Here is a 114,595-nt window from a genome sequence, read left to right on the forward strand (position 1 = left end):
ACATCTTTAAGGATGCTCAACCACGCGATAAATCAGAACAGCCCACAGAGCTTGCCCGGCGCTGTCTTACCATGTCCCTGTTTTTCCCGTTTTTAACCATGTCTAATGTTGTGTATTCGGCTCCACCATCCGAATCTCAAGACGAATAGGAAAGACTGTACATGGCTCTGCTTACCTCAAGCACCCGCACTAACTGGAGGATCAGTCAGGTACTCCATCAGGATATGTGTTAGAGTAGCGGTGGGATGAAAGCACAAAAGACAAGATAAGGTGAAGGCACCTGGTTGCACGCGGGATAGTAGGTAGGGCGTGGGGAGGGTTCGGGTCTGCAGGTGGCGCCATAGGTTGCTGGTAGATGGTAAGGAATGGGTGGGATAGGGGTTAGAGCTGATGCTCGGCTCGGTAGGCCTGCATTAGCTTGGTGAAGGTATGCATGCGCTCTCTCGAGTCGTCCGGGCCCGAGTCCGCCACCGACTGGTTTATAAGTCCTCAGGCGTGAACACTGGTGGTCTCGTTGCCAGGATTTCCCGAGTGAGCAGGCACCCAGAGCAGCTCCACCCAGAGATAATGCTGCATAGACCTTGCCTTCCACAACTAATGAATAAGAGATATTAGTTACACTAGTGTCTACCGCACTGAGTATACAAGGTTTTCTCCCTCACTTTACTTCGACGGTAACATATTCATCTGTACCTGTAGGAAAGGGTCGATTGTCCGTGATTTTTTTTTTACAACCTTTGCAATTCCACAAGATCATACTATTGCGATTCCTGTTGCAGCTGTGGATCATAGTTAATAAAGTTGTTTAGAATGTCCCGCAGGCAATTTTCGAATTCATTTATTTCCCATGTTTTTTTTTTTTTTCTGAGCTACATACAGGCACTCTCAAAGGGTCATTGCTTCGTTCTCGCAGATGTTTGGTCGGGAAACAACATGCTCAAATAGTGCCCTCTCCGGCAATAATTTCATGGGATGTGACGAGCGATTCACTGCACTAGGTAGAGCCGGTCATCGCGTGGCCTTCAATTTGACCTACATTTGGCAATTAAGGAGCAGGAGGACAAGCTGCTGCTATGCTATTAAGGTATCCACGAAAAAAAAAACATGACAAATATTGTGTCTTTCCTTTTCTAAAACCAACGCACAATGTTGGCATGGGCTGGCCATTCACCATCAAGGAGTCTTAGGACAAAGTGTGGTTATAAATATACTGGCCCTTCCCTTTCACCAAACATCCGACCGCTTGAAGTGTAACCTTGTGGACCACTTGTCGCACCACAAGCTCATAACCTTGACCATTTAACCTTTGAGTGAACTTTGACTTTCAAACTTGAAGCTGAGGAGAGTGAGAGGGGTGGAGCATGTGATAAATAACATGAGTGATGTCACGTCGCGCTACCGCATGACATCGGTCGATGATATAAGAACAAGAAAACCGCGCCTTGACTCAGAGACAGTCATGTGCGCCAGTGGCGATGATACTGCGCTTAGTGCGTCATGCTGTTACCTACATCTAGCTACGAAAAAGTTTTACCAAGCGTAACCATGTTGTGAAGCTTTCGCAGAATGCACAAAACTCAACACCCCCTCCTCCCCTTCCCGCCAATACCCCCAATCTCCAACCCCTTGAGTGATGGGAAATCTTGTTATCCAGCCCCGCCCTATCGATTCAGCTCGCACTGACGGACAGGGGCCAGGAGCTGCTGGTAACACATGGGTCCCGTTACTAGGGAACCACCCCGTCTGGTGCCTATATGCACCACCGAATTATTTCGGGCCTAATAAATGTTGATTCTTCCTCCTCCTTTCGCTGAACTATGCTAAACACGCTCTAATTTGTTTCCTTCACAGGGACTTACTTCTCTTGGCGATGTGTTGCCGGCCATTGGAGAATCGCTCAAGAGCCAGGATATTCGCAAAGTGTCTTTATTCGTAGCGGCTCTTGCCGTTCTCGTCGTCGTTGTGATCATCATCGCCGGAATCGCGCTGAAAGGGCCCAATATACCAGGGCCTCCGAAACGGTTCTGCAAAACGAAAGACTGCGTCTTCCACGCCTGGCGGCTTTCCGCCAAGCTGAATCACAGTCTCGACCCGTGCAGAAACTTCAGCGCTTATGTTTGCTCCGCTTGGTCGCCACCCGAGCGCTACCTCGAGCATTCCAACTCGGCCATGGACGACGTGCGAAAATCCTGGTTTCCTGCTTTCCACCGCATGCTGGCTGACGGTGCGCGAATTATTAGCGCCGGACGCAAGCCTCTTGCCATGTACGCCTCCTGCATGGGCGATCAGTCTCAGTACGGCTCCAACGTTGCTATATTCTGGAGGTTCCTCGATGAATGCCAGCTGTCCTGGCCAGGTGAACGAGACCCAGGAGACACCAAAGCCCTCGACGTGCTATTGACGTTGGCGTTCAAGTGGCATGTTCCTCTTTTCTTTCAAGTAAGGCTGTTGCGCGTTGTATCTCCGATGAAGTGGCGCTTCGTTATAGATCCCGGTCCGCTCATACCTCTCATGTTCCAACACCACACGACGATAAAACAGGCCGGAGGATACGTCAAGTATTGGTCCACGTTTTACGCTATCCTCAAGGGAGTGCAGGATGAAGCTGAAAAAGACAAGAAGCTCATCGAGGCAACAATGGCAATTGAAGGGGATGTGTTCAAAAAACTACTGACCGCAATGCAGCCAGCAGTCGTCCAGCCTGTGCTGGTGTCAATTATGCAAATGGGGTATTACACTCAACCGCTGACCTCCGACCAGTGGCTTAAGGCTTTCAGGCTTCCTCAGCTCGAGCCCGCGGTACGGCCCATCGATGAAGTTCTGCTTGGTGACGTACCCTTCTTCAAGGTCCTGGCAAGCGTGCTTACTGCGTACACCGACAGCCAGCTTCTGGCCCTGATCGGCTGGTCATTCGTGCAGCTGTTTTCACCTGCGGTAGACTTTCGACTTCTGCAAAATCGGTACGGCCTGGGCGTCGCGTTGTACCGACCGTACTTCTGCGAACGACTCGTCGAGGCCGCGTACCCTCTTCTCGTAACAGCGCTTGGCTCTGTGTCGCGCTTCTCGCGAGAAGAACGCACCTTCGTCACGACAGGCTTTGAAAGCCTGGTTTCGGCCGCTGCAGACATGCTTGCAGAGGCAACTTGGCTGGACGAAGGCAGCCGGTCGCTCGCCGTTCGGAAAGTCTCTTCCACGCGCCTAGTTCTGTGGCCACCAGAGCGGTTCTTAAAGAGCAGCGAGCTCGAGCGCCTGTACAACGATTTTCCCGCCGAAGAAGCGTCGTTCGGCGAGTACTGGGTCAAAGCGAGTCGCAGCGCCGCGGCGGCGTACCGCCCGCGGGAAGACATCGACCCTTTGGGCTACCCAGTCAACTACGCGCTGCCGTACTTCCTCTACGATGCCGTGACTGGGTCCGTGAAGGTGGCCGTGGGCGCCGTGACCACGCCTCTCTACTACTCCAAAGGCACCAAGGCCATGTTCTACGGAGGACTGGGCTTCTACATGGCCCTGCGGCTGGTCGCGTCCATAGACAACCAGCGACTGAGGTGGCACCCCGATGGCTCGTTCGGAGACTTCTTTCTCTCCAAGTAAGCGCGTTCACGGTTGCCATTTCCGATGCAATATTGTTTTAGAGCGTTAGCTCCACTACTAGCATTTTTAAAGGTAAAATGATGCCGAGATTTGAGAACAAACGAAGGAGCGCAGTCGCTAGTCGCGTACGCCATCGCCGTGGCAGGGGTGCCTCCCCGGGCGCATCGCCATGTGTGCAAAATATCAGTGTCCAGCCTGATTTCGCTATTACGAACATGAAGATGACCCGCATATTTAGTCCGGGCCGCCCCCAAAATTTAACCTTGGCCAATTACGACCAAAACTGATATGCAGCCTAATCAAGTCCACCTAGAAAACTGTCTAGAGGGTGTTGGTTTAATTCGCCTGTGGAAAGGGCCACTCTCAAATTTGGCCCGGGCTACTCCTAAAATTTAACCTCCACCAATTTGGACCAAAACCGATGTGCAGCCTAATTTGACCTGGGCTATATCCCCAAATTTGGCCTTGACCAACCCAAAATGCAACATCGGCCAATTTGGAGCAAAATAGATGTGCAGCTAATTCAACTGCTGAAAACACGATGGTAGACCTCCATATATGCTCTGAGCCAACCCCGAAATTGGCTCGGGCCACCTCCAAAATTTGAGTTCGGTCGACTTGGAACAAAATCAATATATAGCGTAATTAGACTATAGTGACCACGAAGATGACCAAATTTTTCCGGCCTCTCCAAGTTTGACCTCGGCCTTTTCGGATTAAAATCCTGTTGTACATCATGGGTAAATACCGTCATTATTAAATAACCTGCGGAACCATGCATTTTCATTTCTGTGCATTATTAGTGCGTGCGCGCGCGCGCGCGCGTGTGTGTGTGTGTGTGTGTGTGTGTGTGTGTGTGTGTGTGTGTGTGTGTGTGTGTGTGTGTGTGTGTGTGTGTGTGTGTGTGTGTGTGTGTGTGTGTGTGTGTGTGTGTGTGTGTGTGTGTGTGTGTGTGTGTGTGCGTGCGTGCGTGCGTGCGTGCGTGCGTGCGTGCGTGCGCATTGCACTTCGCAGCCGCATTAATCTTGCACCTTTTACGTCGGTATTTGATATGATGGCTCTAGAGTTGCATCTGTTGGACAAAATGAAGTGTATCCTTGACCTATAGCACCTGTGTAGTATAACGCGTCTTCTTGCATCCATCCTGTTGTTTCACATACTGACTCCTTGAGAAGACATCCGTAATTACATAATGACATCTAGAAGCAATCACAAATTTATTAGCACTGCTAAACTTTCATGTCCGTACATGTGGCGAGTTCAAAACGTTGGCGTGAATTTGGCTTATTTTGTGCTGCTATACCGAGTAGACTCAAAAACGTTCTACTCAATACTTTTCTTTTAAATTCATGAAATTTGTCGGGTAGATGCGCTAAAAACGAAATTTTGCGCAGTTTCGTGGAATATTACCGAATCGAAATTTTCTGACTTTTTATTCTGAATTGACAGAGTTTTCAAGCTGCTGCAGAAAAATAAAGCACTTTACAAACAGAGGGCCTAACTGAACGAATGTTCGGTTTTCTGTTCTTGCAGCCAATAGTCGCGAAACAAAACGACTCCTAGCTGCACCAAAGCACCACAAAATGGACCGTGGCATAGGCTCGACGTGCACTTTGGAATGCGGAACTCATATTTAAGGCATGGTGATCCGTTACCTGTGGCTCAGCAGCAATGGCATGTGACTTCGGCGAACGATGTTCTGGAATCAAATCCCTGCTGCAGTGTCACGCCATTGAGAAGTACATAAGACTACACTTTAACAATAACTCAGAGCCTGAAGTTAAGCTGTGTCCATCCATTGCGGTATTCCATAGCCCACACCCGGCTTGAGGTATTAAACCTCTTTTCCAATACGCACACACCTCCATCACATGCACCCTGTCCGTCTCGCATTTTCACCTCCATTTCTGAGTCCATTGTGTCTGTGACCGCGCCGATCGCAGTGCCTCGCTAAAGGCATTCGAGACCAAAGACGCTTGCCTGGATGTCAAGGGACAGGGCGCTGGCAACGAGACCGGAACCGAGAGCAAGCAGCAGGGGAACAGCATATTTCCGGAGGTGCCCGCTCTGGAGGTGGCTCACAAGGCCTACCACCGCTCGGTGCGCGGCGACGATGCGCCGCAGGGTATCTCGAGCAGCCTCACCGGGGAGCAGGTATTTTTCATGACACTGTGCTACATGACGTGCACGCTGCCCGGAGTCGTAGGACCGCACACCGTGGACTGCAACAAGGCTGTTCGCAATTCGGCTGCCTTCGCAGAGGCCTTCCAATGTCCCGCGGGCTCACCCATGAACCCCAAGAAGAAGTGCTCCTTCTTTACCTGATCCTGCCAGCAAGGCGACATGTGTATATGTGCGGTCTGGTTTACTCTACGCCTACCTAAGCTTTTCTCTGCCTTATAAATGTGATGCAATATTTAGTCTTCCTATGCCACCCCCGAACATATGCAGGTTTTATATCAATGCTGATCTTACAGTTCTTACGTAAATTTTCATATGCTGATAGATGGTGCCTCACAAGCACTACTCAGTTATGTCTTAAGCAGCAGATGTGCGTAATGGAGCAGAAAACAAATTGAGGTCATTTCTCCGCTATTCTCTGACTTGATGTTACTGCATGTGCTTTGAATGTGCTTTGTGTTTTTCGAACTTTCTACGGCTCAACTGTTGTGTGTGCTGTGCTGCAGTTGTACTTTCCCGTGTATACCGACCAGCTCTCCGTATTTACTGCTACTACCGAAAATATAAAAGAGGGTGAAAATCATCTAAAGATTTGAATTTGTCGTTACAAAAATAAACAAAATAGTTTGAAATTGCTGCTTAAGGTATAAAAGTTTCACATTCCTCAGCTTCATGCACGTTGGCGTCGGAATTTTTGCCAAGTTCTACTGGTATATATTGTTACAGCTGCAGTGCTATTTTCATATTTGGCGGTCGGTTCCTGCAGTTAATTAAACCTCTTTTCCGCCAGCCGCCATAAGCGCGAAAAGCTGCTCGCTGTCTCAAGGGCACTGCGGAGAGGGGGGGGAACCACACTTTCCACTCTGCTTCCCTCATAAGAGTACTGAGAAGCTCAAGAGTGGAGGTGGCTGCTTCTGATCCTACAGGATTGGGACTAAGACTGGTAGATCACTGCCGCTAATTGTGGCGGGGGCTAGCCTGCCACCATATTTTTATCTGTTGTAGGCCGTCATTGCACCCGCTCCCATTTCGGTGGTGGACGACGGCTTTAGCGACGCGCCCTTTCTCCCCTCTACTTTTTCATTCTTCAGTCTGCACGAGGCAACGGAGGTGGCTCAGCTACAGAGCCAGTAGCAGGCCCGTGCATTTTCTTTTCCTTCTTCCTTCAGTCGCAACAGGCTCAAGTGTGATCGCTTACTATGTTTTCTGCAGAAGAGCTTGAAGGCGCAGATATTTCTTACACCTCCATCACATTTTTGGGCGGCAGTCATAACCGTATATTTCAAGCACCCGAATTAGTACCACGCCTATTCTGAAGCACGGCGACAGCAACTATTGCGTAAAAACACAAAGGTAAATCCGAGGACAATATATTAAAACACAAGCAGCAAAGAAAATATAGATTGCGCACAACACATCAAAAAGATGGAAGCATTCATCAGTCAGCGCCCCTGACGAAACGGCTGGTGCCGGGATGGACGCTGCTCGACGGTACGAGGAGTGAAATACGGCGATGAGGTTACGGAAGACTATCGGCTACTGATCTGGAGTACCTAGGTTTGATTCCGACCGCTGTGGTGGTGATAGAAACATTTTATTGCCATTGGAACAAATAGTGGGGGCGAAGCCCCCTGCATGGCACTTGAGTGCTCCCTTACTGCATGGGAGACACCCTTATAACGCAAAAGAAAGTCCTTGAAGAGCAATCCTCCTCATAGCACTGGAAATTATCTTCCGTTGGTCTTGAGGTGCTCTTCATGAGAGACTTCCAGTAGGACTCTGCGACGGTCGGTGATGGGGGATGAGGAAAGGTGTGGCATGTAAGCAGGATGTGTAGGAATCCTGGTTTCCCGCCGAGTCTGCATGATGAGGAAAACTGGTCTGAGCATCAGTCATGTAGAAGTGTAGGGTATGGAGCCGTCCGAGTCTGCAAGCTTCGCCAGTGTACGGCCTGCGCTATGGTGAGAGCGGGGGCTGGGGGTGTATATTCCCTTTGTTTGTCCCGGTAATACAAGAGGATATCACGGAAGGAGAGCAGGCGCTTCTCAGCCTGTAGAGGGGGCTCCATTTTTTTTAGCCCGGAAAATAAGACCTCGGGCTAGGGAATTAACCTCCTCGTTGCCAGGGAGGCCGGCATGTGCTGACGTCCAGATGAGGCTTATGGGGTGCCAGAAGTGTAATATGCGAGCAGCGGTGCGGGATATATAGCCGCCGGGCATAATTCATAATCGCAGATTTGGAGTCAGAGATAATGTTTGTGGCAGATGTAGAGATGAAAGCAAGCGCAGTGGCTGCCTCCTCTGACTCTGTGGTGGAATTGGTGATTATATTGAGCTGGAAGTAAGCAGTTTTGCTTGAATTGCCAATATCTAGAAGGCAAAAATTACATGTCCACCTGCATATTTGAATTTCGTCGAGGCATTTCCACACAGGATGTCTTCTTACATCTAAAACATCACATTATCGACAGTCAAACCTATGACACCAAAGCCATCCTAGGTGTGGATCTGACCAAAGTATTTCATAATGTTACACATTCAGCAATCCTTCAGAATCTTAAAACCCTGGGAGTCGGCACCAGGTTGTATAATTACGTCCGAGACTTCCTCACCCAGCGCACAGTAACACATACCTTTGGCGACCGCTGCCTTCCGGAGATCACGCTAGGTGCACGAGGTACGCCCCAGGGCGCCGTCCTCTCCCCTATGCTATTCAACATAGCACTTCTTCACCTACCCGAAAAATTAGCTAAAATTCCTGACATTCATTTCAGCCTCTCCGCCGACGACATCACTGTCTGGGCTAGCCGAGGCAGCGATGCCGAAATAGAGGAACGCGTACAGAATTGGCACTAAACACCATCGACACTATATGTAAGGGAACGTGGCCTAACTTGTTCCCATCAAAATCAGAACTCTTTCTCTATCGCCCCGAGCAATACGATACAGGCAGTCCGCCTATTTCCCTCAAGCTAGATACCCATTCGATCCCACTAATATCCAAAATCCGTGTGCTGGGTCTAGTTCTTCACTCCGATGGTGCACATAGAGAAGTCATAAAGACGCTCCATACACAATGTCAACAGACCACCCGACTGATTCGCCGCATAGCCAACCGCCGGGCAGGCTTACGCGAGCGAAACACAATCCGCCCCACCCAGGCTTACATTATAAGCCGCGCCACATATGCCCTCCCATACCTCCCCCAAAAACAAAAGGAGAGAGACCAGGTGAACGCGCTCCTACGAAGTTGCACGAAAACGGCTCTACGACTTCCCCCCAGCACATCTAATGCCCGACTCCTTAAACTCGGTGTGCACAACACTTTCTAGGAACTTAGAGAGGCAAAATTAACGGCACAATTATCCCGCCTATCCAACTCGGCGGCTGGCCGCACTTTATTATCCCATGTAAGCCTTAGTCCAGTTACACACTCCATTGACGGTGTCCCCCTTTCTCCTAACCTCCGCTCTAACCTTATAATACCATCGGGAGTTCAGGGCTCTCGATACATCTTCGGATGAGAGAGTCTAATTTTCTCTTTTCATCCTCTCTAACATTTACGAAGGGTGTAGCGTAGCACACTCGGCTAAAGATGTAAGCTTGTACTAGCTTAAATAGGCTTTTCTCTTTAAGGTCTCTGCCCCTAAGGGAGATTCTCCTAAAGATGCCTAGAACTTGCGATGCGTATAGTCATCTAGCTTTTTTTTGACGTCGTCATTGTATCCATTTTCCTGGATAAAGATCGAATCCCAGGAATTCTGATGTGTTCTACTTTAGGAACAGTTTTACCTTGGACTTTAATTTCGAGTTTTAACCCTATGTTTTTCCTAAGTGATCCAGGATTGTAGACGAATAGTTCCGATTTTTGCGGTGAACACGAGAGGCTCGTATCGGCGGCGTAGGTAACTACCGTGTCCGCTGCCTCCTGCAAACGCTCTTCTATGCTCGCGTCGTTCCCTTGTTTAACCCAGAAGTTTACGTCATTCACGTAAATGCTGAAATTTAGACCCTCAATTTTCTTGAGGTCCGTGGGGAGTCCTCTCATGGCCACGTAGAAGAGGAAAGGCGATACGACAGAGCTTTGCGGCGTGCCCTTGTTCCCTAGCTCCACTGCAGGGGACTCGATGTCTTGAAACTTTATGGAGACGTTTCTGTCTGACAGAAAGTCCTTTATGTAATTGTAAGTCTTCTTACGTACACCTATATCGATTAAGCCCTGGAGTACAGCCTCGTGCTTGACGGTATCGAACGCCTTTGTCAAGCTAGCCCAAAGGTCGCCTGGTGACGTCATCCAGTCCTGACGTTGACCGCATGTGACGTCATTAACACTTCCTATTAGACATGACCGGATGTGACGCCATGACGTCACATCCTGCCTTGATGTCACGGCTGGTGGCATCATGAGATGACGTCGTGGCCAGTCATTACTCATGACTAATTAGAACTAGTCAGTGACTAGCTAATCATTATTACTTAGTACTGGTTAGCGACTAGTTGGGCGAAGGCGAGTGCAACGATAATGTTAAGAACCGATGTAGCAGGCCCCCTACTCCCCGGCCCCGGCACGCAGGCCTATGGGACTGAGGCCGGGATCTCCGCGGCTAAAGACAGGCGAAGCGACAGTGTTTCTTCGCGGCTTCAGCCGCCAGGCGGATAGCTGCTGGTTGGCGGGGGGACTCGCTCCGCAGTTCCCAGGCTTCTCTACTGTTTATCGTACGTCGGCGGCCATGATTTTGTAGCGAAAGCTACTTGGCCCCGAACTTGCGCCCCGCCGGGGTGGTGCAGTGGTAAGACGCCCGACTACTGTGCCGGAGTTCCCGGGATCGAATCCCGGCCTCGGCGGCTGCGTTTCGATGGAGGCGAAACGAAGTGGCGTCCGTGTGCTGTGCGGTGTCAGCGCACGTTAAAGATCCCCAGGTGGTCGAAATTACTCCGTAGCCCTCCACTACGGCCCCCCTTTCTCTCTATCCACTTTCACCCCCACCTTCATCCCTTCCCTTACGGCGCGGTTCAGGTGCCCACAGAACAAGTGTGACAGATACTGCGTCTTTCCATTCCTATGAACCAACCAATCAACCAACCGAACTTGCGATTTCGCCGGGGCTGTATTCCGAGGAGACACAGAATGACCTTCGGCCGTTTCCTGGCGTAGCTGGCGGAGGCCAGAGCATAGAGAAAGAGATTGGTAAAGAGCGGTCACTCGGCGAAAACTGGCCCCAGGAAATGACGCGCGACTTTTTGCGCTGCCGCCGATTGATGGATGGCGGCACCAACGTGCGCATGCGCGGACGCGCGCGCGACGGCACTCGCTGCAGCGGTAGCCCGCCGGAGCGCTAGCAGACAAGAAGTTGTCGAAGGAATTGCGCTTGTGTGCTCGTGCCACGCCGCGCTTGTGCGGCACAGACCTCTTGTGGGCTGCTGCGCGGAACGACAGCGGTTTGGAACGACGGCAAGGTGAGCAACGTTTTTTGCTTAACTACGCTGCATTTCAAGCAGTTTACGCTGACCATGCCGGCCGGTGCCAATAAGTTTCGCAGCTCATGAACAGGCACGCCGGCTGTTCAGGCGCAGTTCGTTACGCCGTAACTCTGGCGTTTCCCAACCACGGCAAGGTGTAATATGTTCTGTTCCCGGGAAACAGCTTCATTTCGAACAGTTTAGCTCGTCACGCTTGACAAAGTGGCATGTGAAGGCACCAAGGCAGGCCGTTGCGCCAAAATGGCGTGTTCGCCGGCCGGTGCGGCCATGCTGACGCAGTTTGCCGAACGGCTAGTTTTGCTAAGTGTCGCGTTTAGCAGAGCAACGGTAAAGTGAGAAACGTTTCATTCTTGACTTTCTTGTCAATCTGTGCAGTATTTCAGGCAGTTTAGCTCAGTACGGCGGCGACTGCGCTTCACAAAGTCGCACGTGAAGGGCAAGCTAGCAGGCATGACTAGGCGTGCTGACCGCCGCGGTGACGTGACATGGCGATTTTGCGAACGGCTAGTTTTGCGTGGTGTCGCGTTTAACAGGGCAACCGCAAGGTGTGAAATGTTTCATTCTTGTCAAACTGCGAGGCATTTCGGGCAGTTTAGCTCAGCAGGGTGGTCTGCGCTTCACAAAGTCGCGTATGAAGGGCAAGCCAACATAGCGTACCCGCCGGCCGCGGTTTTGCGAACGGCTAGTTTGGCGTGGTGTCGCGTTGCATGTAACGGGACAACGTTAAAGTGAGAAATGTTTTATTATGCAGCAACCTTCATTGCTTCAGCTGTTCAGTGCTCTTGAGGAATGTTGGTAGTTTAGTGGCTGTTATTTCACTCACTGTAGAAATGCATTTTCATATATGATCGGTTAGCCTGCATTTCCTGACCTCTACGTTGCAACAGTAGCTTTTGTATCCATTTTACGAATCACAGCTTTTCTGTTCTGGACCATAACTGCTGCTCACCAAGTCTTCAGTACGCACCCACATGCACAGTTATGTGCGCGGTGCAGTGGCCTTACATTTCATTGCAACCTTCTGCATCATGTTCATTCCTTTTCCAACAGCACTGAATGGACCCACGGAGTGCAGCCGAAGCGCGGCAGATGCGACGAGTGAACGGAGTGGTCTTCCCCCAAGCGTCAGTACTTCTCTCTGCCCTGAACAATACAAGTTACCCTTGCTAAGGTAGCCGCGACTGAGACTGTGTATTTTATGTATTATGCCTGTTTTGCTACATATCATTTGCCATAATTTGGAAATCAACGTTAGGCTATTTTTTGTCTCTACCTAAGTGCTGTTTCTCGCCTTGTGTATTTTTATTTTTCTGTATTTTGCACATCGTCTAATGTGTGCCACGTTTTGTCAATGCATCCGTCTACATCTGTTGCGTCTCTTGTGTGTTTTTATATGCAGCAAAATAAATGTTCATTTCACAAAGCACTTGGCGTTTTTTCTGCAATACTGTTTTGCAAAGGCTGTGGCGCAGCTGCGTTGATGGCCAATTTAGAGAACTGGAAATCCATTTTTAATCTTGTTATGCATGCTGAACATAAGTAGAAACACTAGCAGACCGTGTAAAACCAAAATAATGCGCCAAAAAGGCAGGGAAGGGCGCAGCACATGCTAGCATTCAAATAACGCGCCTTTCAGCAAGACCGGAAGTAGTTGCCGCCGGCCGCTTGGTGCACTACAGTCAAATGGGCAGTAAAACCCCTTGATACTTTGAAAGTTACGCCAACGATTGAACTTTGCCGCCGCCGCGCTACCTCCTCGCCCCTTGCGCGCCCCTTCGCTGAAGGCCATTTCTCCGCCCGATTTCCTGAGCGACGATTGGTCTCCCTGCCGTTGTCCTTGGAAACCAACGCGCGTCCGGCGTTTTCCTTGTGTTTTCTTTTTCCTTCGCGCCATTTTTCTCCTAGTCTCGGCGAGCGAATATTTCGCGCTGTGCTTTTATTGCAGTGTGCAAGCTCTATGCCGTGCTGTTGCGCGTACAACTGCAGCAAGCGGCCTGAAGATGGTTATGCGGTATTCATGATATCTCAAGGCAAGCGTGACGGCTTGCGCACGAGTAAATGGAATCACAAGATTAGTCGAACGACGTTTATTCCTAGGAAGAACAGAGTTGTTTGCGACGTCAGGTGCCTTTCTCACTCCCCGTAATAACGCGTCACCTGACGCTGCGTTTTTTATTCCTGCTTGCTCCTCAATATTTTTGCGGCGGCAGCATGTTCATTGTATAAAAATAAGGTTGTCCTCTGCAGCATGCTGAATATTCTGCGAGGCTCCAAGGCTCTATCATTTAACACGCTTCGACTTCTGTACAGTGAGAAACAGGGCGCTATAATCTGCTTTTTGCTGTCAGAGATAACTGGAAAATTACATTCTCTCGATTGCATTTGTCGCGATTATGCTAGGATCCCTGGCCTCCTTCACTAAAAATCAAAATTCGGGCTTGTAGAGGAGCTAGCCTTTCCAGCTTGTACTTGTAGTGTGCGTCGTTTACTCGGGAGCAATTAACGCTGGCCCTGAAAAACTCTTTGGCAAGTAAACCCGAGGTATTGCGGGTAATCTGCACTAGTTAGGTCGCACGGCAATTTTTTTTTTCAATTCTTGAATGTGTTGCCATGCTTCGACGCACGCGTGGGTTAAAAGATATGCGTTCGTTTTATCAGGGATACGGCCAATGTGCAGGAGGTGTTCATATGATCACACACGCTTCACTTTGACCATGACTACTTGGCGTTGGCAGGTTAACTTCGCTTTGAAAGCTGGAGCTCTAAAACCGCGATTCCGCGTATTCATTTATTGCGAGAAAAGTTATCCCATCGATGTCAAATCAGCCGGAATCATTGCATCAATTTTCTGTATTTACGAAACTTAAACAATCAATAATGATTATAGTTATGATGTAAAAATAGGGGAACATTTTGCGAGCAACAATTCTTAACACTGTAACATATTACTCATTTCAATTGTATGCAAGAAGTTTTTTTTTTTCACCAAGCCTGAGTGATTAACTCATCGCTCTATGTTCTAGCTACATTTCACTGAAGACCAGTTTGAGCCGCCAATATTACACAAACTCGAAAAAAAAAACAGGCCAAACGCAGTTCCATCAATTTTCTCTCACCGACCTGTCCTGAAGTAAAGGAAGCCTCCTCGACAGAGACATGAACCTCGCTCTGATAGTAGTCAGTTATTTCAGAGGCTTGCTCTTTTCCCACCTCCATTTATGAGAAAACAAGAAAGTATAAGAATTAAAAGTCAATGTATAGTTGTCTCGTCAGATAATATGAGATAGAGATATGACTGACAACATAAGTCAATGAAAATTGAAGTATATCAATGGGTCATGGGGCGGCATCAGATTAAATATAGTGATGGTTATGGATAGTGATAGGTAATGATGGTGACTGCTGCGGATAATAATAGTAAATGATAGTAATAGGCCCGGATAGAGAGTTGATAGTGTTCGTTGCGGATAGTGACAGTTACGATAGGTCTCTGGCATTAGTAGATATAGTGATAGATAGGATAGCGATAGTTAATGAATTGGCAGTTATATGCTTTCTCATTTCCGCACGTTGAAGACCTATGTGCACCTTGTAATTTTTTTATTTGATTGTCGCGTTCAATGAAATCAAGCTCTTTTACGTAGCTCATGAGACTACAGCATGTTTGCCCCAGAACTTCAGTGTGTCGGCCATAGGGCCGACCAATCCTCCCAGTGTACCCTGCTGTCTTTTAACCACACGCGAAGTCAGTGAGGGGCCGCGTACTCATAAAATGATTTAATTCATCCATCAGCATCATATCAAGACTGCCGTGGCAAACCTGGTTCTTGCCTCGAAGCAGCAAGGAACAGCTCAAAATTTGGTTTTATACAAAATTAACTAATTAACACAGATTATCGCGGATCGTTAACTAGCACAGTGCCATTACACTTGGCCTAAGTTTTCCAACGGTATACGGTTCGATGTTGCAGCTAAAATTTAGATTTTAATTGCAATTTACTAAATATCAATTAATTTGGCTCAGTAATTGATCGAAATACATGTACAATTAACCAATAATCCAATCTCATGGTTGATCGCGTGACATATACTATGCTTAAAGAGATAGCTTGACAGTATAGCGAAATAGACTAAGTCCTGCTTTGACCTTCTCTGATCTTGAAGTTCAAAGCACCAGCCTGGATCGTTTTCCGAAGTTTTACCGCGGTGACAGATTTCACGCTCTAAAAAAAACAAACACAAAGTCAGAGGCAGTACTAGATTAAGTGCACAAAGTAAAACCTTATCATGAGACTTAAAAAGTGTCTGTAGCACAGAACTCGCCTGAAAGCTTTGTTTATCAGTATTCCCCATTCAAACAGTTCTAAGAAGAAACCAACCAATTCATGACCTTTACTTTCGGCATTCTCAATGCTTTTCTCGCAATTTTTCAAAAATTTTGTGCACTCCTGAAGCGCAGACCTGGCCCAAAAGCTCGCGCTTCACTCACTGCTGCGGCCGGCCGGCGGGCGTCAAGGAGAAAAAGCGTGTCGTGCGCAGCGCTCGCCGCCGCCGCGCGAGGAGAATCGAGGAGGAAAGCGCGGCGCGGAGGAGAGTGTCGCTACTTTCAAATTATCAAGGGACTTTAATGGACAGCTGGGCTATCAGTTCAGTTCAGTCGTTCAGTCGTGTCCGACTCTTCGTGACCCTATGGACCATTTCACGCCACGCTTTCCGGTCTCTCACTATCTTCCTAACATCACATAACTTCATCTGCAGTGCCTCGAGGATGCCATCTAACCATCGCGTTCGCTGCCTACCCCTTCTCCGGCGACCGTCAACCTTTCCCAACATAAAATCTTTCTCCAGCGACTTCTCTCTTCTCATCAGATGACCAAAGTAGCTGAGTTTTAACTTTAGAATTTGACCCTCCAATGAGCAGTCAGGGTTTATGGTCGACAATATCGACTGATTTGATCTTCTGGCAGTCCAAGGAACTCTCAAGAGTCTTCGCCAGCACCACAATTCAAACGCGTCAATTCTTCGGCGGTCAGCCTTTTTCACAGTCCAACTCTCGCATCCATACATCACAACTGGAAAGACCATAGCACGAGTTATACGGATCTTGGTTGGCAGACTAATGTCTCTGCTCTTTACTAGGCGGTCAAGGCTAACCATTGCTCTCTTTCCCAGAAGCAGGCGTCTCCTAATTTCATGGCTGCAGTCTCCTTCCGAGGTAATCTTGGAGCCCAAGAAGAGAAAATCTGTCACAGCTTCCACTTCTTGTCCATTGATGCTCCAGGACTTGATAGGGCAAGACGCCATGATCTTTGTCTTTTTGATGTTCAGTTTAAGCCCAAACTTCTCACTCTCTTCTTGTACACGCATCAGAAGTCTCCTGAGTTCCGCTTCACTTTCTGCCATTAAAGTGGTATCATCCGCATATCTAAGGTTGTTGATACGTTTTCCAGCAATCTTCACTCCATATGAAGACTCGTCCAGACCGGCCTTCCTCATGATGCACTCTGCATATAGGTTAAATAGGCAGGGCGACAGTATGCAGCCTTGCCTCACTCCTTTCTCAATCGGAAACCAATCGGTAAGACCATGCCCAGTTCTGACTGTGGCCTCTTGTCCTTCATACAGGTTCCTGAGGAGACAGATGAGGTGAATTGGAACTCCCATCTGTTGGAGAGCTTGCCACAATCTGCTGTGATCTACGCAGTCAAACGCTTTCGCATAATCAATAAAGCAGAAGTAGATGGGTTTCTGGAACTCTCTTGCTTTTTCCATGATCCAGCGGAGGTTGGCAATTTGGTCTCTAGTTCCTCTGCCCTTGCGAAACCCAGCTTGCACGTCCGGAAGCTCCCGATCCACATACTGCTGCAGCCTACCTTGGAGGATTTTCAACATCACCTTGCTAGCATGCGAAATAAGTGCGATCGTGCGGTAGTTGGAACAATCTTTGGCACTGCCTTTCTTTGGAATGGGGATGTAAACTGACCTCCTCCAATCCTGTGGCCACTGCAGAGTTGTCCAAATCTTCTGACATAATGTATGCAGAATGCTAACAGCGTCATGGTTGAGGTTTTGAAGCAACTCAGCTGGAATGCCATCACTTCCGCTGGCTTTCTTCTTAGCAAGACTGGCTAAGGCCCATTCAACTTCACTCTTCAGGATGCCCGGCTCGAGATCAGTAATCACAACCGTCTTATGTTGGGTTTGCACATTCGGGTCCTTCTTGTACAGTTCTTCTGTGTATTCCTGCCACCTCTTCTTTATCTCTGAGGCTTCAGTGAGGTCCTTGCCTCGTTTGTCCTTTATCACGCCCAGCTTAGCACAGAAGCTTCCTTTGATATCTTTGATTGTCTTGTACAGAGCTCTTGTGTTCCTTAATTGGCTGTTGTCCTCAACTGCTTGGCACTGTATGTTCAGGAAGGCATTCTTATCTCTCCTTGCTATTTTCTGAAAATCCGCATTGAGAACCTTGTATCTTTCTCTTTCCCCCATAACTTTTGCCATCCTCCTTTCCTCAGCTATTTGCAAAGCCTCTTCAGATAACCAGTTTGCTTTCTTGCATTTCTTTGCTATAGTGCCTAGAATATACTGGCTAGTGTGACGAGCGCCCGCGCTTCCCTATGGGCGAGGATGGCGCTATTTGCAATGAAAGCCAATCGTTAGCGGCAGAGGGCGCTGCTTGTCAAGAGGGTGCCACCTGAGCAGACGACACAGTTTTCTCTCTTCAGAATACGGCAATCTGTTGGTGTTGTGCGTGCGTGTTAAACCTGCTTCTGCGCCTCTTTTGCTTTCACGAAGGTGCAGTAGTTTATTTACGGAGTAGGTGTTTGCTCATGCGAGTCGTTCCGCACTTCTACCTGCTCGGCGACGATTGCATCGGTTTTTTTTTTCCTCGTTTTGTGCGCGCGTTCTGTGCTCGCCTGTATCCCTTCTTTTTTTACTGCGTCGCCAGTGGTGAAGCGCGGTTCCCGATTGTTGTTTCCCCAGTGCCTCTAACTAAACTGCAGAGAAAAATGCCACAGAGAAAGCGGTGGTGCACAGAGAAGACTTTCTTTTTTGGCAAACGGGGCTACCGCTAGAACAAGGAGCGTACGTATTACTGCGCTATCTGATGCTACGTAAGTACGCATTCTGTACAATGGGAACGAAGCATCGATAGAAATGACTGAAGGTAAACGGCAACTGCTTTTGTTGGCGAGAAACATTTTTAGAGCATGCACTTATATTCACAAGGATGCAAACCTGGCCGAGTCGGTAACGGTGCTCCATGGCAGTGTGTAGCGCAAAGAGTGTACACAGGCGCTACAGACAGCACCTGTGTTGTGTACCTTTTCTGTGTCCCTCGATTGTCATTTTGCGCTACACATATGTCATATGGATGCAGTTATATATTAGGCGCATGTTTCACCGTAAGCGCGGCATTACCAACGAGCTTCATCGCGATTAACCGGCCGCGTCTCGTGCATATTGCGTATCTGAGAAAAAAAAAAAAAAAAAAAACTTCGTCAGCTTCTTCATTCAAAAGATGGTGACTTCGGCAAAACCTTGTGCAATCGCAGGCCGCGATGTACCTTAATTAGCCGCTGTAAGTAAAGGTTCCTCGTTTGTGTTCTGCTGTTTTTTTTTTCTTTTTATTCAAATACCTCACGGGCTCCGATTGGAGTAATATGTGAGGGGGGTTACATAACTGGGGTGCGAAACAGAAGCATGTAGAAGATGGTTATTTTAACATCGTTATTTTCAAACCGTTAACATTATACCCTCCACACCTTGTGCCCAAGACGGCACCAAAAAGGAAGGAAAGAAACATATGCGAGCAGCAACCACCTCGTAAACGCCATAAGCGGGGCGCAGGGACTGGACCCGGCGATTCGGGCTCGGAAATCAACGAGGGCTCCTGTTTTCTCGAAGCTGGCTTTCAAGACTGCAACGACTCCTCCGGCTCCAGTGAAGCGGGCATTGTGGGTGAACAGAGTGGCAGCCAGGCTACACTGCAGACACCTAACCACCACGGAGGCCGTCATTCGTTTGAGGACATTCTCATTCCGGTTACATGGATGCGGATACCTTCCGTGGATAACAGCCTAGCTTATGCTTAAGACTCAATAACTTTGAAAAGATGAAGGTTGACCTTGCATTCCAACTTTTTGGAGATGAGGTTATTAAAGGACTTTTTTTTGCAATGGCGGCATGTGGAGACTATATACACTCGGGTGCAACCAACAGAAGACTTCGTCACGCTAATCAATCGCCTGATACGAGTAATGACCTCCAGGATAACCAAGCGTGCACTTAAGCCGGGTAGCCCAGACATGCGTTTCTTGGAAGACTTTTTAGGATATCTGGACAAGTGGGAAGAACATGTCAGCATTGCCTTCCACTCGCATTGTCACCTTTGATTAAACATGCTGCCTTCGTTCTATTAAACCGAATCTGTGTTTCGTGACTTGTATTCTTTGAGTTTGAATTCCTCCAAACGCGAAAGCTCTCATGTGCGTTTACCGGGTTAGCGTGTGGCTCCCGTACCGATTGAGCTTTCAAGTTCGAGCAATCTGCACAAAGCAATTCGATATTAACATTGGCATGTTAAAACGTTATATCAATCCTAAGCTCCTGAAAGAGCTCTAAAACAAAGTATTAAACGTGAGCCAAAGCAACGCGCAGCTCCCTTTCCAACTCTCAGCAGCGCGGCGCAATGTGCGCGAGAAACCGGCTCGCACCCTCTCGCACCACAGCGCCGCTATGCGGCCGCCGGCGGCTTTCATTGCTCTCCGAGCCATCCCAGCCGGCGCGCTCGACACACTAGCCAGTATATTCTAGGCACTATAGCTGGGCCCTATGGGAGTGTCCGCCATGGTAGAAGAACAAATGGTAGCGTTACTCCCATAGAAGCCTGCGTGTCGACTCTGAGCGAGGCCTTAGTTTCCCAGTGCCCCCTGCGAACTGTGAGGCACAACAAAGACGTGACGTTGCTTGTGACGTCACAGTAACGTACTTTTGGCGGGGAATTTGATTGTCTTTTTACTTATGAACGAAAAACAAGGCCAACAACGACGGAGGCAGAACGATGCTCGGATAAGGCAGAAAAATGGACACCGTAACTGTTCAGCCAACTTTACTTGACATGGATTTCTACTGTCAAGTTTTACGGTAACTGAAATGTTACGGCATCTTTAACCACCTTATCATAGCATCGTGCTGCCTCCGTCGTCGTTAGCCTAGTCTTTCGTCGCGCGTCATGTAAACGCATTCTGGGGCTTATTTCTTCGGGCACGTTTGTGAACAAGGGCCTTCAAGTGAATTCGGCAAGCACATGGATTGAACCACATGGCTTGAGGCCTTTCACTAAGGGCATAAATGAGTGAAGCTGTGCTGCATAGAAAGCCAGGCTTTATTAATTCACGATTACTTACATAGACGCTTCACGACAATGAAATCTAAGTGTAGGAGAGCGACCACCGCTCATTCGTCACGGTCTTCATGAAATCCTCGTGATAACAAAATTTCCTGAGCGTAGGTCTCCAAACGAGACGCGGTGAGATTATAAAAGGGTGAAAGATCTTGCTAACAAAGTACATATCAGCGTCAAAGAACAACAAAAACAAACGAACGGAATAACTAACGCTAGCGCTAGAACGCCAACCTGTAAGAGCTTAGGTAAGCAATTCAAATTGGGATTGATAGTATTTAGAAGTTAATGCGTCTGAGAAGTGAAAATATCTACGATATAGCTTCGCTTCAATAAATCTCGCCCTGTTCACGATTCCCATATTTTACTCGCGCTTTATTTGCCACTGAAAGGAGTCAATGTGAGGTTACAAATTTACAACTTAAGCATTTAACATGTTCATGAGAAAGATCCCATTGACAATAGGAACATCACTGTAATAACAGCTAAAGCACGTTCAGCAAACGTTGGTGCGGTAATACGACGCAGTAAGCAAAACACGCAGCAAAGGGAGCGGAACGGAAGGCTCTGAGCAATGCGACACGCGTCTTGGGGGCTATAAAATCTCACCTTCACCACTCAATTAAAACATGCAGCGATACGCCGCTCATGCAGACGAGTCGCCGCCGAGCTGTGACGCAGCATTGTCCCATCGTCCGGAAATGCGCACATGCAGCGGCAATCAGTTTCTCATCGAGCACAGGCAGTCTTCGCCTTGCTGTAAAGCTCTACCACAACCAGCAGAATGAAATACTGACTGTTTGTTACAGATAACCCACTCTGTACGCAGCACGCAACGATGAACGTTGAACTGAACCGGGGCCGACGACGCACCCATTCCGCGGATGAAAAAAGCTTTGGTCTGAGCCATATCTGAGCTTTGGGCAACTACGCAGCGGATAATAAGTGGCCGAGAGAGGCCGTTAGAAACAAGTTAAAATATTATTATAAATGTGACACGTTTTTCTTACGCAAGAAACAAAAACTGCATTCATTCCTGAGCGCGAATATTATGTTTACTTTCTAGTTCTTTGGATTTCTGGCAGATCTTATTTTCTGTGCGCTAGTAATATGCCTCTAAGTTCGCAGGAGCCCTCATTCCTCATCATCGAGTTGATGCCGCTGGCAGTAGGCAGCTACACGCGTTTTCTTCCAAGTTGAGCGACCAGTTGTACATTGACCTTGTGTCCGCTCTTTAGCAATCTCTTTCTCTATGGCCAGAGCTCGGCGCGGAGCCGCAGCCGCCTTTTGGTATGACGTCACACTAGCCTTATCGTTGCGCTTTCCTTGGCGCCAGGAAAATCATGACAATCGGCAGTGCCTCGATTCCTCTGGCGCCAAGGAAAGCGCAACGATAAGGCAAGCGGTGTGACGTCATACCAAAAGGCGGCGGCGGCTCCGCACCGAGCTGCGGCCTCTGCCAGCTACGCCAGTTGCTAGCCAACGGCTGAAGGTCATTCTGTGCCTCCTCGGAGCACCGCAACGGCGAAATCGCAAGTTCGTGGCCTAGTAGCTTTCGCTACAAAATCGTGGCCTCCGACGTACGCATCGCCTCGGCTTCAGGCGCTTCCGGTTCCTGTCAGAAGGTGACGCAGGAGAAAGTGTGACAGATACTGCGCCTTGCCTTTCCTGTAAACCAATTATATTATATACAGCACTGCAATGAACGCGCGCCAAGGAGAGAGAAAATTTCCACTGTGGAGGTGGTGGTGAAATACATTTATTGGCTCAAAGGAGCATTCACAGGGAGGTATGATTGGACCAACCCTTAAGAAGCCAGTCAGAAGCACTACGTGGGGTCCCCAGTGGCGTCGGCCGCAGTCCGCGCGCGCTCAACCAAGGCCTGTAGGTAGAGCATCTGAGCAGGGTCGCCTTCCAGTCCTCCCGAGTGGGGTTGGGATGAGGGGGGATAGCAGGGCTGTAGGGGCAGGCCCACACCATGTGGTATATGTCCGAAGACTTCGCACAGCGTGGACAGCTGCCCGAAAAAGGAATTTTCGAAGTGTTTGAAAGCTGCCGGGCACAGCAAAGTATTCCGCTACTCCGCCTTGGCCAGATTGATATAGTAAAACAATATCTTTGAAAGAATAAGCTGGAGTGATCATCGGGGTCGGAAGGGGATGCCCGGCGAAACAGCCCGCTTTCTTAGACTCTTCTGTTGTTTTCTCTCTCGCGGAGCTACCACCCCGAGTAAAGCCAAATACGCTGCCCGGTGAGAGCGCATGGGCGGCAGCGTCAGCTGCCTCATTTCCCTCAAGGCCCATGTGAGCGGCACGAGCCCCGACTTTGCTAGCATATTAAGCTGCAATGCTCCCCCCTGCCATAAGAAGAAAAAGAAAATGAAAAAGAACGCTCGGTCACCGGCAGCTAATGATTTCGCTCCATATTCGATTCAGCAGCGTTGAACCCTTTTCGTTTTTTCATTTTCTTTACTGAAAAAAAAAAAATGAAACCCGGGTTTTAAAGGGCCCCGCCGCGGTGGTGCAGTGGTTAAGATGACCGAATACAGTGCCGGAGTCCTCTGGTTCGATCCCGAACGCCAGCAGCTGCGTTTCGATGGAGGGGAAACGACATACAGTACACATTACAGATCCCCAGGTGGATGAAATTACTCCTTAGCTCTCCACCACTGCACTTTTATCTCTCTCCACCTTCACTCCCTTCCCTTATGACGCATTTCAGGTGTCCACAGAACAAGTGTGACAGATACTGCCCCTTTCCCTTCCTGGGAACAAATCGCTATCATTATTATTACTATTAATTGTTCAAAGGAGTCAAAATGCTCAAAATGAAAAGCCAATGCTGCCCTGCCGCAGTGGTTAAGATGCCGATTGCTGTACTGGAGTACCCGGGTTCGATCCCGACTGCCAGCGGCTGCGTTTCGATGGAGGCAAAACGAAGAGGCGTCCCCAGGTGGTCGAAATTGCCCCCTAGTTCTCCACTATGGCACCTCTTTATATCTCTCACTTTCAATCCCACCTTCAGGAATGGAAGTACTGCTCCATTCTGCTTTCCCTGCTCTAAAACACAAAATTGCTCCAAAACTGTTCCAAACCGGTTGCCTCGATGTTCTGATGTCAAATTTAGCAGAACACAAATTTTTGCTGCACAAGACGCTAATAATGATATTTCCTTCAAAAATATAATTCAATGCAATTTGATTGACAGTAAGAAGCACATGGGGCAGTGGCATGCTGCCAGTTACGTGTACATGCTCTAGGGGCCGCTTTAGTCAAAACAAAGGCAGCACAACAGTGGCAGTTATAATGCACCTAGCGCTGAGCATATTATGCATAATTGTTTAATAAACTAAAAAAGCAAAGAGCATAACAAATTTGCAAGTAAATTTAAATAAAAGTCACAAAAAGTGATTGGAGGGAAAAAATTAGGAAAAAATGTTTCGTGCACTTGACACAGCACCTTCTCCAAGCCTTTTGAATTGCCGGTGGTGAGAGAAGTGAGCAAAGCAGTCATATTCGGGTACCTCGAGCCATTACGAAAGTTGTCTGACAGCACAAAACAACTTGAGTTGTTCTAAGGGTTCAGCTATGAAAACAAGCAGGTACTTCATCATCGTGCCTCTTTGTTAATACCAATCCCGTCAAGCCCTACATCAGAAAAAACCATACCGGAAGCATAAGGGGGTGACACCACAAAAGTGCCATTCACTAAACATACTCTCAAGAGTGTTGGAAATCCACATAGGGCCTATTGCCAACATGTTTAAATTAGGGAAGTGCCAGTGTTGCTCAGGTGAAAACAGGAATCACTGGTGGAACGCTCTGAAGCAAAAAAATCTGGAGAAAAGGCTACCCTTAAGTACAGCCTATCCTAGAACTTGAAGGTACTGCTGACCAGTGCCCTGGAATTTTTCAGTATAGGCATAGGTTTTAGAAGGATGTGTCCAAGGAGAGCAGAAATGTGCTGATCACTGATGTAAACTTCAAACTAGGGGTGGTGCTTGAGCTTATCAAAGTGATAGACTCCATGTTTCAATCTATCATGTCAAAATAGTCAAACTTAGTTCAGTTATGATGACTAGAAGCAAGCATTTGCTTTGCTGCTGGTCTTTCCCAAATTGTTCCAGAGGTCAGTTGTGTTACTTTTAATATCTGTACATGTTTTGGATGTTTGTATTGTCAGAGATGCAGGTGCAGTCAGCAAAGCATTGAACGCTGAATAGAAAGGAACCAAATTGGAGGGGAAAGGATGTAGGTGTCTGTATGCTGCCCAATGTCAGTGCAAGTTAAAGATCCCCAGGTGGTCCAGGTGTCCACAGAACAAGTGCGCCAGATATTGTGCCTTTCCTTTCCTGTGAACTAGTTATTATTATTAAAAGCCAATGCTAAATGGTGCCAGTTAAGAAAATGTTTCCCGGACAGATCATGCTTTCCCGGACAATGTGATTTTCTCCCGCATATTTTAAATAAAGTACCAACAAAGTTTTACTGCATCAACCTGTAGACAAGAAGGGCGGGGGGGGGAGAGGGGGGGGGGCGCACTTGCTCACATTTTTATGGTACATTTATCCTTATTTTTAGCAAGCAGTGCACTGCCAGCAAGTCACTAGGTGGCATGTTGATGCAAAAAGCATAAGCGCAATGTATCCTTGCTTCTAGGCTACTGATAGGCTAATTACTGGCATATTTATAAATATGCAATGTCGAGTTATTGATTAAATCGTTCGTACTCCCCTTCAAGTTCAATATATTTTGATTCAGCTATAGTAACGTGCTCTGTTTTTTTTTTATGCTGAATTTTGTTACTAAATTGTAACAGCTTAGAAATTAATAATAAAGCTTGATGGTTAGTTCTCGTGCGACATGCACTCCATGACAGCCCCCATTGAAAATAAGGACGCAGTAGCATGGATGTACACCTGTGGTATATATAGTACTACTAACTATATACTCAGTCAAATGCAGTTTTCTGCACACACATGATGCACAAATCTGTGCTTTGTCAGGTCAGACCACAAGACAATGCTTTGAAAGCTGAGCAAGAAATGGTGTAAGTCATCATTCAAACCCATTTTCAAATACTAGAGAAATGTGATTTTCAACCAGTATAGAAGCATCTTAAAACTCTGTCCTTTAATGATATAAATTAGACAACACAGTGAGGAAAGCCAACTTGCGAGAAAGCTTCTTGACTGACACCGGACAGAAAGTGAATCCTAGAAATGGGAAAGCGAGCAAAATGTTCATTCAAGAATCAGCTCTCAGCAACAAGAAATGATGCGACTCTATTTACACAATGCAATGACAATGACATCCAATATAGGACACTACACATAGTGTACCCTCGTAGCAAGCCCACTCGAACACCTTGCATACATTGGCAATTCCAGGGGGGGTAAGGAGCTTGCCTCTCTTTACATTAAACAACATGCCCCAGCTACTTGTGTGATGCTTACAATTCATTCAGCTCTTTAACGACTGTTTTCACCATGTCTATACAGTGCAAAAGGCACGTTGGTCATTCCCCAAACCTTGCAATGTACACTGCATAACGTGACGTGATCTTTGCGTCAGCTTTAGTAGATAGTCCGGTTCAGCACTGCATTGTCACAAAGGTCAGCAAAAGACTTCTGGATAGCACTGCACAGAGCACTGTTGCTGGGAACACGACCTTCCGGTCCCTCACTCTCATCCATGCTGGCAGCAGACTTTTCCAGCTGATTGGCCGAAAAACCTGGGCGAGGAAAACATTTCATAATTACACTCAGGGCAACAAAAAAAAAAAAACTCCCCTTGCACAAGTTCAAGTGCTACACACAAAGACACAAAAGCATCCCACCAAATCTGCTTGTAGTGCGATATCACTGAGAAGCCATGAAAACCCATTGGTTCAATGCCCAGCCCAATGAATGCGCTACTCTACCGTCAGCAAGTACGGTTAGTGAGTAAAAAAGGATTAGCACAATGACATCATCACAGCAGAAATATCACAAGGCATGGCTGGCAGAGTTCCAATCTTTGCGAATACGCCTGAAGCTTTTGTTATTGCCGTATTCGTAACTGCAGCACCGAGTTTTTTTATCTTCCACTCCAGAAATGCATCACTAATGGTAATATTTCTCACGACTGTGCTACTTCGGTGAAATTTCTTCCCGCTGCATGCCAGCATTCCGGAGGACCTATCCTACCAAAATTACCCTGCAGTGAAATTCCTGCAAGAGGCATTTTACCTCATTTTAAGCCCCACCATGTATTGGAAGAGAGACAACTCCAATGCCCCTAACAAACTGGGGAAGCATCTACAATCCAATGAAGAAACAGATGGTGTTTGCTATACTTGGATGCTACTGGGCTCATAGAGTGTTAGAACGACAAAATCACACTGACCGGTACAGTGAAAATAGCAAATACAATGTAATCAAGCCCTTGCTGTCCAACACACATGACGCAGATGTGGTGTTGACATCAGGCCTTGCCAGAACTCAGTGCCAAGAAACTTATGACATCATGTCAGTTTAAAATTTGTCTTCAGTCTAACTGTATAAATTGACCCCGGCCAAACAGAACCATAAGTCTAAGCACCGCACCAGCTCGAGCCTGGCCCTGCCCACTGTCTTGGGCCAAACACAGGCCTACACAGGGCAAGCCCGGTGCCTGTATTTTATTTATTACTATAGACAATACAGAGCTATGAACCAACAAGACCAGCTTGAAGTTTTGCTACACTGTTTATTCTTTTTCACCATACCTCCGGCATCGGCGAGCACTACCTGCTTGTGTAAACATGGCATTGTTCATCTGCTAATGTGTGTGGTTCTCTTATCGTTTACTGACACCTGGGGCCTTCTAACAGAAACAACTGAGCTTGTAAGGGACAGTGGAAGTGGCACATAAGGGACACAGAGGGGTGGCTGGAGAGAGAGGAATGCTGGTGACACTGCCTGGAGGGGAGACAGCATTATGAGAACGGTATGTCGGGCACGTGCGCAGGTGATGGCGCACGAATGTGAGCTCGGTGCGCGTTGTGTTCATTGCATGAACTATGGAGGACTAAGTGGGACTCCGGCATGAGGCTGTGTATGTAAATAAATCATTCCCTTGACAAGCTATGCTGTGGTTTGAGAAAAGAATTGGTCAACACTTATTTATTCGTTATTTTGGTGGCTCCTATCTGTTGAATTCTTCCTCTACCATGAAAAAAAAATTCCAAAAATAATTTTTTTTTTGTTGGCCCATTGCTTGAAACATCTCGGAAAGGACAAAATCCTGGCACTAAAATCACGCCACGAAGTTCTTCACTGACACCGAACAAGAGAATTTTCAATTGTAGACAGCTTAATCATCACCACTGACATGGCAATGTGCAAGTAACCTAGGAAATGCCCACCCGGCCATGTTCAGGCAGTATCCATTTGCTCCTTTTGCAGGAACCCTGCCGTAACACACTTTGCTAGCATTAAAAGTCTGTCGGTCTAGTTTTGTGATGGTCTTTTACCAGCAGCAGATTTTGGAAGGCTCCGCTGCTCACTAATGAGTGGAACTTAGTTTAACTTTCAGTTTCAAATCACCTTTTTCATAGTGGGACACGCAGACGTCACATCGACATAATGTGCCAAATGCAAAATGTTTGCTATTTCATGACCTCGTGAAGCACAGAAATATATGAGCATACAGTAAAACCTCATTGATACGTTTCTTTTTTAAATGCCGGGAAAGAAACATTATCTGGGACAACATATGATCCGAACTACTTAATACAGTCGAACCCGGATATATCGAACTCGAAGGGGATCGTGAAATAGTTCGATATATTGATAATTCGATATACAGAAATCGGCTTCAGTCATCACCTGCGATTGTGAAAAATGATACTGTATTTGTCGCGTAATCAACCCACTTACATAATGAACACACCTCCCGCTTTTGCCCCCCCCCCCCCAAATTTGAAAAAAAAAAAAAAAAAAAGCGTTCGGTGGCGCGTTTTTCCATTTCGACCATCGCATCCACAGCTCATTTATTGGTAGCGCGCCATGATGCTACACGCAATATGTTCACACATGAGCGCGTATGCAGATATGTATGCCCTCGATTTCCTTGGAATGAAGCGAGAATAATAGCCAAGAAGTCCCAAAAAAGAATTCAGACCAACCACATCAGTCGGTGGCTAAGCATGAAGAATCGCATCAATTTTCGACTTGCGGGGCCTGAGCCCTTCAGCACTGACACATTTATCTTTTGACTATACTTTTGATAGATCCTGTGATGGCAGGAAGCGAACTCAGCAGAGCACCCATGATGGCTTGATTGCACAAACCTGGTTCGATTTATCACGCCGCGCTTGGGGCGGGCGTAGTACACTGCCATAAAATCATTGGAAAGCTTGATAGCTGCAAATGCCGTTTGAACCGAACAATGCTAAAAGTCGGTGTCATGACTGCAGCTGACCGCGTGCTTTCGTTGATTTACAGATGTAAAAAAAAAAAAAAAAAGTGCCGTTTCTTAACGTCGCATACGCTACGCCGCACGTTCAGCACGACGGCAAGTATAAACGACTCCCGAAAAAAAAAAAATACTAATAATAATAAAAAAATGAAAACTGACACTTCTTAGCGTCCTCAGCCACCGTAGCTTACACACGTTCAATACGACGACTACGGTGCCTCACTCTCCACGAGAAACGCATCACACATCAGGCGCCGCGCGCATAGCGTTCACAACACACACTAGAAAAAACGTCTGCCACGGGCTGAGCTGGCTTTGCCCGCTCATGGGTAGTGCGTGCTGCTGCAAACGAAGGCCAGAAAAGAGAGAGGAAGGGGAGATATAAAATTCGGCAGAAGAGTGGGCACATTGGGCACACCCTTGCGCTTCGCTCTATCATGTATTTCCCCTCTACCGAACACCACGTCTGCATCGGTTCTCTCTCATTCCTTCACGCACATGGCTAGCAAATGTCACGTGCTGGCGTGCGGCAGCGATCACTGCAGATGCGCGCGCCTTTGGGGAAAGGGTGCGGCGCTGCCCTGGTCCAGCCGTCGCCGAACTGTGCCCTCTTATCCTTCCGCGCGTGGCTTGAAAACGTCACGTGGCAAACGGCCGAGAGTGATGCGATCGTCTTTGGGGAAGGCGCACCGCACAGTCCAATGCGTGGTGCGGAGTTCGATATATCGAACGACAGGTGAAATTGAGTTCAATATACGACGCAGCTTTCCTATACTTTTACATGGGATTTTCAAGGGGATATTCCACAAGTTCGATATAACCAAAATTCGAATTATCCGGGTTAGACTGTATTAAAGAGATTAACTGCTGAATGAAGTTCAAAGGCATTTAAAATTGTGACTTTCTCTGCATAAAAGTGTAGATTAGCATTTGCAGACATGAATACAGTGCAGATTTACGTTGTCCTAAGAGAACAACTTTAGCAACAGATTTCGTTCATAGAAGGAATGATGAGCTGGAGTCGCTTCATTAATTGTTTCAGGATGCTTCGCCCCTTACAGTGACACGTGGAGAAGCCATCGCGATAGCTCACAGTCGCCATGTTTTTGCTCATGCCACTTCAGCCAGACCCGGCCCAATGGTATGCAAGCTAATGACCCCCTCACATAATGACCCCCCCCCCTCCCCCATTTTGCCACTGAGAATTTGAAAAAAAAAAAAAAAAGAAAAAGAAAAAAGGTTCGTTAGCATGTCCCTCTGTCTCCCACCTTCACTGTCGCATTGCACCACGCATTTCTTGGCAGTGCGCCAAGGTGCTGCGCAGCTATAACATCAAGGTGTGTTTACCTTTTCACACTGGCTCTATCGGGAAATGGGGCGGGCGCCGTCCACAACACAATCATTGCAACGCATGATAGTGCAAATGCCTTTTGAAATGAACGGTGCTAAAATCTGGTGTCAGGATTGCGATTGACCATGCACTGCGCTTTCGTTAAGGGTGGAAGGATGGATGCCTGTCGGAAAAAAAGAAGAAAAAAGATTTTCCCGCGTAACGATTTGGTTTTCTATTTGGAAATCTGTAGCACCCATCCGAAACCATAGCCTTTCATAGGCGTCATTGGCTGACAGAAATACTTATCTGCATTTCTGAATTAACGGGGGTCAAATTAACGAGTACTTAGTTGCAAGCTTCGGAGGTTGTGTGGAAGAGAAGAGCAAGCAGCCACCACTATGGCCACCAACCCCTACCCTCCAGGCGCTGCCGGCCGCTGCGCTGGTCATGGCGCCATTCAAAATTAACAAGCTTTCACTGTAGTTGTAGTTATCAAATGGTTTATCTCTAAACCTCTAATGCACCGCAAAAGAAGCCACTGTGTTTCTCCTCATGAAGTCATGTTTCCGCAGAAACGAGCGCCTCGTGTATTGGCTCGTTAGTTTTCTTTGCCCCCATTGCACCTAGGCACTGCAGGAAGGCGACTGTGACGGGTAATCGCCGCTGATCCCTTTTTCATGTCGCGAGCGCTCATTAACATATGCCTGGTTGATCGCAAAACATATTATACGACCACAGTTTGTCAAAATTTCGAACTAACACCGGGCAGTCGTGTTATCTGGGAACGTATTAACCAGGAGAAAAATGGTGTAACTCTATGAGAGATGTTTACTGCCCGCTATTTTCGACACATGATACGAGAAATTGTATGAACCGGGATGGGTTCTCTTCTAGATAACTTCTCTTAATAATAATTGGCTCTTAATAGTGCCGTGACTTCAAGCACATTGGATTTAACTTTACACTGAGCACCACAGACAGGTAGCCCAACTAACTCTAAACATAGAATTGCAGCTGCAATACTAGCAAACATGAAATGTAACCAGCCACAGCTACTTTGGCTTTGGCTTGATATTACTTTGATCGCCGTGCCTTTATTGGCAGCTTAACCAATGATGCCAATGGTGATAGTGCAGCTGTTGATGGCGATGGCGAGAGTTACAATGCAGCTGCAGATTCTGCTGTGCCAGCTTCACAAAAACCATTGTTGTGTGGGAATAGGCAAACTACCGAGAGGTATAGGGCAGTGGTTGTACAATCTGAGCGTTCAGTAAAAAATCAAGAGTCTCCCAGGAGAATTGGGAGGCATGTATTACGTAGGTATGTACTACTGGCTGCAAGGAGGTTTCACTAGTCAGACATCGTGGGCTATAAAAAATGACTGGTTAAGAACCTTGTAGTTTCTTTTACACATGTAGGGTTACAGGTGTAACCCTTCCACTTGGCTCTTGGAACTTGAGAGCTACTCACATATGACATCATCATCATCAGCCTGACTATACCCGCTGCAGGGTGAAGGCCTCTCCCACATTTCTCAAATTAACCCGGTTCTATGCTAGCTGCATCCACTTGACCCCTGCGAACTTATTAACCTCATTCATCCACCTAACTTTCTGCCGCCTCTGCTACGCTTTCCTTCCCTTGGAATCCAGTTTGTTACCCTAAGCGACCATTGGTTATCCTCTCTTCGCACTACATGTCCTGCCTATGTCCATTTCTTCTTCTTAATTTCCGCTAAAATGTCCGTAACTTGAGTTATTTCTATGACCCACCCTGCACGCTTCCTATCTCTTAATGTTACCCTACCATTTTTCGTTCCTTAGCCCTCTGGGTTGTCCTCAACTTAAGTAGAACCCTCTTGGTTAGCCTGCACGTTTCAGCCCCATAGGTGAGTACAGGTAAGATGCAAGTGTTGTATACTTTCCTCTTGAACGATACCGGTAAGCTGCTAGTCATAATCTGCGAGTGCTTGCCAAATGTGCTCCACCCCAATCTTATTCTTCTTGTTATTTCCTTTTCATGGTCCGGATCTGCGGTTACTACCTGTCCTAAGTAGACATATTCGCCTACTACTTCCAGTATTTCGCTACCTAATGTAAACTGCTGTTCCTTCCCGAGGCTGTTGAACATTACCTTAGTCTTCTGCATATTGATTTTCAAGCCTACCTTTCTACTTTTCCTGTCTAGGTCATCAATCATTATTTGCAGTTCATCCCCCCGAGTTGCTTAGCAAGGCAATGTCATCAGCAAATCGCAGATTACTGAGGTATTCTCCATCTACCCTTATCCCTAACTGCTCCCATTCCACGTCTCTGAATACTTCCTCTAAACAAGCTGTGAATAGTACTGGGGAGATTGTGTCTCCTTGCCTAACACCTTTCTTTATGGGAATTTTGTTACTTTCTTTATGCAGAACTATGGTTGCTGTACAGCCACTATATATATCTTCCAGCACTTTCACATACGGCTCGTCTACCCCCTGATTTCACCGCCGAGGTTTCAACTGAGTCAAATGCTTTTTCGTGATACCTGATCAAAAAAGCCAAGGTGGCACACCCATCAAATTTTACCTTATTACTGGCTTGCAGAACCTGCTTCTCCAAGGTTAAGATCTGAATGTCTTTATCTGCTATTTTTATCCCTGCAGCAGGCGTCTACTTGCACACAGTGAGCAATTTCTCTTGTGAAATTCATAAGCAAGGAATTCTTTCAATTTATATATATATATATTTTTTTCAGATCCTCCTTTCCTTGAGAACCTGCTGCGTGAACGCCTCACGAATAGCACCATTGTGAAGAGTACAATGTTATTTGGGTTGTGGTCACTGCAGTGGTTCACGTTAACCAATAGACAAGCAAAACTCTTGATTGATTTTCTTTTTTTCTGTTTGCATCGAGTCAGTGGGAAGACGTTCACCCCATGTAAAGCAATGTGAAGCTCTTACCCAGCTGCGGTGGTGCTGTAGTGCACTCCTGGGAGAGGCAGACGCGGCCCAGCTGCAGCAGCAGCACGGCCACGTCCTCCGCCAGTGGCGGGAACGCCTGGCACATGCGCACCAAGGCGGGCAGTGCAGGCAGAAACAGCAGGGGCCGCTGGTAGCTGGGTAGCACTGCACACACACACACACACACACCCTGTAGACTAAACAGACTGCCTACAGTTTGACATAATGCATGCAGAAAGATGACAGAAAAGGGCTTCTTGGCTGTTGTCTTCTCTTCTTCGTATCTTCCTATGTACTTTATGTCATACATAACCAGCCCAAACCCAAACATTACGCAGGTTCAGCCACAGGCTGACAACTGTAAATGCATGCAACAGCGCACACTGACTGTATCGAAATAAACAAGATGCAATTGATGTGTAGTTCTATCAACTCTCTCTGCAGCTTCTTCTCACATTCGGGAAAATAAAAGCCACTCAGAGATATTTGTCCGAGTTTTGCGGATATTCAAAATTTTGAACAATTTTTGAATCGCATGCAGTAAAAGCTCGTTAATTCGAACTTCACGGGACCGGGAAAAATGTTCGAATTATCCGATGTTCGAATTATCGAATGGCCTCGAAAAAACTGGCCAAAACCGTCTGTACTACGGTAAATGTACCGTATTTAGTCGCGTAACGAACTCGCTCGCATAATGAACCCACCCAGCCCCGATTTGTGCCTACGAATCTGAAAGAAAAAAAAAATAATAATAAAGGCGCCAGTCGTTAGCGCGTCCCTCTGTTTCGCGCCTTCACGGTCCACAACGCATTTCTTGGCAGTGCGCCAAGATGCTGCGCGGCGATAACGGCGTGTTTATCTTTTGACTTTAGCTCCCGCAGGGAGGGAAGCGAACTTGGCAAAGTGCCAGCGCTTATCCGGTTGTGCAAGCCTCCTTTTCAGTACGTTCGCTTTATCATGCTATGAGCGACTTGGGCGGGCGCCCCGTCTACTGCCACTCTAATCATCGGAGCGAACGGTGCTAAAAGCTGGCGTCATGATCGCGGCTGACTCGCGTGCTTCCGTTGACGACTGATTGGTGGAAGGATGGATGGCTATCGCAAAAAAAAAAAAAAAAAAAAAAAGTTTAACCCATAGTGCCCGTCCGAGATCATAGCCTTTTATGGGCATTGGCTGGGACCGCGCCGACAGTACTTATCCCTATTTCCAAATTAACAGGGTTGGAATTAACGAGTATTTAGTTGCGAGCTACGGAGGTTGCGCAGAAGCGAGAGCAGGCAGCTGCCGCCGCGCGGCCATGCACTGACCTTGCCGCGGCCGCGTCCCCTCCCTTCAACGCCGCCGGCCGCCACGCCGGTCATGGCGCCATTTAAGTTTTACCCACACTTCCATGGTTTTACTTGATTCCTTATTCTGTCCCCGTTTTGGACGTGCGCAGCCTCTAATTATGCCTGCGGATCACGGAGGTGTTTCTTTACCCCCCCCCCCCCTTTTTTTTTTTGCCGCGTGATGTGCGCCAAGCCGCCCAGACGCGGCGGCGCGTAGTTCGAATTATCCGTAGCGGAACCGACCCGCGTTCGAATTAACGGGCTTTTTTATACACAGATCTCTATGGAGCTTGGCCGGACCAAGTAGTGTAGTTCGAATTATCCGAAAATTCGAATTACCGAGGTTCGAATTAACGAGCTTTCACTGTATTTCAGTATTTGATTAGATTCACGTCACAGTGCACTTTCACTATCAGGACTACTTATGAATGTTCTAGTTGATCTAAATAGCGGCAAAACATCACGTTTCCAAACAGCAGCATCCTGTATTTGTCACACGACTTAGTTTGCTCTTTCCTTGAAGAGGCTGCCAGCACGAGGCAAAAGGCTGCACGCTGATGCACAGACGGCCATCAAGAGCAGCCGCCTTGTAGCCCCAGCGGGCTCAAATAAAGCGCAGAACCAGGTGACACATGAGTGTGCCTAGTATGTGAAGTCGATCACTTGTATCTCCTTTTAGACGACTAAACGCATGCACATGAAGGTAACTCGGCTGGTGGAGGTCAGTGCAAGGGGCCAAAGTCGCAGCCCGCATGCGCTGCTGTGGCTGTTTTGCAGTGACAAGTTCAATTGTTCTCAATTTTCGTCAGAACCTAAAAAGCTACACATATGTCACACACCTGTCTGGTGTGTAAGTTTCAAATATTCGAAAATTCCAAATATTCGAACCTTCAGTTAAACTTCAAAATATTTGCATTAGTCTTTAAAAATTATGTAGAAATCTCGTTGATATGATTCTCTAAGGCAATACTATCCTAAAATCTCATCATTCAGTACAGGTTCCAAAAGGCCCTGAATGAAGCATACCTGGCACAAAATTTGCTTTTATTACAGACTTTTGAAATAATCAGCCACTTGTGCAGGAATTTTCGTTCCTCAGTGTCCAGAAGCAAGTTTTTCGGGAACTCACAGAAACAAGTTAAAGTTTCATCCGGTAGTTACGGGCCCGCGACAGAGCTGCCTGACAGCATCTGAAACTTGGCGCTCAGCAATTTCGTCGAAAGCGTATCCATGCAAGAGTTCTCGTTAAAAGGTAACTACAGGGAGATGCTATCGGTGAGGCGCAGCACCTTGCCCGGTGCCAAAGCCGGACTCTGGCAGCGACAGCATGAAGCCTACTTGCTACAAAAAAAAAAAAAAAAAGGGGGGGGGGGGGGGGCAAGTTCTTAGTGAGAAAAAAAGGGGCAGGGTTCATTACATGAGAAAATACTGAGCACCGAACGTTGACCATGACTGTTACCGTACCGTTACAGCAGATACTATCCTCCCCCCCCCCCACTCACAAGAGCTCTTTAGCTGCACTGAGCGAAATTCAAAACCACGCAAGTTTTTCAAAACTGCTGTGATCATACTGTTATGGCGTGAACCCCTTCATTCAAGATAGGGTCGTGCCAGACGTGCGAAGTAACATCTTGATCGCATTCAGCAGTGCCACTTCCACTTCTTCCACCACTCTTCTTCCACCCTGTCCTTCTACTACATTGTCTTCGTTCCTAGCCCCGTCACAATATCATCAAAACCCACGTGGAAATATCATTTTATTAGCCACAAAAGCATGCATTACCTGTACAGAACACCAGCCAAGAACAAAAAAAAAAGAATATATCATACCGAAAAACGTAGCAAGCAGGAATATATAAAAAAGATTTCACTGTACATAAAAACATTCTAATTTCAATCATTTTTTTTGTTAAGTGAATTTACTCTGCACCCCAAAAATTTCGTACTTGCACATATCTAATACATTTTCCTTTTACTTGCCATGGTTCACAGAAGATTTCATCTGTAGTTTAATTTGACAGGACAGTAAACTCTCGTTAATTCAGTTTTCAAGGAACCAAAGAAAATGTTCAGATTAACCGAAAGTTTGAATTGCCGGAAACGGCCTAAAGTAAACGGTCAAAAAGCTTGTGCATAAGAGTTACTTTATCTGCAAAACATCTGGGCCCGCATTCCAAGTCTGTGCCTGGTGGAAACAGTAGAATTGGAAACAGTGGAAACTAAAATGACACCCAGTTCCGGTGCTTTCACCATTTAAATGACTTGAGCGGAGGGCAACAACGACATTTCGGAAAATGATGCAAGCTCGGAAAATGGGACCAGCAAGGTGGTTGTCTGCATGTGAGATGAAGTCCGAGTGAGGCTGACGAATTTCTTCAAACGATCTGCTTGGCGCACATTGTCGCGAACACTGAAGAGGTGATCCAAAATTGTTAAGGCCTCTGCTGCCATGTTTTGCAGTGTGACGCAGTAACAGTGGCGCCTCTTCATAAAACGGCCACATCGCATTTTGAGGTGCTTCACTGCACAATCAAGCAGTAAAGCATTGCGGTGAAGTGCACAGCACAGCGAAATCGCGTTGCCAGCATGCAGTTTTAGTGCACTGTAAAAGAGCAAGTGGATGCATGACAGGGATATATATCTATAGGCATTAAAACAGCATGACGTCATCAAAAAAGAAAAAGAGAATGGCTCTCTCATCAGCATGCGAAACGCACGACAGACCGATGTGTGCATCTGATTACAGCCACAGGATAGCGTGAAGTTACGGAAAACGAAACCAAACTATGCAAACCAAGAAAAATAAACGACTTCTGGTTGTCATGGCATCCAAGGGCACTGTTACATGGGGATGTCTATTTCGGCAATTGCTGGCTGTGCGGGTCGAATCTAGACATGATCACATGTCCGAATTAACTGAACTGAGCTTGTCCATTGTTCGAATTAACGAGCATCTGGCATCATAGACTTACATGGGCATCAGCTGAGAGCGCACTCCTAGTTCGAATTATCCAAACTACCAAATTAATGGAGTCAAATTAACAAGATCTCACTATATTAAAAAAATATTGATTTTATTTGCACCCAGTTTTTAATAATTGAATTTGCTTCACATCCAAAATTTTGCCATTTGCACAGCTCTAATACTTACACATGGCTGTGCTTCACAAAACACTGAAAAGTGTTGAACACAGTGCCCAATACAGTCAAATCACGATGTAATGAATCCGCGGGACCACGAAAAAATCATTCCTTATTTTGAAATATTGTAATGAAAAACTGCCGATTATAAGCCAGTGCTCTGATCAAACCTAGGTATGAAAATGACGTACCTTGACAGTAGGCACGAGTGTAGACAAGCAAAACCTCAAATGAAATAGTTGCACTAACTCCAAAGCTGACTTATTTGAAGAAATCAACGATTTTCTTCTGCTGCGTGCAGCTGCGTGCAGCAAACACAACCGCGCACTACATTACACCACTACAACACATACACATTCCTGCTTTGCGCAACACCTCATCGGGTGCGTGATTGCACCGAGCAAAGAAAGTACATGTGCAAAAACAAAAAAAACATCAGAGTTCGATATGACCTCATCTTTAGTGCTACCTGAAGTTTGAAAATCTTGTCTTAGTCTTTCAAAACAATTGTGGCGGTTGATGGGGCAATGCTAGCTGTCTGTAGAGGCCGATTCACTTTTTCTCTGCGTCGATTTCTTGCAGTGCAAGCAGCTGCGTTCCTACCTTCTTGGTACTTCGCTGGCTACAACCATCGAAAATCTCGCACAAACTTCACAATAATATAATTTGCGACAAAAGAAAAATAAAACCTGTCCCGCACGCACAAACGAAACACAACACAGGAAGAAAAAAGGCAGGTGCCAGGCGGCTAGACCTGCTGGCTACTGTGTAACACGGTGGAAGAAAGAGAGGTGTTCCGACGGCGCGGCCGCGCTGCAGCGAGCGCGCGGCCACTTAGTGTGACCGCAAGAGAGGGCAGCCGCCAGGGGCAGCACGTGTTCTGGGGGCCATCCTCTCCGCCGGTTCTGCTGGCGTGCCTATGGAGAACCGGCGCTCGCGCTGATAATTTCCCACTTAAGTCAGCATTAAAAGTCCCCAACCCTTAGACATTTCTTTATAGATATTTACACCCCGACTTCTGAGTAGGCAGAAACTTGCGTAACGCTGACTAAACAAATAACTCCATTTCCAAGCAAACAGAGACGCGTCATCTGCTCGAGCAGACGACACGCTGCGCTTGCCGCTCCGGAGCGGGCACCGGGCACGCTTCTAGCGGATTGTTGCCTCGTCTGGCCAATTAAAGAGCAGCTTCATGACCGGTCCAATGCCTCTTTGGTAGCTGTTCGATGCATGTGCAATGGAGCTTCGCTATTCTATCCGCCCCTTGTTCGCACGGCAACCAGACGCCGATAACACGGAGGTGAAGGAAGCAAGATCAAAGCGCTGTCGGAGAGGTTTGAGTGCCCACTTCACCCTCGCGGGTGCGACAGCCGTTGCCACATGCGGAACTGCGCTGCGCCAGATGGTATCAGGATGAACGTGGCGCTCCAGTGGCAAAGCGCAGTATCGAACACAAAGAAAAAAAAAAGGTATCTGTAGCCGGATGCGCGTGCCTATCTCAGATGACGGCATCCACACGGTCAGACTGTGTATTTTGCCGCGCGTTCGATCTGCAGTTCGTACTTTATGCTGGCACGCATAGCCTGGACTGCATAAAAGAAACAAAGAAACTGTGCGCAGGAATGAAGGTAATGTGCGTCGTCAGAATGATAAATATAAACAATCGCAACCAAGAAACATTGTTTTAATGAGGCAGTTCTTCATGACCTTCCCAATTTCTTCATTTCACTATTAATATTTGGAATATGTTGTTTGCTCATTGCACTTTATCGTATCTTTATGCAATCCGTGTTTTGGTGAAGGTAAAATTCGAAAAACATCTCTGTGCTGCCCGATGCCACAAGCGCATCAGGAACGCCACGCATACAAATTTCCGAATCATTCACTACGGTGTCTGCCAGCTAATTTGCAACGTGGATACATAAATGACTAAATGCAATATAATGCCATAGTTGGAAAATAGTGCGCGATTCACAAATGTCGTAGAATCTTGAAACCTGCGTCGTGCGCTGAGACTTGCGCAAGGGCGTTACGAAATTATGCAATATGCTTTCAATGAATTTGAAAGCTGAAGTAAAGGAGAATAGGTGGACAAAGTTTAAGATATAAAAAAAATTAGTTGTCTTCAGAAATTTTCATTGTTCGCTGTTTTCTTGAAATTAATGCGATCATACGTTCTTATTAAAATGATATATAAATATAAGCTTTCGCAGCTTGATAGATAAATATGCTGAGAACATAGTGTGGAAATATTGCCGCTCTACCAATCTTTTTTTGAGACAAAGCACTGCAAAATAAACAAAATTTCATTTCCTGGGTCGATTTCACCCTGCCGCAGTGGTGCAGTGATTAAAATGCCCGACTACTGTGCCCGAGTACCAGGGTTCGATCCCGACCGCCGGCGGCTGCGTTTCGATGGACGCGAGAAAAAGAGGCATCCGTGTGCTGTGCAATGTCAGTACACGTTAAAGATCCCCCGGTGGTTGAAATTACTCCTTAGCCCTCCACTACGGCACCCCTCCCTTTCTCTCTTCCACTTTCACTCCCACCTTCTTCCCTTCCCTTAAGGCGTGGGTCAGGTGTCCACAGAACATTTATGACAGATACTGCGCCTTTTCTTTCCTGTGAACCAATATTATACTTTAAGAAATAATATAAAAACAGGCCAGGTGTTTCTTATAAATTTGGTGGGAAGCAGTAGTCGTAACCCCTATGCAGCACCAACCTCTCCTTTATTGTTCATGCAAATGAAAAGAACCTACACTTCACAAAAAAAATATGAATATGAACAAAAACTTGCATATTTTTAGACCATCTTCAGCTACCTAACTTTATTATACTTTCTGTAATCAATAACGAAAGTTCTCAAAAACAGCAGAGAACAACCGTGTCACTCCACTTCATTATTATTAAATTCCTGTACCCCGAAAAAAAAAAATTGGCAGCAAAACAAATTGCAGATATCAAATTTTAAAATCAATTTATAAGGTCGGCCGACCATCCTTCGTTTGATCTTACATGGAATCGCACTATAGCATCGTACTTTCAAATCGCGCTGTAATGCACGACACGCAGATGGGCATGGTAATAAAAAGAAATGCGAGCAAAGGCGCGCCTACGGGTTCCGCTGCTTAAATTTCTTGCATCATGTTTGCATTCGGGTTACAGCAAAGGCCTACTACAATTGTCCGTAATGCAATAAATCAAGACATTAGCGTTTTTTGTTATCAACCAGAAAAAAGAACGGTGAGAAGAAATTCAAATATCGGAGTGCGCGAACAAAACTGTTTTCCTTCGTTTTTTTTTTTTTTTCCCCGGTGTGACAGTACCTGAAACTTTGCACATGTTGGCAGCTGTGAAGGCTCACATGGTCGTCTTGTACTCCTTTGGATGATTTGTACACGCCGCTCACAGGAGTGCTTTCAGGAAATATTTTATTACTCGTGTTTGTCGTAAACGACAAAGCTGCATGTATCAGTTAAGCAATCATTCATGCTGCCTCGAGTCGAATTGTAACCCAGCAAATTGGTAGAAATATAAAGGTACCGTCTATTGCAGAAGTTTGCGGCCTAACGCGCCGGGCAGAGGAGCAGTATCGCTCCTGAGAGGTGGCGCTGCGCCCGCCGGCGCTGCCTGGTGACGTAGATATAAAGAGTGAGGAGGCTTGTTCTCTTCTCCTCATCCCGCGGTTGATATCGCACATCTTTGCTCTCAGCCACGGGATGAGGGGAAGAGAACAAGCATCCTCACTCTTTATAGCTGCGTCACCAGGCAGCGCCGCCTCTCCGGAGCGATACTGCTCCTCTGCCCGGCGCGTTGGGCCGCAAACTTCTGCAACAGACGGTACATACCTTCAACCAAAAAAAAAAATTGTTTCAAACTGGCAAACACCCCTACGTGTCAAAATCAAGCGCCCGACCCAGGCGCGCCCATAGAAACGCAAGCGAAACGAGCGACGAGATAGGCCTCCAGTATCGGTGCTGCCCCTGGCGGCCGTGTCATGCGTAAAAGTCACACTAAGCGGCCGCTCCTCGTGACGCCGTCGGAGCACCTCTCTCTCTTCCACCGTGCTGTGTAATAAGCCATAGCTTCGTGGTGGCGCTAGGAGCTGGTACTAGATGTGCTGATGATGATGGCTACAGTCCACGAACCATACCCACAGAAATGGCGGTTTCTGTTTCACGCAAGAGTTGCAAGCTGCGGCGCTGTTAACTTTAGTCGAATTCATAATACTGATGCTCCTAGATTATAGAAGAAAAATAAAATATGTATGTTATTCTGAAATATACGCTATTTTGAAACTCGTAATTCTGAAAGAGTTTTACACTGAAAGCATTGAAAACCTGCTGGGGATTCTTAAAATATTCGTTAATGTGGTGTTCGTAGTACAGTCGAGCATGCTTATAACGAACCTGAGCGTCACACAGAATTTGTTCGTTGTATCCAGAAGTTCGTGATATGTGAGCCGCTCACAAAAAAAAAAAAATAAATAAATCAGACATCAATGAAAAAAAAAAAAAAATTATTCAGAAAAAAAGTCGGTGATCGTTGTCTGCCTCTTAAGCGCGCATCCGATAGCGGTGGCGGTTTCAAGCTTGTTCAAAGTCGAGATGTGTTCGTCCCCCAAGGCATTAAAATATACAAAATTTTAAAGTTCCTCAATATGGTTCACTGCTGTGCTCGTGCTTACGGGTGCTGGCTCCGATGGCTCGCTGTCGACGTTGCCCTACGCTTCGGCATCGCTTGATGCCCGCACTTCCCATATGGCCACCTCATCGCAAAAAGACTCTGCGACTTAAGCAGTATCATCCCCATCAACAAAATCTTGCCGATCGATATCACGACCGGCCAGGTCAGCGTCAACAATGCATCGCCACAAGTCGTCATCAAGCTGGCTTTGTTGAATGTCTTCAATGCCCACTTCAGTTGCGTCGGCGAAGCCGGCCTTTCGAAAACAATTCCGGATTGAATCGGGTGTCACTGCCATCCACGCTGCTTTGACCACTTCCACCGGCGAGTATAGCGAGATCTGGAGAGGCATATTGGCAGCAGGGCAATCAACTGCAGTCAGTATCCGCTTTAAGGTTGCTTTAAGCGACCGTATTATTCCCATGTCCAGCGGTTGCGCTTTTGATGTCACGTTTGGGGGCAGAAAAAGCACCTCAACTGCCGTTAATGGAGCCTCCACATGGTGAGCAGTACAACTTTCAAGAATGAGAAGAACTTTGCGCCCTTTCTTTACCATGCTGCTGTCAAAATCGATGAGCCATTCTGTGAACAACTCGCGTGTCATCCACTATTTTGATTTGTGTCTGTACCGCACAGGTACGTAAGTGCGGAAGCAACGTGGCCTCTGACTTGCCGATGACAAATGGCAAGCACCGATTGCTTCCGTCCATATTCGTGCACAGCAGTACAGTTATCTGCACTTTGCTGTGCTTACCCCGCTAGCACATTTGTCGCCCTTCATAGCGTGAGTTTTGCCAGACAGCATTTGGTACAATAGGGCCATCTCATCGGCGTTATATACGTCCCTTTCAGCATACCTTGATACATGGGCCAAGTTTGTTGACAGCCACCTACTGACGTCTTCGTCATTTACTGCTGCCGATTCGCCATTGATGCACTTGAAAATTATCCCGTGGCGGAGCATGAAGTGATGGAGCCAGCCGTTTCCAGGGGAAAAATCTTGGAAGTCCAGGAGGAATGCAGGGTCTTTTGCCTTATACAACATCAGTAGCCCGCTGATAGGCACAGTGCGTGCCAGAGCGTCAAGAAACCACTTAAGGAGTCCATGGCGGCACACTTCTAGATTTTATCTTTCTTTTTCAGTATTGTGGATATTGTAGACTTTGACAAACCGTACTTTTTAACCAGTTCGTGATTCTTCACAACTTGAGAAAGATCTTTCAATATTAAAGGTTTTGTGCCAAGTCCAAAGCCTTACGCTTCACTGTCGAAGTAGACGCTGGCGAGTACGCCATCTTGAATACAGTCGAACCCGGTTATATCGAACCCGGATATATCGAATTTTGGTTATATCGAACTCACAGAATATCCCCTTGAAAATCCCATGTAAAAGTATAGGAAAGCCGCGTCATATATCAAACTTAATTTCACCGGTCGTTCGATATATCGAACTCCGCACCACGCACTGGAAAGTGTGCTTTCCCCAAAGACGATTGCATCCCCCTCGGCCGTTTGCCGCGTGCCGTTTTCAAGCCACGTGCGGAGGGAATGAGAGGGGACAGTTCGGCGACGGCTGGTCTGGGCAGCGCCGCGCCCATTCCCCAAAGGCGCGCGCATCTGCAGTTATCGTTGTCCGCGCGCCAACACATGACGTTTGCCCATCCTTTTGCCAAGCTATCTCTCTCCTTCAGCACGCGCTACGCATACGCCAAGCCAGCTCAGCCCGTTTACAGACAGGCGTCAACGCTTTCTCCAGCATGTGTTGCGAACCCTCTGCGCGTGCGGCGGCTGAGGTGGCTATGGTGCCTGCGGACGTTAAAAAGCGGCAGCTCTCTCTCTCTTTATTTATTTTTATTTTTTTTGCGAGTCCTCCTTTCTTATTGTTGTGCTGTTTGGACGTTAAGAAGCGGCAGTTTTTTTTTGTTTCTTTCTGTGGGAGTCGTTTATCTTTGCATGTATGAATCAACGAAAGCACGCGGTCAGCGGTCAGCTGCTGCGATCATGACGCCCGCCCCAAGCGCGGCGTGATAAATCGAACCAGGCTTGTGCAATCAAGCCATCACGGGCACTCTGCCAAGTTCGCTCCCCGCCACCGCAGGAGCGATCAAAAGATAAACGCGTCCCGACGTTATCGCTGCGCAGCATCTTGGCACGCTGCTAAGAAATGAGCTGTGGATGAGACGACCGAAACGGAGTGACGCGCGCCATCGACATGCAAGCGAAAACGCTCGCGATATCTGCCGGCAACACAGAAACCTAGTTTAGAGCTGCCGCGGTGGCTCGAGCAGCGAGAGGGACGCAGTTCCAACAAGTTTGAAAATTTTCGTTCTGTGGCTGCCGCTCGTCCCTGAGATCGCTCAATCGCTTGCTGTGAGCGAGCTGGCCTTAACGCTTTTTTTTCTTTTTTTTCAAATTCTCCGTGCAAAAGTGCACGGTGGTTTCATTGTGCGAGTGGGTTGCTGACGCAACAAATACGGTATCGTTTTTTGGCATCGTAAGTGCCGTCACAAGCCGATTTTTGTATATCGAATTATCGATATATCGAACTATTTCGCGATCCCCTTTGAGTTCGATATATCCGGGTTCGACTGTATAGGCTTCACACAACTAGGAAACAAACAACGCACCAGCACAACTGCAAGCAAAGAGAAACAAGTAAACGACTGCACACTGCACCACTGTCAGTCATGTGAGACGTGGAGATAGAGGGAAGGGGTGAGGGGGAAGGGAAGGCGTGTTCGACAACACATGATTGCATGCTACGTTGTCGATTGGTAGCAAACTTGACCGTTGCTCTGAAGTGGTCCCGTGGCAAATGAGATGTTGCTTTCGGTCTTTTCCTTCGACCTGCGTGTTCACATGGCTCACGTGTGCTAGACTTGGCTAGGGAGGCTCCTTAGGCTTGGCTAGCTTTTTTTTTTTTCGGCGTTTTCTTTGCTGTGTCGCCGCTCCTTCGTGCCTCCGTCTTAGATGCCATGAACGATAACCCGGGAAGTCGCTTGCTGCGTTTAGGCCGCTCCTCGTTCCTCCGGCGAGATGCCGCGAGAGATAAACAGGGAAGCCGCTTGCTGCGTCCGCGCCGCCTCTCATGCCGCGGGCAAAATGCGGCGGGGGAATCGGGAATGCTGACTGTCGCGGCTTGCAGAGCACACGATCGACGAATCTCAGAATGTGGAAGGTGGTCCGTGACACCAAGGCGTTCGCTGTAGCCTATCAGCTAGTCTCACAGATGTTCGTTGTAGCCGAGACAGAGCGCCATAGCCCTAATGTATATTTTGACGGTCGCACCGGACTTGCTCGTGATAAGTGATCGTTCGTCTTAAGTGGGGCCATTATAAGTGGGCTCGACTGTAACAAGATTTCACTGTATGGTGCCCAACTTAAAATGAGAAGGAACTACATGCCAGTTACATGCTGATATTGTTAGGACCAAAGTTGGATGAAAGTTATCCAGTTACAATGAATTAAATTACTCTTACCTAACCAGAACCAAAAATAAAACATACTCATGAGTGATTGAAATTGGTTTAATCGCTGGCATCTGTTGTTCCCCTTCTTTGCCGTTTTTTGCCATTTGTTGATTACGCTGTGGCCTGATGCTCTCACTTTACGCGCTGCACCACATTTCATCCGCTGGTGCCGCCGCGGCGGCTCTTAATGCCATCAAAAATCCACTTTCTTGCCTAACCAGCATTACCGCACATACCAATTCCATAAACAACTGATGAGACAGTTGTCAAATTTCGGAACCAGTGAACGTCGGCTGGAATCCGTGATACAACAGGCCAGGAGTGCAGACAAAAAAAAATCCATATACAATAACAATAACACAACATACACAATAAGTGCACTGCAAATGGAACAGCAATCACTATCATAAACCATTCTGAATGTTCCGACACCCTTGGAAGCCGCAACACATGAGGGGCAAAAAAAACAAAAAACATCATGTTGCATTTGCCTAGGTTTTCTGGCAGAAGCTAGCATAATTTCGGTCAATCTAATGCTTCTGGCACAGCATAGTGTAAAACATTGTATATGCATCAAAATGGCGCAACTGGCGTAGCTATCGCATACCTGAATAATATTAAGGTTAGGCAAAACCACGGTAAAACATTCACAGACAACAAGACACTCTCTTTAATAAAGAGCAGTGAGGATGCCTGTTGTAAAAAGTGAATGCACTAAAGCAGAGACAGAATACAGCTTACCTCCAAGCAGGGTGTGGGTCACATTGATGCACAGACGGGCAATGCTGAGTGACTTGGCAATGGAATACTGCAGGCAGAGGTAAGATGCCAACTCAATGGCAAACACCTGACAAAGAGAGAGAGACAAAGTCAGTCACCAAGCGCTCCGTATGCAAAGCAGACAACACCACGCACCGCAATGCCTCATGAACATGGTATAGTCAAATCTCGTTTACTACGAACACCATATTAACGGATTTTGAAAAAATCCCCAACAGATTTCCTATGTTTCCAATGTCAAAATATTTCAGAATTATGAATTTCAATATAGCGTAAGGTACATATTTTATTTTTTCTTCTATAATATAGCAACATCAGTATTACATATTCGGGTAAAATTAACAGTGCCGCAGCTCGCAACTCTCGCATGCCACAGAAACCGCTGTTTCTATGTGTACGGTCCGTGGGCTGTAGCTATCATCATCAGCATATCTAGTGCCAGCTCCTAGCGCCACCACAAAGCTGTGGTTTAATATGTAGTAGCGAGCAGGCGTGGCCGCCTGCCTTTTTATTAGTGTTATGTATCGTACGCAGGTCAGTCATTCATGCCATTCGCGCATACAAGAACATAATTTTTCTTTCCTTTCTTTTTTTTTTTTCGTGGATTATCTTATTGCAAAGTTAGTCTCAGATCTGACGATGACTGCAGCCAACGAAGGCGTCAAGGAGTTATGGGAGTAGCGTTCGCTGCAAGAAATCAATGCAGAGAACAAACGAATTGGCCTCTGCAGATCGACCGCTGCAATCATTTTGAGAGACCGAGACAAGACTTTCGAACTTCAGGGAACACTGAAGATAAGGTCATACTGAACTCTGATGTTTTCTTTGAACAGAGACAAAATCCGTACTTTCATCGCTCGGTGCAATCACGTGCCCAATGAGGTGTTGTGCGCAAAGTGGAAGGTGTATGTGCTGTAGCGATGTAATGCTGTAAGTGGTCGTGTGGGCTGCATGCGGCAGAAGGAAATAACTGATTTCTTCAAATAAACCAGCTTCGATGTTCGTGCAACATCTTCAATTGAGATTTTGCTCGTCTACATACATGCCTGCTGCTAAGGTACGTCATTTTCATACCTGGGTTTGACCACTGGCTTATAACCGCAGAGTTTTCATTGCAGCGATGTTTCAAAATAACGAACGATTTCTTACAGTCCCGTGTGATTATAATGTAGCCGACGGGTAATTCGGACTCCAATAATTCGGACTTGTAGGATATTTCGGACTTCAGTGAGGCACCGTCAGTCACCCCATAGAAGCGCATACATATTCGCGACGGATATTTCGGACTTTAAAAGTCCGAAAGTTCGATTTTTCGGACTAATTTCAGTCCCCTGCAGGCCAAAATCTGCCATCTTATCGGCTTTTCGCCGGCGCAACAAGTGCCATCTTGGATTGAGGTGGATTGGCTCTGCAGTTGGATTGGCTTGACATGGTTTCGGTGCCCCATTTTTGCCAGGAGAGGCCCCTGCAATCTCTGCCACTTCGAGGTGGCAGTCGGATTGTCATCGCCGTCAACCTGTGGTACGTGCTTCCTGGACGAGACAGGGTTTGAGAGCATGATGGAAGCTGAGGAGGCCAGCTTGAAATGCAAAATATGCACGGCGGTGGAGAAAGTAGAGGGGGAGCTGACCAAGGAGGTAGAACGGATGAGGAAGGAGCTTCAGGAGGAAAGGAAGAGAAGGGCGGAGTTTGAGACAAGAGTCGAGAAGGAGTGGGGCGTCAGGGTGGAGAACCTACAGCGCGAGTTGAGAGAGGTACGCGATAAGACAGGCAGATTGGAAGATCAGGTGGAAGAGTGGACAAGGAGACAGGCAGAGGGACGGAAGGCACTCCACAAGAATGCAGGCAGTAATGCCACCCTGGACGACGGGGGGGCGGACGCGTCACAGGGGGCGCGCAGGGAGAATGTAGCGATTATGGGGGACACGAGCCCCGATGGTAACCGGAGGGAAGAGGGGACACAGGGGTCGAGACAGCAGGGACTGGATACCACTGACAGGGAAGAGACAGGAGCCGGCAGCAAGAGGGTATGGGTGGTAGGGAGCTCTAATGTCACGAGAATTAAAAAGGCAGTCTTAAAGACAGTGAAGTTTACTGAGAAAGTACAAGTGGAAAGCAGGCCGGGCGAGTGTTTTGGGCAGGTAGTGGAGAGGACAAGGGATATGCTGTGGGAAAATAGAGAAGGAGACAATCTGGTAGTCATCCATGCCGGAGTAAATGACGTGCTGAAGAACAGGGGACAAAACCTAGGCAGGCAGATAAGAACAGGGGTGGCGAAGCTACGGGCTACAGCTGAGAATGTGCACATAGTGCTGTGCACAGTGCCGGCAGTCAAGGGACAGGGCCCGTATGTAGCCCACCAAGTACTGAGGGCTAATGAGATGATCTGGGAGGTAGGGAAGGCCCTCAGGTGCGATGTCATGGATGTGAACAGGGTGATACATGGGGATAGGAACTACCTCCCCTTCACGCCTGATGGCATCCATTACACCGCACCAGCGGGATGGCAGCTTGGGCTGCGGATGGGGCGAAGGGCGCTAGCTTTTTTACAGGCGAGCAGATTGCCCCTGCATACCGAGAAGTAGGAGACAAAGATGGAGGGAGGAAGGGCAGGACGAAGGCACGGAGGAGGAAAAAGAAACAACCCGTAAATTTGGCCTTCATTAATATGCAAGGGGGTAGAAGTAGAATTAAATGGGATGAAATTCAGGAGCAGCTGCAAACTGGAAATTTTGTAGTATATGGTGTAGCAGAAACCCACCTTAGAGACAGTGAAGAACCTCCACACATTGAAGGATACTCATGGCTGGGGTGCAATAGAAAAGGGAAGGACCGAAAAGGAGGTGGCCTGGGGGCGCTAATCAAAGGCCAAGATTGGAAAAGGATAACAGAAAGCTGCAGAGAACATATATGGCTCCAGGGTAGAGTGGGAAACCTAGATACAATACTAGGGTTTGTTTACCTAAAAACAGGAAATGACTCGAATGAGGAAAATTCAGAACATTTCAGATGTTTAGCTAAAGACATAGAGGAATTTGGCCAGAATAAGGAAGTGATAATCTTAGGGGATATGAATGCCCATATGGAATTTTTTTATAGAGCTAGCGATACGACAGGCAAAATGTTAGGAACATTTTGTGAAACCCAGGATCTCACAATAGTTAATTCAGAAATAAAGTGTGAGGGAAAAATAACATGGGAAAGAAATAACTCTCATTCCACAATCGACTATTGTCTGATGTCCCACAAGCTGTATGACAGGTTAGTAGGTATGGAAATTGATGAAGAAGGGGCGAAGAGCTTAGGAAGCGATCACAAAAGAATTAAACTCCAATTTGGCGGGACAGCGGCCGCAACAAAAATGCAGGTATGTGAAAGCAACCAGAAACTCAATGATATGCAGTTGGAAAAAGGGTCAAAGCGCATTGAAGACATAGTAAACCAACAACCAAATAGAGAATGGACATACGATGACCTAGTAGAAGTATTTAAAAGAGAGCTAAAAAAGGGCAAGATTAGAAGAGGAAAGAGAAAATATAAACCAAAAAGCTGGTGGGATGCTGAAGTTAAAGCAGCCATAACAAGGCGTCAAGAGGCATCCAGAGAGCACAGATTAGCAAAGAAGAGGGGAGCCACACCAAGGGAAGTAGAATCCAAATGGGAGGAGTACCTTGAGAGAAAAAGGGAGGCGTCAACCTTAATCCAAATCAAAATAGGAAAAGCTGGGGTCCAGTGGATGATGGACATAAGTAAAAAAGATAAAAATGCTGCAAAGAGGTCTTGGAACCACATAAGGCTACAAGCAAAAAAGACGGAAGGGGTCCAACACTCACTGACCACACAGGAAGGAAAAAGAGTGGAGGGAGAGGAAGCACAGGAATATGTTAGGCGCACAATAGAAACAGCCTTTGCCAGTCTGGAAGTGAATGCCGCAGAAGAAATGGAGAATAATGAGGACCACAGGGACGAGGAGCAAGAATACAAGGAGATGACAGCAAGACAATGGGAAAGAATAGAATGGAAGGTCCCCTTGGGAACAGCGACAGGACCAGATAGCATACCCATGGGATTGATTACCAGATTAGGACAAAAAAGCAAAGTAAAATTGCGACAGTTGATTGAACAAACAATAAAGGGCGGTCAAGTACCAAAAGATTGGAAATTAAGCAGGATGAGACTAATATACAAAGGCAAGGGAAGCAGAGATAACATAAAGTCCTATCGGCCAATCACAGTTACATCAGTTATATACAGGGTAGCAATGCAGTTAGTAAAAGTAATGATGGAGGAATGGGCAGAAGGAGGGAATATCCTCGGAGAACTACAAAATGGTTTCCGCAAGGACAGAAGACTAGAGGATAATTTATTTGTGGTTACCCAGTGTATAGAAACAGCAGCTGCAAGTCAGAGACCACTATGGATAGCGTTTTTAGATATTAAAGGGGCATACGACAGTGTAGATCAGAAAAAACTGTGGGACCAGTTGAAGGAATATGGCCTGAATAAAAACCTGGTTCAGTTCATACAAGAAGTGTATGCAGATAATGAGGCAGTGATAGTATGGGAGACGGAAACAACAAAAACAGCAAAAATAAAAAGGGGGCTTAGGCAAGGGTGCCCACTGTCACCGCTGCTTTTCATGATATACATGAGCCAAATGGAAAGGCGCCTGGAGGAAAGTAATAAGGGATTCGATGCAAGCTATATGCAGGGAGGACAGAAAGTAACACAAGTTCTACCAGGATTGATGTACGCGGATGACATTGTACTGCTGGCAGATAAGAGGGATGGGTTGCAGGAGCTGCTTAAGATCTGTGGAGAAGAGGGCGAAAAGCTGGGACTGCAATTTAGCAGTGAAAAATCAGGAATAATGGTATTTAATGATGAAAGGGGGGACGTGCTGGAAATACAAGGCACCAAGGTTGAACATGTGGAGAGCTATAAATACCTGGGCATATGGATCAACGAAGGAAAAAATTACCTAGAAAAGCATGAAGGAATTACGATAGACAAAGGGAAAAGGAGTTCGGATATTATGAAACACAGGGCCCTCTGGAATTATAACAGGTATGAGGTTGTTAGAGGGGTATGGAAGGGTGTTATGGTACCAGGACTCACTTTTGGAAATGCAGTCCTGTGCATGAAATCAGAAGTACAGTCAGGCCTTGAAATCAGACAGAGAAAGGTAGGTAGATTGGCATTGGGAGCACATGGCAACACACCTAATGAAGGAGTCCAGGGAGATATGGGCTGGGCATCATTTGAGGTTAGAGAGGCAATTAGCAAACTAAAATATGATCAGAGACTAACCGAAATGGAGGAATCAAGGTGGGCACGAAAAATGTACAAGCACCTCTTCATGAAAAGCCTGAATACGATATGGACTAACAGAATCCGAAAGCTCAGATTTAAGTACCTAGAGTTTGGAGATACACCGCAGCAAAACAGCAGCATTGAAAAGCAGGTAAAGGAGGCAGAAAGGAAAATGTGGGAGGAAAGAATGCAAGGAAAATCAGCATTGGGTATGTATAGAACTCGAAAACAGGATATAAAGAAAGAAAGTTTATTCGACAACTCACGAGGGAGCTCATTGCTGTTTGAGGCTAGGACAGGGGCCCTCAGAACAAAAACGTACAGAAAAAAATTTCAGGAAGTAGATATATTATGCGCGGCGTGCGGAACTGAGGAGGAAACAACGGAACATGTTGTTCTAAGGTGCCAAAAACTTCGTCCTGCCCTTCCCGCGGAAAAAGCGGCAGATCTGGAGAGAGCGCTGGGATTTGCTGGGGAAGATGGACGAATGGATGAGGAACGCGTTCTGATAACAAAAGAGAGGTTAGAGGATTGGTGGAAAAAGTCAAGAGAATAAAGAGAGGAAAAAAAGGGAGGGGGGCAGATACGGCGAATTAGAAGCTAAAAATGGGGAAGAGATAAATATATTTCTTTTAATTTTTTGGCTAGGCGGCGCAAGCTGCCGCCCGATTCAAAGGGCAGAGCCACTATCATCCATCCATGCAGCAACTCCAAGGCATGGATCACTCATGCTTTGTTTGAAGATTACGTGCGTCGACTCGACCGAAGTTTCGAGCGGCAGGGGCGACAAGTTATTATTTTTGTTGATAACTGCGCGGCTCACGGCACCTTCGACAACCTGAAAGCCATTCGGCTCGAATACCTGCCACCAAACACCACCAGCGTGCTCCAACCAATGGACCAGGGGGTGATCAAAAACCTTAAGATGCATTATCGGACCCGTCTTCTGCGGCGCACAGTCCTTTGTTTTGACAACGGGAAAAAGTATGCCACGGATCTTTTTGCGGCGGTTAGCATGCTGGCTGATGCGTGGAAGGCAGTGAGAGCGGAAACAATTGCTAATTGCTTCAGGCACGCTGGATTCTCCGCCGATGAAGTCGATGACGTAGAAGACTGCAACGATTCTGAGGATTTGACTGCAGACAGTGGCGAAGACCTCATCGTTGACCTTCGCGGGAACGGAATGGACATTCCAACGGGCTCCACGTTCCGCGAGTTTGTTGAAGTGGACGACGGCCTCGATATGTGTGCGGACCTCACGGACGACGAACTTGTACGCCAGGTTCTTCAACCTGAAGACGAGTCGGACTCCGACGACGACTCGGGCGGCCTACCACAGCCATCGCTTGCACAAATTACGAACGCTGTGAACTTGCTGTCTAGCGTGTACAGCGAAACGACAACTTTGGCGCAAATACAAGCGCAAATCGTCGCCAGCAGAAGAAATTTGCCGCAAGGTAAAATCGGCGACTTTTTTAAGCCGATTTCCTTTGAATAAAGTGATTTTTTGTGCTTCACGGATTTTTCGGACTGTTAGATTATTCGGACCATTTTTCGGGTCCCTTCAAGTCCGAAAAAACGGTCGGCGACTGAGATTTGAGTACTACTCTGCAGACCTGGGTTGTACCAATGAAATCGTGGACCTCAATGAAAATGTGAGTAATGGAGCTTAAGAAAGGAGCCTTGAAAATATAGTACTACCTCACAGCAGACATCTGGGAAGGGATGTGACTGGAGTGTAACTATAAAGAAACAGGGAAAGGGCAATATAGGCTAAAGACACAAACTCATGATATTCTAGCAAAAACTAAGAGGAGGAAACGAACATGAACAGGACATGTAATGTGTAGAACCTTTAAATGACCCTATGGGCTATTATATTTTGAGGCTAATAACTGGAGACACTTTCATTCTGTGACATATATAAATGGCCTGATAAAAAAAAAGAACAACCTTGTAAAGTGCAATCTGAATGCTTGGTACCAGGAACTTGTAACCATAATCTCACTGACCCTTGGGACTCACTTACAGGGACCTAGCAACTCCCCAGACCTGGTTTTCATGTGATTACACTTTGGTGCCAGAGACTAAGTGGCACCTGTCTCACAGGTTTTACCACTGAAAAAGCTGAACAGTTGCTCAGCTGATGCTTGAGGCAGCTGCTAAAAAGCAACTGCCTCAACAATACGCTTCAAGTGGCAACACAATTTCAAATCCAGTATATCTCAAACTCGGCCCATAGGTCCCTGCTGCGGTGTTCCTGAGATGAACACCTACGCAGGGAAGTGCTGTGCGACGAATAGTTTCCCAAAGGTGCCCATCTCATGAGAAGTACAGAAAGAAGCCCCAAGATAACAGAGTGTGCAGTACCTGCTTCTCCAGATGAGGCTGACTGAGGAGCTCTGGGATGAAATCCAGGCAGATGTGCATAGACGGGATGAGAGAGACAGACACAGGCAACAGCTCGCTAGGGTAGCCCTGCATAAACAGCAATGCAAGACAAAGTCAGAATAGGACAGGCGGAGAAAAAAAGCATTGTAATCAACTCCCATCACTAAGACCTTTAAGGTTATGTATAAAAAACACGTCTGTATAAGCACATGTAGATACATCTACTTGCTTGAAAAGATATAACAGATGTACAGTTAAACTTCTAGGTAACGAACCTCTATGCAGCGAATTCTTCGATATTACGAAGTTTTTCAATTCCTCAGCGCTGCCCCCATTGAAGTGAATGTATTTGAAAACTCCATCTAACGAACATGTCGCGGCGATTGACCGTGATATAACGAACTCGCAGCGCCGACGGTCTCTTAGCTAGTGCCGAGCTAGTCAAAATTTGGCAGAGCTCCGCAAGCTTCAGGACGATAAAACATGAACTGAAGTGAGAGGATCGCCTACTATAGCAACAAGTGACTGCACTTGATAAAATGTGCTGTGTTTCAGCGCCGACACCGCATCTCCGTGGTAGATGGAGCAGTCTCCGCTGTTGGAACATGGCACTACAATAGTTCATGCTTAAAAGCTGCAAAAAAATTAAAAAAAAAAAAAACACGAGGCAAGCAGCGCGCGTCCATCGCTGCCACGCGGTGCTCGTGGGCTCCTGTGCGGCGGTAGTGGGAACAGTGGAGCACGCTGGCGACACAAGGCAGAGTCGGTTTCCTTGGGCAATAGTGGTGGGTGAGCGCGCACGCATGGTGAGCGGGGCGGTGGTGGCGGCGCCAACCAACACCGTGTTGCGACAACACGCGCGCTCCTCCCAGACTGATTCCTCCTCCACCCCTTTTCCCTGCTCCCTCGTAGGCACGTCGCGCGAGCCGCAGAGGAGGTGGAGGCTGCCGCCGCAGTTGCGCCGCACTATCAGCACGATCGCGAAACATCCGCTTCTATGACTTCAAATAATTATGATTTACTGTAAACATTTTCAAGGTGATTTCCCTTATATCAATTCTTTATCTGGTTTTTGTTCTACATTGTCCTTTTGGGTCTTCATGCGAAAACTGCATGTAACGAAAACCTGGATGTAACGAAAAATCGCGGACATTTTACAATTTCGTTATAACCAGGTTTAACTGTATAGAAAAAAGCGTAGTGCTGGCCCCTTTTGTTTCCCAGTGTCTCGTCATATGTTTAATTCACTCACTCATTCATTAACTTACCCACCCACCTACCCACTCAATCGCTCACGCACGCATGCACGCACAAGAAAAATGGTGCTGACAAGCCACACCAACAAGACAATGATGAAGTTGTTATAGTAAATACACCTAGGTACTTTGCTACAGCCGAAATTCATAACGTACACTTTACCAGAAACATGTGTAGCAGCAGCTCAATTTAATCAGTGAAAGAATGGCACCCTGAGCAATTCTTGCTAGAAAAATGGGGAGACTTTTCCCAATGCATTAGAAATGTCTCGGAGATGCTTGTGGCAATCCGCAGACCGGAAGAAATCTCAGCTTTACTCTGTACGTACACGTCAGTATAAATATGCCTGCATAAAAGGAGTTGATTCACATGACGTGCACTCCTTCCTTCTCTCGATTTTTCTGCTCAGCAGCATAACATGTCTGTGACCAATATTTAGGAGGGCTCGAACATAGCCGATAATATGTAATATCACAATCAATGTTACGTTCATGGCTGACGAAAAGTAGTGTTTACCGATGCCAACAGACCTGAAAGTGCACCAGTCGGACTAAGTTGGGATCAGCGATGAACATTTGGTGCAGGTGGGTGCAGACTAAAGTCCGGACTTCCCGAAGATCGGTCAGGAAGCCATCACTTGCATTCTGCACAGGAATCACGAAACAGTAAATTATCAAAAGCAGGAAACACGGGAATGCAGCTGCGCATTCGTTCTGCTAAGTGTAGTGCTCACCTGTACAAATGCTGTGAACAATGCCCCAGCACTTCAATGATGCCAGCCAATTTATTCAATGCACATGCTGATCATTCCTCAACAGGGCGAGAACAGTGCATTAAATTTACTGTGTGTGAGTAGCTTGTTTGGAAACTTAACAAAAGGCACTTTGATAACCTCCAGCAAAAAGTGAAAAGCCTCCTATGAGCAACAATAAACACTGAAACTACGAAACTGCCATAACAGTTTCATGTCCTTAAACACTCCTCTTGTCTCTTGAGATGGTATGGTACTTAGGCCTTATACTGGAGACACCGTAAGAAATTGTAAATTCAACTTAAAACATAAGAAAACATAGAGCAATGAAACCTTTTCAGCACCGTAAAAACCCACATATATTATCGTACTTACTCGCATAATGTACGCACCCCCAACGTTGGGCGTCAAAAATTGAAATATTTTTTCCTCAGATAATCATCGCAAAACCAATACAGTAAAAGCTCGTTAATTCAAACTCGAAGGGGCCGAGAAAATTGTTCGAATTAAGCGGAGTTCGAATTAACAGTCGGGCACCGGAATGAGCGCCATCGTGGCCCACTGTGCTGGCCGAGACCACATGTTGACTCATTACCATGAGTAAAGAGGACTAGCGCTACTGCACGTTTACGGAGGGCGATTCCGATAATTTTTACAATCGAGCCGCAACGGCAAATGAGCGGGACTAATCGGTCAGTCATGCGCCGCAAACAAGAACCGGAATGCATTCGTGTGAGTAGCGAGCTTCAAAACATGTTTATTTACACGGAAAAATAATCTGTAATGTGTGTTTGCTTGCATTTCTTGTGCCGCGACTCCACAAGCATCGACTGCAGCTTGCCCAAGAGTTCCAGCGCAGGATCCGAATTCTCATCGGTGGAGAAGTATCATGCAGCGAGATCGAGCGCCGACGCTACTTCCCATGTACTAGGGGGTAGCACCGGATCATCGCCTTCGTCGGACTCTTCATCGCTTTCAGCCGTGTTCGCCACCCGTGAGCCCTGTGGAGCACATGCAGCCGCGATTATATCTTCATCACTCAAGGGCCCAGACGTCTCCACGCCGTTGTCAACGTCAACGTAGGCTTCAAAGGCGACACCCTCCGACAAAGCCGCGTAGCCAGGGTCGAGCACGACGGAGTCATCATCAGACGAAGCCTCCGCTACCTCCACGCTGCATGCTTCTGGGGCATCACCGAAGCCAGACTTGCGGAAACAATTTTTGATAGTTTCCGGCTTGACGGTATTCCACGATGATGCCAGCATGTGGACAGCTCCAAGCAAATCGATGTCGTACGACTTGCCACTGTCCAAACAAAGAAGAAGTCTCTCTAGGAGGTGGCGCCTGTATAGCGTTTTTAACTCCAAGATCCATAGGCTGGAGCACAGAAGTCGTGTTTTTAGGCAAAAATGCCAAGCGGATTGCTGTCAGTCCACTCACGTCACAATGAGCTGTACAGTTGTCCACGAACATGAGAACATTCCTGTTCTGTGCAGCGAATTTCCTGTCTAGCTTGCCCAGCCAGTCGGTGAAAATTTCCTGTGTCATCCACGACTTTTGGTTTACGGTGTAATCAACAGGAAGCGTCTTGATGCCTTTAAAACAGCGAGGCTTCTCTGCCTTGCTGCTCACCAGCAAGTGGCACCGTTCCGTGCCCGTCGCATTTGCGCACATCATGACGGTGATTTTTCCTTTGCTTCTCTTTCCGCCAGCACAAGTGTCGCCTTTGTAAGTGACGGTCTTGTTGGGGAGCAATTTGAAATACAGCGCCGTCTCGTCAGCATTAAATACATCGATGAGTGCATAATCAGTGAGGAGTTCCTTCAGTTCCCTGGAGACCCACTGTTCACACGTTTCCTTGTCGACTTCAGCTGACTCCCCACAAATGTTTCTAAATGTCAGCCCGTGACGCGTGACGCGCCTTGAAACGCGACAGCCAGCCTTCCGACGCACCGAACTCGCTGATGCCCATTTGGCTGGCAAAGACTGCAGCCTTCGCAGCAATTATGGGCCCGCTTAACGAAATGTTCCGGCTGCGAACTTCTTTTATCCATGCCATTACGGCACTCTCCACTTCGGGATGGGCCGACGTCCGTAGCCTTTTGCGAGAGGGCTCCATAACGTCTTTACGAAAGGCAGCACTGATCGATTCCTTGTTCCTGAGATACGTTGACAGCGTGCTCTTCTTGATGTCATACTTTTTGGCTATATCTGTCTTGGATAGGACACCACATTCCACCTCACTCAAAATCTCCATTTTCGCTTTGAGGTCCTTTGCCGTGTATTTACCGCGGTTTGCCATGGCTGTCACAATCGATGAGTCGTCGCTGGCAAAGCGGTGAGGCAACGAAAACGGTAAAACTTGGACCACCGCGGCACAAACAAATGCACGACACCGACAACTGCGTTGTGCACACAACGTGACCGCAGGACAAGAAGAAAAAAGGCTTGTCAAAAGCACACCCAGCAACCGCGGTGCAGCCAAAAACCTGCAACGGCTTGCGCCGGACCGTTGGTGTGATGGAGCCTGGCGGCACCCGGCAGCGAAAACCTGCTACGGCATGCACCGGAATGCTCGCTGTGACTGTCGAGTGCGCACCTCGTCTCGCGCGCGCGGGCAGATTTGAAAGATTTTGTTTTTTGCGTCTTTAGTAATCTTTCTGCGCATTGTACACGATATGGGCCGACTTCTGTCCCTTTTAAATTTAAACCCCAATGTTCTAGAGTGGATTAAAGAATTCCTTGCTAACCGATCTCAGTTCGTTTCTATTAACAATCACAGCTCAGGCACCCTGCTTGTAACATCCGGCGTTCCGCAGTGATCTGTGCTCGGCCCGCTTTTGTTCTTAATTTACATTAATGATTTGGCACTACAAGTATCATGTAATATTCGCGTTTTCGCCAATGACTGTGTAATTTATCGTACCGTTACTAACATTTGTGATCAAATGGCCCTTCAGAATGACCTTACCTGTGTCCATGAATGGTGTAACAACTGGTTAATGACGCTAAACGCCAAAAAATGCAAACTCGTCTCATTCCAACGTCATCACAACCCCCTTATGTTTTCCTATACAGTTGCTAATTCACCCATAGAAAGCATTCAATCCTTCAAGCACCTCGGTGTAACCCTGTCTAGCGATCTTTCTTGGCGAACACACATCACCACAATCATATCCTCTGCCAACAGATCTCTAGGTTTCCTAAAACGTCATCTTCGTCATGCACCGCAGCACGTTAAACTTCTGGCTTATAAAACACTTATCAGACCTAAACTTGAGTACGCTAGTCCCATCTGGAACCCTCACCAAATTTACCTAACAAATGCACTTGAATCAGTCCAAAACCGCGCCATCCGCTTCGTTCATTCTGCATATTCGTATACCATCAGCGTTTCATCTCTGAAGAATATTTCCGGTCTCGAAAGCCTCGAAGCTCGCCGCCGCATAGCGAGCCTTTGTTTACTCCATAAGTTGTACCACAGCACTCTGAATCAAACACCTTACATTACTCATCCGACCCGCATATCTCACCGCACTGCACATCCGTTTCAGATTGCCCGGCCCCTATCTCGTACTGCAACTTTTTCAGGTTCCTTTTTCCCCCGCACTGCTGTGGACTGGAATGCCCTCCCCACCAACGTCGCCACTATCATGTGCCCATCTTCTTTTTTACATGCTATAACTACTTTTATCGTAAGGCAATGACATGTATTTATTATTGTTGTATATATTAACCCACCCCTTATGTAATACCCCCGGAAGGGGGCCTTTAAGGTGAATAAAGTGAAGTGAAGTGAAGTGAAGAGGAGCTGTGTGAGCCATGGGCTCCTAGTTCGAATTAACCGTTGTGGATACTGGCATGTTCGAATTATCGGGCGTTTTCTCCTATTGAAATACATAGGGCCATGCCGGGACCCGAGCGTCAGTTCGAATTAACAGAGTTCGAATTAACGAGGTTTTACTGTTCGGTTTTCTTCCTTTCTGAGCGCCTTCGCCTCGTGTCTGCGTGGTAAACGCAAACTTTTTTGTGCGCGCGTGTGCAAGCACGTTAACGTTGAGACTGGATGCGTTTGTGTTTTAAGGCGAAAGCCGTTCTATCTATGCCCATGGAACGAAAATCTATGCGCAGAAGCTGTGCCTGTTATCTGTGCGTCGCATCTGTGCACTGGTGTGCCAGTTGCAAAAGCGGACGTGCAAGGAGGGAGATTGATGGTACTAGGTAATCAATAAAAGTTATAGACATTGATAGAGATAATGACTAATGCTAATAACTAATAATGGTTAATACTGTATTTACTCGCATAATGATCGCACTCGCGTAATGATCGCACCCCTGAATTTTGAGCTCAAAATTCCATTTTTTAAATTCCCCGCGTAATGATCGCACCCCGAACATGGAGCCGCCTGGTGGTTGATCTGCAGTCATCCGGCAGCGAATGCATTCCGACGAGTTCCCAACCTAGTCTAGTAACGTTGGAGTTCCCATGATTCCATGCTTTGCGGCGTTCGCCATTTTGCAATTCGGCAGCGTCGTAGCGTGCTTTGTGTTTTTGTGCGAGTTTACGCCATTTCACCATGGGGCGGTATGCCAGTTACACCGCCGCGTTCAAGCTCAAGGCTGTCGACTATGCACTGGAGCATGGCAACCGCGCTGCTGGTAGGCATTTCGGCGTGGACGAAATGAGGATACGCTATTGGAAGAAGCAGCGCGAGAAGCTGATGGCTACGAACAAGACACGGCGGGCTTTCCGTGGACCCAAAACGGGCAAGTTCCCTCGTGTTGAGGAGGCGGTCCTAGAATACGTGAGGGACCTGCGCAAGGATGGTTGTGCAGTGTCATTAGAAATGATACAGACGCAGGCGCGCACAACTGCCAGGAAGCTGGGAATCGCCGCAAAGGATTTCCGCGCTAGCTCCGGTTGGACGACTCGCTTTATGCGACGGAATGGACTTTCCCTGAGGCGGCGGACGTCGTTGTGCCAGCGGCTCCCAGCCGCGTATGAAAGCAAAGTGATAGACTTCCATCACTTCGTCACTAGGCTTCGCGAAAAATGCGGTTACCTCATGTCGCAAATTGGAAACGCCGATCAAACTCCACTGACGTTCGACATGCCCCGGAATACAACTGTGAACGAGAAGGGTGCTCGGAGCATCCTCGTGAAGACGTCTGGCGCAGAAAAACAGCGATGCACAGTCATGCTTGCTGTGACGGCCGACGGGCGGAAGCTGCCACCATACGTGATCTTCAAACGGAAGACTATTCCGAAGGGAAACTTTCCCCTTGGCATCCATATACGTGCACAGATGAAAGGGTGGATGACTGCAGACCTGATGGTCGACTGGATCAAGACTGTTTGGGGAAGAAGACCAGGAGCATTTCTGCTTCCCTCGCTTCTGGTTTTGGACAGTTTTAGGGGTCACCTTGTGGACAGCGTGCGTGCCAAGCTGAAAGAGCTGAGCACATACATTGCAGTCATTCCTGGCGGCCTGACTTCGCTGCTGCAGCCTCTCGACGTGTCTTTGAACAAACCGTTCAAGGACAACGTTCGACAACTTTATGCTGAGTGGATGGCGATGGGCCAGCATGATTTGACGCCGAGCGGAAAGATTAGAAGGCCATCCGTGGAGATGCTGTGCTCGTGGATCACAGAAGCGTGCAGCAGTATCCCCGACGAGGTAGTGGCTAAGAGGCTTAAGAAGACAGGCATATCTAACGCTTTGGATGGAACGGAAGATGACTTCCTGTGGGATTGTGAAGATGCTCCCAGCGACGACACTGCCGTTTCCGATGAGTCGTGCAGCAGTGAAAGCGAGGATGGCGAGGATTCAGACTTTGATTAGAGTACTGACGAAAAAAAATAAATGGACATTGTGCACTCCATGTGATGCTTAATGTGCGTGTTTATTGCGAAGGTAAGCCTTACTCAGCTTTTATTTTTGGTTGTAATCGAGATATATGTTCTAAGACGTCTGACCTGCAACTTGTTTGCGTTTTCGGTGCTCAAAAATTTTTTGTAGAAAATTTACCCCGCGTAATGATCGCACCCCGAAATTTGCGTCAGTATTTTAAAAAAAAAAGTGTGATCATTATGCGAGTAAATACGGTAATGACTAAAATGATTTGTAATGACCAGTATATCAAACTACGACATGTAATGACCGCAATTGATTAGAAATGAGTAAAAGTGCTTAGCAATGTGTGGTAATGACTATAATAGCTAGGCATGACTCAACATTACGGTTAATGACAACGAAATGATCAATATGTGAAATGACATGTAATGACCACTGCTGATTCTAAATGCGTAACCTGCTTTGTTATGAGTGATAAGGGCTACAATGACTACGCAGGCAGACTCATCATGGCTGAGAAACGACCAATATATCAAACGACGACTTGAAATGATGAACTGTGGCAAACGATGAGAGGCAAATGATAGGAGAAGGGTAGGCTTTCGCCGTCCTGCGCTTAAGAGACATCTAAGAGACCCTCTAATTTTATCTGCTGAGCTCGCTTCAGGCAGACAGCAGCGAGGAGTGGAAATACACTCGCTTCCTCTGAAATGAAAGCGACGCTGCGGTTAAAAAGTCCAGATGCTGAAGCATAATGCCCTATCAGCTGCCATTGAATTTGCTACAAGGGACAGCAGATTGCACTTATTGGTGATTAATTATAGGTTAACCGTGCAAACAACGCGACGGGAACACAGGAGAAGACGGCATAACCGCCCGCGCTAGTTGTGTCGTCCTCTTTTCCTGTGTTCCCGTCACATTGTTTAACCTATTTAGTTACCAGGGAGCTGGCCAGTGAACTAGGATTTTTAACTATGTGTTGTGAAGCAGATGAACACGATGAGGTAGCACCAGAAGCTTTTCTCGCAGGTTATGTTGCGAGGACATACAGTGAAAGCTCGTTAATTCACAACTCGTTAATTCGAAATTTTGGATAATTCGAAATAGTCATCGTGGTCCGGTCCGCAGTGCATAGAAGTCTATGCGCGTAACAGCTCGTTAATTCACTCAAAAATTGGCGCCGCCACCCATAATTCGAACTGCGCGCCGCCAAGCGGCGCTGTTAAAAACCATCATTGGAAGCTTTCACGGCAGAACGATAGATGGCACAACCATTGGGGCGCCGCTAGGGTGCTGGAACAAGTACTAAACAGTCTTTCCTGCCGCGACTCCTTCGAGGAACGACGTTTTAGTGTTATCGACCACGGTTTCGTGTTGCATTTCGTGAGCCCTCGTTTTGCACGCCGCTTGTTGTGAGCTTGTGTCCGCGAGATGTGTTCGCGTGGGAAATACTGTGCCAAGACGGTGAAGGAGAAAGTGGCTATTTTACGCGAGGTGGATGAACGGAAGGCCAGCAAAGTGGAAATCGCGAAAAAGCACTGGATTCCACCAAGCACGTTGTCGACGTACGTCCGAAATAGGAAGGCCATCGAGGATGCCTATGAAGCCGAAGATTTCGCCAGCAACAGAAAAAGGCTTCGGTTAGCCAAGTATCCGGAAATTGAGACCGCTGTGATCATGTGGGTGAAAGAAATGAGAAGCGCTGACATTCCACTGAGCGGCCCAATTATCATGGCGAAGGCGGCCGATTTCGCCCTGCGCTTGAATGTGGAAGATTTTGTCGCCTCCGAAGGATGGTTGCACCGCTTTAGAGACAGACATAATCTTGTCTTCCGGGTGTTGTCTGGAGAAGCCAAAGAAGTGGATGCAGAAACTTGTGCCACGTGGCGAAGCGGTGCTCTGCAGCAGTACTTAGAAAGCTACTCGGCACATGATATATTCAATGCTGATGAGACGGCTTTGTTTTATAAGCTCCAGCCCGACAGAACAGTAACATTTAAAGGGGACAGCTGCGCTGGCGGCAAGCGAAGCAAAGAGCGGATTACTGTTCTGGTCGCCGCTAATATGACCGGGACGGAGAAGGTCCCTCTTTTTGTTGTCGGCAAGGCACATAAGCCTAGATGTTTCAAGAACATTAGGACGCTGCCGACGGAATACTCCGCCAACAGCAAGGCGTGGATGACGGGCGAATTGTTTAAAAAATGGCTCTTGAAATTCGATCGGAGGATGGAGCTAGGGAAGCGTCAAGTTCTCCTCATTGTGGATAACTGCTCGGCACACAAAGTCGACGCCGAGCTGAAAGCCACAAGGCTCGTCTTTTTGCCCGCCAATACGACTGCGGCCTTGCAGCCGATGGATCAGGGGGTGATCAGAAACATCAAATGTTTCTATAGGCGCCACATGATCGAGCGCATGACTTTGTGCACTGGAAACCAGAAGACCAGCACCATCACATTGCTCACAGCAATGCACATGTTGGTGCGTGCATGGGAGCAGGTCACGTCGTCCACAATTGCAAACTGCTTCCACCACTGTGGCTTTGCTGCCGGAAGTATGAAAGAAAGTGGCGACGATGGGAGTCCGGAGCCTCTGCCTGCGGCTGTGCGTGCTGTGCTGCAGGACGTCAGTTTTGATGATTACGTTGGAGTAGACAGCGATGCAGCAGTGTGCGGTGCCCTAAGTGATGAGGACATTGTTGCTGAAATTGTTGGGGAGCAGTCTGTCCCAGAAGAGGCAGAAGACGAGGACGACGACGAGGAGCAAGAGCCCGTGCGTCCATCCGCGGCAGAAGTTATGGGAGCGCTGAATGTCGCGCGCCTTTTCTTCAGCTTTGAAGAGGGGGAAGAAGACTCCCTGCGTCGCATTCGCATGCTAGAAGACCGAGTGAGTACGGTAGCCCTCAGAGAGAAGAAGCAGAAGATGATAACAGACTTTTTTGCTAAATAAATGTTTTTCGTGCCCTCCGGGTATCAAACGCCTTCATTTTTGCTCACTTTCATTAGTTCGAATTTTGGTTCATTCGAACTGGCCTGGCGGCCCCGTGGAATTTGAATTAACGAGCTTTTACTGTATCAGAAAAAGCTATGAAGGTTTTTTTTTATATATAAGCATGCACTAGTCTGAGTGGCCTTGCAAGTAAAGGAGCCTGTGCATACAACATTTGTTTATACTGTTGAGACTGTTTGAGCCGATGCGATAAAACGAAAAGCCACATTCCACAGAAAATCCGGCACCCGCTCTGTCGGCGGACAGTCGGAAAAAAACCTCTGTGGTAAGAGGCACTTTAGTTGGTGATATGGCCAGACACCTTTGGCACACTGAGAACACATGACATGGTTAATGTGGCAGGAGCTGCCAAACCAGAGAGAGTCAATAAGATGTAAGGGTGAAATGGGAATTATTGAAAGCGGGAGGACCCTTAGATCCCAAGTCAGGCACACTATACTCCTATAGGGCACGTTCGTACGGCTGCGGTAAAGAGGGGCTTTATATAGCTATGTGTAGGGTGCTATTTCCCATAATGTGGTGACTTAAGGCTGCATTCTAATGATATGAGACAGAGGCAGTAATTACGGGATACGGTGAATAAGCAGGTAGCAAAGTGCGGGCACTCTAACGAGGCGCCTCAAAGAGACTTAAGAACCCCAAGATTTGTTTATCACTACCAGGTTGTTGCTTAATTTATGCGATATTTGGTAATGATTTTGAGGCGACATGTCAGTCGAGCAAGAGCCTGTTGCAGGAAATATAGTCAACTGGACCAGTTACAGGTTAATGAAAACCAAGGACAATGGAGTCTTGATATACCCCGCAAAGGAAGTAATCAAGCTTTGTCAGCTTACGCGCACCTTCATTAACAGGATGATGAAGTCTGAAAAGGTCCGGTGAAGTAGCAAGCTGTGTAAACCTTTGGTTTCATCATTGTTTTCTCACTGTACACAGTACCTGCAGCTAATCTATAAAAACAATGATCGTGTCCATGCTAAGGCGCTATGCAAGTTATCTTTAAGTTGCTGCCCCCACTGATAGCGAGCTGGGCTGGAAACGTCAACTCAACAGTGGAGCGATGTGTATGGCTATGGCATAAACCTCTCTCAAGAAAGGTTTTCCGTCTGCGATTGGTAATTTTCTTCCTTTTCTTTTACGTGGCCATTAAATAAGCGTACTTGGCTACTTGCCGAATCTCGGCTGCAGTTGCGCTCTGACGCGTGAACATTCTTGTGATCACAGCTAATAGTTTCACAACAGCAACACACGACGCGCGTTCTTCCATTGAAAATTACGAACCAGCAAAATTGTATGGGTTTGCGAGCAGCCAATAAAAATATTATTAAAAACTTTCGGCGCATATATGTAGCACCTTGAGGCAGACCGGCTCTATCAAGCGCGCTTACTTTGTCCGGTCATGCAAAATGAGGGAAGCCATGACGGATAGCGTTCTGTCGTACAAAGTTTAAGGTCTCCAACTGAGTCGAAGATCCCAGGTTATCATCTAGATTTATCCTAATAAACATCTTCATATTTGCACCGTAAAATTTGTCACAATGAGATAGAAAGGTTGGTTACATGCCGCATTTTCACGGAGGTTGCTCATAGTAGGACGTTTTTTTATTGGATAGCGCTGGCAGCTTAGAACAGGTTGACATCAATATGTGTATAAAAGCTGTATGCAGGAATGAGTAAATGGTATGAAAATGACACATGGAATTCGCGACACAGTTAAGTGGTTATGCATTAAGCTACCATGGCAGCTGAACAGCTTCGAATTGTTCACAGCCGGGTCACATTTTAATGTGACGAACAACTGGATGCGATGCAACATCACGGTAATGTGAGCTCTCCATTCGAGTGGTCTTCAACCACCGTGACTAAGTTTTTCGGGGTACAATCCAGTGTACATCCTTGCCGAGCAAGCGCTAAGTGCTGACATGGTTACACTAGACATGACAATATATACTAATTCTTGTTGCCAAATTGTGTGAAGCGGAGCTCTTATATCCTTAAAATAAAGCACTTCTACCACGCCTACGCCTCCCTCAAAGCACAGCCAGGCGCAGCTGTCCCCGAACAGTGGTGCCGCGGCGGTGGCGACTGGAAGTAGGCGCCTCCCGCCGGTTTCGGGCGATGTAGCAGGCCGCACCTAGTGCGCTTCCATCGAGCGGCCGTGACAATGCACTCTGGCCGAGGAATTTCGCGAATTCATATCATTCCGAAATTTGTATCAACCGGATTTGTATCAGTGAGATTTTACTGTATATTTATTTGCACCACATTTTGTGGTTGCCCGTGAGGCGTACGCGCTGCACACTTCTGCGTCCAACGCCATTTGTTATTGTGCTGTACATAACCGCGAGAAGTACGAGGAGGCGGCCAGACTGCACATCGCTGGCATTGCGATCGTTTTCCACGTCATGAAAAGTTTGGAGTGGCGGATGGCCATGAGGGCGGTGCATGCAGCAGGTGTGCACGAGCCGCTCATTGTAGACTACTTCGCGACCCCTAGTCGTGCTGTACGCATTGCAAGCAGTGTATTATGAGTTAGGTGGCACTTCTCACCACCCCGCTAAAAAAGGGGATACTAATATTTATCTATTTATTTATCTAGCAGTCTGTGGCGCCACTCAACCGGCATTTCGCCATCTCTTGTCATGCTCGACGCGCCGCAAGAAGTGCGCGGAGACACGCAGTCCGCACGTCACCAATGTCGCGATCGCCTGTCGCACTGTGTGCGCCGCGAGTGGCGAGCTGTGACTGCGCGACTGTAACAAACCTTCTCGGCTGTAGATAGGTCTGTGTGGCTGCCTTTCCTTTGCTTCTGCATACTTATTTTCTTTCGCTTTGATGATACGAATGTTCGGATAATATGAATGTTCGGATGATACAAATTGTTTTGCGATCCCATAAGATTCGTATCGCCAAGGTTCTACTGTATTTATCCCGTATGTTTTAGCTGCTTCGAGTACAGTTTCCATGGTTCTGTGAGGTAAGCCTCAACAAAGTTTTACCATACTTTAACTATGCATGTGCCCAAGCAACGTATGACCGCATTTTGCATCCAGATGCAGCCCATGCAAAACCAAAAACTGATCATGCATGACTCTGTGAGGGAGGAGTGCCTAACCTTCTCAGCGTCAGTGGGCAAGCAGCATTCAAGCAGAATCTGGACGGCGGCACTCTCCTGGGCAGCCACCAGGGCCAGACGTAGCTCCTCCCGGTCCTTCTCGGCTTCAGAGCAGCCCTTGTCCGGTGGCACCGCCCCTGCCTGCCCTGACGTTGGAGGGGCCAGGGGTGGACCAGGTGGGAGTGGAGGGAGTGCCAAGGGGGGAGTCACGATTGGGTGCTCCAGCTGATGATGGCTGAGGTGGGTCCGCGAGGCCGCCAGCAGGGCACGCAGCATGTGCAGCACCAGCTCCAGCACAGGAGCACACCTACGCACAACGTGGGATGCAAATTAGCACTGAGAAAACACAAGTAGGAACATTCTGGGGAGTCTGCCTAATTAAATGCAAGTATTTTTGCACAAAAACCATGTTTAAATGCAGTTTATTGAGCAAGTATGCTTGATGGCACAGAATTCCATGAGGAATAGGAAATGACAGCCCCCAACCTAGTCTTTCAAGAAAGATATTTTGGGCATCTGGCTGGGCCTAGTAGGCCATTATTGCACTTCTCATACAGTTTGAGAGAAGACACGTGGCATCCGCTCTCGACAAATGCCCTGGTACACTTCACTGATGGCTCAACACACACGTGCTCCAACGCCACCAGATGTTTATTTCGTGTCAGTCCCCCCCCCCCCCCTCCTTGTTCACCCGCTCGAGCAGCATCTGCCCCACTCACATGACCTCAACTGCACTAAAGGTGTGCTGTCACTCCATGACGCTGATTAACAGCCAGCACCCTCCTGTACCGTTGCTTGGAACTTCATCCTCCACCGCCACACTGTCCTCCTACTGTTTGGAAGCCAGTGCTGAGGTCACTCTTAGCTTCAGCATCTGCCTACTCATTTCCACTGAACCTGCAGTATGCAGGGATCCACTGAAATATTATCCTATAGCCTTGGGCGCAGGCAGATGTAAGGAGTTCAATTGGTACCAGAGACTGATGCAGGATTTGAGTCCATGAATATAGTACACTATTTTTTAGGCGGTTTCCCACAAGTGTAACAAATTTATCCCCAAAGGGCCACAAGTTCAAGAGTGGCTGATGTAGAATTAATGTCCTAAATGTAACCAGAGGGTAGCCAGAGAGTAGTAAAAGAAAGAAACTGGAGAGCGGATATCACCACGGCTGCAGTCGAAGTTTGTGCTGACACAGATCCTTCAGTGCACGTGTGAGTATAGTTTCGATATTCTGACCAGATGCATGTCACAGTAAGTTGTCTGAGCCCCCTAATTAGCCCCACAGATTTCTTCAGTATTAATGCAAGTATACCGTCAATATCAAAGGGACCAACTAAGTCTACGGTATCAGACATCTGCTAATTTCAAAACTATATTTCTAGTGCAGGTAAATTTAAATGGGCTCCCTAAGAGAGGCCGTGCATAGGTGTGATCTGCAAAGCAAATGCTGGTCAAAATAGCCAAAATAAAGCCTGCATAGCACACTGCAGCGTCGCTTGTGCACCTCTGACGGGCAAACAATGAAAACGGATGCCCCCTCTGTGACAGTAATCTGACCACTGACCACATAGCACTGGCTTCACGTTGCAGACCGCCCCAGCCCACAGCTGCAGCCATTGGTGGCATATCAACCAAGCAACCGAACCCTGCTGTGTGCCGTTTTGGATGCCGATTGATGCCACCATGTATACACCTCTCTTTGATCCACATGATTCTGCGATTCTTCAACTGCAGCCTAGCCATGCGTCTTTTGGTTTTTAGTGCTGTGAAGCATCCCTGGAGGGGAAGCAGCCATGCGTGATGAAGCTCCCCCACTACCACCTCCCACCATAAAGGACCCTGGCGAGGCCCTCATAATTAATGAACCAGTTCTGTTTTGACACTCTCAGCAAAACATACAAAAAAAAAGCACTGATGGAAACATGAGGAATGGCCACTGTAACCACTGCCCAGTCACCAAATAGTGTATTTAGGTACTCGAATGTAGCGCAAGATTTTCTTCATAATTTTTGGCTCTCAAAGTCTACCCTCGCATTATAATCGAATACTGAAATTCAGTTGACCAAAAGCAGCATAGGGACGCAGCCTGATGGCTCTGTCACCCCTCGGTTTCGGTTTCCGCAGGTTTATGATGTTATGTTGGCAATATGGGTACCAGGGAAATCAAATCAGCCAAATCCCAATTCATCCAAAGTCAAAACATTGCGTTTTTTGCTCATAGGCTCAGAATCACGGTGTCACCTTCATCACGCGCTTGTTGTATCTTCGGCAGTGGATTAGTATGGTTACTTCTCGTTTCGTACAGGTGCAATGGAGTACGGTTGGTACGTACCAATATGAATTCAAGAAGCAGTGGGTGGTGAAAGTGACCAAACGATGGTGCCCATGGAGCTGGCAAGGCATGTTCTCTGCCCATCACGTGCCACAGTTCAGCTGAAGCCCAATGCCTGCCCTTCCAACGTCCTTTTATGAGGTACCATAAAAAGGCATACAAGGTGGCCAGTAAGCAAGTGGAGGTAGATTTGATCCTCCATAGATGGCCCACTTTTCTTCTCTACCACGAAGCTGTTTTCCAAGATAGACTGATTCTGTGACGCCAGAGCATATGCAAGGCGACACTGAGATCAAGAAGTTAGAGATTTCCAATGAAACCTGCCTGAAGACACGAGTGTCACAGCGCAGCACGTGCAGTGGGTCTAAGACGAGGTCATCCAACGTGAGGGGCCGTACCCGGCATTGCAGCCGCAGGGCATTGGCTGTCAGCACCCACAGCCGTCGAGGAAACACCTCGTTCAGCCGCCACCATACCTGCTTGGTTCGCTCCATGACCTGAGAATAAGCGAAAACAAAAAAAAACTGACCGAAATCCTTCACACTCAAGCGCAAAGGAACTAATGGTTCTTATCACTTACTGCACATTTTGGCTACATATACAGTAGTAGAAAAGCTGGAGCCAGGTTGTATAAATGTAGTGTACAACAAAACTATTCTTTGCTAGCTCAATTTGAAACTAAAATATAACCAGCAAAGCACGCTACTAAACAGGCTTCATGCCAGTTTATGCCAAAACAAATCAGTAGTAAAGTACAACTACCAAACGTACACTTTGTTTCAAAATGGCCAAAGATGTCCGGACCTTTTAAAACTACTACGTATAGCAGAATCTCAATGATAGCAAACTCGTGAAGCTGAAAAAAATATTGTTATAATCCGAAGTTCACATCAGCCAAAACACACTCCTCGTGCTTGGTGCTTTTGCAAACAAAGTTGATTTGTAAAAGCACAAGGAATGCACAAGGAACTGTGGCCAAGGGACACCATTCATTCACTTGTGGCAATGTGTGGGCCACGTAATGTGTGGGCCGCATGCAATCGCTCACTGGTTGTGCGCATACCGCACAACTGGTGAGTGCAATGTGGATGATGTGCGAGACACAAGGCACCACTCACTGCTCACAGTACATACCATGTGACTGACGGCTGCCAGCTAGCATTGTGCGGGCAGCCCTCAGTGCTTACCGATCTGGTTTGGTTTGGTTTAGTTTATGGGGTTTAACGTCCTAAAGCGACTCAGCTCATGAGAGACAATGTATTAAAGGGTTTTAAAAATTTTGACTACCTGGAGTTCTTTAACGTGCACTGACATCGCACAGCACATGGGTGTCCTGCTTTTCACCTCCACTGAAAAATGATCACCACGGCCAGGATTCGATCCCACTTCCTTGGGCACAGAAGTCAAGCGCCGTAACCACTACGTCACCATAGCGTGGTACTTGAAGATCTGATCAGGTTACTCATTCGTATTATGCCTTTTATCTAAACTACAAAGACCGCAAAATTTCCACTCAATTCTTCTGAAGTTCTCTCACTCTTTACATGACTCATGTGCTTAGAGTTGCACACTGTCAGAAAAGCAGTGAGATGCTCCTAAAGGCCCACACTTTCTTTTCTGTCCATCAGCCGCTTACTGTTGGCTTAAATATGGTTTGCGATGCTTGCTCCACCTGCCTTCCTCACTGCTGCGCTCCCATTAGCACCTGCTGATTGTGACAGTGAGGAAATCCAGCCAATGACAGCTATTGCGCCATTGTGATACGAAAGCAGAAGGAATGGCATTATAGAACACGGATCAAAAGCAGGTACCTCAAGTAGGCATAAGAAATGGCAAGAGCACATTGCAGCAAAACTACAGCCCCTTGCTGTGTGCAAGGCTTTTACAGGCAGACCAGATGCTGCTCAGCATGTGACCTGAAGAATGGAAACGTTCACATACCCCAATAAAAATAAGCATTCAGTGACTCCCTTCCATGTGCTTTCACCTTAACACCATGTTTACTCAAATCACTGCAGCGATCTAAGCTCTGAAAAGTTAAGAGCACACAAACGCACCCCAACCAAGTAGGAAAGAAAAAGACTGGAAGCAGCAAATGAGAAATAGCCTTGCCTGCCGGGGACTTCCTTCCTCCAGGAGCAGAGACAGGTTGGAGACAAGTGGCTGTGCATAGGGCCACAGCTGGGGCAGCGGCAATGTGTTCAGGCGATCCAGCTGGGACATCAGGTCAATGGGGCACTTGTGCAGGCGAGTGAACGCTGCACAGCACACAGTAGGAACAAAGTCAGGGGGAACACAACAATGCACTACGACACTCGCACTCATACAGCTGCACAATGGCCCAAAGGCATTTGATAGACAAATGCACAATGACGACTTGACGATTATCATCTTATCATGTGTGAGTGTGATGCAACGTTGCTAGTATTCGCTGCTGGGAATCGATTCCAGATGCAGGTGCCACGAAATGGTATCATTCCAGTTACATAAAGGTTTGCCATCGTGTTGGAGAGCTGGCGCCACATCCATGGCACCCACCCTTGTGAAAAAGGAACTTCCCTGCATCGGCACTGCACCGCGGCATTGATGTTAGTTGACAGCACCAGGTCTCCAGGCTCCCTTCCTGGCATTAATTCCAAATGCATGGTCGACCTTCTGCAACACATCTCTATGATCTTCACCGAGTGCACCTGCATATCCGTGCTGCGCAAATGCACCAGTCAGCAGCTTGTCTGTGCAAGTGTAGACTTTCATTCACTGGATCCGTACCACATTGGAACAGAGTGCGATATCCTTGTTGCTTCCGTTTCACTGTCTTTTGGATGGACCACACGGTGCGCAATACTTTTTAGCATTGATGGTGACCCGGTCCTCGCTTCGTCCAATTCATTTGGCACTGACCGCTTTTTTGTTTTTCTTTTTCCCAAATAAGAGTTATGCGTTTGCGCTTCCCACACGAATATTTCATCATATACTTCTGCACCGTGCGACACTCCATCGCTGGCACGCAGACGAAGCCTCATGTAACAGAGGAGTTGATGAAAAATGCAGAGCAGCAGCCACGGACACACAAGCTACCCAGCAGTCGAGAAAACATGCGCGAATGAGGCGGGAGCAGACGACACAAGAAATGGCATGCTTTCCAGCAGCCACTCACAGGGCAAACTGAGCACCACGTGACTAGTGCAACCAATCAGCAACTAGCAGTAGCTCTGAAGAGGCCATCACATTATCGACGTTTGTGAATTAATTTTTTTATCGTAGACATGCGGTTCTGATGGGAGAAGTAATGTGGTGAAAAAGGCTTTCCAGTAGTACCAATTTTTTCGCGATTAGCAGTGCGGGCGCAGAATTATTGAGCTCGGAAGCGGACATTTTGGCCAGTTTTTTGCTACTAGTGGTCTAAAACAATTTTTAGGCTCACTTTGAGGCTGTTTTCAGCAAAATTATTTTGTGGTGAGATTGAAAAGTCCTTGCAAATTCTAGATTTGATTTTTTATCAAAGTTGATATTTTGCAACATTTTTGTCACCTTATCATTGTGTAGCCCACTAAAGTAAAGTGGTTGGCTTCCAGTCCCGCACAGAAACTGCATCAGTTGCCTAAAATTATTTTTTCAATTCATGGAAGGTCAGAAGAATATTGACACATCCAATATCATGTTGTTCTTCTCCGGTTAGAACAGAAGACAATGGCATGATTTTACAGAAACACTATTTCATGAATGAACAAATATTAGTATCCCCTTTTTCTAAGAATGATTCCAGACTGGAATAATTTGACGCAATAGAAAAAATTCACTAAAGATTTTTAATGACTACCTTCAATTTTCTTCCTGTTTTCCGTTTGTACTTTTGCAAATGTGTTTTTCACGGTAAATATCCCCCTTTTGTGGTATCCAACATTCATGTATTTTTATATTGTGTGCCCACCATGATAACATTTCGTAAAATATTGCAGTATCGATACATAACTGTAGTATGAAAACTTTGTACACCCGCAGTACTTTGATGCCACTTTTAATGTCCTCTACGAAGCACCGTGCTTCTTTGTTAGTGCTGTGAAAAGACCACTGAAAAGGTGAAAAAATTGTCCGTGTTTTCTTGGAAACATTAGGTGCAGATTCTGACGTCATCTTTCTACAATGTACATGGTTAGGCAGTCATGCGAACCGTCGTGCGGCCAAACAATTTGGCATGATCCCATTGTCATGGACACTTTGCCCCTGTTGCCATTTTCGCAAAGAAGTAATGTGTTACTGGTAATGAATTACATAAAAAACATAACTAAATTACCCGAAATGCTACTATTTCAAAAAGTAATCAATTAATTAAAAAAGTTATGCAAAAATGCAAGTAATTCCAAGCATTAATTACCTGCACACAACTCTGCAGCCGTATTAATCAAAATATTTCAAAGGGCAATAAAGAAAAATGCAATCCACTTCGTATGCAGGAGATGCGAGGTTCAATGAAACTCTTCGATTACAGTGAAACCTTGTTATAACAAACAGTTGAAAAATTGGAAAATAGTTCGCTATATCCATAATTCGTAATATAAAATTTCGTAGAAAATACATGCAAGAACAGCAAAGTTCAATCAGAGAAGGCACAACAACTGGGAGGGTGCCTACTTGGGTCACATCCATTTATTTACGTGCAAAGAACTGCGTTATTGCGGTCTGCTTTTTTGTGTTGATCGCGTTCGGTATCACTTCCTGTTCCACAGTTTGCAAACACTCAGCAGGGGCAAATCCGCTGCTCTTAATAGCACTGCAGTGGCGGCGCAGTAAATCCAATGCAGCAAGCATTTCTTGTGAAGTCGAAACGTTCTCATCGTCTGCAGGGTCGCCTGGGCTTCGTTTGCGGGATGTTTAGAATCTTCCATAGCGATTTCGACGTCCGTCAGTACAGCCGTGGTCACCGCGATGTCGCTGCTGCCTACGAAGTCCTCTAGAGTCATTGTTGCGGGCACGTCACCAACAAAATGCGAAAAATCGTTCCAGGCCTCATCGAACTGGCGGAGCTCTGCTTCTGCTTTGTCAGTATCGTCCCCGTCATCACTTGATGCATGGGCCTCTGCTGGAACAAAACCTGCGTGCGTGAAAGCAGTTGGCAATTGTTTCGCCTTTCACGCTATCCCATGCCGCTTTAACGCTTCCAGCAAGTCGATCTTCAAGTCCTGCTTCATACGAAGCCTCACGAGAAGAGTGTCAATCAGTCTCCTCTTGTAAACTGCCTTGAAGGCCCTGATTTTATCTTTAGCTTGGTCTTTAACGTCACTGCTGCTCTTTTTTTCACGTTCACCGCCATCACAGCACAACGCACACCCGCGCACCACACTCGACACGATGAGCGACGCAGCCTCCATCGAATGCTACAATGGCCACGCCGCGACGTCACTGCTAACACTAAAATGCAAAAGACGCAAAAACCAAAAAAGCAAAAGCAACATTCGATCGCACCGCTGCCGCCACTGCTGAAGCGGCACTGTCAGCGATTCGGAGATGTGAATGATTCCTCATGGCTTCCGAGATCACCTCCGCGCGCACAAACACGCGCGCCGGGGTGGGTGATCTTTGAGGCCATGGATTTCTTTGGCTGTCAACTCTCAAGTCACGGGTCATCATCATTACCATATTATCTCCCTGCCGCGAGCTTCTGCAATCCATATTGACATCGACATCACCTGCCCCGGCTAAACTCTATGCCCTGCTACAGTGTTCTAGAAGGCTGGCTTTGATAGGCGACTGCCAAAGGCATGCGAGTAGTGGCATGGCTGGCGTGGTCGCACGCCATAGTTGCGGCGCTTGTGTGCTCTCTGCTTAATTTTTCGTAAATTGTCGTCGAGCATCGTCATTTTAGCACGATGGACAAACACATTGGTAGCTATACACGGCAGGCATTAAACTGAAAGTAGTGGAGCTCGGAGTCGGAAAACTCTGCGAGTGGCAACTGAATGGTAAATAAACGCCCCATATTCACTGGTTAGTCTGTTTTTACTTGAAACAAAAAATTTTCGTATGTCGCGTGTATGAGTCGCACCCCGAAAATTGGCCCTCGAATCTGGAGAAAAAAGTGCGGCCCTTACACGCGTTTATACGGTGCATATATATATTAGAGAGAGCTTCCATGCATGACTGACCCTGCCCAAGGCTTGGCACGGTGCAGGGCGCCCGTGGTCCCAAGCGGGGCCCAAAGCGGCGATGGGGCAAGGCGGTGACTGCAGCAGCCCCTTCACCATGCAGCCAGTCGTCCACCATGCAGAGGTGTGGGTGGTGCGATGCCAGCAGGCGCAGCAGAGGTGGAAAGAGACCAGCATAGCGTTCTTCCCGCTGTGCCCGCATGACCAAGTACCGAATGGGCAGCTGGGAAAGCAAGTCGGCTCCATACCGCTTCACCTGCATGCCAAAGTGACGGGATGGAGTAAAGACAATAAAAGGAAACAGAAAGGCAGCAACTTCTTCCTCGTTTTCCAAAGTGTGCTTCTGATCTCGTTTTGTGAGGCCCTACATGTTGCTCAAGCAAACAACTATTATCTTCAAGCAAACATCACACACAATAAGTGGTGTATGGATGAAACCGCATTTGACAAAAAGAGTGACGACCTCATCTCTTTCAGCTATCCGTGTGTACTTTGCAAAGATTCGGGTTTTGTACAGTTGGTACAAACAGTCACAAAAACAGTTTTATGAATACAGTCGAACCCGGTTATATCGAACCCGGATATATCGAATTTTGGTTATATCGAACTCACGGAATATCCCCTTGAAAATCCCATGTAAAAGTATAGGAAAGCCAGGTCATATATCGAACTCAATTTCACCGGTCATTCCATATATCGAACTCCGCCCCACGCACTGGAAAGTGTGCCTTCCCCAAAGACGATCGCATCACCCTTGGCCGTTTGCCGCGTGACATTTTCAAGTCACGTTATCGTTTCCCGCGGGCCAGCACGTGATGTTTGCAAGCCATATGTGTGGGTGTGCCCATTCTTTTGGCCGAGCTATCTGTCTCCTTCAGCACGCCCATGCATGCGCCAAGCCAGCTCAGCCCATTTTCAGACAGACCTCCGACGCTTTCCCCACAATTCCATTAACCAATTAAATTTTACTCTCTCCCTTTCTCTCCAGCGTGTGTTGCGAACCCTCTTGCGCAGCGGCTGCGGCTGACGTGCTGACGTGGCTATGGCGCCTGCGACGTTAAGAAGCAGCAGCTTTTTCTCTCTCTCTCTCTTTCTTTTTTTTTTTTTTTTTGCGAGTCATCCATTCTTATCGTTGTGCTGTACGTGCGGCGTAGCGTAAGATATGGCGGCTGCGGTTGTTTAAAAGCAGCAAGTTTTTTTTTTTGTTTTGTTTTGTTTTTGTTTTTTTTTGTTTGTTTGTTTTTTGTTTTTTTTTTTTTGTTTTGTTTTTTTTTTGCGGGAGTCGTTTATCTTTGCATGTATGAGTCTATGAAAGCACACAGTCAGCTGCTGCGATCATGACGGCCGCCCCAAGCGGGGCGTGATAAATCGAACCAGGCTTGTGTAATCACGCCATCACGGGCACTCTGCCAAGTACGCTCCCCGCCACCCCAGCAGGAGCTATCAAAAGATAAACACGCCCGACGTTATCACTGCCCATCTTGGCACGCTGCCAAGAAATGAGCTGTGGATGAGACGACCGAAACGGAATGACGCGCGAAAACGCATGCATGCAAGGAGTGACGCATGCAAGCGAAAACGCTCGCGATTTGTTTTGAGCTGCCGCTGTGGCTTGAGCGACAAGAGGGACGCAGTTCCAACAAGTTTGAAATCTTTCGCTCTGTCGCTGCCGCTCGTCGCTGAGATCGCTCAATCGCTTGCATGTGAGCGAGCTGGCCTTAACGCTTCTTTTTTCTTTTCCAAATTCTGGGGTGCAAAAGTGGAGGGTGGGTTCATTATGCGAGTGGGTTGATTACGCGACAAATACGGTATCGTTTTTTCGCACCGTAAGTGCCGTCACAAGCCGATTTCGGTATATCGAATTATCGATATATCTAACTATTTCGCGATCCCCTTCGAGTTCGATATATCCGGGTTCGACTGTATATGTGCACGACTACAGGGCAGGCATTTCGAAATGCAGTCTGCTCATGCAGCTCTTTCGATTCATTTTAAGTTCAAGTCTCTGCATGGGCACAAAACACACCTTACGGCCAGAAGAAACGATGGCTTTCATGTTGTTCAAACGAGTATCTTCGTACAGAAGCAGGTAGTACAGCAACAGCAACTGAGGCACAGTCATGTCACTGGCATCCTCTTTAGAGCTCGAACCTGGAATGAAGCCACTAAGATTAGGCACCAAGATTCAGCCCCATATAAGTCTAAATAAAGGTAATTTAGTAAAATGTGTACAAAAGTAAATGTCACGGGCAGTGGGACCTAATCAATCGTTTTGTTAGCTCGTAACCCTAAAGTGTACAAAAATATAATTAGCACGGATAATTGATCCGAGGGGTTTGAAAATTTGGATTCTAAACTTTTATTACAAGAGACACCATTTCACATCACCAGAATAATGAGCCTATATTTTATGTAAAGTATCTCATTATGGCGGTCTATACTGAAGGCACAATATAACAAGGAACACCATCACAGACTGATCTGACAGTTAAAAGCACAGCTCCTGCTTTCACCATGGTTGACTGCATTTCCTGCTCGTCTCAATTGATCCTGATTGCTATCACCGCACTCCCACTGAAATCATAAAGCAGAGCCAGCTTTAGACCTTGCCCTAAAGCACTGCGAGTGCCCCAAGTAATGCGATCTGTGCAGTAAGCGGGACAGATAGACCCCCTCCTTCATTGCTGAGCAATTTCCACCTAGTCTGCCACCATCACATGGAGCAGTACCGTCTTGCAGAGCGGTGCCAAACATGGAGGCTATCTCCTCCTCGGAGAGCGGCTCATTGGTGGTCTCCTGGGCGGAGCTCTTGCAGCTGGGCACAATGACCGAGTTGACGTACACCTCCACTAGTGCCGGCAGGATGGGGTGCAGCGGGGCTGTGCTGGCACAGATTTGCTTGAACACCCAGTCCTTGATGCGCACCTGTGTTACCACAATGATGAACAGGTGGCACTGTCAGGGGGTCAACATTTGGTTACCTTTTAAATCCAGCTAACGCTAAATTCAAACACACAGAAATGCCTCCCTGTGCATTATGTACAGAAAAACTGCTTTGATGAAACTAAGCAGTACAACCCCACTTTTTAAAAAGTAATACAAAATGTACCTCACTCAGCAACCCCATGCTTCATGCAGTGAGGAATGCACCTCAGGTGTATTCTACTCCCTGGCTCAACATTCCGTTTCGCTACCCTCTTCATTACTGGTCCTAGCCACCCATACATCTTTCATGATGTGCTACAGTCCCTCAAGCACTCATCTACTGTTTCATCAAAGTAGCACGCTTCTTTTAAGTAGTTGCAAAGCTGATAATCATAAGGAATGAACGAAAGAACTTGCCTTGTGCTTTGTGAATGCTCTGCTCTTGAGTAGCTGGTAGATGCAGTGCACAGGAAGAAAGCCCGCTGTGTTGGCATTCAGGTTAGGTGTCACTGCTACTTTGACCGCATGTGCCGTGACCACCTGAGAATGACAGAGATAAAGCCAAACAATGTGTTAGCACAAAAGTAAGCAGACAAACGTGCATGCAAATTCCCAGAGAAAGCAGCCCGAACAAAACAAGGCAATGAAATATGATTCGCTGTTGAGACCACCATATTCCATTGCTCGTGGGAGCAGCCGTAACGTGGGGAAACATTCCTCTTCGTTACGTTGCAAAACAGCAAAAAGCTGCCAGCTCTGTGCCACTAACAGTTGTCAACACAATTTTTAAAACTTAACAAGACCTGGAAAGTGGTCTGAATAATCAAACAGTTTGAAAAAGTCTTGAACTAAAAAAAAAAAAAAAAAAAACCAACAACTCTGTTTTATAAAGTTGAAAACTGGCTTGAAAAATCACGAATTTTGTCATTTCCCCTAAACAGCTTGCAAGCATTCGCATTAGGTAGTATTTGAGGGTATCAGGAGATAACTTTTCGGAAGCAAACTTTTCGGAAGCAAGCCCCTCCACCAGCCGGGTACCATAGGCAGCGCAAGCTGTAGCGAATGCTGCCGCTGTTCCATTTTCAATGTGATTCTTTACTTTCTTAGCTTTACTGCTTCGATTCAAATCCAAGATAAGGCCTTCCACAGAGACAAAAAGCCAGGTAGTTGTGACAGCTGTTGATCTAGGTTTAGTCAAGAAAACCAAACTTTGTCTATAAAAAGAAATAGCCTAGTCTAAAATATCCAACTCTGGACTCGTAGAGCCAAGGCGCGAAAAATTTCGGTTGTCAATATGAACAGGTGAGGCCAAAATAATACAAAGCACACTTCTGGTGCTTTTTTCTCACACACTCCACCGAAAAAAACGTGTTGGTTACTTGGGTATATAGTAAGTGCGCCAGTAACATGTGCAAATATACTATGTACTGTTAAACCTTTATGCAATGAACCACCATGTAGCGAATTCCTCGATGTTACAAAGTTTTTCAATTCTTCAACTCCACCCTGATTGAATTGCATGCAACGTCAAATAACGAACATAACGAGCCAGTTGACCTCGACATAACAAACTTAGGCGCCGACTATATCTTGGCTAGTGCTGAATTATTAGAAATTTGGCAAAACCCTACAAGTTTCGTGACTTTATAACATGAAGTGACGTAAGAGGAATGTCTACGATTGCAACAAGTAAACATAGTTGATACATCGCGCTGTGTTTCGACGCCAATGGTGCATCTACACAACAAATTTAGCAGACTCCGCTGCTTTCGCTTTTGGAGCGTGGCACTTAAGTAGTTTATGCTCGAAATCACTGAAAACAATGGGGCAAAGAAAAAAGACAGAGCAAGCAGCGTGCGCCCATCCCCACATGTGGTTGCTCACAAGCTCTCGAGCACTGATAGCGGTAGTAGCGGGAACAGCAGAGAGCGCCGGCGACACGAAACAAGAGAGCCAGTTTCCTGGGAAAACAGTGGCAGGCGACAGGGAACACTCGCAAATAAGACAGGCACCTCCTTGCCCGATGGTGCCGCAACTGCACGGGCTCTTCCACAGACCCCAAGTCGTCCTCCACCCTCCCTACCTGTCCCTCTCGTAGATGCCTCGTACCAGCCACGCCTGCAGTGTGATCGCGTGAAGCGTTTCACTGCTTATATCAAGGTGGTTTCCTTTACATTCAATTCTTAATCTGGTTCCTGTTCTGCACTGTCTCTCCGAGTCTTTTCACAAAAACTGCATATTACGAAACTTGGATGTAACGAAAAATTGCGAAAATTTTACAATTTCGTTAAAACCAGGTTTAAATGTTTAATGCACTTCCCAATGGTCGAAGGTAATGCATAACAAGTTTTTATCTCCAAGGCATGTACTATTATTATGGACAGGACTGCACATGTTGCAGTGGTGTGACTCCCGCAATAGAGTTTGAAATATTGCATAAATTCACATAAGTGGTGCTCAAAAAATAATTTGCGTAATAACTTGGTGATATGAAACTGGTCGATACGAATTTCAGGATGTTAACAACCCTTAAAGTTCCCCAGACAGACTGCTTTGCGTACAATCTAAAGAGTTTCTGATGTTCTGAAACACTCTCCCACAGCACTATGGATGCAGCTGTGACAGCAGCCTTGATCACTAACTGCTGCCGCTGTTCACACATTGCTGACTATGTCATTAATAGTCGCACTATGCATAGAGAGCGATTCCTGGCGGCATGACGCCTGAACGTTGCCACCGTCTTAATTTCCAGTTATGCTGCACATGCAAGGAGCAGTTTCTGGTGGTGCTCTCTACTGTATACCACAGAATGCCCTATCGTAACAGAGAAGATTGTGCCATTGTCAATGTCGTAAGCGCAGCGGTAAAAGATGAAAGGGTGGCTGAACACCACACCACCGTCCAGCACTTGATCCCGCCTCAATACGATGTCTGCTCAAGTGAGAAGCTAGAATTGAAATTTGCACCATATCTGAAACTTCACGGCTAATTATGCATTCATCTCCTCGGCCCAACACACCTGGTCTGTGAAGAGCTCCTGGGTAAATATAGTCTTCATCTTGGACAGGCTGTTGGGCCGGATGGGAATCTTCATGCCCAAGGTGGAGCATACCAGGTCAGCTATGGGTGTCAGCTGGTTGCTGTGGAAGTGGATCGCTATCAGCAGCAGCATCTCCCCAAATGAAGCACTCACACCACTTGTCCTGCAGGCAAAAGTAAAAAGAGGAGAGGGTCACTTGGCTCCATCAGGAGGCTGTAGAGAAAACTGCACCGCAAATAGACCCAATTTGCGCATATACACCTAAGAAAGCTACATGTTTGCTTTGGAAACACATACCACTCTGAGGGGACAGATCGGTCAAGGAACAAATCTGCGTAAATGATATCTTGGCTGAGATTGAGAAGACGAAATGAGCAAAGGCAGAGCATTTAATGCAAAGGGAAGAAAATGGATGGTGCCGCGTTTAGACTTGCTAGCCAACCCAATTTTTTTTTTTTTTAATTTGAAAATCCAAAGTAGAGGAGTCGATTTGCAATCAAAACCAAAATACAGAACTGCATGAAAAAGCAAGATAAACAAGATATCATGGGTGCTGCCGCACAGTTACAATTTTATTTTTGCTTTGCAGCTCTCCCTGTAGCTCCTCGCTCCCTTTTTATAAAATTTTGCTGTGCACATGGCACTCATGGGAATGTCAAAATTTGATAGAAGAGCCGTTACTCCAATTGGGGCCTTTCCGGGGGAGTATTGATAAATGGTAGAAGAGCCTACATCAGTTCCACGTTTCCCGGCTTCATTTTACCAACAAACAGCACAACCAGCACTCAGTTTGATGCCCTTAACTGGTCCGTATCCAGTAGGCATTTGGCACTCAATTGTGGTAACATTCAAGAAGGCTGTCATTCTTTACGCAGAAGTAACGAAAAACAACTATGTCGCATTTAATAAGCATTTGGCACTCTGGGGCACAGTAGTTGGGGTGCTCGAAAGCTGTGCCCAAGGATGCGGGATCAAACCCTAGCCTTAGCGGCCGCTTTTCGATGGAGGCTAAAAGCAAGGCGCCCGTTTGCTGTGTTAGCCAATGCACGTTAATGAAACCTAGATGGTCCAAATTTCTCGAGCCCCTCACTCAAAGTCTCTCATTGCCTGAGTCATTTTGGGAAGTTAAACACCATGAAACAAATCAAACGAATTTGGCACTCTGTGTCAGAAACATTAAGTTTACAAATTTGCGTAACCCTCACAGAAAAAAATATGCTTGCAAACCTGGAGGGAGGTAACAATTTTTTTTTTTCTTACGGACAAATTTGAAAATGCGTTCTGCATGAACAGAGTAATGACTGACATTCTAAGCCACAAGGCATTCAAGGAGGCTGTTCTATGTGGTGAAGCGATAAACAGCTACATGGTGGGCCACAAGTTTGGCAATTTGGAACAACGCTATTCAGCAAATACAAGACTTTTTGAGGAGGACCTGCTCCACAGTGAACACGAGTTGCTGGCTGCAGAAGGATGTAAACTTACATCAACCATGCATGTAAAAAATAGTCTCACTGATGGATGTGTGCAGTCAAATGCTTTAAGCATGTGCAGTTGTTCCACGCAATACTGTGGCACAGTTGTTTTCAAAGCTATAGATTTTGTTAGATGACGATTGTAAGCCACATGGCATTCATTTGATGTGACAGGTGCATGTGTATCAAAGCACTTGTCCAACCAAAGTCTCAAATAAGCCTTATAAAACAGCACGAACAATGGTAGACAAGAACGAGAAAGACACGAGACGAGCGCTGTCCCGTGTCTTTCTCGTTCTTGTCTACCATTGTTCGTGCTGTTTTACAATTATGAACGTCTACCAACTTGCCCAAATGAACATTCTGCTTAGTCAAATAAGCCTCCAGGTTTCGTCACACCTTCGTGTGAGGAGTAGGATAAGATTTAGATGTAACTAAGTCCATAAGAGGGAAAAACTATTTTATTACTTCAAGAATGCACTTGACTCAATGTATATCCACAAGAAAAACTTGGTTTGGTCATTAAGTTATGAAATTTACCAAATAAAGCTCTTTCCAATCGAGGTCACAGCATGTTCCTCAGCATTATAAAATGGAACGTTTATGGCACCCTTCAACTGTGCCTCTCCCATTAATCAGGTCAAATGATTTTGTCCAACGTTGCCATTATGTGCCTGCGATGGTGGGCATGATGGAAGATAATAGACGACCAGGCTGGTGCAGAAGTTTGTTTGGTGACCTTGTGGCCACAAAACTAATTGGTGGTGGCAACAGCAGCAAGTGTGCTCAGTGATTTCTGAGGATAAGAATGCCGGTCACTCTCAGCCTCATCCAATCTGAAAACAGCAGCAGCATTCAAATCATCAAGCATAAATGGTCATGTCGAACATTGTTGAAAGAGTTTGTTAGGCATGGCTACAGCAATTCCTGAAAAGCCTGGCTCCCTCTTGCATCACAAAGTGATAAGGCCATGTGCCATCAGCAATAAAAAACATAACCAAACAACATTTTACAGCAATACAACCTTGCCAGCTTACTTGCTTGATAAAAAAGTTGCACTAAACTACAGCTATAATTACACAATATCATGGCCCCTTGACCTCACCCCAAAATTCTTACACTCCGCAAGACTCAAAACAGTGATGAAGGTCGTTGCAATACCTATGGCTCACATGAATAATTTTTCTTGCAGACGTCTTACCACACAGACAAGAGAAAGGTTATGTATACTTGCGCAAAAAACGGGACACAAAAAGGCACATAAACGACAAAGATGAACCAACTCGCCCAAACAAGAGTATTACTTGAACAGACAAGAGAGCACGCAATTACATCTAGAAGCGGAAACTCTACAATGATGCAGGTGTTTGCTGACAACTGCCTTGCATTGTCACTTGAGGTACTTGCGGCATCTAATAGCACAAGGTATATCATACTTGTGAAATGAACATACTCGCATCATGAACGCACTCCCTACCTTCTTGGCCAAAAAGTACAACTGATTCTTCCCTCGCATAATAAATGCACTTACAGCACACAGCCTGCTAATGATAACAGTGAATGCTAGCAGGGAGCTTTGACGCCATGTGTAGAATGTCAAAACTTCTATATCTTAACCCGTGGCAAAAAGAGCCAACAAGAATGATCTGTGAGGCCATGAACCCATAGAAATCCCACCTGGCCACAAAAGGTTCCTCTCTTTCGATCTGCCATAGTAATGTGTCGCTGTTAAGCTTCGCGCTGAAAGCTGTGAGCTATAATATAGTGAACTTCAGTTGTGCTCCTTTTGGATGTGATTACGAACTGGCACATGAGTGGGTTCAGGTTTAAGATACAAAACATTATTGGCCATTCTCTTGAATATGCAAAACATGAGGAGTGAGTTTGGTTTCACTTAGAAGGTGAGTTATAATGAATTACAGTTAAACCTCTATATAACGAACCTCCATGTAGCGAATTCCTCGATATTACGAAGTTTCTCAATTCCCCAAAGCCACCCCAATTGAAATGCGTACTTAAAAACTCTGTAATGAACGTGTCGCAGCAGTTGACCTTGATATAACGAATTTGCGGCACTGACTGTCTCTTACCTAATGCTGAACTACTGGAAATTTGACAGAAGCCCGCAAGTATTATAAACACGAACTGAAGTGCGAGGAACCTTTAACTATAGCAACAAGAGGCCGCAGTCGACACAACGCGCCTTGTTTCAGCGCCGACGCCACACCTATGTGGCAGATGCAGCAGTCACTGCTTCTTTCGCTTTTGGGATGTGACACTACAATAACCCATGCTTAAAAAGCAGCAAAAATAACAGAACAAAGAAAAAAAGACATAGGGTGAGCAGTGTCCGTCCATTACTGCCATGCGGTTGTTTGCAGAACAGCGGAGCATGCCAGGACGTGAGGAACAGTCGGCTTCCCAGGGGCAATGGTAGAGGGCGAGAAAGAACATACGTGAAGACGCAGGCACCTCCTCGCTCAATGGTGGCGCAAACGCACGCGCTCTTCCCCAGACTGATTCCTTCTCCAACCCCTTTTCCCGCTCCCTCGGACACGCGCGCGAGCCGCGGCAAAGGGGAAGGCTGTTGCCACAGACGCGCCGCGCCCTCAGTACGATCGCAAAGTGGTTCATCGCTTCTATAACCTCGAATAATTTATTTAGTGTAAACACTTTCAAGGTGGTTACCTTGCATTCAGTTCTTAATTTGGTTTTCATTTTGCATTGTCCTTTTGGATCTTCATGCGAAAACTGCACATAACGAAAACCTGGAAGTAACGAAAAATCGCAGACATTTTATAATTGCGTTATACATAACCAGGTTTAACTGTAGGTGTTTGTCTATTGCAACAACTTACCTTTAGTCCTGCTTTTACTGCTTTTAATTTCGTCAGATGTTTCACTCCACGTAATAAATGTAGCCCTCACACTTTGAGGCACTTTTTTAAAGAAACAAAAATTGGGAAGACCTTTAAGGGTACGATGCAATAGCGTAATTAGGTCCCATCAGCAGATCCTTGTTCACGCACGTGCTCTTTGCTGCCCATTTTATCACTATTCCTTTAATTTGGGTGTCTATTATCTCACAAAATACTCAACAGCCTACTGTTATAGCCTATCACATTATATGAAGGACCAGTCAACAAAGATATAAAGCCCAGCTCTAGTGAAGCCGTACAAACCTGCTTGCGTGGCCTAAGAGTATAGGGTGCAGTACTCGGGATCGAAGGGTTCCAGAAAGTTTGATTCCCATCTCGCCCTACCATCTCAAAGGAGGAACCCAAGTTGGCAGTTCCTGCCAACTCAGCCATGCCATGTAGTCTCATGACTTCACACAACCTGCTGACCAATCACTGCTAGACCATGTCACTTGTAAAATACCACCTGCCAGAAGCATCTTCATGACTTTTCGCTCACAATGCCAATGCTCGATTTTTTTGGAGAACAGGACCTTTAAGGCTATCATGTAGGAAGTGTATCCATTATGGAAGTAAATATGATAAACTCCTTGCCTTGATGCAAGAGAGGTAGAAAAAATGGGTCCGTTAGGTGTGTTCTTTTGTTTCTTCATGTGCTCCACCAAACAACCTCATCGCAAGGACTGGTGCTATAGCAAACGTGCAGAAAGGTTTTTCACCTGCTGCCAGATGACCCCAGTGCACAACTAGCATTGCGCTACTCGAAGTATACGCAGTCTACTCCACTGAGTCGAGAGAGCCATGCTTGTTACACAGTGGTTGACCTCACCTGCCGAAGTAGCTCTCTTCCTTCATGAGCCAGCGGATCCACTGGGTGGCCTGGCGCTCGTGCTCTTGGCTGGAGACCAGGGATGGGCATGCCAGCAGCATGCAGAGCCCCAAGGAGACAAAGCGAATGCCTGCTGCACTTGGCGGGGGGTGAGACGTGAGCAACTGCATCAGCACCACTATCTCGTCTTCAGTGAACCTGCACCACGCACATGGTCAGCTGATACACCAAGATTTAAACCAGAATGGGTGTAGACATTAATGGATAGGCACTAACCCCCAACTGACTTACTTGATGAGGAAGGGCTTGAGTATTACAGGCCTGCATGTCTATGACACAGACCTTGCATGAATGTTGCAGGCTGAGAAAGCTATGTGTGACCCTAGGAGAGCGCGATAGCTCATGTAAAGACACACAAAATTATGCAGCGTTTGCCCCTGACATGAAGCCAAGATAAGTGGAAGCCATTACAATGAAATTACAGAGGGCGCGAAGTGTGGTAATGCTATTGTCCTCAGGCACAGACAGGCATGGTGGTCACGCAGCAAGCATTTGTGCTAAGGTTTGCACTTTTATCTCTCTGTAATGCTTTTATCTTGTACTTACTGACAGCGCTACGAAAATCACAGTGGTGCAGAGAGGTACATAGTAGCCAGGCAGTCATCAAGCGTTAACGGCTTTCACACCTATCGACATTGCTCCGGAAGCAGTGGCGTGGATGGTTGTGGCCAGTGTTTTTAGATATACTATCCCTATAACAACCAATTGCTACTGTGCCTCCAGGTGACATGAGCACATTGGCGGTAATTATGCAGAGTTACTTTAGAAAGCTGCAAATCTAGAGGCATGACACCACTGGTTTGTTTCTAGATGGAGCTTTACCACAGGACCTGTTGGTAACATACACATTCGAATACTACAACCTAAGGCCCATGGAAGAAACGTGGAGGGAAGGGGCTCACTTGAGGGCTGCGATGCCCCGGAGGGCACAGAAGAGCCGCAGCAAGGCATTGGCCTGCACCACCCGGCAGTCAGGCAGGTCATGCTGTTCCAGACTGGACAGCAGCAGCCCCTGGAGCCGTGACAGCAGCTCCTTGCGCAGGGCTTGCAGGGTGCTGCCCTTGCCCGACTCTCCCTTCTGTAGGGCACAGGCAGAAGCAGAAGGGCAGTGTTACAGCTGATGCTGCACAGCATCCTTGTGGCAATGAAGGTGTCCCATTTGGATTAACAACGGAACAGTCCTTAAACTGATCCCACACTCATGCACACAGTGATGATGGTGGCTACAAGTTCTCTTGAAAACATAAAATCAACTAAAATACAAAAGAGATTTTCCAATCTAACATAAGGCAGGACCATAGTGCTGAAGACTGTTTCCAAGGTCACTGCTTCATGGTTCTAATACAAAGCAACAGGAAGACACTAATTATATGGTGCCTTCATTACTTTTTTTTTTTTACGCAATACTACTAACACACAAGAACAGTCAATAGTAAAAATGATGCATCACAGCACATTTTAGATTAAGAGAGAGAGGGGCATTTTAATGATAGCAGGAAAAAAACACTGCCTCCTGTTTCATTTTCTGGAAACATGAGTTTGTTACATGCAACTGCTTAGTTGGGAAGAAAACATGCGTCCTTTACCTTTTACAAAATTTTCATCAAACTGGTAACTGCTCCCTGTCTTCTCAACAGAATCGCTTTATTTTAGAGATACTCTCACTATTTTATTTATTTATTTATTTTTACATACTCCAGCTCCACCTGTAGCTATAGCAGGAGTGGGAGGTGAACATGATACAATAAAATAATTATACAATACAGTCACTAGAGCAGTAACAAGACAAAGTTTAAACAAACCAATAGCACTAATAACGGCTAGAGGTTACTTGACTGTGTGATGGTCAGTGTGCAACGGCGTCAGTAAAGTTTTGTGAAGGAAGAGAGCGAGGTGAGCCAGGATGCTTATTCCAAGCTGCGATGACACGAGGGAAGAAGCAGTTTTTAAATGGATAATGTCAAGCAACGTAGGGGACAATATTAAGCTCATGGTAGTATCTGGAGGTAGTAGGCCAAGCTGGAGTAATGTAACTGTTAGATGAAAGTCGATAATGAGCATGAGTGATGCAATACAAGAATTTCAACGATTCCAAATGCCGGCGACTTGATATAGTATTGTAAGCTGTAAAGAAAGGAGGGCAGAAGTAGGCGAAAAATCACGATGACACTGGTGACAAATGAAACGAATGGCTTTCTTTTGAACTCTTTCGATCTTGGTAATATCAGTTAGTTTGTGAGGGTTCCATTCAACGCATGCATAGTCTAATACGGGATGGATTAATGTTTTATGTATTAGTAACTTCACATCACTTGGAACTTGAGCAAGAGTATGTCTTAAATATCCTAATTTCATGAGGGCCTTGTTACAAATCTAATCAATATGCTTGGACCAAGATAAATTAGTACTGAAAATAACTCTCAAATATTTATAATTAAATATCCTTTCCAGTGACATGCTATTAGATGAGTAAGCAAAAAAAGAAGGGGAGGAGCTGTTAAAAAATATGACTACAGATTTACGAAAATTAACTCATTTGCCAGTTATTGCACCATTCAGAAAATGTAGTTAATGAACTGTTCAGTTGATAATGATCCTCAGGGCAATTAATGATGTCATAAATAACACAATCATCGGCATACATGCGAATCTTAGATGTGATATTATTCGGGAGGTCGTTAATATAGAGTAAAAAGTGTAAGGGCCCTAATACGGAGCCTTGTGGCACACCAGAAGAAACCGGGGCCACATATGATTCACCTGAATTATATGCTACGTACTGGGAGCGGGCTGAAAGAAAATCAGATATCCAATTAACCAAACACGGATTCTTTAACATCAGGTTTAACTTGAACAGGAGTTTAGAATGAATAACGGTGTCAAAACCCTTAGAGAAGTCAATAAATATTGCATCAATTTGATTACCACAATCTAAGTTAGAAGAAATATCATGTATAAATTCGGACAGTTGTGTTAAAGCCCCGTCTAAAACCATGTTGAACATTACACAAGATGTTGCTAGTTTCTAAATGGTCAACAGTGAGTCTTCACTTTGCTTTCACCTCCCCTTACCTTCTGGCAGCTGCGCACATACTGGGCAAACCAGGTGCGGACCTTGTCATCACTGCCCAGTAGCAGGCCACTCACAAAGGCCACCAGATCTCCGGCGGAGTTGGACTCATTCTGCTGCTCTGTGCTGCGGCAGTGATCCAAGGTCAGCAGCACAGCCAGGCCAGGCATGCGGCACAGTTCCACCTGCCCAGAAAAAAAGAAGCACTCAGCATAAAGCAACAAGCGCTCATAAAGTTACTTCCTATGCTTGGTGATATTTCGTGGCAATATAAAGAAAGGTATGGGGAGGGGTAGGGGGAGGCATTCATGACTGCGTTACTTCGCCAAGAGCAGTGACAGGACAGCTGTCTCGTATGTACAAGCGTTTCTCGCCACGCAGTTGCTTCACTTCACCAATGATGTAGCTATACTCGTGGAGAACTAACTTTTTCTGGCTATGCAGCCAAGGCTACGGGGATGGAGCCTACTCACGGTGTTACTACACCTTGTAGCTCTGGTATATTGGGCATCAGTTACGCCTATACTTTAACTAATAGGTTTCTAGCCGGCAACGAAACAGAAATGTGTTTATTTACACTGGGTCCATTCGTTTCACCTGCACTATGTGAACTGGTTCACGTGGTGCTGCACTTCACCATTCGTTTCAGCGATGCAAGATGGCACCCTCTGCGCCACACCGTTCGTTTCAAAAAGTGCAGACGTCGTGCAGGTCGAGTTCACAAAAATTTCAGCAAAATTGTGCACCTCCTCAGCGGTCAGTGCCGAAATGGTCCAGCTGCAGCCGCCGCATGAAAGCAGACAGCTTGCGCGACGCTGGCTTGTGTGTTGTGATAAACAGTGAAGTGACCCTTATTCCACTCGCCGACGAGAACGGTGCCTGTATTTGCCAAAGAAACGACGCATACTTCAAACCATGTCTATCAAGTAAGCACGTGCATGCGTTATGGTTCATGCTGACTTCAATCGTGATCTAAGTTTGTTTGCGCTTCGTACCAGCTGCCGCATGGTGCGCATACACATACATCGATCAAGGCTGGTTTGTATCAATGCTTCATTGCGATGTGATGTTTGACAATTGATCTTATTCGACATGTTGGCGCCAGTTGATGTGAGTGGCAATATAATTCACAGATAGCAGACCACATGCGGTCGGCTTTTGTACATATATGCATCGCATATTCATGAATGAATGAATTCTATCGCCTGTGTATATGCCGCTCGATCAACGGTGCTAATCATCCCAAACATGAAGATTTTCAAGTATTCCACATCGCATTAAGTACGTCTTGTGCAAATGCATATATATGCACCTTTTGCGGCAGCCGGCGATCGAAGCGCACATGGTCATGATTGAAATATATAATCATGCATCACACCGCATGCGTGTGTCTACTTCTTGAGTATGTGTAGCAGATACCTTGGAGACCTCGATCGTGTTCTCGTTGACAAGTGTCGTTTATTACAAAGCACAGACCAAAAGCATCGCAGCTGAACAATGTCAAAACTTCGTTGTCATGTTATTTGAACATTCATCAAGTTAACCGGAACGTTGGCGCCGGCTGACGCGATGTTGCACACAGCCGGCCGCAGCTTGTTGGCGACGTCAAGGCTAGCAGACGGCCAGGCCTGCACTCTACCATTCGTTTGTAAGTAGCTGGTGCCAATGCTGCACCTGAACTGCTGAAACAGATGTTGTACGCTTGCGGCACTGCCTCAGAACTTTATGGAACTGGTGCAAAGAGTGCAGCTGAATCGAACAAACCTACTACTGAGGGCCCAAGTGAACATAATTTCGAGGTTAATGAATGTTCCATGCTCGTACGCTATTGAAACAAGCGCATTGCAAAAGTGTGCAGAAACCAGCGGGTATGCGCAGCAGAAGAAGCAGACGTAAGCTTTTCGGGAACCCCGACAGATAGCACAGCCATCCTGTTTGCTCCGCGTAGTGTACTAATCTTAAAATGCACTGCATTAACACTGTACATTGTAGTAAAACATTGATGGAATAATAACATGAACATTTCCGTAATGGGGTAATCTGAGCTCAATCTGCGAAATTTATGAAGGGACTATATTCTGCTGCGCCCTTAGCTGATGCGTCTCGACTCTGTAGCTTTGGCTGCATAGCCACAAAAAGTTGTCCGAGAGTATAGCACCATCCAAGGAAGTTTAGTGTAACGAGATGTGGCAAACATATTTACTAGCCTTGTTGAGCCAAAGGTCACTGACATGGTAAATTTAACCTTCAAGTGCTGGAGTAGAGGTGCATCAGCCACATGACTCACCATTGCAACTACGACGCGAAGAGCCGGCGGCGCTCGCTCACCTCACATCTACACGGAACCACATGTTTCGCTGCTTAACTAAATAAAGGCACGAGGCATTTGCTTCACAATCGCAGACAGCCAGAGAGGAGCCATGTCCTCGAACCGGTGCTTCAATGTGTATCAGTGTCATTGCAAAAAGCGTTCCAGTGTATGCTAGTGATCAACAACTGTGGATAGTACTTGACAATTTCAACAGGAAGGGACTTAGGTTTAAACAGAGGATGAAAGACATGTTCGACCTGGACTTAGTCAGACTCGGATATTGCTACTACTCAACGGGGAACCAGTGGGTTCGTTCGATTCAGAAGTGACTCTCAGCATCAACTGTGAAAAGTTCTGCCAGTGCCAGTGAGGTTCCTGTGGTTCAGGTGCAGCATGTCTGCAGTGCCACACATTACTGGTGCGGCACTTTTCAATCGAGCCTTGTCGCCTGCTTGCTGGTTCCCGTTGGCCTTAAGCTATAAATTCTTGTGGCGCACCTACTTTCGTGCCTTGCGAGTTCAAGGACAACATTGTTGACATCATTTATATGAAATTCCTGGAGTCCTCCAATCGTAAGGATGAGGAACACGAGGTCGTGCTTCCTTCACGGCAACACAGTTATTCCACCATGGTTCCAAGCCCAAGTGGTTCAGACAGACCCCAATTTAAGTACTACAACGAAAACGCTGTTGTTAGCTTTGAATTCAGGAGGCTATTCAGGTTGTCATGAGAGATCTTGGAAAAACTCCTCTATTTTCATGGACAATGAATCCGTCGACGACGGGGAAATTGTCCTTAAGTTGACCATCAATGTTTACAAGCATCTCATCGGCAGTGCGCGTCATCTAATTCCATCAACACGTGCATGACTTTTTTGCACCTCCTCCTCGGTGAGTGCCCCAATGTTTTGCAGCACAACAGTGGCACGACGACCGCATCAAAATCAATTGCAGATGGTGGTGCAGAGGCGCTCAGAATTGAGCGCTTTGGTACAGCGCACCATTGACCAGTGACAACAGTACAGAGAACACGACTATACTGAACACAGCTAGTATAGACCTGCAGAGAGAGTCATTTAACTCAAGTTGCTCTGTTGCCAGGGTTGAAACAACGGCAAATTACTTCACTGACCATCAAACAATATTTGCCGCAGTAAAACCAAACAGGAAATAAATGATGCAAAGCAGGCTCAGCAACACATGACAGCCAAGTATAACCATGACCGTGCTTGAGCGGCGGCGGCGAAGCACTCTTTACAGCCAGCGTACGGGGGGTGTTTCCTGTCTGTCATTCTGATGAAATCATGGCACTCTGACCCTGCACGCCCTTCGCGGGCGAAATGACTGTTCGCGTGCAAAGAATGTTGGCACATTTGCTCTGGGATCACGTTCTTAGTGCACAACAAACTGTAAAAAAAATTGATGCTGGCCATGCCTACACATTTTATGCCTTCACTTAGTTGTGATATTCGTGTTCTTCATTCTCATCAATGAGACGTAAACTTGAGAAGCGCTCAGAGCATTTGGTGTATGAGGATGGTAATGAATGCCATCTGTTACCTCGAGGCAATGCGCACACCTCAGAACAGGAAGACAGATTACAAAGAAGGCACTGGTCGAAGTGCATGAAAAGTGCAATAAGTAAATTTTTTCAACTCATGCTAACAGAACTTACAACAGGTCAACAACCAGCCTGACTTGCCAACAGACACGTGCCCGAAAGACACGAGCCCCTGAACGTGATGCGGCGTAGTAGGCACACTAACAGAATCAAAATAAAGACCTGCAAATCTGTGGCAGATGGCAGAACAACCCTTGAACCCATAACCACACGCACGTGCCGTGAAACGCGCGCGCAAAGCGAGCGCGCCCCCCAACAACGAAAGTGGCGGGGGTGGGCGCAGTCAATCCATGCTCTTCAGAATATATATGTACCAACACAACGTGGGGCGTAAATACGAACTTGTAGAATGATATTACAGATTGCTCAGCCTGTCCAAGGGCGCGAGCTTCGCGCTCAAGCACAAAGTTTTGAGCGCAGGATATAGAACGTACCGATACGTCGGTGACACTGTGGGGGGGAAGCGCGAAAACGTACCGGTAGGTTCGTGACAGCGAAAGGGTTAAACAACTTTTTTTTTCAGTAAACTACGAGTTAACAAGAAATTGTTATCTATAGACAAGGACCTAACCTCTTCAGGCACAGCATCCATATTTGTGAACGTGACCTGAATACTATATCTTGCCTATAAAAGGTGCAGTTACCCCAAATTTAAATGCAAGATAGGCACTCACAGCCGAGAAATCTGCACAAAGATATCAACTCAAGTATGTGAAATGGACGCAGTAACCTACTGTGTTGAAAGGGTAGGTCAGCATTTTATGGTAGTTCTTGCACAGTTCCGGCAAGGGTCAATATTGGTTGCTTCTTTTGCAAGTATAAATACATTTTAATGTGCCTGAAACATGTGCTTTAGTTTACATAACATAATATGACAGGAATGAGCCTACAGAAGTATAACTGAGACCATGAAAATAGTGTGGAGCCAACACATGGATACATGAAGGCCAGAGAGTAACTGCATAAATAAACAGTGGGGAAGGTTCCTTGCATGCAATCCTGGCATGCTCCTTACAAAAATGGAAAAAACTGCTCCTTCGCTGGATCTTAAGTCACACCATTCTTCTGCGCACAATGAAATGGATAATTTCAGCTCTGCGGCTTACACTCAACTGCCATAAAAAGTCACCGCGATGCATAGAGAGATCATTCGGCAATATTAAAGAAGCAAAAGAAATGACTCCGTAAACTGACAAACGTTAGTTTTATAGCATCAGCTGCTATAACCAGACTTCTTCGAGACCTCATGGTCATTATCTGCAAGAAATGATGTCATCACACACAGCAGGATCACATGACCCTGTCATCAGCCACATAACCACACAGTTCTGGTTGCTCATGTGGGCCAAACACATTCTCTCGTAAAAATCCCTTTACACACAGGCAGCTCATGCCGAAACTGGTGTGACATTGTGTGAGTGCCCCGCCAACATTTTTTTTAAATCCTGAATTGAACCTTCATTTCTGCATAGCAACTGCACATGTCTACATAAAGATATGTTCGTATCTGACAAGACTGCCATTTCGCAAGACCTTTAGTAGCCAGTTCCAGAAACCTTTCTTTAACTGCATATTGCTTTTGATGACATTCTTGATCTGCATAGGTAAATGTAATAAATTTATGAAGCAACAATTGACATCTCACCTGCTTAGAAAAAGAAAAAAATAATACTTTCATATGTGCAGCTAAGTTTTAATTGTCAGACAAACTCCCACATAAAAGAAGGAAGGCTCACCGCTTTTGCCCGAACCACCAGTGCCTGTGGTGGATTCATGCTGCACAGCAAATGTAAGGCCTGCATACGCACACAGCCACCAGGTGTGTCTTCATCCTGTTTGTCACCATTGGAGATCAGGGCAAGGCACACTAGAGGAAAAGAAAATTGTGGGTGCACTTAATCTCCACCTTTAAGGGTAAGATGCCATAGTTTAGGTGACTACCGGCCATATCAAGCCCCATTTTAACCAAGCCGTATGAACATCGTGTGAGGTGTGCTCGGCCTGCTTCTGGCAGCGTGCAGGTCGCGGGCACCGTGGTCGCGATGATCGTAGCGTCAGCGTAGTGAAACCAAAACCATCGAAACAGCCAGCCAACACCATCGCCAGATAGCGCTTCCACTAACCGGAAGTCTGATGCTAATTGTGCTGATTAATTAATGAGACCTGAACAGCGAATTTAGGCTGAAATTCTTATACGAGGCAGAAATCTGACATGCTAAAACCGGGAAAAAAACCTCGTATGTATTTTATGCAGGTTTTTACGGTAAGAGGCACAGACTTTCGTTAAAGCTATAACTGAGAGCACCAAAATATGTTGACATAGAATGAAATTAATACCTAAACAAAATAAACTCGGTAAAACCTACCACAGATACGAAAAACCGTTCTGGCTTAAAGCAGCGCTGCTACAAGTACGGCAGCGTCATCTGTAGTGCAGTTTTCTGTTTTAAACAACACATTTTAAAAACAATTGAAGAAAGATTAAACAGCAGAAGTAGCTGTAAATTACTGAAAGAGAAAAAAGCAGGCTGCCTTAAAATTATATGAACACAAATACCTCTCTGTATGACGCTGCGGCACAATCATAATATGTAGTATATTCACTTCAGGCACTCCGAACAGATGATATACTAGTAGCAACAAAAGGACACAGTACAGCGCCACCATCTGCTAAAGCCTGACTTTCCTAATCAATTTAAAATATAAATTCTTGTTTAAAGTTCTCCCCTCGATACTGCTGCCAAGTAGTAAGATCTATGAGAATATGCCGATGCCTTCATATTCGTCTCCAGCAGCAGATTGTTCCTTTAAACTTAAAAAGAACACACACTGCAGTTCCAACCACCACATACCGTGCCACAGTGGCTTCATTCAGCCAATACTGCACTCGAAATGTGTAATCTCACCTTTCTTCAGAGATGTAATTAAAATCACACGCAAATAGCACCAACAAAAATAATCGAGTGGCACAGGAAACAGCCAATAAATTGTACAGCAAGTCATATGCATCGCTTCCTACAAAAACCAGGTAAAATTATTTAACTTTCTATAGTATAACTTTCACCAGTACGGTCTGCTACGAAACAAAATAAAGTCCGCATTTTTTACTTTCCAAAACAAAAACAAGTGTACACTTTCGCAGTGTTTCTCATCCACCTCGCATTGCATGTTTAGATCATCATGTTCAGACAAAAATTAATGCTTCATCAGCTCTAGATGTAGAAATATCTTTCATGTAAACTTGCAAATAGGAAAAACGTGTGTTCTGAGAAAATGAGGGAAAATGTACAGAGATGAGGAATAAATATTAGCAGGAATAATTATAGCCAATATTCAAAACAATAAATGAGAAACTTCATAGATAGTAGAATGTGGGCTGCAGATTTCAAAAATGCTATATTTCCAAAAAAAGTTGAAAGGGGCTCTGAAGACTCCCTTCCCCCTCAATGGAGCCAAGAAGGCTGAATGCGGATCTTGTCCGACTGCTCAGTGGAACATTACCCTGATCAAATAAATTTGGGCAGGTCAATGTAGCTAGCAACAGCTGCCCAGTGCAGTCCTACTGTGACTAAAGTCAATTATCCTTGACTAACCGTTATCTGCCCGAGATTAATGGCTTCAAAACAACCCTCTATATGCCTGCTGCTGCATCGCAATCAGACAGTATGCAGCAATCGACTGCTCTACAGCCGTTCTGAATTATTTCTTTTCCCCGTTCTGCGCACGCAAACACACTTCGTCTTTACTACACCTACCACCAATGAGAGCCCCACTTTGCTTCAGCCTGAATAATTGTAAGGCACATAATTTGATTCGAAATTAAAGGAGATACAAACCATTCACCATGACATTAAGCATATTGTGAATGATAGGGCCTTTGTCACTGACCTTAACAATATTAGCAATAATAGAAAGTACTTTTTGGGTATATCACTTAGCTATACAGAAGCTTACGCAGGCTGGTACAAATTTAAAATGGTGGAGCAGCACAAAATTTAAGAGATACAAAGGAAGAAGTGAAAGAAAGCGTACATGTAGTGTCTACTCCATTGTGTATATACCACCAAGTCAGCACCGCTTTCCAGCCTTATGAACGCTACTTATCCAGAGAGCTTCTTCACTATAGTATAGCTTCTCAATTATACTCAAATCCCCAGTACTGATGGCTGCAATGCTAAGAAACAAAAAAATATATGAAACCGAAAGTGCTCTAACAAAAAAATAAAAAAACAAACATTACATGCCTGCAACATTTAATGAGCAGAGAACCTAAGGCAAATGAACTCAAAACAAGAGCATTAAAGAAAGCATCAGATATGCATGCTTGATAAATGAAGCAGTACTTAAATGAGCACGAGTCTTAATGATGACCTGAAAGATCTTTCCAGACTCGCTATTTTGCTATTTTCTCCACACTCTTCCTCTGCGACCTTACAATTTCATTGTTGCTGCGTCCTTTTTCATTAAATGTGATATAAGGAGACTGTTGGCATCCTTTAAATGAGCTCTTTAGTGGGTTTGGTTTATGGGGTTAATAATAATTATGGGGTTATTAATATGGGTTTAATATTCCAAAGCAACAGTCTATGAGAGACACCACAGTGAATGGCTCCGGATATTTCGACCACCTGGGGTTCCTTAACTTGCAGTGACATCGCACAGCACACAAAGACCTTGCCTTTCACCTGCATCGAAAAGCAGCCGCCACAGCTCGGGATTCAATCCCGCATACTTGGGTACAGCACTCAAGTGCCCCAACCACAGCACCACTGCGGTGGGTTTGAGCTTTTTAAGCATTCTTTTTTTTTTTTTTTTCATAGTACAAGCTGCTTGCAATTATAAAATCATAATATACCTATTTAATTTTTTTATTTTGCATTTAGACTTTATCAATCCGCCTTTTTCACAAAATGTGGTGCCCTCTGGGAGTGGTTGAAAATTCTTCTGCTGCTGGTTGAAAACGTCCTTAGGAGATGCAGCCGCCTGTGAAATGGCAAAGCGTGTTCTTGACAGCTACCACCATCTGTTGCATACGCCTGCCACGAATATGAACTGCGCATGGCCCCCGAGATCAGCTCCAGCTTCACCGATCGCGGAGGCCGAGAACTGCGCATATGTAGCTGGGGCTAGTGGTTCGTTTTCAGCAAGGGGACAGGCACGCATGCGCAGAGCAGCCTTGTGAAAAAGTCTAATTATGTCTCGCTGCCTGCCACATTCACCAGCCAGCACCTGCTGCTTGAAGTGCTATTCCCTCTTCTCGGCATAAAAAAAAGAATACTGGGAAAAGGCAATGGTTGATTTTGAGCTCGAGCATGTTCACCGCATGGGTGTGGCTCACCCTCTGCAAAGCTGTCAGGAGCATTGGCAATGAGTCGGCACAAGAGGTCTGGGCCATTCCTGAGGTGAATGAGCGTCTCTGCAATGTCCTGAATGTGCAGGATTCCCGGAAGCTCTGAAACATCAGCCAGTGCACCTTTCACTAGAGTGCCACTTCCGCAGAAACGAGAACAACTGCAAGCATGCTTGTGGAAGATTATGCACACAGCATTACAGGAGCACATATTAGTTTAAGTTTCAGTATTATAGCAAAAATAGTTTATGAGAACATCCATTACTGAGTCACATGCTAATAGGGCTGTCAAGAAACAGTACCAACTCTTTACCTGCGTGGGCAATACACATGACGTCTGCCACCTCGTCCAAGTAGACATCATTGTCAAAAAGGTCCGACGTTTTTGTGCCGGGTTCACTTCTGTTCTCCTTGACCTAGCAATGTGAGACAGGGGAGCCAATAGAAGCACTACACAGGACTGCAAACACAACATGCTAACCCAATAAGAGCCAAGATCTGTAACACAAAGTAATGCAACATGACAACAGAAGAGTTCTTCCTCTAAAATTAACAAGTGTGTTACTGCTTAAAAAGCACCACAGTGATTTGTCAAAAAAGTGCTACCGTGAAGTAATATACCTATATCGATCAGGGACAGATTTATGGACTTGGCCCAGGAAAGGGCAGTAAGGGATGGCGGAGCATTTGAATCATGTATTTTCATAACTTTTTTTGTCAAAAAATTGGATTCAACATGATCTTCTATATAGAATTTCTCACTTGGGGGAAGATGGACTGCCATCCACACTTAAATTCGCCCCCTGATGTTACTGATGCTTTTCATACCCTGCAATTCTGATCCTCATAATAGAAACTCACAAAATTATAGCAATGGTTAACACTGCATCCTCCTACAGGAAAGAGACGAACCGCCTATACACAGCTTGCACTGCCATCGATAAAATAACTCCCATGTTGGAGACAAGAAGCATAACTAAAATCTTTTGACCAACGCTATAAAAGATGCGTGTGGTGTGCCATCGTGGTGTCCATGGTTCCTGGGCAAGCATGCAACATGCAAGGTCATGCCACATGTTGAGCAACATTTGGGAAGAGGTTAAAAAAGGGATGTAGAAAAAGATTTGGCTTATAGGGTTTAACGTCCCAAAGCAACAACACTATGAGGGTCACTGCAGTGGAAGGCTCAGAAATTTTGACCGCATGGGGTTTTTTAACTTGCACTGACATTACACAGTACATGAACGCCTTGCTTTTTGCCTCCATTGAAAAGCGGCTGCCGTAACAAGCGTGTTTTCAAAAACACAAGCATGTGTTCAAAAATCATGGAACACATTATTTACTCTCATGTCGTCAACTTCCTAACATCCATCAAATTTTTCCATCCCAATCAGCACAGTTTTCAGAAAGGCCTTTCATGTGACACTCAACTAGCATAGTTTCTAAATGACATTAGTTCCAACTTAGACCTTAATATTCCTACTGATGCACTCTTCTTAGATTTCTAAAAAGCGTTTGCTAAGGTTTCCCACAAGCAACTATTACTAAAACTGTCAAGAACTAACTTAAATGCATCTGTATTCAATTGGATCGAAGATTTCCTTACTAACCGCTAACCATTTTGTTCTCGCTAACAATTACTCTTCCAGCTTCACCCCTGTTCTCTCTGGTGTACCCCAAGGTACCGTACTTGGTCCTCTTCTTTTCCTTATATATATTGATGACCTACCCAGCTGCATTTCTTCCAACGTCCACCCTTTTTGCCGGCGACTGTTAAATTACCTTCCCATACATAACCCTACTGATAATTTGGCTCTTCAGGCCGATCTGACAAAAGTCGAGGAATGGTGTCAAAATTGGTTAATGACCCTTAATGTTAACAAAACAGCCCTAATTACATTCCACAGACACCAGCATTATTGTTTGTGCAACTACTTACTAAACGGTACTACTATCTCCTCGGTAGCTTCTTTGAAATTTTTAGGTGTCACAATTTCCAGTGATCTTGCATGGCATTCACACATTACATCCATTACTAATGATGCTAACCGCGCACTTGGGCTTCCTTCGACGTTAACTAGCTCAGGCACCTTCTTCCGTAAAACATCTAACTTATGTAACTCTTGTAAGGCCCAGATTGAAGTACGTCTGCGCATTGTGGGAATCGCATCTTCAAAACCTGACATCTACCAATGAATAAACCCAAAACTGCACAGCTAGATTTATCGTCTGACTATTCTCGCAATACTAGTGTCACTAATCTAAAAGCTAATGCCAGTCTCCCAAGCTTGCAAGCACGCTGTAAAATATCTAAACTCTGTTTATTTCATAAATTTTATCATGCCTTATCACCTAACACAGCAGTCATCATGCTGATCCATCGGACATCCAGTTGCATTAGCCACACTTTGGCCGTTTATCCGCCACATGTCCGAACAACAACACACTTCAAATCATTTTTTGTAAAGACTGCCATCGACTGGAACGATCTTCCCGCTGACACCGTCCATTCTAGCCCAAGCCATTTCAAAACTGCCATTGAACAATTTTTCTGTTAATGGCGATAATTGTGTCAAACCTACCCTCATGTAAAACCCAACTCCTGGGTCTTTGAGGTATTGGAAATAAATAAATAAAAAAAGCCAAGAACATAAAAGAAATGTAGACACCAAATTTTGCTTGTGTGTTGTTCTTTGTAATGTTGTGTGAAGAATTAATACACATGGATCACTACATGGTTTCCATCTGTAACCACTTTATATCAAATTCTATACCAAATTTATTTGCTCATGCTGTTTTGGCATCCACATCCAAAAGATGGCTCTGAACTGAAGGTTTAATGCAGGCTGCTTGAGATGTGAAAAATCTGCAGCGCAATTGCTACTTCTTCATTCGTTGTCATTCTGGTTCTTGAAGCAAGTTGGCTTTAGCAATGAGCGAATTAAAACAATGAAGCAGTGATTATATCACAGTTTAAAATTTGACAAGAGAACCATCATTCAGGTGTTGATACCAGACCGGCATGAGAGAAAATATTTCATAAAAAATCCAGCAGTCATAGGCATGTGGTGAACCATATAAGCTAATGTTTAGCTCATCATTGCAAGAAAAAACATGCAGACAAAAATTTACTATATGGGCAGGTCATGTAATGTGAAGAAAAAGCAATAACCACAAGGTTCATTCAATACACTTCCAAGTAGAGGAGGATGTGATAAACTGGACCTACTCGATCTCCAAACTTTTGACCCCAGAACACAAACAAGTAACCAAACAGCTGCACCTCTGAAGTGAATAGAAAGCTGTTCTACGTCAGGCTCCTTTTTGCTGGTAATAGTCAAGATGTACAACTCTTGTTTGCAATGCAACCATTCGAGAATGTGACTAGCAGGTTGCGTTTGCCAATATGAAGGTTGACACTATGAACCCACTCTTTGGATGAAAATTAAAACTATTCACTTGCTCTTTGAAGCTTGCAAGTGTGTGTGTGCCTTAAAGGCAGATAACAGGAGAAAGCTGACATAATCAAGTGTGTCTGAAACAAAGTAGCAAGTTCTGAAAATTTGATAGAATAATATGGCCCTGGCTGGAGCAAACGAGCATATAAATCGAAGTTACTGCAAGGGCCTTTGTCCCTGCCTAATAATGAATAAAATGTGACGTACTCCAGGCACACCATTTTACAAACTGCCAAGCTGACAAGTGAATTCCTGAAACACATACTAGACACCCACATGAAACGATGGTCGTTGGCAAAAGCAAGGGTAAATAATCCCTACCCTTGGCAAATCTTTGGACGTTACGAATGTAACAAGCTTCGAAATTGTCATCACGCTTGTGGGACTGGCTAATGATGATTGATTGCGTGCATGAATGGCAATGAATAGCAACAACACTAAAGACCCGTTCACACTTGCACAGAGACTGTGCAACCATTTTAGCCAAAAAGCAACAGTCACTGGCCAACCGACCACTGCTTGATTTTCCAGCTTTGCGACTGCTAGTTGCAAACTGGTAACCAATGAAAAGCTCAGCTGGAGTGAATGTCAAGAAAGACAAGATGTGGAAAGTGACCTGCAGGTCGCATTTGCAAGTGTGAACATTGATCATGCTGCGTGGCTCTCTGGTCGCATGCGACAGCCAGTCGCTCACCCTTCGTGACTCACAAGTGTGAATAGACCTTAAATCTGTGTATTTGTCATGGACAGTCACGCTAATAATAAAAAAAACATAAATGTGTACATATGGAGAGCGAAAGATGCTATCAAGCGAAAGATGCTATCAAGCGCAATAAAATTTTGACCAATTTTATAAGCAAGAAACAAAGTATCGTGGAGTATTTCACAAGGTAAATTATGAAAATAGGTAACTTATTGAATACAGATGATTTTCAAGCAAAAGATTTTTTTCAACCCTCCAAAGCTTGCTATCTGGCTGCTTATAACAAATTTCTGATTTCATAAAACTTTTTTTTTTTTTTTGGCCAATCCCAACAGACTGCGAAGGACAATGTCGAAATGTAAACGCAACATCTCTCACAGAGGTCGAGTATCGCAAAAAGCATCATTAGAAACAGCCTAAAACTATCTGACATAAAATGATTTAGCAGTGTTCACCTGTGCGATGAAAGCCAAAAGCTCACTAAGCACCAGTCGTAGCTTTCTAGCCGCGTCACTCCTCTCAAACTCTAGCGCCAAGGAGTTCTGAAGTGAAGATATCAATATGCTATCCCCGGAGTGACCTCCAAGCTTCAACCTGAAAGAAAATAAGATGGAAAAGCATTTACATGACAACTGCTAGGAGAAAGCGCGTGGTACTGTTATTACCGAAGTTGTTGTTCTTTCTTGACATCCAGCTCAAGGGCATGAAAATCAATTGAAAGCAGCGCTACAAGCGAATTGACAAGTTCAATGCCGGAGAGTATCTTCAGCACTGTTTTCTTTTTCTGGGCCCATTCTTTACGCTGATCCAGTGGCGAACACAACGCCATGCGAACGAGGCAGGGAAGCAACGGCCGCAGTTCCCATTCCGGCAGCGCGGCTAGGCTATCGACGTCAACGTTCTGTATTGCATCGTAAGCTCTAGAAGTAACTGGCGCTTTGAAGCTCGTGCCGAACGCTTCTTTAGCCATTGTTAGCGGTTGGACAATAAACAGCTACAAGCAAACTTTCCGAGCATGACTGGCCGGCGTCCGCCGTCGCAATTGACTGACATCGATGACGCTAGGACCTAGGACCTGTGGAGCTGAGGAAGAGGATTTGCTACTCCACTTGAGCTGAGCTGCGTCAAGGCTAGTTACTTCCTTGTTGCTGAACACATCAGTAGCACAAATTAAAATTAGTTTTCCGAAGTATATTTAAAGATCGTAGGAACATTCTGAATAGCTTGTACGAAACTACTACGAAATCGTGGCTGGCTGGGATTTGTCGTCTGCTAGTATATTTGCAGACGGCGCCGCGGGCACGAATTTGAACACCATCATTGGTATAAAAACGTATCAGCGAGTTCAATGGAAGCGAACTCATTTATGCGTATTGCACCATGAGCTTAAAAGACAACAGTCAGCCAAACAACGGCCCAGACTTATCCCACTCGCAGCAAAGCGTGCTTTTCAATGTGCAAATTCGTTTGACACCGTTACACGTTGCGCATCATTCTGGTACATGGTCGCGTTTTCCGCGTTGAAACTGTTCAGTCGCTCCGTAAACAATTCCAAGACTCCAATATCTTTGCGTTCCATTTTACGGCCAGTTGTACCCCTTTTTCTTCTTTGAAAGGTGTAAATATCGCTCAACATTCTGCGCAACTCGCAAGTCATGGTTCATTCGAACCGGACCTTGGACTAGCTGTTACAACATGTGTATAAGAGAAACCCTATGGGGGTTCTTTTCAGCTTGAATTATCGAGAATTCAGCTTACCTCGTGTAATGTTTCATACCATGGGTCTTTGAAGTATGGAATATAAAATATGTGTACACGATAAAGCACACGTGTCGTGCAGGATTTCATATGCATATACCAACCAAATGTTTTTAACATATTTTCTAAATGAGCATTGCTCGAGGATTCCTGAAAAACGGAATGAGGTACGTACTGCACTGTATTTTGCAAGATGCGTTTACCCAATAAACCCTCTAGTGTGCATGCAGGGAACACTGTGCACATGTCACGTTACGTGTACTGATAACGCTTCATGAGCAATAATGAGCATGAATGACTAGTTTTAGAATCAAAAAAAGTCAGAAATAGCAGCTTTTTCATGTGGCAGTGCAAATTTTATTTGGAAAAAAACTTTAAAAATAAGAATTTTGTAGATAGTATTCAGAGTATGCTCGATGTAAGCAGCATACTGCCTGCAATATCATGCATGCTCTCACTGACATGAAGCAATCGAAAAATTTTATTTATTATATGTTTCTAAATTCTCAAACCCAGCCAAGAATACCATTGGAACCAATTGAAAATTTCCAATTGGAACCATTTGGTTTCCCAACTGGAACCAATTGTGTTTTCGGACACTTAACCCATTGCAGCCAATGTGTGAGACCAACTGCACACAATTGGATCCAATTGGTCCAAAGGATATTCCAATGGGATCCAAAGGGCCACACCCATTGCATACAATGGGTCCAATTGGACATGCCAATTGGGACAAAAGGAAGACTAACTGAAGATTTGCATGTTTACTAGGCATGTGGAATCTTACAATATACATGCCTGATGGAAATGAAGTACAGGCAAGCACACATCTATAAGAACAATATACAGTTGCACAGTAGCATATACGCGAGATCACTATCATACACCCAGCAAACAAGCTTCTGCTCCTGCTTACATATATACACCATTCATATCCTACTCTCATGCTGGGGTCAGTGACCCTTGCCATTTGAGTGCAGTTATTTTAAATAATTTTGTTTGCAGCGACACTGCAGATGATGTAAATTGTTTAACAGGTTAAGCTGCTCATAGTTGTTATTATGAACAGAATATTGTGTTTGCTTTCTTTGTGAAATATGCGAATGTTCCCATGGATCTACTCAGTGCAGTTGGACAGACCAATTGGACTCAATTGGCGAGACCCATTGAATGCAGTGGGTTTGGCAAATTGGGCTATGCATTTGGCAAACATTCGTCAAACTGAGTTTTCCTTTGCAACATGAACTTATTAGTACTATAGTTATGTACAAATGGGGCTCAAGAGTTTGCACAAGTAGCAGATCCAATTGGCCTATCCAACTGGAACCAATTGGAATGCTAGAATTCCAAATGGAACTGAACTCTTCATTTGGAACTTGACTTACAAATGGACTTTCCAATGGGTTCAAGATGTAATGAGAATTCCAATTTGAACCCATTGGAGAGTCCAATTCGACTGCCCACCTGGAAAGAAAATTCCGATAGGAACCAATTGAGTCCAACTGGTACCCATTAAGATTCCAATTGGTTCCAATGGTTTTTTTGACTGGGAAGTTTGAGCCCGGCATTAGAGAGAGGATTATACAAAATCATAGGCACATTTCTTGAAGGTGTCAGATTTGGCTGGCGATGGAGGCATGAAGGTGCACGGTTCCATTCATTGTAGGTGTGAAGAATGATTTAATTTAGATGAGTGCATGGTAGAACCGCTTTTAATTGATGATCAATATTGGATGACACATAGGATAGTGGAATAAACGTCATTTAAAAGTTGTGTTATTCTAAATTTTATGAAACAGGCAAAATTGAATGCACTTGTGGTGGAGAACAAGATCAGGGAAATATTAAGGGTCCCTTTCCCTGAAGGTACCCTGGTAGTTTTTGAGTAGTTGGAAAGAATAGAACGAGCTGCATGGTTCTTAATAGATTTTGGATGTTTGGGGTCTCAAACCGAGAATGCATATTCCAATTTGGGCCTTATATTATAGCTGTGTAAAGATAAATTTTTACAGGCACGGTGATGATCAAGAAATAATGGCCAAGGAATTATCCAAGAATGTGGTCAACGTTATTAGACACAAAGACAACATGCATTTTCCATAAAAGGTTATTTGCTATGTAATGCAGAGATATTTATACAATATTACAGACGTTAGCAAAAAATTACTGTGGAAGTAGGAGGCAGGATTGTTAATTGAATGGTAGGAAGCTGCCACGTGTTTACTTTTAGTAACATTGAGGGTCATGAGCCAATGTACCCCTGGAAGTTTTTGAATTAAGGCCTTCTTAAATGACACTGTCACTTGGGTCAGAAATGCGATAAAGCAGTCATCAGCAAATAAACTTATATGAGAGTTTACTTCTGTGAGTAGATCATTCATGTATATTGGGAACAAAAGTGGCCCTAAAACTGAACCATGCTGAACACTGATGATATGGGGATGGTAGAGAAGTTATAGTCATTAATGTGAACATTTTGAGAACGGCTAGTTAAAAAACCTAAATGAGTATGGTTGACAATTGATAGGAAACAGTAATTAAAATCTTTGGCAAAATAACAAAAATGCAGTCTACTATATGTTTCCTTCGCCAATTTTTTGAAACAAATCATTTGTGAGAGATACTAGTTGCATTTCGCATGAAAACAGTCTTCTCAAACCAAGTTGGCATAGTTTTCTAGAGACAAGAGGTAGCCGCTAAACAAACTTTCTGACGTTCCCACTCTATTTCTTGCCCAATAGTGGTGATATCTTGTGAGGGAAGCCCCAGGCGTCTTCATGCCGAGAATTAACAACTTCCAGCCATGTCTCTCTGGACATGCACTCATTCAATGACGGTTGGGACAATTCATCATCAATTAACTGAGAACTTGCTTCTCAGTGCTGCTGCTAGTTAACTGGTTTGTGTAAGCAACTGCATTAATTTCTATCCATACAAGAAGCACTCAGCTGGCATATACATGCTCTCAGTGAGACCACTGCACTTGTCGTAATGTGGAGTGGAGTGCGAAAACTCTCAAGAATGAGAGGGGAATCACCTTAATCACAAATAAGCATGTCAGCTCAGAACATTCACACAAGCATTTGCCAGGACTATGCAGTTGAATTTTCCACTCCGTGTAACTGTGGCTTCAGCCAGAATTTTCTCCAGAGTAGGGATCAGGTATAGTAACAGAAGACATGGTCTATGCAGCAGGCCCAGAGTCTGTGACAAATTAAGTGGCACACCCCACGGAGTTTGCAGGTTGGCAAGCCTGTCAAGAAAACAATGTGCAAGATGTACGAGTGGTATGCATGTCTGTTTATTTAATCACAATAACACTAATCACCCCAGAGTGCTTATGTGCTTCATTTTTACGTAATTTTATGGCCTATCTGCACTCTCTCCAATGTAAATATGACTTATTTACTAAATCTAAATCTAGCCCAAGTACTAGAGTCCTTTTAGAATATTATAACCATGAATGGCTTGATTTTCTAGATTTTCTAGAAATGTGTCAATTAAAAAAATATGGCTCAACGGTTAGGTTCATATTTCATTTATCCATTGCAGCAGTTGAATGCTGGTACATTTATACTTTAGTGACTTACGAATCTGCAGTTGCTCCTACAGTAGCATATAGCTCGTCTGCAGTGACTGCCACGTCCCTGCGGACTTCTCTGTGACAAAAAGTAATCTGCTGGTAAAGCTTTTTGCCTATAAACAAGAAGCTAACCCCCAGACTAAGCTATAAGCTGCAGAATTTTGATTCCTTTTGCTTGTTTGATATAGTCGAACATCAAAAAGTAAATTCTGTTCGGAACAAAACAGGACAGCGCAGACCATAGCCTATTGCTACCTACTACAGTTATTAAAATTTTATAGTCTTCTTTCAGAGACATGTTTGTGATGATGTCAAAGCATAAGGTCACATATGACGAGCCCAGGACATGTAGCGTTCACTCATGTGATGGCATGGTGCTGGTCATTGACTAGCCATGTTACCGTGCCAGTACTAATACCTAATACTGCAGGACTGACCCACTAAAATGTTCTCCCATAGAAAAAGTAAAAAAAAAAAGACATAGCATAAGTATGGTCCTTGGAAAATCAGAGACATTTTGGGTGCTGCATACTGTGTACTCCTGTAGCCTATAAGCTAGCAATACAAACATCAGGAGGAAAGGGGCATTAGTGGCCAAAAATGACAAAAGAACTAAATTTTTTTCTAGCAACACTTTCAAAATCTATAGCTCATATCCTACATATTGATGAGGTTTTTCATTCATGTGTCCAATTCATACTTTATCCCTTTTTGTTTGCCCACATTGTCTCAAAGCAATTTTCACCTCTAAATTTTATGCAATGCATCTTTTAGCATGCAGAGCAAAGAGAGCAATAATGTTTGTGGCAATATGATCTAAATTAAAGCAATCATTGGAATTAGATTTAATTTAAGCTTGTGCATCTTGCGTACTCCACTAGGTTGCTCATTTGTCATTGCTACTACAGTAAAACCTCGTTACAAGAGACAATCAAGGGATCCGAAAAAGATGTCTCTTGTAACCAAACATTCTAAAAGCACTGTATTGATCAGTTTACTGCACATCAGCATATAAATGCATTCACATGCATTAACAGGAAATTGTTCAGTAAAGCTTAAAGAAGTTATTCATACTAGTATGAATTTTTGTGAGTGCAGAGTGTATTCCTTCTTAAATTCTGGAGGTAAAGCTCTTCACTTTGCGGGCCTTCCTATTGCTCTAATACCTTTGAAGCACTCTTACATGCTCGTCACTCTCAGATGCCGACGCTTTTCCTCTGAAATGTCCTCCTAGTCATCCTGTATGGAACATGTGCCCTTTACCTGCATGAGAATTGCACTCTGTAAGCTCTTCGGGAGCACACAAGATCCCCATTTGCAGATGCGAGTTCCTCAAAAGATTCTGGTACCTCAGCAGTCTCTTGGATGCTGATGTGGAACAGAATTTAGCTAAGGCAATCTGAAGTGCATCATGTACGAGTTGGTACGCTCCAGCTGCATTGTATGAGCACACCTGGGTTTTGTCTCTTCTAAATAGTGAATTTACTCTAGGGACCTAAAACAGTTGTCCTTAGTAACCGAGTGTCTCTTGTAACCATGTCTCTTGTATGCAATGTTGTTAACATGGCAGACATAGGAAAACCAACCAAACCATTTTCAAATGTCTCTTATAACCGAGTGTCTGTTGCAACGAGATTTAACTGTACACTAAACTTCTGTGCAATGTATTTCGAGGGGACCAGAAGAAATGTTTGAATTAAAGTTAAAATCGTCAAACAATGGCCCTAAGAAATTACCAAAATCTGTTTGCATCGCAGCAATTTCATTTAATCAACACCTGGAATATGGCCAATTGTCAAAACATGAAAAATGAAAACTTATTAAGCAACGACGACTATTCGTTGCAGTTTCATCAATTGCTTTGCTTTGCACACAAAAAAATGAAAATTTGTTCCCTAGGTGACCCCATGACCCTTCCCACAGTGCAACACAGAAGCAGTGTGCCTCTTCATAAACAGCCCCAACGCACTTTGAAGATGTTTTCTCCCACACACACGAAGCATCCTCAAAACATGATTGTTGAGTGTAGTTGATGAGGAAGCACGCAGATATATGAAAAGGAAATATGCGTGGGCCTTACGGCATGACTGGCCAAAATGCACACTTGACAACAGCGGTGAGGCACTATGAATAACAGCGAAACTATGCTGCCGGGCTATATTTCGCCAATGGGGGACTTCCAACCATTGTCGCGGCTACCGCAGAACGTTCGATGTGTGTGGGCACCGCTGTTCAGTGAATTTCGGATTTAAGGACGTCAATTTGGGCAGTTTCAGGCTTCTTGGTCATATCGACATGACCTCCACCGAATCAACCTCAACAACACATGGGCGTCAACCGAGATGCATGTACCATGCTGCTAGTTCGAATTATCAGAATCAACAGGAGTCAAATTTACAAGATTTCGCTGCACCGCTAATTTGGACGGAGTTCCAACTATCCATTCCTTCTACTTTAAACTACCAAGCCATATGTTAAGAATAATTTCTTAATAAATGACTTTTTTATTGTGTTTACACAAAAAGGAATGAGAAATCCGACATAATGAGAAAGCGAGTACATACTTGGAGATCGGCATGAGAAGCTGAACATGGCAGCATACCCCATGTGGTCCAAAAGTAACAAAAACAGCTTTAGGAGCCTCCTCCACCCTTCAAGGAAAAACAGCAGCTCCAACAAAAAGTGGTTTAAGATGTTTTTAAAAGCTTTTTAAACATTTTCTTTAAAAAAACAAAAGAAATATTCATTTTTTTATTTCACAAAATGACAATATAGTTTTATATAAGGAATAAAAATGTCCCCTTTTTTTTTCAACCGAACAATTTTTATTTGGTCGGCAGAAATGAACCATAATAATAATAATAATAATAATTAGTTTCACAGGAAGGGAAAGACTCAGTATCTGTCACATTTGTTGCTGTGGGCACCTGAGTGGGAGTGAAAGTGGAAAGAGAAAGTGGAGCTGTAGTGGAGGGCTCCACAGTAACTTCAACCATCTGGGGATCTAACGTACACTGATATCGCACAGAAGCCTTTTCGTTTCGCCTCCATCGAAACGCAGCCGGCGGCGGTCAGAATCGAAGCCGGGCACTTCGGCACAGTAGTTGGGCATCGTAACCACTGCACTACCGCGGTGGGGCTGAACCATAAAAGCAAAATTAAAAACTGGTACTGGACAGAGTACAAGTAAAGGCACGATGAGCTGCTCTCGTGCCAAAATTGGCTGTAGGGTTACAAAAACGGCTCACTTAAATCCACTAAGGGGTTAAAAACACTAATTCTAGTTCGGAATTCATGGAACCTCTCATACTGTGCAACTCTTTTTGGCAGTGGAGTGGAAGCTATGGAGCTGAAACATGCCTTACACAGCGGACTAGGGTCCATTAGTTCCTTCTTAAAGCATATCACATTATCAATATTTTCAGTGGCTGCTAGCTCCTTTAGTATGCATAACAAGCCCATCATTTTCCTTCATACACTTATTTGCCGACAATCAACACTCATTATTCAAGGCATGTTCATAAGCCAACTGCCAACCTTGAATTCAAAACTTAAGGAAGATACAGCTTTCTGGTGACAATTTTGCCAAGTATGCCTGGTTTTAAGAAGCTTCAACAGATGGCATCTGCAACTCAAACAACTTAATTGTTTGGTAACAATTTTGCCAAGTATGTCTGGTTGCAAGAAGCTTCAACAGATGGAAGCAGCAACTCAAACTTTGACAAGTGCGAAGCAGTGACCAGGCATGCCACCCGACCGCCGTAACTAGAAGATATCTAAGCACGGACACTCAGCACTTGTAGCTCGTCTTTCACTGTACTAAGGAAATCTGCTGCAGAGTGCGCCACTGTCCAAAAAACATGCAATTGCCATGGAAAAATGTCTATGCACAAAGCACATTTTTTTGTTAAATTAAGGCTTTATTTACACATATAATGTGCTTTGTGTCTGCCAATTAAACTTACCTGCCAATATCAGAATTAAGTTTACCCAAATTGAGCTGCACTGAAGATGGCACTGTCGGTGGCAATTCCAGGCTCTCTAATAAAACAATATTTACAACCAAGTGCACTGCTGTAGGTTCAGTACACACGAGAGCACAAAGATATGTGACTGACATGATAGCAACATGAAACAAATATACACAGTGGTTCACTGTATGAGGACAAACCAAAAGTGAAGATGGAATGAACAATAATTTTTCATGATTACCACATCCTTGAATCAAATGAGTAACAGAAATATCAGTGAGCTAAAGGATTTATAAAGTTAAAAAGCAAGTCCCACTAAGCAATAATTTTGCTAACTCCAATCAAGATTATATCACAACAGCAAAATATTCTTCAAAAATGCACAACTCGTCATTTGTAAACTTGCACTAACGAGTTGGGACAGGAGGAATTTGTCAGAAAATGACCATTCTTAGAAATAATACCTTGGCCTTTTTGTGCACTGAAAGAAAATAAAATGAAGTTTTGTAAGAAACAAGCCATAATGTACCAAGAAGCTGCTAGCTACATGCCAATTATATAAGAGCAACTTGATT

General features: G+C 45.7%; 2 protein-coding genes and 1 long non-coding RNA gene across 3 annotated transcripts; 2 read left to right on the plus strand and 1 right to left on the minus strand.

Annotated features, from left to right (window-relative positions):
* Positions 1-2,154: 2,154 nt before the first annotated feature.
* On the plus strand, positions 2,155-5,916 carry LOC146196034 (endothelin-converting enzyme 1-like). Its single transcript, XM_084596319.1, has 2 exons — positions 2,155-3,587; positions 5,535-5,916. Exons 1-2 carry the CDS (start codon positions 2,170-2,172, stop codon positions 5,914-5,916), a joined length of 1,800 nt encoding a protein of 599 aa, XP_084452445.1. The 5' UTR covers positions 2,155-2,169.
* A 5,030-nt stretch (positions 5,917-10,946) lies between these two features.
* On the plus strand, positions 10,947-12,736 carry LOC146196035 (uncharacterized). The gene is made up of 2 exons (XR_014705623.1): positions 10,947-11,228; positions 12,303-12,736. It is a non-coding gene; the product is annotated as an uncharacterized LOC146196035 (long non-coding RNA).
* A 12,465-nt stretch (positions 12,737-25,201) lies between these two features.
* IntS2 (integrator complex subunit 2) lies at positions 25,202-105,782 on the minus strand. The gene is made up of 21 exons (XM_084598048.1): positions 105,374-105,782; positions 105,164-105,302; positions 100,861-100,963; positions 100,536-100,649; positions 96,934-97,064; positions 91,269-91,451; positions 89,099-89,274; positions 88,137-88,334; positions 82,894-83,077; positions 80,292-80,414; positions 79,679-79,874; positions 78,976-79,100; positions 76,950-77,205; positions 72,919-73,064; positions 71,131-71,303; positions 68,474-68,780; positions 56,277-56,390; positions 54,469-54,576; positions 46,747-46,852; positions 33,378-33,542; positions 25,202-26,391 (listed from the first exon to the last, which is right to left on the minus strand). The coding sequence occupies exons 1-21, from the start codon at positions 105,676-105,678 to the stop codon at positions 26,234-26,236; spliced, it is 3,510 nt and encodes a 1,169-aa protein (XP_084454174.1). The 5' UTR covers positions 105,679-105,782; the 3' UTR covers positions 25,202-26,233.
* Between the last annotated feature and the right edge of the window lie 8,813 nt (positions 105,783-114,595).

Source organism: Amblyomma maculatum, chromosome 3 (assembly GCF_055883805.1).
Source record: "Amblyomma maculatum isolate TAMU_Amacu chromosome 3, ASM5588380v1, whole genome shotgun sequence".
NCBI classification, from domain to species: domain Eukaryota; kingdom Metazoa; phylum Arthropoda; class Arachnida; order Ixodida; family Ixodidae; genus Amblyomma; species Amblyomma maculatum.

Excerpts from the sequence above, each read along its gene's own strand:
- IntS2 (XM_084598048.1), bottom strand. The coding sequence starts at position 105,678 with ATGGCTAAAGAAGCGTTCGGCACGAGCTTCAAAGCGCCAGTTACTTCT. Across the intron at positions 97,065-100,535 it reads TCCTGACAGCTTTGCAGAGG|TGTGCCTTGCCCTGATCTCC; the intron begins GTGAGCCACACC and ends CTTTTCCTCTAG. Across the intron at positions 71,304-72,918 it reads AGGAAGGAAGTCCCCGGCAG|GTCATGGAGCGAACCAAGCA; the intron begins GCAAGGCTATTT and ends GCTTATTCTCAG.
- LOC146196034 (XM_084596319.1), top strand. The coding sequence starts at position 2,170 with ATGGACGACGTGCGAAAATCCTGGTTTCCTGCTTTCCACCGCATGCTG. Across the intron at positions 3,588-5,534 it reads GGAGACTTCTTTCTCTCCAA|TGCCTCGCTAAAGGCATTCG; the intron begins GTAAGCGCGTTC and ends CGCCGATCGCAG.